A 144,179-nucleotide genomic window follows, 5' to 3' on the forward strand; every position below is an offset into this window, starting at 1 on the left:
GTGTTTATAGGGTGTATATATAGTCTAGTGAGTGTGTATAGAGTGTGTATATACAGTCTAGTGAGTGTGTATAGGGTGTGTATACAGTCTAGTGAGTGTGTGTATATATAGAGTAGTGAGTGTGGATAGGGTGTGTATATATAGTCTAGTGAGTGTGTATAGGGTGTATATATAGTCTAGTGAGTGTGTATAGGGTGTATATATAGTCTAGTGAGTGTGTATAGGGTGTGTATATATAGTCTAGTAAATGTGTATAGGCTGTATATATAGTTTAGTGAGTGTGTATATATCGTCTAGTGAGTGTGTATAGGGTGTGTATATATAGTCTAGTGAGTGTGTATAGGGTGTGTATATAGTCTAGTGAGTGTTTATAGGGTGTATATATAGTCTGGTGAGTGTGTATAGGGTGTGTATATACAGTCGAGTGAGTGTGTATAGGGTGTATATATAGTCTAGTGAGTGTGTATAGGGTGTATATATAGTCTAGTGAGTGTGTAGACGGTGTGTATATATCGTCTAGTAAATGTGTATAGGGTGTATATATAGTCTAGTGAGTGTGTATAGAGTGTGTATATATCGTCTAGTAAATGTGTATAGCGTGTATATATAGTCTAGTGAGTGTGTATAGGGTGTGTATATACAGTCGAGTGAGTGTGTATAGGGTGTGTATATACAGTCGAGTGAGTGTGTATAGGGTGTGTATACAGTCTAGTGAGTGTGTGTATATATAGAGTAGTGAGTGTGGATAGGGTGTGCGTATATATAGTCTAGTAAATGTGTATAGGGTGTATATACAGTCTAGATAGGAGAAAGAGGTCAGGGTGTGACATGGGGTGGGCATTCTATGTGCGGCCATGCAGTGTGGGTGAACAGGGAGTACAGGAGGGGACTAAGCCCATACCCCTGAGGGGTCCCCTTGTTGCGGTTCACCGTGGCGGAAGTGTTACTGCCTACCCTCACCACCTGGGGCCGGCCTTTCAGGATGTCCAGGATCCCGTCGCAGAGGGAGGAGTTCATTCCAGGGTCCATAGCTTGGTGATGAGCTTTTAGGGGACCAGGGTGTTGAACGCATTCTCACATAGTTATTTCCTCTCTTGTCCAGGTGGGAAAGGGCAGTATGAAGTGCAACTGAGATTGCGTCATCTGTGGATCTGTTGGGACGGTATGTGAACTGGAGTGGGTCAGGGTGTCTGGGAGGATGGTGTTGATGTGTGTCATCACCAGCCTTTCAAAGCACTTCATAATTACAGATGTGAGTGCTACAGGGCGGTAGTCATTTAGGCAGGTTACTTTGGAGGTCTTGGGAACAGGGACAATGGTGGTCAGCTTGAAACATGTTGGGATTACAGACTGGACAAAGAGAGATTGTAAATGTCTGTAAAGACACCTGCCAGCTGGTGTGTGCATGCTTTGAGAACGCGCCCTGGTATTCTGTCTGGCCTGGCGGCTTTGTGATTGTTAACCTGTTTAAACGCTTTGCTCACGTCGGCCATGGAGAGTGAGACCACACAGTCATCTGGAAAAACGGGCTTTCACACAAGGCTGAGTGCTATATTCCTCAAAGCGAGCATAAAATGCATTTAGCTTGTTTGGGAGTTCTGCATCGCTGATAAACTCATGGCTGGGTTTTCCTTTGTAATCTGGTATCGTCTGCAAGCCCTGCCATATACGACGTGCGTCGTAGCCGGTGTAATAGGATTCCACCTTCCTCCTATATTGTCCTTTTGCATGTTTGTAGCGGGACTTCTGGTGTGCGTCCATGTCCATGTCCCAGTCATTGGATATGTTCTTATAGTCACTGTAGGGACGACATCGTCTATGCACTTATTGATAAAGCCTGTGACTGTTGTGGTAAACTCCTCAATGTTATCGGATGAATCCCAGAACATATCTCAGTCTGTACTAGCAAAACAGTCTTGTAGCCTCGTGTCTGCTTCATTCGACCACTTCCGTGCATCACTGGTACTTCCTGTTTGAGCTTTTGTTTCTAAACAGGAAGCAATAAAAATAAATCAAATATCCCTCCTCAAAACCAAAAAGTAAGTTAGACAACCCTCCCCTATTTTGGACCAGCCCCCCCACCCCAGTACATTTTGAACTGTCCCTTAGTACCTCTATAAGGATTTATGAGTTACAAAGTTGTAGCCTAATAAATGACCAATAGCCTACTCAACATTAAGGGGGAAATTTAGTCTGAGAAGCAGTTTTTTCATAGAATATTTATTGTTGAAAGTGATGACTCAACAACATGTCAGTTACTGTTACATAGAGTACAGTATATAGCTTAGCCAGTGTAGCCCAGGCAGCTTTTCAGCCATGGATGTGCAGCATCCTAAATTGTCAGAAAATGCAAAAAATGGTGGAAAGTGGCGGGAAATTGTTTCATGATGAAAGTATGCACATTTTCCCCGTTTTTTCTGCCTTCTCGTCATTGAAGGTGGTTAAGGAAGAAAATGACGCCTTCACAGCCTGAATGTAGGATGCTTTACGTACGAGTAGTTCCACGGGGGACTCAAGTGTATTACCGGGAATGCACATAATACCTAAACGATAGTGCAGGCTGCCTAGGATAGAGCCAGTGTAGAGCTAGACACACAGAGACAGAGAGATATGGAGACTATATGGCCATATAGTTGAGGTCTACGCTCTAAAAAAGTCTAGGTTAAAAACAACCCAATTTGGATAATTTGGTAACCCAGCGCTGGGTAAATATTGGACAGAACACACGCTGGGTTACTTTGACCCAGACAGCTGGGTTGCGTGAATAACCCAACAAGTGGCTTTCAGCTGGATCTTATTGGCCAGCAGTTAACCCCAGCAGTTTTTAAAGAAAACAACCCAACTAAGTAACGCAACATTTGGGTCAATCAAACATATATCCATTTCTTTACACTGTATGTTTGTGGTTAGGGTTGACTGGCTTAAGGGGACCAGTGCTGCGTCTAACATCTGTTAATCTCTCCTGATCTTCCTTCCTGTAACAGCTTTACATACTGTCCACTCATTACCTGGTATTTTGAAAGATGATATAGATGGTATAGATAGTAATTACATTTTATATGGGATTCATTGAAGTAGACAGCAGAAAGTACACATTGTAATTTGGTAGTAAATACCAGTTGAAATAGGACTATAAAATAAAGGGTGTTGTAATTGACTCAGGTGACGATGTGGCTCTGGATCCAGGTGGTGAACTTGTTGACACGGGTGTAGACGCCTGGTAGGTTGGGTCTGCCGCACCCCGCCCCCCAACTCACGATTCCTGTGAGGAACCATCGCCCCTCTGGGCCTGGGGCCCAGCACGACAGAGGACCCCCTGAGTCCCCCTGGGGAGGGCGAAAAGGGCACAGTAAGGGTAAGGATTAGGGCCTATGGGTAAAGGGGATAAGGGCAATGGACGATAAGGACATACTAAGAAAGAGGGCTAAATGGCACACTTAATGTAAAGGGCATAGGGGAATAGGAGCACACTAAGTCTGAGGGTGGTTGTGGGCCACTCACCCTGCAGGCGTCCCGCTGTCCAGAGGGGACTCCGGCACACAGCATGCGGGGCGAGACGGGGCCGTACCTCCTCTTACACTCACTCTGATCCAGGACGGAAACCTCCGCCTTCTGTAACACTGTGGGAAGGGTCTTATCTGAGGAAAGAGGAGGGGAACATGATCTGTATGTGAGAGTCTTGTACACCAAACTCTGTATATCCATGGTTCTGTCTCTCACCCTCCTCAGAGCGGTACCCCCATCCTGTGACCCAGCAGCGGTGTGCATGTGTGAGGGTCTGTGAGGTGGCCGGCAGACACACGGGCTGGATGAGGAAGCTGAGGGAGGGAGGCCAGGGGTTCCTCAGTTGCAGCAGGGCGATGTCATAGTCAAAGGTCAGCCTGTTGTAGTACTCGTGCACAACGATGCGCTGGATCTCTGCCACGTGCCTGGCACTACCCTGGTACAGCATACCCAGATGGGCACTCCACTGGCGCGGGTCTGACAGCCTGGGGAGCGTCAAGAGGAAGTGGTTAGAGGTCAAAGGTTATGGCTGAACAGGGATCATGTAAATAAACTTTATTCAATGAAGTGAAAAGCAAATTTTGTTCATTACTGTCATTGCCAGAGAAAAATTGCATGTGGATGATGATGTTGGGCTGGGGTCAATCTGGTATCAGTCTGGTATCAGTGTGGTCCACTTCTATTCAGTACAGTAGTTATAACATGATCATAATGTGGTCAGTCAGTCTGTAGACTGCATACACACCTTTCCCTGCTGAAGCAGTGTGCTGCTGAGATGAGCCAATCAGAAGAGAGGACAGAGGCTCCACAGTACAGGTAGCCAGAGAAGTGCAAGCTGACCTGCCATGGCCACTCCCCCTCCAGGGCATTGATTCCACCGACCACCCGAAGACCCGAGGCCGAGTCTACTTTCTTCACAGTAGAGGACCGGCCACAGGCTGTGATGCAGATCGTTAATAAAACCTTGGAACATGTGTGTGTGTGTGTGTGTGTGTGTGTGTGTGTGTGTGTGTGTGTGTGTGTGTGTGTGTGTGTGTGTGTATACATGTCTCTATGTGTACAGTATGTGTGTGTGTGTGTGTGTGTGTGTATACATGCATGTCTCTATGTGTACAGTATGTGTGTGTGTGTGTGTGTGTGTGTGTGTGTGTGTGTGTATACATGCATGTCTCTATGTGTACAGTATGTGTTTTTGTGTGTGTGTATGAATATCTCTGTCTGTGTTTGTATATAAATGTATGTTGGTGTGTGTGTGTAAAGTTACCGGTAAACACAGAGATCCATTACCATCACAGCATATTACCGGTAAACACAGAGATCCATCACAGCATATTACCGGTAAACACAGAGATCCATTACCATCACAGCATATTACCGGTAAACACAGAGATCCATTACCATCACAGCATATTACCGGTAAACACAGAGATCCATTACCATCACAGCATATTACCGGGAAACACAGAGATCCATTACCATCACAGCATATTACCGGTAAACACAGAGATCCATTACCATCACAGCATATTACCGGTAAACACAGAGATCCATTACCATCACAGCATATTACCGGTAAACACAGAGATCCATTACCATCACAGCATATTACCGGTAAACACAGAGATCCATTACCATCACAGCATATTACCGGTAAACACAGAGATCCATTACCATCACAGCATATTACCGGTAAACACAGAGATCCATTACCATCACAGCATATTACCGGTAAACACAGAGATCCATTACAGTGGGGGCAGGACAGCGCTACAGGGAAGCAGCTACAGTACCCACTAAATAACTGCAGCATAGTAAAAATACACATAATCAGACGAAGGTTCACACAAAGCCATGTGGGGATTATTTGGGTCTGGCTAGACTGATTGAAACTGTAGATAAATGGTAGTGATTAAAGTGGGTTAGACTCAAGGTTGGATCATTTGTTTGTGTGTTTTTATATTGAGGTTTAGTTGCCATAAATGGAATATGTTCACGTTGTAGTTGAGATGAACCAAATTAATGGTTATGTTGTGGTTGAGTTGTGGTTGTGTTCCGATTGAGGACTCACCACAGTCCCTCTCGTCACTGTGGTCTGGGCAGTCGGTGACTCCATCACACCTGGCGTTCTTCTTCAGGATGCAGGACCCACTGTTACACCTGTAACTGATGTCAGAGCAGCTCGTCTCTGTACAACACCAGGGAACACACACTCAGTATACTCATCTACAATGGCAGATTAGTGGTACACACACACATATGGACAGAGACATACATTACATGACTGTAAAGCTTATTAAAGAGCAGTGATACTAGCAAGAGCAGTGTGCCGGTTTCTTCTTTTTTTCTCATACATTACATGACCAAAAGTATGTGAACACCTGCTCGTCAAACATCTCATTCCAAAATCATGGGTATTAATATGGAGTTGGTCCCCCTTTTTGCTGCAATAACAGCCTCCACTTTCTGGGAAGGTTTTCCACTAGATGTTGGAAAATTTCAGCGGGAACTTGCTTCCATTTAACCATGAGAATTCCTGAGGTTGGGCATGGATGTTGGGCAAGTAGTCCTGGCTCGTAGTCAGCGTTCCAATTCATCCCAAAGGTGTTCGATGGGGTTGAGGTCCTCACTTTGTGCACGGAGGCATTGTTATGCTGAAACAGGAAAGGGTCTTCACCAAACTGTTGGGAAAGGGGGATACCTAGTCAGTTGTACAACTCGGGGATTCGATCCAGCAACCTTTTGGTAATTGGCCCAACGCTCTAACCACTAGGCTACCTACCTTGCCACAAAGTTGGAAGCACAGAATTGTCTAGAATGTCATTGTATGCTGTAGCATTAATATTGCCCTTCACTGGAACTAAGGGGTGTAGTCCGAACCATGACAGACAGCCCCAGACCATTATTCCTCCTCCACCAAACTTTACAGTTGGCACTATGCATTCAGGCAGGTAGCATTCTCCTGGCATCCGCCAAACCCAGATTCGTCTGTCTGACTGCCAGATGCTGAAATATGATTCATCACTCCAGAGAACGTCTTTCCACTGCTCCAGAGTCCAATGGTGGCGAGCTTTACACCACTCCAGCCAACGCTTGGCATTGCACATGGTGATCTTAGGCTTGTGTGCGGCTACTCGACCATGGAAACCCACTTCATGAAGCTCCCGATGAACAGTTCTTGTGCTGATATTTCCAGAGGCAGTTTGGAACTCGGTAGTGAGTGTTGCAACGCAAGGACCGTTTTGTGAGCTTGTGTGGCCTACCACTTTGCAACTAATCCATTGTTGCTTCTAGACGTTTCCACTTCACAATAACAGAATTTACAGTTGACCGGAGAAGCTCTAGCAGGGCAGAAATTTGACAAATTGACTTGTTGGAAAGGTGGCATCTTATGACGGTGCCACGTTGAAAGTCACTGAGCTCTTTAGTAAGGCCATTCTACTGCCAATGTTTGTCTATGGAAATGTTATGGCCATGTGCTCGATTTTATACACCTGTCAGCAAAGGGTGTGGTAGAAATATCCAAATCCACTAATTTGAAGGGATGTCCACATACTTTTGTATTTATAGTGTACACACATATAAAAACAGGATAGGATTCCTTTATACCCAGAGTGCAGTTGGTTTCGTCCCTGCCGTCATTGCAGTCTCTCTCTCCGTTGCACATGTACAGTGGGTGAAGAGGGCTGGAGCCTCCACAGTTCTTACTAGGCCTTGCTGAAAAGGAAAATATCCATTTAAAGGAATATATCAGTTCTTAACAACAATTTTGATGATGTCAATACTGAAGTTCTAGCATGAATGATGCTGTTGTTAATTCCTGTTTACATACCGCAGAAGACCTCATCACTCTCATCCTGACAGTCGTCCAGGCCGTCACAGCGTCGGGTCTTCTCCACACACAGCCCTGTGGAGCACAGGAAATGGCCCTCTGCACACGCTGGGGGAGACAGGGGTGAGGGAAGGGGGAGACAGGGGTGAGGGAACAGGGAGACAGGGGAGAGGGAACAGGGAGACAGGGGAGAGGGAACAGGGAGACAGGGGTGAGGGAACAGGGAGACAGGGGAGAGGGAACAGGGAGACAGGGGTGAGGGAACAGGGAGACAGGGGAGAGGGAACAGGGAGACAGGGGTGAGGGAACAGGGAGACAGCGGAGAGGGAACAGGGAGACAGCGGAGAGGGAACAGGGAGACAGCGGAGAGGGAACAGGGAGACAGCGGAGAGGGAAGGGGGAGACAGCGGAGAGGGAACAGGGAGACAGCGGAGAGGGAACAGGGAGACAGCGGAGAGGGAACAGGGAGACAGGGGTGAGGGAACAGGGAGACAGCGGAGAGGGAAGGGGGAGACAGCGGAGAGGGAAGGGGGAGACAGCGGAGAGGGAACAGGGAGACAGGGGTGAGGGAACAGGGAGACAGCGGAGAGGGAAGGGGGAGACAGCGGAGAGGGAAGGGGGAGACAGCGGAGAGGGAACAGGGAGACAGCGGAGAGGGAACAGGGAGACAGCGGAGAGGGAAGGGGGAGACAGCGGAGAGGGAACAGGGAGACAGGGGTGAGGGAACAGGGAGACAGCGGAGAGGGAACAGGGAGACAGGGGTGAGGGAACAGGGAGACAGCGGAGAGGGAACAGGGAGACAGCGGAGAGGGAACAGGGAGACAGGGGTGAGGGAACAGGGAGACAGGGGTGAGGGAAGGGGGAGACAGCGGAGAGGGAACAGGGAGACAGCGGAGAGGGAACAGGGAGACAGGGGTGAGGGAACAGGGAGACAGGGGTGAGGGAACAGGGAGGCAGCGGAGAGGGAAGGGGGAGACAGCGGAGAGGGAACAGGGAGACAGGGGTGAGGGAACAGGGAGACAGCGGAGAGGGAACAGGGAGACAGCGGAGAGGGAACAGGGAGACAGCGGAGAGGGAACAGGGAGACAGGGGTGAGGGAACAGGGAGACAGCGGAGAGGGAACAGGGAGACAGGGGTGAGGGAACAGGGAGACAGGGGTGAGGGAACAGGGAGACAGGGGTGAGGGAACAGGGAGACAGCGGTGAGGGAACAGGGAGACAGGGGTGAGGGAACAGGGAGACAGGGGTGAGGGAACAGGGAGACAGGGGTGAGGGAACAGGGAGACAGGGGTGAGGGAACAGGGAGACAGCGGAGAGGGAACAGGGAGACAGTGGAGAGGGAACAGGGAGACAGGGGTGAGGGAACAGGGAGACAGCGGAGAGGGAACAGGGAGACAGCGGAGAGGGAACAGGGAGACAGGGGTGAGGGAACAGGGAGACAGCGGAGAGGGAACAGGGAGACAGGGGTGAGGGAACAGGGAGACAGGGGTGAGGGAACAGGGAGACAGGGGTGAGGGAACAGGGAGACAGCGGTGAGGGAACAGGGAGACAGGGGTGAGGGAACAGGGAGACAGGGGTGAGGGAACAGGGAGACAGGGGTGAGGGAACAGGGAGACAGCGGTGAGGGAACAGGGAGACAGGGGTGAGGGAACAGGGAGACAGGGGTGAGGGAACAGGGAGACAGCGGAGAGGGAACAGGGAGACAGGGGTGAGGGAACAGGGAGACAGCGGAGAGGGAACAGGGAGACAGGGGTGAGGGAACAGGGAGACAGGGGTGAGGGAACAGGGAGACAGGGGTGAGGGAAGGGGGAGACAGCGGAGAGGGAACAGGGAGACAGGGGTGAGGGAACAGGGAGACAGGGGTGAGGGAACAGGGAGACAGGGGTGAGGGAACAGGGAGACAGGGGTGAGGGAACAGGGAGACAGCGGTGAGGGAACAGGGAGACAGGGGTGAGGGAACAGGGAGACAGGGGTGAGGGAACAGGGAGACAGCGGAGAGGGAACAGGGAGACAGGGGTGAGGGAACAGGGAGACAGCGGAGAGGGAACAGGGAGACAGGGGTGAGGGAACAGGGAGACAGGGGTGAGGGAACAGGGAGACAGCGGTGAGGGAACAGGGAGACAGCGGAGAGGGAACAGGGAGACAGGGGTGAGGGAACAGGGAGACAGCGGAGAGGGAAGGGGGAGACAGCGGAGAGGGAACAGGGAGACAGCGGAGAGGGAACAGGGAGACAGGGGGTATAGTAGGAGAGAGGTGAGTGAGCAGGGTGGTTCTTCTACTGTCTCAGGACTATGGTAGTGAAATTAAAATGAATATATAAATTAACAAGATGCAGATTCAGTGAAGGTGATGGGTAAGGAAGTAATGAGAGAAGGAAGCGAGACAGAGAAAAAGGTCCTCATGAAGTTGTTACGTTGGCTGATGTTGAAGCTACTAGATTCGGCCTGGAAGGGCTGGTCAGAGCTCCGGGAGCTGCTGCGGAACTCCACCTCAGTGGTGTGGTCAGGGATACGGAACACTGTGGTGTGGCCTATGTAGCTTCCGCAGTATCTATGTACACCAGCACACAATCAATCAATCAATCAATCAACCAACCAAACAAATAACAAACCAATCTGGAAACCCATCTGTCCATCATATTTTCTTAACTCTTTCTTGAACTGCATTGTTGGTTAAGGGCTTGTAAGTAAGCATTTCACGGTAAGGTCTACACATGTTGTATTCGGCGCATGTGACAAATAAAGTTTGATTTGATTTAGATTTTAGGTTAAAACAGACAGTCACGCACACACACACACACACTCTTACATGATCTCCTTGACCTTCCACCAGCCGTGCTCACAGGCCGCTATGTCTTTCAGCTTCAGCACATAGTTCTGGAACTTCAGAGCCACTCCCAGAGCACTGTGGGGGGTCTGTGGACAACAACACATGACGTCTGTTGGCTTTTCATCAATATTAGTCAGTGGGGTGAATGTGAGCTAAATAGACTTAAATACCTGAAACGTCCATATGCAGGAGCACTGAGGGGGCAGCAGGCTGGGGTAGAAGGGACTGGTGATCTGACCGGAGAAATCTGGCTCTGCCTGGATCTTTACGTGAGTCACACGCTCTGGTAGGGAGAAACACAGCAACGAGATAAAATACCAGTCTATCAGTAGTATAGTATCATTGTGAGAGAATCTGTCTTACTTTCCTCAGCGATGGCCTGGAAGTGTCCTCTGAAGTTCTTGTTGCCCTGGGTCATCCTGAGGGACAGCAGCATGACGTTGGACGTGGAGACCAGGGACAGGGACTTGGACACGGGCTCACACACCCTACAGGGTATGGACAGTGTTAGAGACTGTTCGGTCGGTCGGTCGGGGGTTCTGTCAGTCTGTCTATGTCTCTCTGTCTGTCTATTCACCTTCATCCGGAGATCCATCCATCCACAGTCACACTGACTCACCTGTAGAGAGTACGCCCCCTCATGGGCAGCAGGGCGTCGTACACGGTGAGGGCGTCGCTGACACAGTCGCTGGGCTCAATGTGCAGGGAGGTAATGGTGAGGCGGATCAGAGAGCCCGGGGTAGACGTCAGCTTGACGTAGCAGCTCAGACCTCCCCATGACGAGTAGACGTTTAGGGGAACACTGGAACCTGGCAGGCTGGCATACAGCTTGTCCACACACTGAGAGCCTGTAGCACAGAGAGAGAGAGGAGGGCTTTGGCTTGTACTCTTACTCTACCACAGCTGTGCTAGGAAGTAGGAAGATGCTGAACATAATGTGGCAATAAAACTAACAGATGAATTGAGTTAACTCACCTGCTGCAATTGATGTATAATCGGATCGTAGAGCAGCTGAGGAGAACAAAAAGAACATCAACAAAGGATATATAGAGATCACACAAACCTACACACACACCCCACAGACACACACACACACTCACCATTAACGAGTATGGAATCTATGTCTACGGGCAGGCCCAGTAGGTACCCTACAGAGGACCTGTTCTTCAGGCTGGTGAGGACTGAGTCTCTGAGGATAGCTCCTACACACTCCTCACAAACGGCTGGGGTCTTCAGTCTCGGCACCACAAACACCATCCAGAAATGCACCAGCAGACCACCCTTGTTATCACTGTGAGGAGATGTATGTGTGTACAGGGGTTTGTTCCAGCCAAGCACTATAACATCTTATTCAACCAATCACTGACTGATTCACAGTGTACCTGAGGTCTGATATGGCGGTGAGTTTGTAGAGTTTGGACACTGAGGACATTCTGTACACACTGCTCACCTGTGGGGGGATACTATTAGTAACCATGAACATAATGAAGGACTTTTATTTCTACGCTATAGATGTAGCTAAGCGCTCCAAGCTTAGGGTGTGTGTTTGCTCAGGGTATTTGACCACTGCCGAAAACAGTAAATCGTCTCACACTCACCACGTGCTGTATCTTGTTTGCCATGGAAACAAACTCATGGGACTCTGCCTGGCGGTATTCGGGGATGAAATCTACGTTGGCAACACGGAACATTCCGGCAAAATACACTCCGCTGTTGCTCTCCCTGCGAACTGGGAATAAATATACAATGTAATGAACTATTCAAGAAGATTTAGAGAACTGAAATGTTTGTGAAAATGTGTACATGTGAGAAAGACATTGCGTTTGAGTCTCCATGTAGGTTAACTAACATATGAAGACCCAGAGCAGTGACCACACGATGACCACGACCACAAACACAACCACGGTGATGAGGATGGTCAGGTTCTGGAGGTTCCACAGAGGAGCCCAGCTCTTCCTGGGCAGCTGGGTCCTGATGCGTGACATACGTCTGGCTCTGCTGCGGCCGTTGTACCTCATACACAACCTCTGGAGGGTGTGGTCAACCGTGGCCACCTCCACAGTCACATCCTTAACCTGGAGATCATACAGCACATCAGCAACATGTAGCAACATCTCCCACACTGCAAGAAACCAGAACAAATAGAGCATAAAGTGCCACTGTCTTAGGGGTCCAGTATACTGTAAGTTACCAACAGTCTCAATCGTATCATCAACAGAGCACAGACTGTTGCAGTATGTATGTACACCGTATGTATGTACACTGTATATGCAGTATGTATGTACACCGTTGTTTATCAACCACAGATATCATGGTAACAAATGGTGTTAAATTACAGTTACAGTGGCACTTTATTTGCAGATATCATGGCATCGTTTGTTGCCATGATATCTGTGGTTGATAAGCAACAGTGTACATACAGTTGAAGTCGGAAGTTTACATACACTTCGGTTGGAGTCATTAAACTCGTTTTTCAACCACTCCACACATTTCTTGTTAACAAACTATAGTTTTGGCAAGTCAGTTAGGACATCTACTTTGTGCATGACACAAGTATTTTTTCAACAATTGTTTACAGACAGATTATTTCACTGTATCACAATTCCAGTGGGTCAGAAGTTCATATACACTAAGTTGACTATGCCTTTAAACAGCATGGAAAATTCCAGAAAATGATGTCATGGCTTTAGAAGTTTCTGATAGGCTAATTGACATAATTTGAGTCAATTGGAGGTGGACCTGTGGATGTATTTCAAGGCCTACCTTCAAACTCAGTGCCTCTTGCTTGACAGCATGAGAAAATCAAAAGAAATTAGCCAAGACCTCAGAAAAGAAATTGGAGACCTCCACAAGTTTGGTTCATCCTTAGGAGCAATTTTCAAATGCCTGAAGGTACCACATTCATCTGTACAAACAATAGTACGCAAGTATAAACACCATGGGACCACGCAGCCGTCATACCACTCAGGAAGGAGACGCGTTCTGTCTCCTAGAGATGAACGTACGTTGGTGCAAAAAGTGCAAATCAATCCCAGAACAACAGCAAAGGACCTTGTGAAGATAGTGGATGAAACAGGTACAAAAATAGCTATTTTCACAGTAAAACGAGTCCTATATTGACATAACCTAAAAGGCCGCTCAGCAAGGAAGAAGCCACTGCTCCAAAACTGCCATAAAAAAGCCAGACTACGGTTTGCAACTGCACATGGGGACAAAAATCATACTTTTTGGAGAAATGTCCTCTAGTCTGATTAAATAAAAATAGAACTGTTTGGCCATAATGACGATTGTTTTGTTTGGAGGAAAAAGGGGGAGACTTGCAAGCCAAAGAACACCATCCCAATCGTGAAGCATGGGGGTGGCAGCATCATGTTGTGGGCGTGCTTGGCTGCAGGAGGGACTGGTGCACAAAATAGATGGCATCACAAGGAAGGGAAATGATGTGGATATATTGAAGCAACATCTCAAGACATCAGTCAGGAAGTTAAAGCTTGGTCGCAAATGGGTCTTCCAAATGGACAATGACCCCAAGCATACCTCCAAAGTTGTGGCAAAATGACTTAAGGTCAACAAAGTCAATTTATTGGAGTGGCCATCACAAAGCCCTAACCTCAATCCTATAGAAAATTGCTGGGCAGAACTGAAAAAGCGTGTGTGAGCAAGGAGGCCTACAAACTTGACTCAGTTACACCAGCTCTGTCAGGAGGAATGGGCCAAAATTCACCCAACTTATTGTGGGAAGCTTGTGGAAGGCTACCCAAAACATTTGACCCAAGTTAAACAATTTAAAGGCATTGCTACTAAATACTAATTGAGTATGTAAACTTCTGACCTACTGGGAATGTGATGAAAAAAATAAAATATGAATTAAATCATTCTCTCTACTATTATTCTGACATTTCACATTCTTAAAATAAAGTGGTGATCATAACTGACCTAAGACAGGGAATTTTTACTAGGATTAAATGTCAGGAATTGTGAAAAACTGAGTTTAAATGTATTTGGCTAAGGTGTATGTAAACTTTCGACTTCAACTGTACGTACATACTGCATATATTAAACAATCTGCGCTCTGTTGATGATACGATACAACACAGATATTCTAATTAAATTGGCATGGATCCAATTAGGTCATCCTGACACTTGGCGATCAAATATATATGACCTTTGTTTCTCAAGGAAGGCGTACTAAACAGGAACTGTGACTAGTACTGTTCTTGGGGACTGATGGGTCAGAAACCAATGATCAAGTAATGCAGGGGTACGGTGGGGAAGGAAGGACTGATCAGATGGCCTATGTTCAGACCCATTTCCATTTTTACCCGTGCTTAATGGTGGTGTAGGGAAAACTGGAGTCGACTATTGAAAGTAGCCGGGGAGTGAAAGTTATTTATAATAAGGGTTACATTGAGAAAATCGTCTCTCTCGAAAATGAATGGCCCTCCCTTCAGCTAAATATATTTGACCTAAACCCTCCATGAACGCTTAAAACTAAAAAGTGACCCTACCCTATACCCAAAATAATAATTAAAACAAAGTGGATAGCAGAGAACATGTCTACCGTTTACCCTCAATTCTTGGTCAGACCAGAGCCTTAGATATACAGTTTTAGAAACTGTTCTTCGTCCTGTAAGCATTACATGGCAACGCAGGATTTTGATAGCACACAGGGCTGCAGGTCAGAAGGTTGTTGGTTCACAGACCACCATGGACAAGATTAGGGGTGGAAAGACCTTTATAGTAAAAGCATTGCATGAATCTATGATCGTATTTGCAGATCAGAGAAAAAAAATATTTTATAAACATTTCACGCAATTCTCCTTCATTTGACATATTAGCGGAATATTTTTTAATACCACACAAATGACCGAAACTGCAGAATGGACAGAGATAGGCCTACGTGCCTTTCTTATCATATTTCTCCAATGCCAAATCAGTGTGTCTTGTTTGCAATGAAACTGTTCCTGTTTGTAAATAATTAAATCTGAGATATTATTAGGAATCTGAGCATAGTACTTTCAAAAGTTAGGCCTACTAGACAGCGTAGGCCTACCGACACGGAAACATTTAAGCTTTAACTGCTGGCTATTCTTCTGTGGCTTAACCCAACGACAGGTCACAAGTGTTTCCCTAAAAGCTGTCTGGGTTTAAACATCTATTGTACAGTCCCAAGCAAAGTCCCTTTTTTTTGTCCCCTCAGCTATAGAAGGTTGTAGCTCAGCCTCATCCAACCTCAGCCTCAGCCCCATATATCTACCCCATATTTCTACCCCAATCTCTCATATTTTTAATAAGTGCTTGATGTACAGTGGGGGAAAAAAGTATTTGATCCCCTGCTGATTTTGTACATTGGCCCACTTACAAAGAAATGATCAGTCTATAATTTTAATAGTAGGTTTATTTGAACAGTGAGAGACAGAAAAACGCATGTCAAAAATGTTATAAAATGATTTGCAAAACATTACTTAGTATTTGGTGGCAAAACCCTTGTTGGCAATCACAGAGGTCAGACGTTTCTTGTAGTTGGCCACCAGGTTTGCACACATCTCAGGAGGGATTTTGTCTCACTCCTCTTTGCAGATCTTCTCCAAGTCATTAAGGTTTCGAGGCTGACGTTTGGCAACTCGAACCTTCAGCTCCCTCCACAGATTTTCTATGGGATTAAGGTCTGGAGACTGGCTAGGCCACTCCAGGACCTTAATGTGCTTCTTCTTGAGCCACTCCTTTGTTGCCTTGGCTGTGTGTTTTGGGTCATTGTCATGCTGGAATACCCATCCACGACCCATTTTCAATGCCCTGGCTGAGGGAAGGAGGTTCTCACCCAATATTTGTTGTCCTGTCCCCTTAGCAGAAAAACACCCCCAAAGCATAATGTTTCCACCTCCATGTTTGACGGTGGAGATGGTGTTCTTGGGGTCATAGGCAGCATTCCTCCTCCTCCAAACACAGCGAGTTGAGTTGATGTCAAAGAGCTCCATTTTGGTCTCATCTGACCACAACACTTTCACCAGTTGTCCTCTGAGTCATTCAGATGTTCATTGGCAAACTTCAGACGGGCATGTATATGTATTCTTGAGCAGGGGGACCTTGCGGGCGCTGCAGGATTTCAGTCCTTCACGGCGTAGTGTGTTACCAATTGTTTTCTTGGTGACTATGGTCCCAGCTGCCTTGAGATCATTGACAAGATCCTCCTGTGTAGTTCTGGGCTGATTCCTCACCGTTCTCATGATCATTGCAACTCCACGAGGTGAGATCTTGCGTGGAGCCCCAGGCCGAGGGATATTGACAGTTCTTTTGTGTTTCTTCCATTTGCGAATAATCGCACCAAATGTTGTCACCTTCTCACCAAGCTGCTTGGCGATGGTCTTGTAGCCCATTCCAGCCTTGTGTAGGTCTACAATCTTGTCCCTGACATCCTTGGAGAGCTCTTTGGTCTTGGCCATGGTGGAGAGTTTGGAATCTGATTGATTGATTGCTTCTGTGGACAGGTGTCTTTTTTACAGGTAACAAGCTGCGGTTAGGAGCACTCCCTTTAAGAGTGTGCTCCTAATCTCAGTTCGTTACTTGTATAAAAGACACCTGGGAGCCAGAAATCTTTCTGATTGAGAGGGGGTCAAATACTGATTTCCCTCATTAAAATGCAAATCAATTTATAACATTTCTGACATGCGTTTTTCTGGATATTTTTGTTGTTATTCTGTCTCTCACTGTTCAAATAAACCTACCATTAAAATTGTAGACTGATCCTTTCTTTGTCAGTGGGCAAACGTACAAAATCAGCAGGGGATCAAATACTCCCCCCCCCCACTCTATGGAGTGTGCACAGAAGTCTGGAAAGAGTCAAAGGTTATTCCACTACCTAAGGATAAAAAAATCTGTATTCACTGGTTCTAATAGTCGTCCTATAAGCTTGCTGCCTGTGTTAAGTAAATTATTGGAAGAAATTGTATCAGTACAAATCAAGGATTATTTCTCATATAATGGTCTGATAACGGATATCCAGCATGCATACAAAGAAGGGCATTCTACGAGTACGGCCTTTACACAAATTACAGATGATTGGTTAAAGAGCATGGATGACAGGAAGTTAGTTGGTGTAGTGTTGCTAGATTTCAGTGCTTCTTTTGATGTAATTGATTATGAACTGTTACTAGGTAAACTCAAATGTTATGGTGTTAAGTCTGCAGCTCTATCCTGGATGGAAATCTATCTATCCAGGAGAAGGCAAAAAGTGTTCTTTAATGGTAGCTTTTCAAACAGTAAATATATACACTGTGGTGTTCCTCAAGGAAGCTGCCTAGGCCCATTTCTCTACTCTCTTTACTAATGATTTACCTTCAGTAATGAACAAAGCAAGGGTGGTAATGTATGCTGATGACTCTACAATGTATAGCGCAGCATCAGAATGATGCTTGATGACAGCTTTGCACACGTTTGGCATTCTCTCAACCAGCTTCATCAGGTAGTCACCTGGAATGCATTTCAATTAACAGATGTGCCTTGATAAAAGTGAATTTATGGAATTTATTTCATTCTTAATGCATTTGAACCAATCAGTTGTGTTGTGACGGGGGGGGGGGGGGGGGGGGATTATTGAATGAGTAGGTGTTCTAAAACTTTTAACCTGTAGTGTAGATAATATTGTTATTAAGATGGGTAAGGGAATTGCTGTAACAAGAAAATGTTCAGAGTACTGTATGTTACATCTAGCACACTGAATCAGGCGATTCAATCCCTGGTCCTATCCCACTTAAATTACTGTCCAGTTACATGGTCATCTGCAGCAAAGAAATCACTCAAAACAGGGCTGCCAGATTAGCTCTTCATTGCTCTATCCAAATGAATGCATCAGAATCTCTCATGGCTTCACGTTGCTGATTTTCTTTAGGAATGTTATAGATTTTTTTAAACACACAGTATTTTTCAGGGCAGTTAGTACATAATAGCGACATGCATAACCGCCAAACCAGGCAGGTAAGTTCAGGGCATCTAAGACAACCCAAGCCAAGGACAAATCACCTTAAGTCTACAGTTTTATATAGAGCCATAGCTGAATGGAACTGTATACCAATGCATATTTCTCAGGAAAAACGAAATCCACCTTCAAGAAAAAAATGAAAGACATCTAATGCGATAGACCATATGACTGGACAGGAAATAGAAAACATCAACTGAATGTTAAATGTGTTTCCTGTCAGGTAATTTACCTTTACATTTTTTACATTTACGTCATTTAGCAGACGCTCTTATCCAGAGCGACTTACAAATTGGTGCATTCAAATCAAATCAAATTTATTTTTATATAGCCCTTCGTACATCAGCTGATATTCTCAAAGTGCTGTACAGAAACCCAGCCTAAAACCCCAAACAGCAAGCAAAGCATGTGAAAGAAGCACGGTGGCTAGGAAAAACTCCCTAGGAAAAACTCCCTAGAAAGGCCAAAAACCTAGGAAGAAACCTAGAGAGGAACCAGGCTATGAGGGGTGGCCAGTCCTCTTCTGGCTGTGCAGGGTGGATATTATAACAGAACATGGTCAAAATGTTAAAATGTTAAAATGTTCATAAATGACCAGCATGGTCAAATAATAATAATCATAGTAGTTGTCGAGGGTGCAACAAGCACGTCCGGTGAACAGGTCAGGGTTCCATAGCCGCAGGCAGAACAGTTGAAACTGGAGCAGCAGCATGGCCAGGTGGACTGGGGACAGCAAGGAGTCATCATACCAGGTAGTCCTGAAGCATGGTCCTAGGGCTCAGGTCCTCCGAGAGAAAGACAGAAAGAGAGAAAGAGAGAATTAGAGAGAGCATATTTAAATACACACAGGACACCGGATTAGACAAGAGAAATACTCCAGATGTAACAGACTGACCCTAGCCCCCCGACACATAAACTACTACAGCATAAATACTGGAGGCTGAGACAGGAGGGATCAGAAGACACTGTGGCCCCATCCGATGATACCCCCGGACAGGGCCAAACAGGCAGGATATAACCCCTTCCACTTTGCCAAAGCACAGCCCCCACACCACTAGAGGGATGTCTCCAACCACCAACTTACCGTCCTAAGACAAGGCCGAGTATAGCCCACAACGATCTCCGCCATGGCACAACCCAAGGGGGGGGGGGGGCGCCAACCCAGACAGGAAGACCACGTCAGTGACTCAACCCACTCAAGTGACGCACCCCTCCTTGGAAGAACACCAGTAGGCCAGTGACTCAGCCCCTGTAAAAGGGTTAGAGGCAGAGAATCCCAGTGGAAAGAGGGGAACCGGCAAGGCAGAGACAGCAAGGGCGGTTCGTTGCTCCAGCCTTTCCGTTCACCTTCACACTCCTGGGCCAGACTATACTTAATCATAGGACCTACTGAAGAGATAAGTCTTCAGTAAAGACTTAAAGGTTGAGACTGAGTCTGCGTCTCTCACATTGGTAGGCAGACCATTCCATAAAAATGGAGCTCTATAGGAGAAAGCCCTACCTCCAGCCGTTTGCTTAGAAATTCTAGGGACAATTAGGAGGCCTGCGTCTTGTGACCGTAGCGTACGTGTAGGTATGTACGGCAGGACCAAATCGGAAAGATAGGTAGGAGCAAGCCCATGTAATGCTTTGTAGGTTAGCAGTAAAACCTTGAAATCAGCCCTTGCCTTAACAGGAAGCCAGTGTAGGGAGGCTAGCACTGGAGTAATATGATCAAATTTTTTGGTTCTAGTCAGGATTCTAGCAGCCGTATTTAGCACTAACTGAAGTTTATTTAGTGCTTTATCCGGGTAGCCGGAAAGTAGAGCATTGCAGTAGTCCAGCCTAGAAGTAACAAAAGCATGGATTAATTTTTCTGCGTCATTTTTGGACAGAAAATTTCTGATTTTTGCAATGTTACGTAGATGGAAAAAAGCTGTCCTTGAAACAGTCTTGATATGTTCTTCAAAAGAGAGATCAGGGTCCAGAGTAACGCCGAGGTCCTTCACAGTTTTATTTGAGACGACTGTACAACCATCCAGATTAATTGTCAGATTCAACAGAAGATCTCTTTGTTTCTTGGGACCTAGAACAAGCATCTCTGTTTTGTCCGAGTTTAAAAGTAGAAAGTTTGCAGCCATCCACTTCTTTATGTCTGAAACACAGGCTTCTAGCGAGGGCAATTTTGGGGCTTCACCATGTTTCATTGAAATGTACAGCTGTGTGTCGTCCGCATAGCAGTGAAATTTAACATTATGTTTTCGAATGACATCCCCAAGAGGTAAAATATATAGTGAAAACAATAGTGGTCCTAAAACGGAACCTTGAGGAACACCGAAATTTACAATTGATTTGTCAGAGGACAAACCATTCACAGAGACAAACTGATATCTTTCCCACAGATAAGATCTAAACCAGGCCAGAACTTGTCCATGTAGACCAATTTGGGTTTCCAATCTCTCCAAAAGAATGTGGTGATCGATGGTATCAAAAGCGGCACTAAGATCTAGGAGCACGAGGACAGATGCAGAGCCTCGGTCTGACGTCATTAAAAGGTCATTTACCACCTTCACAAGTGCAGTCTCAGTGCTATGATGGGGTCTAAAACCAGACTGAAGCGTTTCGTATACATTGTTTGTCTTCAGGAAGGCAGTGAGTTGCTGTGCAACAGCTTTTTCTAAAATTTTTGAGAGGAATGGAAGATTCGATATAGGCCGATAGTTTTTTATAATTTCTGGATCAAGATTTGGCTTTTTCAAGAGAGGCTTTATTACTGCCACTTTTAGTGAGCTTGGTACACATCCGGTGGATAGAGAGCCGTTTATTATGTTCAACATAGGAGGGCCAAGCACAGGAAGCAGCTCTTTCAGTAGTTTAGTTGGAATAGGGTCCAGTATGCAGCTTGAGGGTTTGGAGGCCATGATTATTTTCATCATTGCGTCAAGAGATATAGTACTAAAACACTTTAGTATCTCCCTTGATCCTAGGTCCTGGCAGAGTTGTGCAGACTCAGGACAATGGAGCTTTGGAGGAATACCCAGATTTAAAGAGGAGTCTGTAATTTGCTTTCTAATGATCATGATCTTTTCCTCAAAGAAGTTCATAAATGTATTACTGCTGAAGTGAAAGCCATCCTCCATTTGCGAAGGCTGCTTTTTAGTTAGCTTTGCGACAGTATCAAAAAGAAATTTCGGATTGTTCTTATTTTCCTCAATTAAGTTGGAAAAATAGGATGATCGAGCAGCAGTAAGGGCTCTTCGATACTGCACGGTACTGTCTTTCCAAGCTAGTCGGAAGACTTCCAGTTTGGTGTGGCGCCATTTCCGTTCCAATTTTCTGGAAGCTTGCTTCAGAGCTCGTGTATTTTCTGTATACCAGGGAGCTAGTTTCTTATGACAGATGTTTTTAGTTTTTAGGGGTGCAACTGCATCTAGGGTATTGCGCAAGGTTAAATTGAGTTCCTCGGTTAGGTGGTTAACTGATTTTTGTCCTCTGACGTCCTTGGGTAGGCAGAGGCAGTCTGGAAGGGCATCAAAGAATCTTTGGGTTGTCTGAGAATTTATAGCACGACTTTTAATGCTCCTTGGTTGGGGTCTGAGCAGATTATTTGTTGCAATTGCAAACGTAATAAAATGGTGGTCCGATAGTCCAGGATTATGAGGAAAAACATTTAGATCCACAACATTTATTCCATGGGACAAAACTAGGTCCAGAGTATGACTGTGGCAGTGAGTAGGTCCAGAGACATGTTGGACAAAACCCACTGAGTCGATGATGGCTCCGAAAGCCTTTTGGAGTGGGTCTGTGGACTTTTCCATGTGAATGTTAAAGTCACCAAAAATTAGAATATTATCTGCTATGACTACAAGATCCGATAGGAATTCAGGGAACTCAGTGAGGAACACTGCATATGGCCCAGGAGGCCTATAAACAGTAGCTATAAAAAGTGAGTGAGTAGGCTGCATAGATTTCATGACTAGAAGCTCAAAAGACGAAAACGTCATTGTTGGGGGGTTTTTTGTAAATTGAAATTTGCTATCGTAAATGTTAGCAACACCTCCGCCTTTGCCGGATGCACGGGGGGTATGGTCACTAATGTAACCAGGGGGTGAGGCCTCATTTAACACAGTAAATTCATCAGGCTTAAGCCATGTTTCAGTCAGGCCAATCACATCATTCACCTTATGATATCCAGTGGAACAACCACTTTACAATAGTACATCTATATATATATTTTTTTTTTTTTGGGGGGGGGGGGGGGTTAGAAGGATTACTACATCCTATCCCAGGTATTCCTTAAAGAGGTGGGGTTTCAGGTGTCTACGGAAGGTGGTGATTGACTCCGCTGTCCTGGCGTTGTGAGGGAGCTTGTTCCACCATTGGGGTGCCAGGGCAGCGAACAGTTTTGACTGGGCTGAGCGGGAACTGTGCTTCCGCAGAGGTAGGGGGGCCAGCAGACCAGAGGTGGATGAACGCAGTGCCCTTGTTTGGGTGTAGGGCCTGATCAGAGCCTGAAGGTACGGAGGTGCAATTCCCCTCACAGCTCCGTAGGCAAGCACCATGGTCTTGTAGCAGATGCGAGCTTCAACTGGAAGCCAGTGGAGTGTGCGGAGGAGCGGGGTGACGTGAGAGAACTTGGGAAGGTTGAACACCAGACGGGCTGCGGCGTTCTGGATGAGTTGTAGGGGTTTAATGGCACAGGCAGGGAGTTGCAGTAATCCAGACGGGAGATGACAAGTGCCTGGATTAGGACCTGCGCCGCTTCCTGTGTAAGGCAGGGTCGTACTCTGCGAATGTTGTATAGCATGAACCTACAGGATCGGGTCACCGCCTTGATGTTAGCGGAGAACGACAGGGTGTTGTCCAGGGTCACTCCGAGGCTCTTAGCACTCTGGGAGGAGGACACAATGGAGTTGTCCACCGTGATGGCGAGATCATGGAAAGGGCAGTCCTTCCCCGGGAGGAAGAGCAGCTCCGTCTTGCCGAGGTTCAGCTTGAGGTGGTGATCAGTCATCCACACTGATATGTCTGCCAGACATGCAGAGATGCGATTCGCCACCTGGTTATCAGAAGGGGGAAAGGAGAAGATTAATTGTGTGTCGTCTGCGTAGCAATGATAGGAGAGACCATGTGAGGATATGACAGAGCCAAGTGACTTGGTGTATAGCGAGAATAGGAGAGGGCCTAGAACTGAGCCCTGGGGGACACCAGTGGTGAGAGCACGTGGTGCGGAGACGGATTCTCGCCACGCCACCTGGTAGGAGCGACCTGTCAGGTGGGACGCAATCCAAGAGTGAGCCGCGCCAGAGATACCCAACTCGGAGAGGGTGGAGAGGAGGATCTGATGGTTCACAGTATCAAAGGCAGCAGATAGGTCTAGAAGGATGAGAGCAGAGGAGAGAGAGTTAGCTTTAGCAGTGCGGAGAGCTTCCGTGACACAGAGAAGAGCAGTCTCAGTTGAATGACCATCCTTGAAACCTGACTGATTTGGATAGAGAAGGTCATTCTGAGAGAGATAGCAGGAGAGCTGGCCAAGGACGGCACGTTCAAGAGTTTTGGAGAGAAAAGAAAGAAGGGATACTGGTCTGTAGTTGTTGACATCGGAGGGATCGAGTGTAGGTTTTTTGAGAAGGGGTGCAACTCTCGCTCTCTTGAAGACGGAAGGGACGTAGCCAGCGGTCAAGGATGAGTTGATGAGCGAGGTGAGGTAAGGGAGAAGGTCTCCGGAAATGGTCTGGAGAAGAGAGATGGGGATAGGGTCAAGCCTGGCAGGTTGTTGGACGGCCGGCCGTCACAAGACGCAAGATTTCATCTGGAGAGAGAGGGGAGACAGAGGTCAAAGCATAGGGTAGGGCAATGTGAGCAGGACCAACGGTGTCGTTTGACTTAACAAACGAGGATCGGATGTCGTCGACCTTCTTTTCAAAATGGTTGACGAAGTCATCCGCAGAGAGGGAGGAGGGGGGAGGGGGAGGAGGATTCAGGAGGGAGGAGAAGGTGGCAAAGAGCTTCCTAGGGTTAGAGGCAGATGCTTGGAAGTTAGAGTGGTAGAAAGTGGCTTTAGCAGCAGAAACAGAGGAGGAAAATGTAGAGAGGAGGGAGTGAAAAGATGCCAGGTCCGCAGGGAGGCTAGTTTTCCTCCATTTCCACTCGGCTGCCCGGAGCACTGTTCTGTGAGCTCGCAATGAGTCGTCAAGCCACGGAGCAGGAGGGGAGGACCGAGCCGGTCGGGAGGATAGGGGACATAGAGAGTCAAAGGATGCAGAAAGGGAGGAGAGGAGGGTTGAGGAGGCAGAATCAGGAGATTGGTTGGAGAAGGATTGAGCAGAGGGAAGAGATGATAGGATGGAAGAGGAGAGAGTAGCAGGAGAGAGAGAGCGAAGGTTGCAATGCCGCAATACCACCTGAGTAGGGGCAGAGTGAGTATTGTTGGAGGAGAGCGAGAGGGAAAAGGATACAAGGTAGTGATCGGAGACTTGGAGGGGAGTTGCAGTGAGATTAGTAGAAGAACAGCATCTAGTGAAGATGAGGTCAAGTGTATTGCCTGCCTTGTGAGTAGGGGGGACGGTGAGAGGGTCAGGTCAAAAGAGGAGAGGAGTAGAAAGAAGGAGGCAGAGAGAAATGAGTCAAAGGTAGACGTAGGGAGGTTAAAGTCACCCAGAACTGTGAGGGGTGAGCCATCCTCAGGAAAGGAACTTATCAAGGCGTCAAGCTCATTGATGAACTCTCCAAGGGAACCTGGAGGGCGATAAATGGTAATGATGTTAAGCTTGAATGGGCTAGTGATTGTGACAGCATGGAATTCAAATGAGGAGATAGACAGATGGGTCAGGGGAGAAAGAGAGAATGTCCACTTGGGAGAGATGAGGATTCCAGTGCCACCACCCCGCTGACCAGATGCTCTCGGGGTGTGCGAAAACACGTGGTCGGACAAGGAGAGAGCAGTAGGAGTAGCAGTGTTTTCTGCTACTCCTACTCCTATTTAATTGTCTGTATTGTCTATTTGTTGAATGTTTGTAAAGTCTTAATTTGTAATGTCTTATTAAATTGGTGTTGGACCCCAGGAAGATTAGCTAACGTTACGGATCCTAATAAAAATTAGCAAATTCTCTGAATGTTAAAGAAACTAAACCATGACATCCCCATATGCATCAGAATCACGTCTTTTTAGGTATTTTCCAGCTTGTTTCTAGCATAAAACATTGCGGACCAAAGGGCTGTTATAGATCACTTTTTATAAACTGTGTGGTTCGAGCCCTGAATGCTGATTGGCTAACAGCCGTAGTATATCAGACCGTATACCACGGGTATGACAAAACGTTTATTTTTACTGCTCTAATTATGTTGGTAACCTACAAATCTATGGCTATAGCACCCTATAGCCTAATTTAATCTGTCAAACAGGTAGGCCTATGTCACGTCCTGACCAGTAATAGGGGTTATTTGTTATTATAGTTTGGTCAGGACGTGGCAGGGGGTGTTTGTTTCATGTGGTTTGGGCTGAGTATTTAGGTAGAGGGGTGTTTGGTTTATGTGGTTCGGGGTTTGTTAGTCTATGTTCTATGTTAGTATATTTTCTATGTTCTATCTAGTCTTTTGTATTTCTATGTGTAGTTAATTGGGGTTGGACCTTCAATTGGAGGCAGCTGGTTATTGTTGCTTCTGATTGAAGGTCCTATAATTAGGAGTTTGTTTGTCATGGGATTTTGTGGGAGATTGTGCTTGTTTAGCTGTGTGCCTGACAAGACTGTCCAGTTCGTTTGTATACATTTATTGTGTTTTCCTTCTTCACCAAATAAAAAGATGAGTATATATTTTCCCGCTGCGTCTTGGTCTCTACCCTATGACAGCCTATCCTATATTTTTTTTAATAGAAAGAAATAGGCTGCAACACAAAGCCCTCTTGTTGTTAGTAAAGTGGAATTAAAATGAAGACAATTCATTTAAACTATGCCTACTCGAATTTGACTACTTTCAGCACCACAAGCTGTCCATTTCTGATTGATTGTACCACAGCTGCTGCTTCAGGTTTCAGCACTACAATGTAAATGACTCAAATCTGGTTTATTGTGAGGACAATAACTCTGATACAACACAGGCAAGAATTATATTGTTTACATATTGTTTATAATAAAATCAATTATAGTAGTATCAAAGCTAGTACGCATGCATTTTCTAGACTAGACGTAATCAAAACTAAATTCAGGAGAAGCCTTTGATTCCCTTCCTGAACTGCCCCTGTAAGCCTACACAGCACAGCCGTTGGTTAAGCAGCACACAAAACAGTGTTTGATCAGTAAGAGCAGAGCAGACCAGAGCTCAGTGTTGGAATATCCATTGTGGTGTGTAATGCAGCCTAGTTTTATTTACACCATCCCAGCAGCTCTCTTAGAAATAGAACTTTGCTCTGTGCTTCTCCGAGCATGCACTAAATAGCCTATAGGCTGTGGATCATTTGATTGAGACCACACTAAATAGCCTATAGGCTGTGGATCATTTGATTGAGACCACACTAAATAGCCTATAGGCTGTGGATCATTTGATTGAGACCACACTAAATAGCCTATAGGCTGTGGATCATTTGATTTAGACCACACTAAATAGCCTATAGGCTGTGGATCATTTGATTGAGACCACACTAAATAGCCTATAGGCTATGGATCATTTGATTGAGACCACACTAAATAGCCTATAGGCTATGGATCATTTGATTGAGACCACACTAAATAGCCTATAGGCACACTTGACATTGTGCACCCAGCGGAGAGTCAGAAATGAGGTGCGGCATCAGGCACCCATCAATATAGTCTAATAAGCAACTAATACTAAAACACTGAGAAATATAGACACAATTACAAATTGCATGACCCTTCCCTGGACTCGATTTTAAAAAGACTAAACCCTCCCCTTGACTGAAATTGAAAAAGCATGATCCTTCCCCATTCTCCTCCAGGTACCCATTATGTAAATGTCGGTCCATCCCTAGGCTGGATCACATGGAAAAACCATATGTAACAGGTTGCATGAGGTGGTACCGGTATGTGTTCTGTTTTAACGTCTCAGGTCTTTGCGAGGTGCCAAGTAACCCCATCGGCTCCAAAACGCTCATGCTCTGCATTATTCATGTGGCGTCATCCCATCCTGTGCGCGGAACTTAATCCACCATGAGATAAATGGGGGTATAGATTCTCTCCATGGAAACGACCATAGCTGCGGGAAGTAGGAGTGCTGCAGCACCCCATGAAAAATCTGCATTTTTAAAAAGTATATTAATTAAAAAAAAAAAAAAAAAACATTCTCACAAAAATAGTACACTGGGCCTTTAGTAGTCCTATATTAGCGGGACCATATAGCCGTCTGTAGCGCGGGCAATGTATTTTATAAAAGTAGTACACTGGGCCTTTAGTCCTGTATTAGTGGATCGATATAGCCTTCTCTAGCACAGCCCAAAAATGTTTTACAGCCCCGAAATATATCTCTGTTTATTCCATAAATCGTGCATGCATTGGACTGCAATGCTGGTGCGGTAAAATTATCCAGTTGAATTAATTACAGTGTAGGCTAATCCAAGTGTAGGCTATGACACAATGTAAATGGAGAAGAAGGTTAAAACCCTGTTCGTAATGAGCACGGAATGGTTGCAGTTTGGCTTCTGCTCAGATTGATGAAGCCAGAGGGGAACACATGCAGCACACAGACACCCCTGTCTACAGACCTACCATAGATCTTACTTGCAGTGCTGTAGCGCAAGGAAATATGTAAATGACGTCACCATTCCCTCAACGTTTGTACGGACAGATGTAGTCTATCGAATAGCCAGCCTATCATGTCTCTCCAATGCTGTTCCTGGAGCGCTATCATCCTGTAGGGGTCCACTCAACTAACCCATTCATTTTAGGAACCAGCTAATTATTACAATCAGGTGCGCTAGATTAGGATTGGAACAGGAACAGGGTTGGAGAGAGAGCTCTGTTATAAAATCTGCATAAAATGCATCCTCTATTTGCAACGTCTGCCTATACCCACACATATTGCCTCAAGAAAATGTTAGATTTTTAATTCCCTCAAACACCAAGATAGGCATACCTAATTTCAAAATAGGCCATTATCACTGGCAATTGTGAATGGTAATTATTCCAATTTTACCGGTGAAACTGCATCTCCATGCCAATCTTTTGATTGATCTCAATCAGTTTCATGGGAATCAGCATTTCCATCTTCCTGAGTTACTGTTTCGTGAGACAATCAGAGCGGATGATGTTAACAAACTATTAGCCTTTCTTGTATTTTGTTTCAATGAAACCATATATCCTGCATAGTGGCTCTGAGTTTTGGAGCATTCTATATTTTTTTTGACTATTCAGCTTCAGCTAACCATCTTAAAATCTCATTAGAAATGAGGTGTTTTTGGTGTAACAGTAATGTTATGGGCCTGCTATGCTATTCGGTTCTGTTATATAAAATACGAATTCATCGTTATGTGATCAACGATTGGTTTTAAAAGGACAGCGCTAAACTTGGATTTGATTAGTTTGAATACATGGTTAAAATATTCCTATTAGAGAATTAAAAAAAAGGGCTGAACTATCAATTCATATCATTTATTTGCATAGATTTAATCATTAAATCAATTGTCCAAGTAGTGAAGGTAAATCATTACTACACATAATTGCAGGAAATTTGTTTGAAAATAGTCATAAAAGCAAGCTTTTGGTGTGGTGTATTCATGCCACTCAATAAACAATAACCTAAATGCATTACTACCTCCAACTTGGCCCAATTGACATTTCCAATTTCCCACCCTGACATAGCCTGCCCTAACGGGCCCTATGTCTCAACCAATAGTCAATATAGGCTAAAGGTGCCAAGCAGGGCTACAGCAAAGGCTCTTGGGCTTTACTGTGGACACTGGTTTGGGTGTCCTCAGAAGAACGGTGTCGCTGTAACCAAGTGGTCACATATCTTTCTGGGTTAAACCCAGCACGACTCCTTTATACGAGTCAGTCACACACTGTAAACGTTTTTATTTTTAGTGAATGGCCTAAAACCTACGTTTTGTTTTATGGTACTTAAAGCTAATTTTATGGAGGCGAAACGTGCGTAATCATTCCAACGCATAGGCTTCTCGGGTGATATGACAACACAAATACCTATTTACTCGTCACTTGTTTTGGTTGTTAAAAATTGTAATTATTCCCATTCACCTACAGCAGGTAAAAAAATTCCAATAATATGCTATACTTACACTGGCACTGTCTCCGGCATTGCCATCTCTGTCATCTCCGCTCGTCAGCTCGCGCTCTGTCCCCATGACACCGGCACAGGAACATTACCTCGCGCCTCTCATATCATCCGATCGTTCGCTTCTGAGTGAGATCTGTCATTTCTACTGTTCCACTCTAAAATGGCAAATATAAAGATGGCAAAAGGAGCACCCCTGTGTACTGGTTAAACCGTGCTGCTATGGCGCGTCTCGCTCTCTACCCTGAGCCGCCAGGTGAATGTAACCAGATCCGACCGCACAGGTGAGGAAGCAGCGACTAGCTGGGACTCCTTCAGGGTTTCCACTAGTTACCACAGCCACAAAGTCTAAATATCGTTAAAAAAAAGTACGTTAACAAACATTTGCTTTTTGGTCTTAATTTAAGGTTAGGGTGTGGTGTGGTATAAGATGATAAATTGTAGAAATAGGCAGGTTTATAACTTTGTGCCTGTGGTAACTAGAGACGACCCTCATTGGGGCGGCAGGGTAGCCTAGAGCGGTGGGCTAGCAACCTAAAGGTTGCAAGTTCGAATCCCCGAGCTGACAAGGTACAAATCTGTCGTTCTGCCCCTGAACAAGGCTGTTCAGGGGCAGAACCCACTGTTCCTAGGCCGTCATTGAAAATAGGAATTTGTTCTTAACTGACTTGCCTAGTTCAATAAAGGTAAAATTAATGTTGACAGAATTCATATGATTACAGATGTTACATCTCTTTGAGAGATACATTTCTCACAACCAACTAATACAATTATTGAGAAATACACTACTTGTATTTGGTACTTTTTGTAAAAGAGTTTATTTACAACAGTGTTAACAGGGTTACTGAATGTGCAAATGCATGTGTAGACTGTCCTCTGGGCATTCACCTCTCAGAAGAGCCACTTGTGCCTTCACTAGCAGTCCAACGCCAACAGGGACCAGCCTCAGAGAAATGAACTAAAACCAAGGTAGCAGGTAAGTACTCAACTCCTAATTGAAAAGCTCAAATGTGCTGCACATCATGGTCATAATGACACGAATACAGGTTTGTGCTGGGCAGTTGGGTATTAAGGAACCTCAGACCTACAAAATGCAGCATCTTTACCACACCAGCACATGGAGGGAGTCAGTCTTTATGCATATTAACACTTATGGGATGTCCCTCCCAATTTGCAGGCACAGATTTGAATTGACACAAATAGAAACCGAACAGACATAACGCACACACACAAGACCACAACAAAATATACATGCACACAAACACATTGATAAAACACATTACACAAAGTAGTACGAGCACATGCTGAAATATGTAGGTCCATAATTGTATGTTTTTCTCTAAGTCCTCAGGGCGAGATCCTCACTTCCTGAACAAGGCATGTCGGGTGAAGGTGTACCACAGGTGGGCGGGCTTTCGCTTGGGCTCGGCCAATGTGAACACCTGCTGCTGAGGCACACTGGTTGGCACAGTAACATGGCGCTGGTGAATTGGATGCAGGGGTTGGTGGTGGTGGTGGGGCGGGACAGAGCCAGAGTAGCCTATGGCTGAGAATAAACATTTTTTAAACATTATTTGCAATAATAAGAGTATTTCACTAAATCCAACACCACAGCAATTGTAAGAACACAGAAGTATGATTGCTTGCTTGCTTACTCTTCATTTTCCCTTGTTTGGATCTTCTTGCATTGAAGATTGCTTGTTTTCTCTGTGTTTCACTAATCTTCATTCCTGTCATGAAATAAAAAAATACCAGTCAACCCAATGTCATTCAACATGGACCTACTTACACGTTCTCCTCTGTGAATGGTTTTAGATTTGATTTATTCGAAACCAAAGAAGAAAAGTGAAAGACAAAACAGTACAGATTAAACAGTTTGCAGGTGAGGTTGAAAACACAAGAGCTTATACGAAAACCACACAAAAAAACCCGAAAAAATATCTACACTACCGTTGACAAGTTTGGGGTCACTTAGAATTGTACAACGCTTTGTACTACTCCCTTCACAGAACAGAACAAACGGGCTCTAACCAGAATAGAAAGAGGAGTGGGAGGCCCCGGTGCACAACTGAGCAAGAGGACAAATACATTGGAGTGTCTAGTTTGAGAAACAGACACCTCACAAGTCCTCAACTGGCAGCTTCATTAAATCTGGTTAGAGCCTGTTTGTGCTGTTCTGTGAAGGGAGTAGTACACAGCGTTGTTCGAGATCTTCAGTTTCTTGGCAATTTCTCGCATGGAATAGCCTTCATTTCTCAGAACAAGAAAAGATTGACGAGTTTCAGAAGAAAATTATTTGTTTCTGGCCCTTTTGAGCCTGTAATCGAACCCACAAATGCTGATGCTACAGATACTCAACTAGTCTAAAGGCCAGTTTTATTGCTTCTTTAATCAGAACAGTTTTCAGCTGTGCTAACATATTTGCAAAAGGGTTTTCTAATGATCAATTAGCCTTTTAAAATTATAAACTTGGATTAGCTAACACAACGCGCCATTGGAACACAGGAGTGATGGTTGCTGATAATGGTCCTCTGTATGCCTATGTAGATATATCATAAAAATCAGCTGTTTCCAGCTACAATAGTAATTTACAACATTAACAATGTCTACACTGTATTTCTGATCAATTTGATGTTATTTTAATGGACAAAAAATGTGCTTTTCTTTCAAAAACAAGGATATTTCTAAGTGACCCCAAACTTTTGAATGGTAGTATTTGTAAATAGAAATGTGTTTAATCAGTTAAACAAAGCATACTAATTATAGTTGAACATGATAGAGTCAGTATACGAAAAAAAAAACATTGTTTTTGTGTGTGCGTTTAAGAGTTAGGCTACATGAAGGAGACATGGGAAACGCCTTTCCCATCTTCCCAACAACCTCTCTTCTAGTCGCCACCCCTTTCCACTTCCCTCCTCAGTATCTCCTTCCTTTTCCACTTCCCTCCTCAGTCTCTCCTTCCCACTCCTTCTCACCCATCTCCTGGTCCTCCTGTACCCTCTGTCTCTCCCTGGCGAAGGCCTGCAGCCAGCGTTGTCTATCCTGGGGTTTCCTGCAGCAGAGGTAACACAGGGTCTCCAGGGTGGAGCTGTTCCGGAGCCGCAAGGCGTTCCTCAGCAAGATGCCCAGCTCGGGGTCCCTGCCATCAGGCATCTGCAGCACCGATGTGTTGTCCATGTCCAGACGACCACGGTAGTGCAGCAGGTCGCGGCGCAGTACATCCTTCTTACAGAACACCAGCTGGTGGTCGAACAGGAAGAAGCTGCGCTGCTGCGTCTTGTTGCCCTGCCGGACGATCCGGGTGAGTTCCCCAGAGTGGATCAGCTCCGAGCTGCGCTCCAGAACATCCGCTCCCTGGGAGAGAGCACACACAGAGAGAGAGAGGGGGTGAACCAGTATCTGGGCAGAGGAGGAGACAATGAATATGACTAGTCTCATCTCTAGCCCAGTTTGCTAACATTCATTTTCCCATTAGACAGCTCTGCAAACGTTATGTCAAAATACATCAGTTACTCACTAAATATGGAGTGTCGCTGAGCAACTATCGTCATTCACTGCCCTCACACCAGGTATGTACATCCCAAAACAAGTCTACATAAAAATGTACATGTGCTAAATCCACCTCTTCGGAAAGCTCTCTAAAAACATACCCTATATGGTCTACTTAATCTGTAAAAACATACCCTATATGGTCTACTTAATCTGTAAAAACATACCCTATATGGTCTACTTGATCTCTAAAAACATACCCTATATGGTCTACTTAATCTGTAAAAACATACCCTATATGGTCTACTTGATCTCTAAAAACATACCCTATATGGTCTACTTAATCTCTAAAAACATACCCTATATGGTCTACTTGATCTCTAAAAACATACCCTATATGGTCTACTTAATCTGTAAAAACATACCCTATATGGTCTACTTAATCTGTAAAAACATACCCTATATGGTCTACTTGATCTCTAAAAACATACCCTATATGGTCTATTTAATCTGTAAAAACATACCCTATATGGTCTACTTAATCTGTAAAAACATACCCTATATGGTCTACTTGATCTCTAAAAACATACCCTATATGGTCTACTTGATCTCTAAAAACATACCCTATATGGTCTACTTGATCTCTAAAAACATACCCTATATGGTCTACTTGATCTGTAAAAACATACCCTATATGGTCTACTTGATCTGTAAAAACATACCCTATATGGTCTACTTGATCTCTAAAAACATACCCTATATGGTCTACTTGATCTCTAAAAACATACCCTATATGGTCTACTTGATCTCTAAAAACATACCCTATATGGTCTACTTAATCTCTAAAAACATACCCTATATGGTCTACTTGATCTCTAAAAACATACCCTATATGGTCTACTTGATCTCTAAAAACATACCCTATATGGTCTACTTGATCTCTAAAAACATACCCTATATGGTCTACTTGATCTGTAAAAACATACCCTATATGGTCTACTTGATCTCTAAAAACATACCCTATATGGTCTACTTGATCTCTAAAAACATACCCTATATGGTCTACTTGATCTCTAAAAACATACCCTATATGGTCTACTTGATCTCTAAAAACATACCCTATATGGTCTACTTAATCTCTAAAAACATACCCTATATGGTCTACTTGATCTGTAAAAACATACCCTATATGGTCTACTTGATCTCTAAAAACATACCCTATATGGTCTACTTAATCTCTAAAAACATACCCTATATGGTCTACTTGATCTCTAAAAACATACCCTATATGGTCTACTTAATCTCTAAAAACATACCCTATATGGTCTACTTAACCTACTTGATCTCTAATAACATGGGCTACTTAATCCATTTGCATTAAATGTTATTACAGGTTGATGACATTCATACACTATTGTAGATGATAAAATCAATGATCTTTAGGGATAGTGTACTGCTGCTGGATCAGCCGACATGTACGTGGTGTAATGAGGGATTTTATTGGCGGTACTGAAGAGGTGATTGGAGACTAGTCATTCATTGTCTCCTCCTCTGCCCAGATACTGGTTCAGAGAGGGGGTTGGATTTGTCAGATCATTGATTGAGTCATTGTCTACATCTTAAATGGTTAGTGCTAGCCGGAATCCTTGGGAAGTCTCTACCCTAACCCCTACCCTTACATAACCCTTAACTATTTTACATTTCAACTTCAATGGGGTAGGGATGTCCCAAGGACCCCGGATAGCATGGACCCATATTAAACAACACCTTATTTCCCAGACTGAGTACAGGAGACGAGCACAAGGTTGAAATGGGTTTCGATGCAAAGCCTTAACATAAACATTGTAGTAGTCATGTAATAATATGGTGGTAACAGGTTTCTGCTACAGTAACAATGTAAAAAGTAGTGAGGAGCCTCACCTCCCAGTGTAGGATGGCCACCTGCCAGTGAGCGATGGCGTCGACACTCTCCAGCCTCCTTTTCCCCTCGTTGATCAGGCTCGCCACATTCTTCATCGTCTCGTACGCGTCACTAACTCCACCATAGTCACTACAGAACACAACATCAACAGCATTGGAGAGTGTGAAAAGGTGTGTGCGTGTGTGTAAGTGAGAGAGTGGGTATATGTTTGGAAGTTAGTAAAGGAAAAAGTGGCCTACCTGTGGTCTTTGGGGGTGTATTTGAGCAGCTCTCCCAGCTGCAGGGGGTACTTGCAGATCTTCTGGACGGGCGTGAGCAGGAAGCCGGCGATGGAGATGTCAATCATCTGCTGCAGCAGCCGGCAGGCCTCAAAGAAGTGCTTGTACCTGCTCAGCTTCATGAGGCGCTGCAGCTCCCCACACGCTGCAGGGTGGGTGTTACAGTACTCAGAGTAGATGGAAAAACCCTCCCCCTGAGAGAGAGGATAAGAGGATGGGGGGGTGAGTGAAGAGGGTGAGAGAGTGGGTAAGGAAGGAAAGAGTGTTGGGGGGGGGGGGGGGGGTGGGGGTGGAAAAGCCAGGAGGGAGAGAGGCAAAATAGTTCAATTGAGCCAAACGGGGATATGACTGTGTTGAAATGTATAACTGTGTAATGTTTTCACGGAGCTAAAAGATAATGGTATGGAAAAACGCTGGATCCAATTCTGAAAAAAGTGTGTGTGTAAAGAAAGTGTGTGTACAAAGGGTATAACGTACCTGTAAGAGGAAACAGGCTCCTATCTCACTGAGGTGAGGCTGGTCTGTGTTGTACTTCCTCTCCAGGTCTTTGAGGAACTGTCTCTGGAACTTGTAGATGTCCTCGATGTTACTGAAGATGGTCTTCAGCTGCAGCTCAGTGAACATGCCCGGGTGTTTACCACATTGACGGATATAGCCCTGGGAAAAGCATTAGACATTTTGTCTGGATCAAAATGAGGCTTAAGTAGTGGGGCGTGGTCAATGGTGTGGTCTACAATCAAATAGTTTAGAGGCCCTCCTGTTGGGCGCAGTGACAAAATGTAGCCGTTTTAAAGCTAATGTGTACATTTATACACATTTTTTACATGAGACAGAGAAAATGTGCTGTTTTAAAGCAAATTTCCTGCAATTCTATACATTTCACCATAGTTTATGCTATCTGAGCGACACAAACAAAATCAATGGGGGCCCCCCTGACTGTCTAGCTTTTATTTTTGTGATTGTTAGTTCTCAAAGATGATTTTATTACAAAATACACTAGTATGTTATCTTTTCTACATACTTTATATCTGGTTTTAGTTGTTTAAGTTAACACTGGAAAAAAAATGTCTATCCCGAAAATAATTTATATTAAAATAAATAACACTAATTAAAATGTATCTATTTGGACATAGGCCCCTGAAAATACAGGTGGCCCACCCAAGACTTTTCTATGCAGAAAAAAACACTGACATAGATGTTGTGTTCAATGTTAAGGTTTGACCAGCAGGAGGAGCCAATAGGCAGAAAAGCTGGTGGCAATCCAGAGCCCTAGTTGTAATATCAGTGATGATGGTGGAAAGAGATGGGTTAGGGTTGGTTAATGTTGGTGGTTGTGGTCGAGCTTCCACCCACCTCACAGATGTCCCGGAGATGTTTGATGTAGATGCGTTCAGTATTCATGATCTCTTTGACCACATTAGTCCTCATCTGCTCACGGTGCTCGGCGCTGTGTGTGTGAGTGTCCCGGGTGGCAGTGTGTGGGTCCTCTTGGTCCAGAGCACAACTCTCTACACTTTCTGCTCCTGAGTCGTCCTCCTGGTTCACACGCACCTGTCAATCAAACACACTCCCCCACGTTAACAGGGCAAGTCACACAGAGTCACACAGTCCCCCTAGTTAACTAGCATCTAGAAATGAAACTTAACCCAACCTACATCCCTATTGTAACATTGGAAACACCATGTATGGTTAACAAGCCCCTGTCCGTCAACAACAATCACCAATTGGGGAAATTACCAAGCGGTCACCCACCTGTCAATTAACTGGCCTTGCCATGGTTACCATAGCTTGCCTTACTAAGACTCAACTGTCAATCAACACAAGTCACCAGGGAAACCACTGAAACTCTCAGCCCTTGAACACACACTACAAAGGGGCGTGGTTGGCGCTAAGCCAGTTTCAGAGCCTTTGGCTGGGAGGCTCTACAGTAAACATCAATTACACAGGGAGGTCAATGTCCACTTAGACAAAACCATGGACACTTCTTATATTTCAACAACCCAACCATCATGTCTTGTACAGACACTTGTTTTGTTTTATTTTATTTATGGCCTGATCTATATCTTAGTGTTGTGTAAAAATATCAATAAAAACATGAAGAAATGGTGAATAATTGACTGATTGATTTTTCTTTATTTTAAATTTCAGGGTTAGTGCACCAGTCAGACTTGTTGTGGATAAAAATCAGTGCGTGATGACATAGTGCATAGTGTAGCGAATAAAATTCTAAAGTTCAACGTGTTTGCATCACATTTTCAACTCTACCGATAGATTTGTCACAAAAACTGTTGAGTTAAATAGCAAATGTGCCTACTCTGGTCTTGGGAAATTTCTTGCATAATACATTTTACCGACACAAAATGATCCCACCATGTCGAATTAACAAATGATCTGTCGGCATTTATAAAATTGTACGGTATGACTTTACTCACATAAAAACTGTGGATGGAAAAGTGATTAGAGTAGTTTTACCCTGACGAAGCTAGAGGGGAACCAGGCCTCCCTGTCTGCCCCCATGCCCCACCACCAGTCCTTGTGAGGGGCCTCCAGCACCCGGATCACATCCCCCGCCTTGAACGCCAGCTCCTGCTCCTCCATCGTCACATGGTCCCACAGGGCCTCCGCATACACTGCTTGACCCTGGCTGATCCACTGACACACACACACACACACACACAAAAACTATTACATACATCAGACTGTCTGATGGCTGAAGATTTTCCAGTTAAAGAAATGAGAAGAGCCACATTATTCCCCTGATGTTTCTCTGTACTCAGAGTTACAGAGTCAGAGTTAGAGTTTTATGTAATGACAGACACGCACAGATAAATACAGAATTACATGCACAGCACACTCATGTCCGACACAAAGATTATGCTTGGACTTGGACACCAGAGCTGGGTCCAAACTTTGACCAAAACAGATCACACACAATCACACACATCAGGGACGACTTGGCAGAAAGGGCAAGTTGACTTGGAGAGACGTTACGTCTGTGGCCAGGAACGGTAACTGAACACACTCTGCAGGTAAACACCCAGGTAGGCAGGTAAACACCCAGGTAGGCAGGTAAACACCCAGGTAGGCAGCTCACCTGGCTGAGAGCAGACAGCTCCACCCCAGGCTGCAGGTACGTTGTGACATCACTGAGCTCGTCAAAGCTCCCCTCCTCCTCACTCACACTGTCACCATCCACCGCTGCAGAACGCTCTGAGCCGGCGTCTGCTTTGGGGAGGAGAGTACAGTTACAAACAGACATGCACACACACACTGAAAGAGGGGAAAGACATACTTTTACATTACACTTTCAAAGAGCCTGTCTGCTTTGCTGTTAATTTACAGACACTAGACCCACTCTGCCTCATTCTCACACCCCCTCACCACTCAACCCCACTCTGCCTCATTCTCACACCCTCCCCACTCAGCCTCATTCTCACACACCCTCACCACTCAACCCCACTCTGCCTCATTCTCACACCCTCCCCACTCAGCCTCATTCTCACACACCCTCACCACTCAACCCCTCAGCCTCATTCTCACACACCCTCACCATTCAACCCCACTCTGCCTCATTCTCACACCCCCTCACCACTCAACCCCACTCTGCCTCATTCTCACACCCCCTCACCACTCAACCCTACTCTGCCTCATTCTCACACCCCCTCGCCACTCTGCCTCATTCTCACACCCCCTCGCCACTCTGCCTCATTCTCACAGAAAAGCTCTCATCTTTAGTCCTCTCTTTCACACACACACCCTCAACACTGAGGAGTCTGTGTAGTTTGCGTCGTCCGAGGCGGTCCAGTCCGATGGGGGTGCTCTGGGAGAAGGTGGAGGGGCGGAACCTGGCCGACACCGCTTTGTAGGGGGGCACCTGGTGGGACGGGACAGGGGGGCGCGACAGGGGCTAGAGGGACATGGAGAGGACAGTGTTAGGGCCTTTGGGGGCATTATTTTACATACTGGGCATGTCCTCTGGAATACAGGTGGTGTAAATGATTTCACTGAGTTACAGTTCATAAGGAAATCAGTAAATTCATAGGCAGTAATCTATGGATTTCACATGACTGGAAATACAGATATGTACATTACCAACCAAAAGTTTGGACACCCTACTCATTCCAGGGTTTTTCTTAATTTCTTACCATTTTCTACATTGTAGAATAATAGTGAAGACGTCAAAACTATGAAATAACACATATGGAATCATGTAGAAACGAAAAAAGTGTTAACCAAATCAAAATATAATTTATACTTGAGATTCTTCAAAGTAGCCAACCTTTGCCTTGATGACAGCTTTGCACACTCTTCGCATTCTCTCAACCAGCTTCATGAGTAAGTCACCTGGAATGTATTTCAATTAACATGTGTGCCATGTTAAAAGTTAATTTGTGGAATTTCTTTCCTTCTTAATGAGCCAATCAGTTGTGTTGTGACAAGGTAGGGGTGGTATACAGAATATAGCCCTATTTGGTAAAATACCAAGTCCATATTATGGCAGGAACGACAGTCCATCGTTACTTTAAGAGACGAAGGTCAGTCAACACGGAACATTTCAAGAACTTTAAAAGTTTCTTCAAGTGCAGTCGCAGAAACCATCAAGTGCTATGATGAAACTGGCTCTCATGAGGACCACCACAGGAAAGGAATGCCCAGAGTTACCTCTGCTGCAGAGGATAAGTTCATTAGTAAACTGCACCTCAGATGGCAGCCCAAATAAATGCTTCAGAGTTTAAGTAACAGACACATCTCAACATCAACTGTTCAGAGGAGGCTGTGTGAATCAGGCCTTCATGGTCAAATTGCTGCAAAGAATCCACTACTAAGGAAACCAATAAGAAGAAGAGACTTGCTTGGGCCAAGAAACACAAGCAATGGACATTAGACCGGTGGAAATCTGTCCTTTGGTCTGATGAGTCCGAATTAGATTTTTGGTTCCAACTGCCGTGTCTTTCTGAGACGTAGAGTAGGTGAACGTATGATCTCGGCATGTGTGGTTCCCACAGTGAAACATGGAGGTTGTGTATGATTTTGCTATAATTGGCATCATCATTGCTTTAAAATGGCATGTACAGACATGATACTGTAAATACACATATTTTTGATATTCTGAGAATATGGCAACCATGTTGTGGGTATGTTTCTACCAGAACCAACACTACCTCCTGGGCCATGTTCTACCCGAACCAACACTACCACCTGGGCCATGTTCTACCCGAACCAACACTACCACCTGGACCATGTTTCTACCAGAACCAACACTACCACCCTGGACCATGTTTCTACCAGAACCAACACTACCACCTGGACCATGTTCTACCCGAACCAACACTACCACCTGGGCCATGTTTCTACCAGAACCAACACTACCACCTGGACCATGTTCCTACCAGAACCAACACTACCACCTGGACCATGTTTCTACCAGAACCAACACTACCACCTGGACCATGTTTCTACCAGAACCAACACTACCACCTGGACCATGTTCCTACCAGAACCAACACTACCACCTGGACCATGTTTCTACCAGAACCAACACTACCACCTGGACCATGTTCCTACCAGAACCAACACTACCACCTGGGCCATGTTTCTACCAGAACCAACACTACCACCTGGACCATGTTCTACCCGAACCAACACTACCACCCTGGACCATGTTCTACCAGAACCAACACTACCACCTGGACCATGTTTCTACCAGAACCAACACTACCACCTGGACCATGTTCTACCAGAACCAACACTACCACCTGGACCATGTTCCTACCAGAACCAACACTACCACCTGGACCATGTTTCTACCAGAACCAACACTACCACCTGGACCATGTTCTACCAGAACCAACACTACCACCTGGGCCATGTTCTACCCGAACCAACACTACCACCTGGGCCATGTTTCTACCAGAACCAACACTACCACCTGGACCATGTTCCTACAAGAACCAACACTACCACCTGGACCATGTTCTACCAGAACCAACACTACCACCTGGACCATGTTTCTACCAGAACCAACACTACCACCTGGGCCATGTTCCTACCAGAACCAACACTACCACCTGGACCATGTTTCTGCCAGAACCAACACTACCACCTGGACCATGTTCTACCAGAACCAACACTACCACCTGGACCATGTTCTACCAGAACCAACACTACCACCTGGACCATGTTTCTACCAGAACCAACACTACCACCCTGGACCATGTTTCTACCAGAACCAACACTACCACCTGGACCATGTTTCTACCAGAACCAACACTACCACCTGGACCATGTTTCTACCAGAACCAACACTACCACCTGGACCATGTTTCTACCAGAACCAACACTACCACCTGGACCATGTTTCTACCAGAACCAACACTACCACCCTGGACCATGTTCCTACAAGAACCAACACTACCACCCTGGACCATGTTTCTACCAGAACCAACACTACCACCTGGGCCATGTTTCTACCAGAACCAACACTACCACCTGGGCCATGTTTCTACCAGAACCAACACTACCACCTGGACCATGTTCCTACAAGAACCAACACTACCACCTGGACCATGTTTCTACCAGAACCAACACTACCACCTGGACCATGTTTCTACCAGAACCAACACTACCACCTGGACCATGTTCCTACCAGAACCAACACTACCACCTGGACCATGTTTCTACCAGAACCAACACTACCACCTGGACCATGTTTCTACCAGAACCAACACTACCACCCTGGACCATGTTTCTACCAGAACCAACACTACCACCTGGACCATGTTTCTACCAGAACCAACACTACCACCTGGACCATGTTTCTACCAGAACCAACACTACCACCTGGACCATGTTTCTACCAGAACCAACACTACCACCTGGACCATGTTTCTACCAGAACCAACACTACCACCTGGACCATGTTCTATCAGAACCAACACTACCTCCTGGGCCATGTTTCTACCAGAACCAACACTACCACCTGGGCCATGTTTCTACCAGAACCAACACTACCACCTGGGCCATGTTTCTACCAGAACCAACACTACCACCTGGACCATGTTCTACCAGAACCAACACTACCACCTGGGCCATGTTTCTACCAGAACCAACACTACCACCTGGACCATGTTTCTACCAGAACCAACACTACCACCTGGACCATGTTTCTACCAGAACCAACACTACCACCTGGACCATGTTTCTACCAGAACCAACACTACCACCCTGGACCATGTTTCTACCAGAACCAACACTACCACCCTGGACCATGTTCCTACCAGAACCAACACTACCACCCTGGACCATGTTCCTACAAGAACCAACACTACCACCCTGGACCATGTTTCTACCAGAACCAACACTACCACCTGGGCCATGTTTCTACCAGAACCAACACTACCACCTGGACCATGTTTCTACCAGAACCAACACTACCACCTGGACCATGTTCTACCAGAACCAACACTACCACCTGGACCATGTTCCTACAAGAACCAACACTACCACCTGGACCATGTTTCTACCAGAACCAACACTACCACCTGGACCATGTTTCTACCAGAACCAACACTACCACCCTGGACCATGTTTCTACCAGAACCAACACTACCACCCTGGACCATGTTTCTACCAGAACCAACACTACCACCTGGACCATGTTTCTATCAGAATCAACACTACCACCTGGACCATGTTCTACCAGAACCAACACTACCACCTGGACCATGTTTCTACCAGAACCAACACTACCACCTGGACCATGTTTCTACCAGAACCAACACTACCACCTGGACCATGTTTCTACCAGAACCAACACTACCACCTGGACCATGTTTCTACCAGAACCAACACTACCACCTGGACCATGTTTCTACCAGAACCAACACTACCACCTGGACCATGTTTCTACCAGAACCAACACTACCACCTGGACCATGTTCCTACCAGAACCAACACTACCACCTGGACCATGTTTCTACCAGAACCAACACTACCACCTGGACCATGTTTCTACCAGAACCAACACTACCACCTGGACCATGTTTCTACCAGAACCAACACTACCACCTGGACCATGTTTCTACCAGAACCAACACTACCACCTGGACCATGTTTCTACCAGAACCAACACTACCACCCTGGACCATGTTTCTACCAGAACCAACACTACCACCTGGACCATGTTTCTACCAGAACCAACACTACCACCTGGACCATGTTTCTACCAGAACCAACACTACCACCTGGACCATGTTTCTACCAGAACCAACACTACCACCTGGACCATGTTCTACCAGAACCAACACTACCACCTGGGCCATGTTTCTACCAGAACCAACACTACCACCTGGACCATGTTTCTACCAGAACCAACACTACCACCTGGACCATGTTTCTACCAGAACCAACACTACCACCTGGACCATGTTTCTACCAGAACCAACACTACCACCCTGGACCATGTTTCTACCAGAACCAACACTACCACCTGGACCATGTTCCTACAAGAACCAACACTACCACCTGGACCATGTTCTACCAGAACCAACACTACCACCTGGACCATGTTCCTACAAGAACCAACACTACCACCTGGACCATGTTCTACCAGAACCAACACTACCACCCTGGACCATGTTTCTACCAGAACCAACACTACCACCTGGGCCATGTTTCTACCAGAACCAACACTACCACCTGGACCATGTTTCTACCAGAACCAACACTACCACCTGGACCATGTTCTACCAGAACCAACACTACCACCTGGACCATGTTCCTACAAGAACCAACACTACCACCTGGACCATGTTTCTACCAGAACCAACACTACCACCTGGACCATGTTTCTACCAGAACCAACACTACCACCCTGGACCATGTTTCTACCAGAACCAACACTACCACCCTGGACCATGTTTCTACCAGAATCAACACTACCACCTGGACCATGTTTCTATCAGAATCAACACTACCACCTGGACCATGTTCTACCAGAACCAACACTACCACCTGGACCATGTTTCTACCAGAACCAACACTACCACCTGGACCATGTTCCTACCAGAACCAACACTACCACCTGGACCATGTTTCTACCAGAACCAACACTACCACCTGGACCATGTTCTACCAGAACCAACACTACCACCTGGACCATGTTCTACCAGAACCAACACTACCACCTGGACCATGTTCCTACAAGAACCAACACTACCACCTGGGCCATGTTTCTACCAGAACCAACACTACCACCTGGACCATGTTTCTACCAGAACCAACACTACCACCTGGACCATGTTTCTACCAGAACCAACACTACCACCTGGACCATGTTTCTACCAGAACCAACACTACCACCTGGACCATGTTCTACCAGAACCAACACTACCACCTGGACCATGTTCTACCAGAACCAACACTACCACCTGGACCATGTTCCTACAAGAACCAACACTACCACCTGGGCCATGTTTCTACCAGAACCAACACTACCACCTGGACCATGTTTCTACCAGAACCAACACTACCACCTGGACCATGTTTCTACCAGAACCAACACTACCACCTGGACCATGTTTCTACCAGAACCAACACTACCACCTGGACCATGTTCTACCAGAACCAACACTACCACCTGGACCTTTGCTGGTGACACTGAGTGATTTATTTAGAATTCAAGGCAAACAACCAGCATGGCTACCACAGAATTCTGCAGTGATACACATGTGGGAAGTCCTTCAAGACTGTTGGAAAAACATTCCTCATGAAGCTGGTTGAGAGAATGCCAATAGGGTGCAAAGATATCAAAAGGCAAAAAGTAGCTACTTTGAAGAATGTAAAATATATCTTGATTTGTTTAACACTTTTTTGGTTACTACACGATCTCATGTGTTATTTCATAGTTTGATGTATTCACTATTATACAATGTAGAAAACAGTAAAAATAAAGAAAAACCCTTGAATGAGTAGGTGTGTCCAAACTTTTGACTGGTACTGTATGTGTTGGTCACAGATACCTTTATTTTTTTTGAAATGTTAAGGTATGGATCTTAAAACCAGTCTGTATTTGGTGTGATCACCATTTGCCTCATGCAGCGAGACACATCGCATAGAGTTGATCAGACTGTTGATTGTGGCCTGTGGAATGCTGTCCCACTCCTCTTCCATGGCTGTGGGAAGTTGCTTGATATTGGAGGGAACTGGAACACACTGTCATACATGTCGATCCAGAGAATCCCAAACATTCTCAATGGGTGATATGTCTGGTGAGTATGCATGCATTGAAGAACTGGGACAGGTTCAGCTTCAAGGATTTGTTTACAGATTCTTGCGACATGGGGCCGTGCATCATCATGCTGAAACATGAGGTGATGTGGCAGATGAATGGCACGACAACGGGCCTCAGAATCCCGTCACCGTATAGCTGTGCATTCAAAATGCCATCGGGAAAATGCTAAATGTGTTTGTTGTCTGTAACTTATGCCTGCCCATACCATAACCTTACCGCCACCATGGGGCACTCTGTTCACAACGTTGACATCAGCAAACCGCTCGCCCACACAACGCCATATACGCATGCTGCCTGCCATTTGCCCGTGAAGAGAACACTTATCCAACGTGCCAGTGGCCATCGAGGGGGAGCATTTTTCCACTAAAGTCAGTTACGACGCCGAACTGCAGTCAAGTCAAGACCCTGGTGAAGACAACAAGCAGCCAGATGAGCTTCCCTGAGACGTTTCTGACAGCTTGTGCAGAAATTCTTCAGTTGTACAAACCCACAGTTTCATCAGCTGTCCAGGTGGCTGGTCTCAGACTATCCCGCAGGTGAAGATGTGGATGTCCTGGGCTGGCGTGGTACACGTGGTCTGCGGTTGTGAGGCCAGTTGGATGTACTGCCAAATTCTCTAAAATGATGTTGGAGGTGGCTTATGGTAGAGAAATGAACATTCAATTCTGGCAACAACTCTGTTGGACATTCCTGCAGTCAGCATGCAAATTGCACACTCCCACAAAACTTGAGACATTGTGGCATAGAGTTGTGTGACAAAACGGCACGTTAGAGGGGCCTTTTATTGTCCCCAGCACAAAGTGCACCTGTGTAATGATCATGTTGTTTAATCAGATTCTTGATATGCCACACCTGTCAGGTGGATGGGTTATCTTGGCAAAGGAGAAATCGCTCACTAACAGGGATGTAAAAAAATCTGTGCACAAAATTAGAGAAATAAGCTTTTTGTTCATATGGAAAATTTCTGGGATCTTTTATTTCAGCTCATGAAACATGGGACCAACGCTTTACATGTTGCGTTTAGATTTCTGTTCAGTATATATATCTAGCCATTGTTTAGAGGTGAGGTTCTTACAGAAGGCAGACGGTCCTCTCTCTCCTCAGCTCCTCCAATAACAGACATTGGCCGTCTCCTCCGGCACTGGAGATCTCCATTCATATTGTAGTTCTCTGGGCTGTCACTGTCCTGCGAGCCTCCATTGCTTTTGCAGTCTTGACAGGGAGTTCCATTTTTAGTCCTCTCCTTAGGATGTAGCTCCGTCTCCTCCTCGGGGATGGTGTACTTCCTGGCTACCAGCTGAGCGTAGTCAGAGATTGGCCGAGGCCTCGATCGGCCCGCCCTTTGCCTGGGGATGAAGGACGTGGACGTTTCTGTGGAACCTATTTTCGTCGGTGACATGGATGAAGTGGGAGACTCTGGGGGACATGTTGGTGTGAGAGAAGGGGTACTGGTGGCTGAAGGAGGGGGCGTCTCTTCACCCCCTAATAGTGCCTCTCTGCCCTGTTCGTCTAACGTACCCTGAAGGTGAGAGCAAAGGTGAAAGGTCAATGAGATGCCCCACAATGTTTGCTTTTAACAAACATCTGCAGGAAGGAAGGTCTGAATCAAAAACAGAGCATGCCTTTTAGTTGACGTGTCATTAATGTGGAAAGTTATTACTAATGTCTTTGGACTCTAATATATATTTGCACATTCTTTTCCCCATATCACATAACCTCAAGAAATAAAAAGGTCTTATCAAATTGTATGTGTACACACAAGTAGGAGCAATAGCGGAGTACACATTTATTCCTATTTAGGTTGCTGGTCATTTGAAAAATAGAGCAATGTTTAGTCTAACTGACCAAAAAGCTTACTGCTGTAATGTGTTCTGTTCTGTTTTAGGCTAGTTTGACATTAGTATTGGGTATTTTTCCCAAAGAGAGAGGGGTAAAAACCCATTTGAATTCAATCCCTTTTTGACAGTACCCCTTTTAAACTTGAACGAAACCTTTCATACATACAGTGCCTTCAGAAAGTATTCCTACCCCTAGACTTATTCCACATTTTGTTGTGTTACAGCCTCAACTCAAAATGGATTAAATAGATTTCTCTCCACCATCGACATACAATACCCCATAATGACAAAGTGAAAACATGTTGACATTTTTACTAATTTATTGAAAATGAAATACAGAAATCTCTTCTACAAAAGTATCCACACCCCTGAGTCAATACATGTTAAAATCACCTTTAGCAGTGATTACAGCTGTGAGTCTTTCTGGGTAAGTCTAAGAGCTTTCCACACCTGGATTGTACAATATTTGCACATTATTATTTTCAAAATTCTTCAAGCTCTGACAAGTTGGTTGTTGATCATAGCTAGACAACCATTTTAGTCTAGCCATAGATATTTCAAGCGGGTTTAAGTCAAAACTGTAACTCGGCCACTCAGGAACATACACGGTCTTCTTGGTAAGCAACTCCAAAGTAGATTTGGCCTTGTGTTTTAGGTTATTGTCCTGCTGAAAGGTGAATTCATCTCCCAGTGTCTGGTGGAAAGCAGACAACCAGATTTTCCTCTAGGATTTTGCCTGTGCTTAGCGTAATTTCCGGACTATTAAGCGCACCTGAATATAAGTCGCACCCACTGAATTTAAAAAATATATATATTTTGAACATAAATAAGCCGCACATGTCTATAAGCCGCAAGTGCCTACCGGTACATTGAAACATATGAACTTTACACAGGCTTTAACGAAACACGGCTTGTAACAAAAATAAATAGGCTTTAACAAAACACGGCTTGTAACAAAAATAAATAGGCTTTAACGAAACATGGCTTGTAACAAAAAATAAAAAATTAGCAGTAAGCTTTAGTTGTCTTTTTGCACTGAGTCAATTCCTCACGCTGCTGTTTCCAACGTCTTATCATGGACTCATTAAGACCAAGCTCCCGTGCAGCAGCTCTATTTCCTTTTCCAACAGCCAGATCAATCGCCTTCAACTTGAAAGCTGCATCATATGCATTTCTCCGTGTCTTTACCATGATGAGGGTGACAAAATGACTACCGTAATCAGAATGATGGGAAGTTTGAGAGCGCTCGATTTAATCTAAACAGTAAACAAAAAAGTTGTTTGACCTTAACCCGTTCGGCATTTTCATTGGTCTAATGAAAGCTTCATGCCGCCCAAAAACTGAGCACGTCACAGAATGTGTTTTTTTGGAGAAAAAAAATTGAATGCGGGAAAAATCCATATATTAGCCGCGTCATTGTTTAAGCCGCGAGGTTCAAAGCCTGGGAAAAAAGTTGCGGCTTATAGTCCGGAACTTATGGTAGCTCAATTCCGTTTCTGTTTTATACTGAAAAACTCCCCAGTTCTTAAAGATTACAAGCATACCCATAACATGATGCAGCCACCACCATGCTTGAAAAAATGGAATGGTACTCAGTAATGTGTTGTATTGGATTTGCCCCAAACACAACTCTGTTTTCAGGACAAAAAGTTAATTACTTTGCCAATTTTTTGCAGTCTTACTTTAGTGCCTTCTTGCAAACAGGATGCATGTTGTGGAATATTTTTATTCTGTTAGGATTCCTTCTTTTCACTGTCAATTAGGTTAGTATTGTGGAGTAAGTACAATATCGTTAATACATCCTCAGTTCTCTCCTATCACAGCCATTAAACTCCGTAACCGTTTTAAAGTCACCATTGGCTCTCCGGCAAATAAGTTAGGAAGAAAGACTATCTTCATAGTGACTGGGTATATTGATACACCATCCAAAGTGTAATTGATAACTTCACCATGCTCAAAGGGATATTCAATGTCTGCTTTTTTTTTACCTATCTACAAATAGGTGATGATCTTTGCTAGGCATTGGAAAACCTCCATGGTCTTTGTGGTTGAATCTTTGTTTGAAATTCACTGCTCGACTAAGGGACCTTACAGATAATTGAATGTTTGGGGTAAAGAGACGAGGAAGTAATAAAAAAATTATTTTAAAACACTATTACTGAACAGAGTGAGTCCATGCAACTTCTTAAGCAAATTTTTAATCCTGAACTTATTCAGGTTTGCCATAACAATGGGGTTGAACACTTGACTCAAGACATTTCAGCTTTCCATTTTTTATTAATTTGTAAAAATGACTAAAAACACAATTCCACTTTGACATTATGGGGTTTTGTGTGCTGGCCAATGACCGCAAATGTCAATTGAATCCATTTTAAATTTGGGCTGCAGCAAAAAAATGTGGAAAAAGTCAAGGGGTGTGAATACTTTTTGAGGGCACTGTATTTTTCTGTTGTAGGAGTGCTCAGAAAGTACATTTTTTGACCTGAATGCCAAAATATTCAAGAGATAAAGGTGTTCAAAGTTGACCCATTTTGCATACCCCACCATACCATGAGACATCCATGTCTTCCTTACTGAAAAAAAATAACAATAAATATACATACATACAGCTGAAGTGGGAAGTTTACATTCACTTATGTTGGAGTCATTAAAACTTGTTTTTCAACCACTCCACAAATTTCTTGTAACAAACTATAGTTTTGGCAAGTCGATTAGGACATCTACTTTGTGCATGACACAAGTAATTTTCCCAACAATTGTTTACAGACAGATTATTTCACTTATAATTCACTGTATGACAATTCCAGTGGGTCAGAAGTTTACATACACTAAGTTGACTGTGCCTTTAAACAGCTTGGAAAATTCCAGAAAATGATGTCATAGCTTTAGAAGCTTCTGATAGACTAATTGACATCATTTGAGTGAATTGGAGGTGTACCTGTGGATGTATTTCAAGGCCTACCTTCAAACTCAGTGCCTCTTGCTTGACAATTTGCCCATGTCCAAAAATTCACTTTCTGACAACTTCTTCCATGGGCAAACATGTACGGAACTTTTGTTTAAATCAAAAGGGATGGTGTCAAATAGTGATTGAATTCAAATGTATTTACCCAGAGATGTCCTCTTATCTCCTGGTCCTCCTGATCTTGGTCTGGTCTGGTCCATACGCACTGGAAATGTACACAGTGGATCAGCACCATGGTCAAATGACAACCCACTGGCAGGCCTCTGTCCCGAGGCCTGGGTCTCCCTCTCCTTTAGTCCTCTACTGTACGTTCCCCTGCTTCTCGCTCTTCAACTAAAGTAAATGTGCTCCTTCCCCTCATCTTATCAGCTAAAATCTGCCATCATGGTCCTCGATCAAATAAACCAGTCTTCTGATGGACCTCTAGTCCTCTAACAACCCTAGTGTATTATTCCTGGTTGTGTCTGTAGCGTTTTCCTACATCTGCCTCTGTAAACTCTCCCAGGCTCAGTGTGACTAGTGGACTTTGTCCCCTTGGCCTGCCTGCTGTATAGCTCCCATCTGAAGGCTGGGGGCATTCAGGACGTACTGTTTAGCTCCCATCTGAAGGCATTCAGGACGTACTGTTTAGCTCCCATCTGAAGGCATTCAGGACGTACTGTTTAGCTCCCATCTGAAGGCTGGGGGCATTCAGGACGTACTGTTTAGCTCCCATCTGAAGGCTGGGGGGGGCATTCAGGACGTACTGTTTAGCTCCCATCTGAAGGCTGGGGGGGGGGGCATTCAGGACGTACTGTTTAGCTCCCATCTGAAGGCTGGGGGGCATTCAGGACGTACTGTTTAGCTCCCATCTGAAGGCTGGGGGGCATTCAGGACGTACTGTTTAGCTCCCATCTGAAGGCTGGGGGGGGCATTCAGGACGTACTGTTTAGCTCCCATCTGAAGGCTGGGGGCATTCAGGATGTACTGTTTAGCTCCCATCTGAAGGCTGGGGGGGGCATTCAGGACGTACTGTTTAGCTCCCATCTGAAGGCTGGGGGGGGCATTCAGGACGTACTGTTTAGCTCCCATCTGAAGGCTGGGGGCATTCAGGATGTACTGTTTAGCTCCCATCTGAAGGCTGGGGGGCATTCAGGACGTACTGTTTAGCTCCCATCTGAAGGCTGGGGGCATTCAGGACGTACTGTTTAGCTCCCATCTGAAGGCTGGGGGGCATTCAGGACGTACTGTTTAGATCCCATCTGAAGGCTGGGGGCATTCAGGACGTACTGCGGATTGCCAACATATCCTAATGACTATGATCACACTTCCTCAATTTAAATATTATGGTGACTCTATACCAAAGATGGTTTAGAAACCAAGTTCGAGTTATCAGTAGGGCTAGGTGGGATACCGGATTTTACTATAGATCGGTATTGATGCCAAGACCGGTTTGGGTTTTTACTTTACCTTCTCTAACGGTATTTGATATGCCGTGGTCTCTCTCTCTCTCTCTCTCTCTCTCTCTCTCTCTCTCTCTCTCTCTCTCTCTCTCTCTCTCTCTCTCTCTCTCTCTCTCTCTCTCTCTCTCTCTCTCTCTCTCTCTCTCTCTCTCTCTCTCTCTCTCTCTCTCTCTCTCTCTCTCTCTCTCTCTCTCTCTCTCTCTCTCTCTCTCTATATATATATATATATATATATATATATATATATATATATATATAAATACATAAGCGTTCTATAATCAAATCACTGTTCCCTTTGAGCCCGCTGATCAACAGCAATATGTAGAGGATAACCTGATAACACCTTTCAGATCGGTAGACAAGCCATTCCAAAGCACTACAGGACAGAGCCAGTGTAGCATTTTGGACTATCAACGTATTCTCTTACCTGCTTTGGTTCCGTCTTTCCCTCTGCGTTCACGTCTGGCTGGTGTTTGCTGTGACTCCCACAGGGCTCCCCCTGGGGGTGTGGAGCGGAATCACACTGTGCTCTCCATCCGTCTCCCTGTCCCTCCTGAGGCCTGTCCCCCTCACACAGGCTGCTCCTCTGAGCACGAGCACTCAGGGAAAGTGAGGTTGTAGTGAAAGGCTGGTTAATGCTGGGGAAAGTGAAGACATGGTCTGGGTGGTACTCAGACTGGGGGTCTGGGTGGTACTCAGACTGGGGGTCTGGGTGGTACTCAGACTGGGGGTCTGGGTGGTACTCAGACTGGGGGTCTGGGTGGTACTCAGACTGGGGGTCTGGGTGGTACTCAGACTGGGGGTCTGGGTGGTACTCAGACTGGGGGTCTGGGTGGTACTCAGACTGGGGGTCTGGGTGGTACTCAGACTGGGGGTCTGGGTGGTACTCAGACTGGGGCTGGATGGTAGGCGTGTGTTCCAGTCGTACTGAAGTGCTGTTCCTCTTCCTCTCCGCTGCAGCTCTCGTTCTGGCGGGCGAGGGCCGGCGTTGGCGGTCGCTGGCGGGCAGGCAGGGCGTGCGTCGCGAGTAGTCGTCATGGAGACGGCTGAGGGGTGACAAGGGGGTCACGGGGGAGCCAGGGGAGGTGACAGGAGACGGGTTAGGCCTGCGTCTCACGGTCAGGTCAGTCATACTGCCCACTAGCTTCAACATGTGGCCCTTGGCCCCCACTGGACTCCTAAAGCGAACAGGGCTCTGGCTGCGGTCCCTATGGTCACCGGATGAGGCACTGGCTGTTCTCTGGATGCTGGGGTCCCCATTGGCACCTGGGGAGTCTGTCTGAGGAGAGGGACAGGGGACTTTGTGTCTGAAAGGGCCCTTGAAGAGGTGTAGGTTGTCTGCACTCTTGCTCAGTCTGCTTAGCGTGTCCACGTTTTCAGTCACACTCTCCTCCAAATGGAGGTTCACCTCTGACACTGAACCGGAGCCTGAACCTGGCCTCTGATTGGTTGAAACCCCCAGTCCTGGACCCTCCCCTCGTTTCCCCTGCCCAGCGTCCAGCAGTGAGATGCGCCCCGCCCCGTACGCTCTCCGAATACTCCTGGAGAACCATGTGTTTCTCTGTAGTCCATCTTCCTCATCTACTACCTCCTCATCTTCATTGTCAGAACCATAAGGGCTCAACCCAGCCATCTGTTGGCCAATAGACACCCCATTGGAGACTCTATAGCCCTCCCCACATCTAAGTCTTGGGCTCTGATTGGTTGTGACCATTCCATTATCTCCACCCTGGATGGCTGCTGAGGTGTACTCTTCATCCTGATTGGCTGTCCCTCGGTTCTGGATGCCCTGGAGCACTGAGGAGCGTAGCTTCTTAAAGGAGCCCATGACGGTCAGCCCTGACAGGCCTGGCCAAACCTGCGGGACCCCGGCACTGGATGGAGGGCCCTGAAAGGAGAGGGGCCTGGTAGAGCCCTGACTGTCCCCGGGAACAGTGCACTTCTTCTGGGTAGAGAAGAGCCTCATGATCCTGGAGGGTTGGCCTATCACAGGGCTGGACCAGCTGGCTGTGTTGAACCTGTTCAGTCTACTCTCTTCACTGTTAAAGTCACAGGTCATGGGCTGTATCTGAGCATCACACCCAGACGGGGGCACTGCCATCGAAACATGAGCCTCCAAGGGGTAAAGGTCGCTGAGGGGTCGGGGTCGGGCTGGAGGTCGAAGGTCAGGGTCGGATGTGGAGCCACGGCGATAGGAGAGAGAGTCCTCGCTGGTGGACGGGGTTCCATCGCTCTGCCATGCCTAAAGAAACAATAGACATGTTATATCATTGTTTTATCACTATGTACAGTGTCCTTGAAGACACTTCCATTTCAATGTTTTGTTATCCCTTATTACAATTCTAAACACAGGGATGTTAGAGGAAATTGCTGCAAGTGAAAATAAGAGCAGGTTATTGAGTTTATCCCTAGAGCCCCCTACTACCAGTAGCCTTTACCTATCAGTAACACTAGGCCTTTTATATTAACCTCATTTAGCTGATGGTCTTATTCAGAGACACTTACAGGAGCAATTAGGTTTAAGAGTGCCTTGCTCAAGGACACGGACAGAATTCCCCCCAAACCTAGTCAGCTTGGGGATTCAAACCAGCGACCTTTCGGTTACTGGCCCAGTGCTCTTAACTGCTAGCCTACCTGCCGCCTCCTTACACACAGCCCTGAAGGTTGAACAAGACAGGTGTCCACCATCCACTCTAAAGACCTTTCAGAAAGTACTTTAAACCAGAGGCAAGCTCCAGAGGCACATAAAAACACACTGCCAATTCAGAATGTCATTCAGAGAAACAGACAAAATGCACATTATTCAAGTAACAGATGTAAAGAAGGCATAATTATCTGTTCCTACAAATGAAGAATGAGTGCCGCTGTCAGTATAATGTTTAGCCAATAATACTATGCATTTATGAGTGTGCGAATGGCATGTTGCTGTGAAGAGTGAATTGAATCTCTCATAGTAACCTAAACCTTAGTGTGTATGTGAGTGCAAGAAAGAGAGAGGGCATGAGATTCCTCTGCGTTGTCTCTACAGAATGCGTTTCTCAGCTTTGAGTGAGAGAGAATGAGAGAAAGATGGCGCGTGTCTCTCACTGTGTGATGCCATGTGAATTTCTCCTTGGCGATGTATATTTTCTATGGGCAAGGAGCAGTCGGCCCCAGTGTAGGGATGTGTGTGTGTGTGAGCGGTAAATGCAGGCCAGTCTTCGATGAAAGGCTTTGTGAGCATGACTATGCAATGAGAATCACTAATCCATTGTGATTAATGCCACAAATTGCCCATTTTCTCCAGATTTGGCCGATGGAGGGGAAAAGGTGGTGTGATCCCTGCCTGCACTTCCATCCTGGGATCTGTGCAGTTTAACGCTCTCTACATCCGTTTCCCTCACTCTACATCCGTTTCCCTCACTCTACATCCGTTTCCCTCACTCTACATCCGTTTCCCTCACTCTACATCCGTTTCCCTCACTCTACATCCGTTTCCCTCACTCTACATCCGTTTCCCTCACTCTACCTTCCTCGCCATCCACTTCACTCCCCTTCTCCCTCTCTACATCCGTTTCCCTCTCTCTACCTTCCGTTTCCCTCTCTCTACATCCGTTTCCCTCTCTCTACATCCCTCGCCATCCACTTCACTCCCCTTCTCCCTCTCTACACTCCCCTTCTCCCTCCCCACACTCCCCTTCTCCCTCCCCACATTCCTCTCCCTCCCTCCCCACACTCCTCACACACCTCTCCCTCCCTCCCCACACTCCTCTCCCTCCCTCCCCACACTCCTCTCCACTCCTCTCCCTCCTCTCCACTCCTCTCCCTCCCTCCCTCGCTGCACACTCCCTCCCTCGCTCCCGCTACACTTCTCTCCCTCTCCCTGCTACACTCCTCTCCCTCTCTACGCTACACTCCTCTCCCTCTCTACGCTACACTCCTCTCCCTCTCTACGCTACACTCCTCTCCCTCTCTACGCTACACTCCTCTCCCTCTCTACGCTACACTCCTCTCCCTCTCTACGCTACACTCCTCTACGCTCTTCTCCTTCCCTCTTCTCCCTCCCTCCCTACGCTCTTCTCCCTCCCTCCCTACGCTCTTCTCCCTCCCTCCCTCCCTCCCTACGCTCTTCTCCCTCCCTCCCTCCCTACGCTCTTCTCCCTCTCCCTCCCTCCCTCTCTACGCTCTTCTCCCTCCCTCCCTCTCTATGCTCTTCTCCCTCCCTCCCTCTCTACGCTCTTCTCCCTCCCTCCCTCCCTACGCTCTTCTCCCTCTCCCTCCCTCTACGCTCTTCTCCCTCCCACCCTCTCTACGCTCTTCTCCCTCCCACCCTCTCTACGCTCTTCTCCCTCCCACCCTCTCTACGCTCTTCTCCCTCCCACCCTCTCTACGCTCTTCTCCCTCCCTCCCTCTCTACGCTCTCTCTACGCTCTTCTCCCTCCCTCTCTCTACGCTCTTCTCCCTCCCTCTCTCTACGCTCTTCTCCCTCCCTCTCTCTACGCTCTTCTCCCTCCTCTCTCTACGCTCTTCTCCCTCCTCTCTCTACGCTCTTCTCCCCCCTCTCTCTATGCTCTTCTCCCTCCCTCTCTACGCTCTTCTCCCTCCCTCTCTCTACGCTCTTCTCCCTCCCTCTCTCCCTCTCTACGCTCTTCTCCCTCCCTCCCTCTCTACGCTCTTCTCCCTCCCTCCCTCCCTACGCTCTTCTCCCTCTCCCTCTACGCTCTTCTCCCTCCCACCCTCTCTACGCTCTTCTCCCTCCCACCCTCTCTACGCTCTTCTCCCTCCCACCCTCTCTACGCTCTTCTCCCTCCCTCTCTCTACGCTCTTCTCCCTCCCTCTCTCTACGCTCTTCTCCCTCCCTCTCTCTACGCTCTTCTCCCTCCCTCTCTACGCTCTTCTCCCTCCCTCTCTACGCTCTTCTCCCTCCTCTCTCTACGCTCTTCTCCCCCCTCTCTCTACGCTCTTCTCCCCCCTCTCTCTACGCTCTTCTCCCTCCCTCTCTACGCTCTTCTCCCTCCCTCCCTCTCTCTACGCTCTTCTCCCTCCCTCTCTCTACGCTCTTCTCCCTCCCTCTCTCTACGCTCTTCTCCCTCCCTCTCTACGCTCTTCTCCCTCCTCTCTCTACGCTCTTCTCCCTCCTCTCTCTACGCTCTTCTCCCCCCTCTCTCTACGCTCTTCTCCCCCCTCTCTCTACGCTCTTCTCCCTCCCCTCTACGCTCTTCTCCCTCTCTCCCTCTCTACGCTCTTCTCCCTCTCTCCCTCTCTACGCTCTTCTCCCTCCCTCCCTCTCTACGCTCTTCTCCCTCCCTCCCTCCCTACGCTCTTCTCCCTCTCCCTCCACGCTCTTCTCCCCCCTCTCTACGCTCTTCTCCCTCCCACCCTCTCTACGCTCTTCTCCCTCCCTCTCTCTACGCTCTTCTCCCTCCCTCTCTCTACGCTCTTCTCCCTCCCTCTCTCTACGCTCTTCTCCCTCCCTCTCTCTACGCTCTTCTCCCTCCCTCTCTCTACGCTCTTCTCCCTCCCTCTCTACGCTCTTCTCCCTCCCTCTCTACGCTCTTCTCCCTCCTCTCTCTACGCTCTTCTCCCCCCTCTCTCTACGCTCTTCTCCCTCCCTCTCTACGCTCTTCTCCCTCCCTCCCTCTCTCTACGCTCTTCTCCCTCCCTCTCTCTACGCTCTTCTCCCTCCCTCTCTCTACGCTCTTCTCCCTCCCTCCCTCCCTCTCTCTACGCTCTTCTCCCTCCCTCTCTACGCTCTTCTCCCTCCCTCTCTACGCTCTTCTCCCTCCCTCTCTACGCTCTTCTCCCTCCCTCTCTACGCTCTTCTCCCTCCCTCTCTACGCTCTTCTCCCTCCCTCTCTACGCTCTTCTCCCTCCCTCTCTACGCTCTTCTCCCTCCCTCTCCACGCTCTTCTCCCTCCCTCCCGCCCTACGCTCTTCTCCCTCCCTCCCTACGCTCTTCTCCCTCCCTCCCTATGCTCTTCTCCCTCCCTACGCTCTTCTCCCTCCTCCCTACGCTCTTCTCCCTCCCTCCCTACGCTCTTCTCCCTCCATCCCTCCCTCTCTCTCCGCTCTTCTCCCTCCATCCCTCCCTCTCTCTACGCTCTTCTCCCTCCATCTCTACGCTCTTCTCCCTCCCTCTCTACGCTCTTCTCCCTCCCTCTCTACGCTCTTCTCCCTCCCTCTCTACGCTCTTCTCCCTCCCTCTCTACGCTCTTCTCCCTCCCTCCCTCTACGCTCTTCTCCCTCCCTCCCTCCCTACGCTCTTCTCCCTCCCTCCCTCCCTACGCTCTTCTCCCTCCCTCTCTACGCTCTTCTCCCTCCCTCTCTACGCTCTTCTCCCTCCCTCTCTACGCTCTTCTCCCTCCCTTTCTACGCTCTTCTCCCTCCCTCCCTCTACGCTCTTCTCCCTCCCTCCCTCCCTACGCTCTTCTCCCTCCCTCCCTCTCTACGCTCTTCTCCCTCCCTCCCTCTCTACGCTCTTCTCCCTCCCTCCCTCTCTACGCTATTCTCCCTCCCTCCCTCTACGCTCTTCTCCCTCCCTCGCTCTACGCTCTTCTCCCTCCCTCGCTCTACGCTCTTCTCCCTCCCTCGCTCTACGCTCTTCTCCCTCCCTCGCTCTACGCTCTTCTCCCTCCCTCGCTCTACGCTCTTCTCCCTCCCTCGCTCTACGCTCTTCTCCCTCCCTCGCTCTTCTCCCTCCCTCCCTACGCTCTTCTCCCTCCCTCCCTACGCTCTTCTCCCTCCTCCCTCCCTCCCTACGCTCTTCTCCCTCCCTACGCTCTTCTCCCTCCCTCCCTACGCTCTTCTCCCTCCCTCCCTACGCTCTTCTCCCTCCATCCCTCCCTCTCTCTACGCTCTTCTCCCTCCCTCCCTCTCTACGCTCTTCTCCCTCCCTCTCTACGCTCTTCTCCCTCCCTCCCTCCGCTCTTCTCCCTCCCTCCCTCCGCTCTTCTCCCTCCCTCCCTCCGCTCTTCTCCCTCCCTCCGCTCTTCTCCCTCCCTCCCTCTACGCTCTTCTCCCTCCCTCTCTCTCTACGCTCTTCTCCCTCCCTCTCTACGTACGCTCTTCTCACTCCCTCCCTCCCTACGCTCTTCTCACTCCCTCCCTCCCTACGCTCTTCTCCCTCCACGCTCTTCTCTCTCTCTACACTCTTCTCCCTCCCTCCCTCTACCCTCTTCTCCCTCCCTCCCTCTACGCGCTTCTCCCTCCCTCCCTCTACGCGCTTCTCCCTCCCTCCCTCTACGCGCTTCTCCCTCCCTCCCTCTACGCCCTTCTCCCTCCCTCCCTCTACGCTCTTCTCCCTCCCTCCCTCTACGCTCTTCTCCCTCCCTCCCTCCCTACGCTCTTCTCCCTCCACGCTCTTCTCCCTCCCTCCCTCCACGCTCTTCTCCCTCCACGCTCTTCTCCCTCCCTCCCTCCACGCTCTTCTCCCTCCCTCCCTCCACGCTCTTCTCCCTCCCTCCCTGCTCTTCTCCCTCCCTCCCTCCCTCCCTCTCTTTACGCGCTTCTCCCTCCCTCTCTTTACGCGCTTCTCCCTCCCTCTCTACCCTCCCTCCCTCTCTACGCTCTTCTCCCTCCCTCCCTCCGCTCTTCTCCCTATGCTCTTGTCCCTCCCTCCCTACGCACTTCTCCGTCCCTCCCTACGCTCTTCTCCCTCCCTCCCTCTCTTTACGCGCTTCTCCCTCCCTCCCTCTCTTTACGCGCTTCTCCCTCCCTCCCTCTCTACCCTCTTCTCCCTCCCTACCCTCTTCTCCCTCCCTCCCTCCGCTCTTCTCCCTCCCTCCCTCCGCTCTTCTCCCTCCCTCCCTCCCTACGCTCTTCTCCCTCCCTCCCTCCCTACGCTCTTCTCCCTCCCTCCCTCCCTACGCTCTTCTCCCTCCCTCCCTCCCTACGGCCTTCTCCCTCCCTCCCTACGCCCTTCTCCCTCCCTCCCTCTACGCTCTTCTCCCTCCCTCCCTCTCTTCCTCCCTACTCTCTTCTCCCTCCCTACGCTCTTCTCCCTCCCTCCCTCCCTACGCTCTTCTCCCTCCCTCCCTCCCTCCGCTCTTCTCCCTCCCTCCCTCCCTCCCTCCGCTCTTCTCCCTCCCTCCCTACGCTCTTCTCCCTCCCTCCCTCTCTTCCTCCCTACTCTCTTCTCCCTCCCTACGCTCTTCTCCCTCCCTCCCTCCCTACGCTCTTCTCCCTCCCTCCCTCCCTCCGCTCTTCTCCCTCCCTCCCTCCCTCCCTCCGCTCTTCTCCCTCCCTCCCTACGCTCTTCTCCCTCCCTCCCTACGCGCTTCTCCCTCCCTCCCTCTCTTTACGCGCTTCTCCCTCCCTCCCTCTCTTTACGCGCTTCTCCCTCCCTCTCTTTACGCTCTTCTCCCTCCCGCTACGCTCTTCTCCCTCCCTCCCTCCCTCCCTCCCCTCTTCTCCCTCCCCTCTTCTCCCTCCCTCCCTCCCAACGCTCTTCTCCCTCCCTCCCTCTACGCTCTTCTCCCTCCCTCCACGCTCTTCTCCCTCCCTCCCTCTCTTTACGCGCTTCTCCCTCCCTCCCTCTCTTTACGCGCTTCTCCCTCCCTCCCTCTACGCTCTTCTCACTCCCTCCCTCCCTACGCTCTTCACCCTCCCTCTCTCCCTACGCTCTTCTCCCTCCCTCTCTCCCTACGCTCTTCTCCCTCCCTCCCTCTCTACGCTCTTCTCCCTCCCCCGCTCCCTCCCTCTACGCTCTTCTCCCTCCCTCTACGCTCTTCTCCCTCCCTCTACGCTCTTCTCCCTCCCTCTCTCCCTCCCTCCGCTCTTCTCCCTCCATCTCTCCCTCCGCTCTTCTGCCTTGCTCCCTCCCTCCCTCCGCTCTTCTCCCTCCCTACTCTCTTCTCCCTCCCTCCCTCCCTACTCTCTTCTCCCTCCCTCCCTCCCTCCCTCCCTACTCTCTTCTCCCTCCACGCTCTTCTCCCTCCCTCCACGCTCTTCTCCCTCCCTCTCTACCCTCTTCTCCCTCCCTCTCTACCCTCTTCTCCCTCCCTCCCTCCACACTCCTCCCTCCCCTCTACACCCCCCTCTCCCTCCCTCTACACCCCCCTCTCCTCCCTCCCTCTACGCTCTTCTCCCTCCCGCCACGCGCTTCTCCCTCCCTCTCTTTACCCACTTCTCCCTCCCGCCCTCCCTACCCTCTTCTACCTCCCTCTCCCTCCACACTCCTCTCCCCCCTCCTCTCCCCCCTCCCTCCACACTCCTCTCCCTCCCTCCACACTCCCCTCCTCTCCCTCCACACTCCCCTCCACACTCCTCTCTCTCCCTTCCCACTCCTCTCCCTCCCTCCACACTCCCACACTCCTCTCCCTCCGTCCCCCTCCCTCCCTCCCCACTCCTCTCCCTCCCCACTCCTCTCCTCTCCCTCCATCCCTCCTCTCACTCCCTCCCCACCTCCCTCCCCACTCCTCTCCCTCCATCCCTCCCCACCTCTCCCTCCCTACGCTCTTCTCCCTCCCTCCATCCGAACGCTCTTCTCCCTCCCTCCATCCGAACGCTCTTCTCCCTCCCTCCATCCGAACGCTCTTCTCCCTCCCTCCCTCCCTCCCTCCCTGTCTACGCGCTTCTCCCTCCCTCCCTACGCTCTTCTCCCTCCCTCCCTCCCTACGCTCTTCTCCCTCCCTCTCTCCCTACGCTCTTCTCCCTCCCTCCCTCTCTACGCTCTTCTCCCTCCCCCGCTCCCTCCCTCTACGCTCTTCTCCCTCCCTCTACGCTCTTCTCCCTCCCTCTACGCTCTTCTCCCTCCCTCTCTCCCTCCCTCCGCTCTTCTCCCTCCATCTCTCCCTCCGCTCTTCTGCCTTGCTCCCTCCCTCCCTCCGCTCTTCTCCCTCCCTACTCTCTTCTCCCTCCCTCCCTCCCTACTCTCTTCTCCCTCCCTCCCTCCCTCCCTCCCTACTCTCTTCTCCCTCCACGCTCTTCTCCCTCCCTCCACGCTCTTCTCCCTCCCTCTCTACCCTCTTCTCCCTCCCTCTCTACCCTCTTCTCCCTCCCTCCCTCCACACTCCTCCCTCCCCTCTACACCCCCCTCTCCCTCCCTCTACACCCCCCTCTCCCTCCCTCCCTCTACGCTCTTCTCCCTCCCGCCACGCGCTTCTCCCTCCCTCTCTTTACCCACTTCTCCCTCCCGCCCTCCCTACCCTCTTCTACCTCCCTCTCCCTCCACACTCCTCTCCCCCCTCCTCTCCCCCCCTCCCTCCACACTCCTCTCCCTCCCTCCACACTCCCCTCCTCTCCCTCCACACTCCCCTCCTCTCCCTCCACACTCCCCTCCACACTCCTCTCTCTCCCTTCCCACTCCTCTCCCTCCCTCCACACTCCCACACTCCTCTCCCTCCGTCCCCCTCCCTCCCTCCCCACTCCTCTCCCTCCCCACTCCTCTCCCTCCATCCCTCCTCTCACTCCCTCCCCACCTCCCTCCCCACTCCTCTCCCTCCATCCCTCCCCACCTCTCCCTCCCTACGCTCTTCTCCCTCCCTCCATCCGAACGCTCTTCTCCCTCCCTCCATCCGAACGCTCTTCTCCCTCCCTCCATCCGAACGCTCTTCTCCCTCCCTCCCTCCCTCCCTGTCTACGCGCTTCTCCCTCCCTCCCTACGCTCTTCTCCCTCCCTCCCTCTCTACGCTCTTCTCCCTCCCTCCCTCTTTACGCTCTTCTCCCTCCCTCCCTCTTTACGCTCTTCTCCCTCCCTCCCTCTACGCTCTTCTCCCTCCCTCCCTCTACGCTCTTCTCCCTCCCTCCCTCTACGCTCTTCTCCCTCCCTCCCTCTCTACGCTCTTCTTCCTCCCTCCCTCCCTACGCTCTTCTTCCTCCCTCCCTCCCTCTCTACACGCTTCTCCCTCCCTCCCTCCCTCTCTACGCGCTTCTCCCTCCCTCCCTACGCTCTTCTCCCTCCCTCTCTACGCTCTTCTTCCTCCCTCCCTCCCTCTCTACGCGCTTCTCCCTCCCTCCCTCCCTCTCTACGCGCTTCTCCCTCCCTCCCTCCCTCTCTACGCGCTTCTCCCTCCCTCCCTCTCTACGCTCTTCTCCCTCCCTCCCTCTACGCTCTTCTCCCTCCCTCCCTCTACGCTCTTCTCCCTCCCTCCCTCTACGCTCTTCTCCCTCCCTCCCTCCCTCTCTACGCTCTTCTTCCTCCCTCCCTCCCTACGCTCTTCTTCCTCCCTCCCTCCCTCTCTACGCGCTTCTCCCTCCCTCCCTCCCTCTCTACGCGCTTCTCCCTCCCTCCCTACGCTCTTCTCCCTCCCTCTCTACGCGCTTCTCCCTCCCTCCCTCCCTCTCTACGCGCTTCTCCCTCCCTCCCTCCCTCCCTCCCTACGCTCTTCTCCCTCCCTCCCTACGCGCTTCTCCCTCCCTCTCTCCCTACGCTCTTCTCCCTCCCTCCCTCTACGCTCTTCTCCCTCCCTCCCTCTACGCTCTTCTCCCTCCCTCCCTCTACGCTCTTTTCCCTCCCTCCCTCTACGCTCTTCTCCCTCCCTCTACCCTCTTCTCCCTCCCTCCCTCCCTCCCCTCTTCTCCCTCCCTCCCTCCCCTCTTCTCCCTCCCTCCCTCCACACTCCTCCCTCCCTCCCTCCACTCCTCTCCCTCCACACTCCTCTCTGTCACTCCCTCCACACTCCCCTCTCCCTCCCTCCACACTCCCCTCTCCCTCCCTCCACACTCCCCTCTCCCTCCCTCCACACTCCCCTCTCCCCTCCCTCCACACTCCTCTCCCCTCCCTCCCTCCACACTCCTCTCCCCCCCTCCCCTCCACACTCCCCTCTCTCCCTCCCCACTCCCCTCTCTCCCCACTCCCACACTCCTCTCCCTCCGTCCCCCTCCCTCCACACTCCTCTCCGTCCCTCCACACTCCCACACTCCCCCTCCCCACTCCCACTCCCCCTCCCTCCTCACTCCTCTCCCCTCCCTCCCCACTCCCTCCACTCCCTCCCTCCACACTCCCTCCCTCCAAAACTCCTCTCCCTCCCTCCAAAACTCCTCTCCCTCCCTCCCCACTCCCACACTTCTCTCCCTCCGTCCCCCTCCCTCCACACTCCTCTCCCCCCTCCCTCCACACTCCCCTCTCCCCTCCCTCCACACTCCCCTCCCTCCACACTCCCCTCTCCCCTCCCTCCACACTCCTCTCCCCCACTCCCACACTCCTCTCTCCCTCCCCACTCCCACACTCCTCTCCCTCCACACTCCTCTCCCCTCCCTCCCCACTCTCCCTCCACACTCCTCTCCCTCCCTCCACACTCCTCTCCCTCCCTCCACACTCCTCTCTCTCCCTCCCTCCCCACTCCCACACTTCTCTCCCTCCATCCCCCTCCCTCCACACTCCTCTCCCTCCCTCCCTCCCCACTCCTCTCCCTCCCTCCCTCCCCACTCCTCTCCCTCCCTCCCCACTCCTCTCTCCCTCCCTCCTCTCCACCTCTCCCCACCACTCCACTCCTCTCAATCCCTCCCTCCACACTCCCCTCCTCTCCCTCCACACTCCCCTCTCCCCCTCCCCCCACTCCACTCCCTCCCTCCACACTCCCCTCCCTCCACACTCCCCTCCCTCCCCACTCCTCTCCCCCTCCCCCCACACTCCTCTCCCCTCCCTCCACTCTCCCCTCCCTCCCCACTCCACTCCCTCCCTCCACACTCTCCCCTCCCTCCCCACTCCACTCCCTCCCTCCACACTCCCCTCCCTCCACACTCCCCTCCCTCCCCACTCCTCTCCCCCTCCCCCAACACTCCTCTCCCCTCCCTCCACACTCTCCCCTCCCTCCCCACTCCCCTCCCCACTCCTCTCCCCCTCCCCCCACACTCCTCTCCCCTCCCTCCACACTCCTCTCCCCTCCCTCCACACTCCTCTCCCCCTCCCCCCACACTCCTCTCCCCCTCCCCCCACACTCCTCTCCCCTCCCTCCACACTCTCCCCTCCCTCCACACTCTCCCCCTCCCTCCACACTCTCCCCTCCCTCCACACTCTTCTCCATTTCTTCCCCTCCACATTTCACACTGACTCAGTTGATCTCACAGTAGCTCTGAACCTGTAATCAAATACAGACTTAATGGCTATATTTCAGGACATATAAACTGGGCATTTCAGTACCGAATGTGATTGATTTGACTGCCTTTGTCTGGCACAGACTCGCACTGAGCTTTTCCACTCTCTGTAGCACAGGGATGGGCAACTGGTGGAGGGCCGCGAGACCAATTTCCAAAAACAGGAACAATTATCATTAGAAAAATGAACTCAGTTGGGGTCTCAACTTACTGTAGAGTTAGAATAGTAGAATACAAAGTGAAATTTCGAAATGGTCAATAATTCCTCCCTGGTTTATTAATTCGCTGTCATGTCAAACAATGTGTTCTAGGTGCTTCCCACTATATTCAAACTATAGAATTAGAATAATCACTATATTTCCATGATTCCAACAGTTAACCAATGAACTAGGTCTAGATGTTTTTGCCCATATCATGCTGTGTGAAACAGTGTGGGAAATGATAGTAAAAGTGAAGGAAATGCAGAAATGTATAAATGCTGAAAATGATTTTTGTTTGGAGTTGGATTGAACCGTATAAATGGAGAAAGCCCCATTGAAATCCCTTATAATATATGTGTTGTCACACTAGGGTCATGAACTAATGAGAAAGCATATTTAGAACATGTGTTTTTCAAAAACATGAAATACCTCCAAAAATGTGACAAATAACGTGACATGATATTGTGTCCATATCGGCAGCCCTAAGTAAGACAAGGTTGGGGAATGAAAGAGACTACTCTAGCACTGAAAGGGCACACCAAGGCAGTCCTCTATCAATGCAATACATCATACTCACCTTATCTTCCTACTCTACCACCCGCTCCACTACCTTGCACAATACCCCTATGGCTTCTCTCTCAGCCTGGTGCCAACATCCACAGCCCAGTTGGGACCTGCTTTATTTGGCACGATACATCATAGGGTTCTGTTTCAAAGGAGTTTGAGTTACTGCCAGTACTTATAATCTAGAGATCTGCCAACTTATAGTGTGTAGTTTTACCCTGGCTAGCACAATAAGCTACGTAGGACAGTGGAACCTGTTGGCTAGCTCCTACCGTACTGGCAGCTACTCTACCCTCTTAGTACAACTAGTACATTCAGTTGAAGTTGGAAGTTTACATACACCTTATCCAAATACATTTAAACTCAGTTTCACAATTCCTGACATTTAATCCTAGTAAAGATTGCCTGTTTTAGGTCAGTTAGGATCACCACTTTATTTTAAGAATGTGAAATGTCAGAATAATAGTAGAGAGAATTATTTATTTCAGCTTTTATTTCTTTCATCGCATTCCCAGTGGGTCAGAAGTTTACACACTCAATTAGTATTTGGTAGCATTGCCTTTAAATTGTTTAACTTGGGTCAAACGTTTCGGGTAGCCTTCCACAATAAGTTGGGTGAATTTTGGCCCATTCCTCCTGAAAGAGCTGGTGTAACTGAGTCAGATTTCTAGGCCTCCTTGCTCGCACAAGCTTTTTCAGTTCTGCCCACAAATTTTCAATGGGATTGAGGTCAGGGCTTTGTGATGGACACTCCAATACCTTGACTTTGTTGTCCTTAAGCCATTTTGCCACAACTTTGGAAGTATGCTTGGGGTCATTGTCCATTTGGAAGACCCATTTGCGACCAAGCTTTAACTTCCTGACTGATGTCTGGAGATGTTGCTTCAATATATCCACGTAATTTTCCTTCCTCATGATGCCATCTATTTTGTGAAGTGCACCAGTCCCTCCTGCAGCAAAGCACCCCCACAACATGATGCTGCCACTCCCGTGGTTCACGGTTGGGATGGTGTTCTTCGGCTTGCAAGCCACCCCTTTTTCCTCCAAACATAACGATGATCATTATGGCCAAACAGTTCTATTTTTGTTCCATCAGACCAAAGGACATTTCTCCAAAAAGTACAATCTTTGTCCCCATGTGCAGTTGCAAACCGTAGTCAGGCTTTTTTAACCTGTCTGGGCTAGGGGGCAGTATTTTCACGGCCGGATAAAAAACGTACCCGATTTAAACTGGTTCCTGCTCTTGCCCAGAAACGAGAATATGCATATTATTAGTAGATTTGGATAGAAAACACTAAAGTTTCTAAAACTGTTTGAATGGCATCTGTGAGTATAACAGAACTCATATGGCAGGCAAAAACCTGAGAAGATTCCAAGCAGGAAGTGGCCTCTCTGACAATTTGTAGTCCTTCTGTTGCATCTCTATCGAAATTACAGTATATGTGCTGTTACGTGACACTTTCTAAGGCTTCCATTGGCTCTCTAAAGCCTTCAGAAAGCGGATTGACGCGTCTCCTGTCTCTGGGCAGATAACAGCAGCAGAGTTTGTCAGTGGAGACTGGAGATGCGCGTTCACGAGACCTTGCCATTTTTTTCTTTCCCTCTTTGAATGAATACAACGTTGTCCGGTTGGAATATCATCGCTATTTTACGAGAAAAATAGCATAAAAATGTATTTTAAACAGCGTTTGACATGCTTCTAAGTATGGTAAAGGAACATTGACATTTTTTGTCACGAAATGCGCTTGCGCGTTACCCTTTGGATAGTGACCTGAACACACGAACAAAACGGAGGTATTTGGATATGTCCTGGGAGTGCATTCTGACGAAGAACAGCAAAGGTAATCCAATTTTTCTAATAGTAATTCTGAGTTTAGTGAGCCCCGAAGTTGGCGGGTGTCTGAATAGCTAGCCTGTGATGGCTGAGTTATGTACTCAGAATATTGCAAAATGTGCTTTCGCCGAAAAGCTATTTTAAAATCTGACATAGCGATTGCATAAAGGAGTTCTGTATCTATAATTCTTAAAATAATTGTTATGTATTTTGTCAACGTTTATGATGAGTAATTTAGTAAATTCACCAGAAGTTTTTGGTGGGTATGCTAGTTCTGAACATCACATGCTAATGTAAAAAGCTGGTTTTTGATATAAATATGAACTTGATTGAACAAAACATGCATGTATTGTATAACATGTCCTAGGAGTGTCATCTGATGAAGATCAAAGGTTAGTGCTGCATTTAGCTGTGGTTTGGGTTTATGTGACATATATGCTTGCTTTGAAAATGGCTGTGTGATTATTTTTGGTTGGGTACTCTCCTGACATAATCTAATGTTTTTCTTTCGCTGTAAAGCCTTTTTGAAATCAGACAATGTGGTTGGATTAACGAGAGTCTTATCTTTCGAATGGTGTAAAATAGTCATATGTTTGAGAAATTGAAGTTATAGCATTTGAGGTATTTGTATTTTGCGCCACGCGATTCCACTGGCTGTTGAATAGAGTGGGACGCTAACGTCCCACCTAGCCCATAGAGGTTAATGGTGGTTTTGGAGCAGTGGCTTCTTCCTTGCTGTGCAGCCTTTCAGGTTATGTTGATATAGGACTCGTTTTACTGTGGATATAGATACTTTTGTACCCATTTCCTCCAGCATCTTCACAAGGTCCTTTGCTGTTGTTCTGGGATTGATTTGCACTTTTCGCACCAAAGTATCTCTAGGGGACAGAACGCATCTGCTTCAAGGGGCAGGTATGACGGCTGCGTGGTCCCATGGTGTTTATACTTGCATACTATTGTTTGTGCAGATGAACATGGTACCTTTAGACATTTGAAAATTTCTCCCAAGGATGAACCAGACTTGTGGAGGTCTCAAAAAAAAAAATCTGAGGTCTTGGCTGATTTCTTTTGATTTTCCCATGATGTCAAGCAAAGAGGTACTGAGTTTGAAGGTAGGCCTTGAAATACATCCACAGGTACACCTCCAATTCACTCAAATTATGTCAATTAGCCTTTCAGAAGCTTCTAAAGCCATGACATAATTTTCTGGAATTTCCCAAGCTGTTTAAAGGCACAGTCAACTTAGTGTATGTAAACTTCTGACCCACTGGAATTGTGATACAGTGAATTATAAGAGAAATAATCTGTTTGTAAACAATCGTTGGAAAAATGACTTGTGTCATGCACAAAGTAGATGTCCTAAACGACTTGCCAAAACTATAGTTTGTTAACAAGAAATTTGTGGAGTGGTTGAAAAACTAGTTTTAATGACTCCCACCTAAGTGTATGTAAACTTCCGACTTCAACTGTAGTACAGCATTATGCAGGCCATTTAAGATATGCTTGAACAATATGGAAGCTGAATGCGAGTGGTTCTCTGTGGCTACCTTTCCAGGTCAGGTCAGTGTTCCTGTGTGGTTGCAAGTGAAGTCTGGGAGCTAGTGGTGCTCTGGCTCTCAGGCCCCGAGTTAATTAAGAGAGAGGAGAGAAGAGTAGCCCCCCACACGACTGCCAGCTGGAGCCAGCCTCAGATTAGACTCCCAGAGAGAGGAGGGCTGGGGTCACACAAACTGAAAGACATGCACATTTACCACATACTTCAGAAGACACTGTCAAGGCCTACTCAGTATACATGTGCACCCCCCACACACAGTAGGGGACGGACAGACGCGTGGGACGGGCACTCAGGCAGGCATTCTCTTGGTCATCAACTCCCTTCCCTTTGGGCTGATAAAGTCACAGCCTTATGTAAGGGGTCATAAACATATAATCATTAGTGAACTCCAGCCCCCAATTCAGCTTCACAGAGCCAACGTATGTCCTGCCCCGGGCCAAGTTCAAGCTAATTGGGCAGAGATGAACGGAGAGTTAAACTAAATAGACGTCTAGACAGAGAATATCAAGGGAAAGCCACTTCTCTAGCGGTTTCTCTCATTTTGGTAGCTAAGCCATGGGACCCAGACAGAATTGGCCAAAAGCACTAGCACAGCCATTCTTTGGTAAGCTGCTCATTTTACTAGTCGTCCGCTTAGCTGAGTGATCGAATCTAGCTAGCCAGGCTCATCAGTGCTGTCCTGACCAGAGACAAACATGTTCAGGAAAAATAACGTATTAAAAAACACTAAAAACCGACTGAACTAGTGAAAGTATGCAAATTGTTTATTCTTTGTATCCCTTCCATGTTAGCCACGCTGATACGCATGTAGGAGACCTTCCATGTTAGCCACGCTGATACGCATGTAGGAGACCTTCCATGTTAGCCACGCTGATACGCATGTAGGAGACCTTCCATGTTAGCCACGCTGATACGTATGAGACCATCGGGCATGAAACAGGGGCGGCAAGTGGTTAGAGCGTTGGGCCAGTAACTGAAAGATTGCTGGATCGAATCCCAGAGCTGACAAGGTAAAAATCTGTCATTCTGCCCCTGAACAAGGCAGTTAACACACTGTTCCCCGGTAGGGGGTCATTGTAAATAAGAATTTGTTCTTAACTCACTTGCCTAGTTAAAAGGTTAAATATTTTTTTTTAAAACAGACCTAAGTGGACTACACATGGAGTGGTTCTGTGTGTGTGAGTGAGTTAAAGGAAACACAGATGGCTCCCTACACCAAGCCCCATTCAGCATGTGTTTGTGTATGTTCCTCTCCCAGGATTAATCAGGGTTTCCTCTATGGCAAACAAGTCTTCAGAAAGTATTCATACCTCTTGATTTATTCCACATTTTGTTGTGTAACTAGGCCACTCAGGAACATTCAAGGTCGTCTTGGAAGGCAACTTCAATGTAGATTTAGCCTTGAATTTTAGCCTCAAATTGTCCTGCTGAAATGTGAATTTGTCTCCCAGTCTGAAAGCAGACAACCAGCTTTTCCCTGTGCTTAGCTCTATTCGTTACTTATCATAAAAAACTATGTAGTCCTTGCCGATGACAAGCATACCCATAACATGATGCAGCTACCACCATGCTTGAAAATATGAATGTGTTATGTTGCTTGGGGCAAACACTTTTAGCAGTTTTACAAAAAGTATGCATTTTTTAAAATATTTTTATTCTGTATAGGCTTCCTTCCTTCTTTTCACTTTGTCAATTAGGTTAGTATTGTGGAGTAACTACAATGTTGTTGATCCATCCTCAGTTCTCCTATCAAAGCCATTAAAGGACATTTATCTTTGTAATGACTGGGTGTATTGACACACCATCCAAAGTGTAATAACTTCACCATGCTCAAAAGAATATTCAATGTCTTTTTTCCCCTTTTTTTTTTAAATCTATCAATAGGTGCCCTACCTTAAGAGGCATTGGAAAACCTCCCTGGTCTTTATGGTTGAATCTGTTTGAAATTCACTGCTCAACTGAGGGACCTTACTGATAGTTGTATGTGTGGGGTACAGAGATGAGGTAATCATTCAAAAATCATGTTACACATTATTGCACACCGAGTGCGCAACTTATGTGACTTTTTAAGCAAATTTGCTCCTGAACTTATTTAGGCTTGCCATAACAAAAGGGTTGAATATTTATTGACTCAAGACATTTCAGCTTTTCATTTTCTATTAATTTGAAGAAAAAAAAAAAAAAAAAACAGGATTCCATTTTGACATTATGGGGTATTGTGTGTAGGCCATTGAAGAAAAAAACACCCATCTACATTTAATCTACATTTAATCAATTTAGGCTGTAAGACAACAAAATATGGACAAAGTCCAGGGGTGTGAATACTTTCTGAAGGCACTGTATAGTCCGAGTCAGGGAAGCCTTTCGACCAGTTTGGGAAATTCCACCCACTCACAGACTTTCCCACCAACCAATCCCATCCACTTCCTGTTCCAGAGGTGGGACTTCTGCCACATCCACTCTACCTTTAAATGGCCTCACCTGAAGAGAAACAGTGGCAGCCTGACAAACCTACCTGTCGTATTCCGTGTTAGTATCAGTTCAGTTATTTCTTACCTTTTCCTTTACTATGGATGTTTTCTGTTTATGTTCCTGTTATATTGTTCCTTTGAGCACATTATTGTTTAATTGCCCCCGTTGTGTGCAATGTGCTCATTGGTTTGCCTTAACGGTCCAATGCAGCCGTATTTTATCTCAATATCAAATCATTTCTGGGCAACAAAACCTCTACAGGATCAGTGGGTCCCCCGCGGGATGGTTGAGCTAACGTAGGCTAATGCGATTAGCATGAGGTTCTAAGTAACATGAAAATTAGACATATCTGATATTGGCAGAAAGCTTAAATTTATGTTAATCTAACTGCACTCTCCATTTTACAGTGGCTATTACAGTGAAATAATACCATGCTATCATTTGAGGAGAGTGCACAGTCATGAAACTTGAAAATGAGTTAACAAACCAATTAAGCACATTTGGGCAGTCTTGATACAACATTTTGAACAGAAATGCAATGGTTCGTTGGATCAGTCTAAAACTTTGCACATACACTGCTACCATATAGTGGCCAAAATCTAAATTGCACCTGGGCTGGAATAATACATTATGGCCTTTCTCTTGCATTTCAAAGATGATGGTACAAAAAACACATGGTTTTTCTTTGTATTAACTTTTACCAGATCTAAATGTGTTATATTCTCCTACATTCATTTCACATTTCCACAAACTTCAAATTGTTTCCTTTCAAATGGTATGAAGAATATGCATATCCTTGCTTCAGGTCCTGAGCTACAGGCAGTTAGATTTGGGTATGTCATTTTAGGCAGAAATTGAAAAAAAGGGTTCAAACCTTAAGAGGTTTTTAAGTACCTCACTGTGGTTGATTTCAATTAAAATGGTCAAAAAGAAACAAAAATAGTTTCTTAGCAAAGAGCAAACTGAAAACTAGCTGTTATTGGCAGAGAGGTTTGGAACACTTTCTTATTGATCTATTAACCCTTTACACTCGTACTCATATACAAGTTCAAAAATGGCAGATTTGGGCATTGATAAGCTCCTAAATTGGAGCACAGTGGCTGTACAGTAACATGCCATAAATGACATCAGAGCTCAGGCTCTGCGCTTCACAGCACTGTATGAGTTTTGACTGACAGATGTTTTTTGTCTTGGTGAGGAAATGCTGTAAATTAAGAGAACTCAATGCATTTTATAAGATGAGATGTTGAGGATTATAATAAATACCGCTTTGATGTCATTCAAGCAAGCCAAACACCCGTGAGTCCAAATGTGCACTTCACATTTCCACATCATAAAACTCATGTCATATGCAGTGTCAACGTTTATAATCACTATGTTTGATGTACACTACAAGATGACATTGTGTCATACCCTGGGTTTTCCGGAACAGAACAAGCCCGTTTGTCTATTGTGAAGAAGATTTGGCACGGAACACACCTGAATGCACTCATGACTCCTTACTATGCGCACCAAAATTACAATCTGTTTCTTAACCTCTTAAGCCCATACCAACAACAACCCAACCTTATGAGTTTCTACAGCCAGAGGGAGTACTGCACTCTACAGCTACTGAAAAACAACTCTAGACTCCAGCTTATTGGAATGGATCATTTAAATATTCTGCCATATTGGTGCATCCATGTAAAATCATATGGAATTTAGAACCATGTGTTTCTAGGCTATATAAAGTATACTCAGAAAACAAGATCTTTGGACGCCATCTATACATGGAATCTAGTTCACAGAGAGCGTCTGCTAATTATGTATATAGTAGAGTGCTCTAGCTACTATCAGGGAGGGAAAGATCAAATAATTCACTTTCCTCCCATCACAGTCTACCCTTTATAACTGTTAAAATGTCTTCAAGTCATCTTTTATCTTTTAGCCTATATAGAATCACGTCTAAATTCTGAGGAAGTGATTTCCAAAGATAGGGCACTGGCAGCCTTGTCTATGTGCTTGTTCACAAGAATCAGCCTAAGCCTGGACAGGGCAGATTCACTAATCTCTATATACACGGCACAATCTCTTATTGCCCAGTTGTTTGCCATTTGGGGTGATTTAAGGAATCTGACTAGCGACTAGCTCAGGCCTGCATCCAAGCAGTAGCCTACTCCTAAATGTTTCAAGATGCTGCCGATAGAAATGTCCAGTATAGAGCAGCTGACACAATTGACTATTTTCCATAGCAAAGTTCAATTTTTATTTTATCTCCACAACATAGCCATTTCTGTCTGAATGTTCTGTAACACTGCACCCCCCTGAATAAGCACATGTTGCTTATTGAAGTCATATCTCACAATGACCCAATTCCTTTTCTTATGACAGAGGGCATACCGAGAGAGACCACGCCCCTCCCCCTCTTGACCGTGGGAAGCCAGGTATTGGGTAGAGGGTGTCACCCACTTTCTCCATCTCGTTCACACATGCACCTGATATCCTACTGTCTGTGGTCTGTCAGAACGCCCTGAATGGGAAATCCAACACCAAGCTCAGAGGACAAAACGCTAATATGAACACTAGGACATGTAGGAATGCTAAACACACATATCTGACCTAACAAGACAGTAACAGCATTCTACAGGAGTGGGCTATATACAATTATAAACTGGTTCAAGCCCTGAATGCTGATTGGAAAGCCGTGGTATATTGAAAGCCATGGTATATCAGACGGATTACCACGGGTATAACAAAACATTTATTTCTACTGTTCCAATTACATTGGTAACCAATTTATAATAGCAATAAGGCACCTCGGGGGCTTGTGGCATATGGCCAATATACCCCGGCTAAGGGCTGTATACAGGCACTCTGCATTGCGTTGTGCTTAAGGTTTGTATTGCTTCATTAACAGCTGATCTTCATAACTAACGCTGGGGAACAGCTGTGAGAGGAAAAACAAGCTCTGAGGCTGTTCTAAAAGACATGAAATATGTTTGACTGAAAAGCATTTGAGACTTGGTATGCTACAATACTTTGTAATGGTCAAAATTCATACAATTTCCTACTTAAATGTTTCAAATAAAGTTTGAACTTAACAATATGAAGAATTATGGTTTCATTCGGAAATGACAAAAGTTACTTGTGGATGCTCAGGTTGACTTTCCCACGGAATTACCCATAAGTTTCTCTGAGACCATGGACATGAGCATTTATGAGGCAAAGTTCAAACAAAGTTGGACAATCACAAAGATCCATATAAGTCCCACTGCTGTGACACGGTGGATTTACAAGTGTGTAAAACAGAAACTGTCTCCTATATACCAGTGTTAATATATGGATACTGGAACACCGGAATGAAAAAGCTAAGTTTGTGTGATATGTTCAGATAGACTACCTAACAACAGATATGAGACCTGACCTGAATGGGACTTGCCTAGTTAAATAAAGCTCTCCATCTATACAGTTAGAACCGTTCTGTGGTTCCATCTCCCTGGTGTACGGGCGCGTGATAGTTGGGTTTGCGAGTCTACAAAGATGTCATTCAGTGGGAAACAATCTACTACTGTTACAAATCCATACTGAAAAGGAAGTATAATTAACAGGGAATTTTTCAAATGAAAAAGAGCTGGAGAATGACAGGTTAAAGGCGATTATGTTACGGTTCTTCCGCGTAAGCCAGCGAAACAACCCCGAGGAAAAAGTGCTTATTTATTTGTGCTTTTAATTAACTTATGTTTTCGCCATAAACCTCTTACCTTGTAGTTGACCGAGCCCCCACCCACCCACCCCTCTATAGAAGTGCCTGGCATCCCCCACATCACTATAACAACCGGGGGAGTAATGCACTACAATAGCCCCCCTATTTTCTTCGTTAACGTTACAGAAACAAACCAAAGTTAGAACCCAAACGAAATTGATCAATATTGACTGAATGACATTTAAATCCTACAAATAAAAAGTTAACCAGTTTGATGTAAGCCGTAGATTTTTTTTTTTTTACAATGGAACAATTTATATTACATTGAACTGCAAGTTGGTCACATTTGCTTACCCTTCTCATGGTCGTGTTGTTCTGTGCCACCGATATTTCTCATCAACAGAGCAGCTGTTTTTGTTCATTAGTTAGCCATCCTCGGTCAACGCTTTACTAAAATGGTTAGTTAGCAAGCTAGCTACTTAAGTCCAAAGGTCTGCTGGGTCCTATAATCGATGATTACACACGAAAACATGTCGGAAGTAGCAGGCTACTGCTGCTGGTTAAACTGGCTTGCAAGATCTCGAGACAATTGGCTAACTTCGCTCCTTGCAACATGAAACAGTAGGCTAACATCAGTTAGCTAACTGGGAAGTTCTAAAATATTCACAAAACGGAAAGCTCCATTTGTGAAAGGTTTCGGGCAAGTAAGCATCCGCCGTTGGCTATGCAAGTGGATAAATGATAAAAGTGGTTCAAACAAACTCAGAAATCCGTTGGTACTCAAGTGTGAGAGGCTGGTCGATTCTTTGGAGCTCGAGCTGTCGTTACCGGGGGGCATCGGTGCACTTGTTGCAGTGATTGCTTGGGGGCGGAGTTTGCGTTCCACATTTACTCAAAGGACGTTTTGCACTGATTTTGTGGTCTGACCGCAAGAGGCCCTCACCGCCGAGAGCCAAGTTAAACAGAACGTGAACACTGCAGTAAAGTACGCCCATAACAGGTTGCGCTCCATTGAGAAAAAACAGCCCGTGTATTATATATTTTAGTGCTAACGTCTTTGGACGTCTTTTCTGGCAATGCCTTTTTAAAAAGTACAGGATTTTCCAGTTTGTGGTATTGCGAAGCTCATCCTGTTTTCTAATCTTCCCGCACCCAGGAAGTCATGACATTACACCAGCTGATACAGCCTATTGGCACACATTGATTTCTGAATATTGTAGCCAGCATATTACATTGTACACAGGAGTAGTAAATTAAAGAGAGTCAATGGGTTTTTTAAGTGTATATTATGGTATTGAAATCAAACAAGATACAATAACACTTGTCACATGAAATCTGTCATAGATTGGTGAGTTATCAGAGGAGATATGATCTTAAATAATAGGCTATATCAGCTGTAGCATCAAAATATTACAAAACGTAATTTATATTCATATTTGATTAAAACATGTTTTATTACTGTAGGCTATTACATTCATCTATAGCAGGTGGTAATATTTTCCCACATAACATTCCATGAGCAAATTCACTGACTCATGTGGGCCTAATCTGCACCGAAGAGCAGGACCCCAGAGAAGGTTCTATCATCATCTTCATCAGCAAACAGCCCGTTAAAGAGCTCTCCTCCAGCCACACTTTGTCCCCCTTCTCCAGGTGCAGGACAGCCCCTGATCGTGTAGTTATTCATGGTGTGGATAACTACTCACTGCTCATGTAGTTATCCTTCACCCCGTTTCTCACTAATGCTACTTTTACATTACGGGAGAACACAGTGATGTGGTAGGTGAAGTAGTAGGCCCTAGCCTGTTGTAGATCACCTTGTCGAACTTGATCGGCAAGTTCGCCGGTGGGAGTTTGTTGTATTCGGTTAAACCGACTGAGAACGCACTTTTTGGGATAAGGGATGTGTACCTCTTCTCCCCCTTGTCCCCTGTCTCGCCGTCCGATTCCCTTGCTCTCCGTCGTAACCAATGTTGCCTTTGAACCCTGGGGGGCCGAGGTTTCCCTTCGAACCTGGTCGTCCTGGGGGTCCCAAGGGCCCTTGGATGCCTCGCTCCCCCTGGAACCCGATCTCCCCCTTCTGGCCTTCAGGTCCCAGAGGCCCCAAATCCCCTTTTGGCCCCTGGGGTCCTGGTAACCCGATCTCCTTGAGGCCCATGTTCCCTGAGTCTCCTTGGGGCCCCATCTTCCCCGGTGGCCCCTTCTCTCCATTCTCACCCCATTTTCCCTTTTTTCCTGCCAGGCCAGCCGTACCTGCAGATACAAGGATAAAGAAATTATGTCAATATTGCTTGTCAGAGAAAGCCAGTGGTGATAACTGTACAAAGTATTTTCATTATAAAATAAAATACAGTCTCACCCTGCTCATCTTGTCTTCTTTGGGGCCACTCTGTCCTTTTGGTCCGGTGATGCTGATTTCCCCTTTAATTAATAAAATGACCATGAACTTTCAAAAATGCATCAGTGTGGGACCAGAATGGCTGGTTTTAATTGAGACTTATATAACTGAGGAGGTTGTGCCATTGTCTTACCTCGGTCTCCCTTGTCACCTCTGAACCCGTCTCGTCCATCTCGGCCTGACATTCCGTTGTGGCCTGGGTCTCCTGGTATTCCTGGGTATTCACAAACACATCAGTTCTTCTTGAATTCTTCATGTGCTATGCAACTCACAGCCAGCAGGAGGAGCAAGAGAGCGACTCTGAGTCTGACCCCCATCATGGGCCCACAAGGGCCAATGCTTCAAAGACTTCCAATTGAGCATTCTCAGCACTAGATGCTCAAGACAGAAGAGTGGGGTAATCCAGCGCAAAGCATTATGTCCAATGCATACCCACACATTCACACACATACATGCACAGACACACACATGCATATTAACTGAGCGGTGGAGATGACACGATCATCGTACAGAGCGGACCAAGGCGCAGCGTGAGTTGAGTTCCACATAATTTTAATTCACAGTGAAACAACAAAAATCCAACGAACGTGAAGTACAGCACGCACATAGGCACTAACTGAAACAATATCCCACAAAGCAGGTTGGAGAAAGGGCTTCCTAAATATGATCCCCAGTTAGAGGCAACGATTACCAGCTGCCTCTAATTGGGAACCATACATCTCACCAACATAGAAATAGAATGACTAGAACACCCCCCTAGTCACGCTCTGACCTAAATACCATAGAGAACCAAGGGCTCTCTATGGTCAGGGCGTGACAGGAGACAGCTGAATGTTTGGAGAGCCAAGACACCAAAGAAGGCCACACAAACTTTACCAAGGACTGAAAAGCTAGTGAAATCACTAAGCCACCCACCTCATTGGTTTGATAAGCATCCCGGCTATTTAAGGTTACTTATTCTGTCTGTCCAGCCCTCACCGTTCCACATCACCTGTTCCCTTCTAGAACGTTCCCCATTCTCTGGATTTGTATTGACCAGCTTGGACTGTGCTGGGAGTACATTATCTATCACCATAGGGATGTTAGCAAGGCAACAAAATGGTGGTGTTCCGTATTGCTTCCCTGTAGCAATACATGCAGGATTTCAATGCTGGCCTGTGGTTATTACATCTGCACAGTCATTTGAGCGGCTGTCTAGCTCCTCTTGAATGAGGTCATCAAACGAAAATGTACAGGGGGTATCAGGGATAAAGAGCAAGATTAATATTGGATGCCTAATTTGTCCTAATGGATTTCATTTTTATTGTCAAAGTAGGATAAAACGTCCCTTAGCTAGCGCCTGAAATCATTAGCAACAGAACACAATACTAGGGACACTCCGGATGGGGAGATGTTACCTCGTGTGTTTATCTTCTATATCTGAAATATCAATAGAACAATGTTGTTAAAATGTTTGCCTGCATAAATTAGACCATTGCCATAAACTCTGACCTTTCCTGCTAGTGTTCTAGGACCTTTCCATCCGTCCCTACCCCCATCGGAATGCCTAGGAGAGTGATTGTTTTAAACAACATTCTCTTATCTTCACAGATAGCATTCCTTAGAAGTCTGGTATACTTTTCTGATGCTGGAAATCCATTGGGATATATATTACAAAACCAAGGATCTAGATGTCCAAGAGCAATGACTTTAGTATATTTCACAGATCAGAAAAATAATTCACGATTCCAGAATCAGTTTTCACCTATTTATTATGTTTTCTACACACAATGATTCAGATATAAACATATTTTTTTATGTAAACATGACAAATTATATTGAAGGGGGAAAAAATACATTCAAGCAATATCAGGCCTAGAACAAAATGATCCTAGTGTCGCTTTCATACTGTGGGTCTTTAACAATCATGGGATTGGCTGAAACACACATGGACAGTGGACACATACAAGTACATTACACCAATTATACATAAGTAATACATGCACAGCACAGAATGTTAGTACAAAAACAGAACTGAATTTAGGTGTATGAATTCCTCTGCATTAGGGTGGGTGGCATCTCTTATACAAGGCATCGTTTATGGTCCCTTTACTATATTAACCAGGCACAATGTGATGGTCATTTGGTTACAGAAGTTACCGCAAAGTCTTCACATATTGACACAAGACAGCAGAGGCATCATCGTTCACTGAATTCCATTTGGTTACACATTAAACTTTTCATGAGGTATAGCAAACCCTCCCAAATGACTATACAATGACTCACACACCTACTGTACACACAAACAAACAAAGAGCTAATTAAAATATGTAACATGCTATAACGTTGTCGTGCTGTAATATTTGTTAGAAGTGTAAAATAGTATTTGCTTGTTTTGTAGAAGGATGACTTCAATCTTGGGTTCTCTGTACCGACTGAATTACGAAGACTTCATCCACTGAAGGGAATGGCTAGCAGGACCATATGGATGGAGAGAGTGGGACCATATGGATGGAGAGAGTGGGACCATATGGATGGAGAGAGTGGGACCATATGGATGGAGAGAGTGGGACCATATGGATGGAGAGAGTGGGACCATATGGATGGAGAGAGTGGGACCATATGGATGGAGAGAGTGGGACCATATGGATGGAGAGAGTGGGACCATATGGATGGAGAGAGTGGGACCATATGGATGGAGAGAGTGGGACCATATGGATGGAGAGCGGGGGTGGGGGAAGCAGAAAGCACTGAGGTCTATAGAATTGTGGTTGGGGTATAAGGAGCACTCTGTTTGGATTGAGGATGAACAGTAAAAGCTTGTGTGTGTGTGTGCGCGTGTGATTTGCTAGTGCTTCTGGGGAAAGGGGAAAAGTGGTTGGGTCATATCATGAGGTTCCAGGGGAGTGATGGAGCTTTCTTCTGGAGTACACAGCCATGCTGAGGGAGCGGCTGGCAGCTGGCTGAGCGGCTGGCAGGTGTCTCTACATGATCTGGCGGTGCGATCCGTAGCCTGTCATGCCGGACTGAGAGGCCCCGCGGTTGCTTCCCATCTGCAGACCAATCAGACTCTGGCCTTGACGAAGCTGGTCCTCAGAGAACTCTCGCCGGTAACCCTGGGCTTTCCTACACAGACCAGGACAGGCAGGACAGCTGAGACATAGAACAACACTCACACAACATTCAGATAACACTGCAACAGAGTTTTCCAAGTAAGGGGTCGTGGCCAGTCCATTACCTGTGGAACCAGTCGCGGTCGCCACGGTAATGTCCATCGTCCTTGGTGAGGGCAACACTACCTAGGGCCATCAGGGTTCTCTGCACAGCAGCCATGTCCTTCCCTGTAACCATAGCAACAGTCCTCACAAACACTGGACCACACCCAGACAGCAAAGAACAGGCAAACAGGTTCCAAATAAAACAAACTTTAAACACAGCTACCTCTTGAGTCATATGTCAAAAGGTATTTTAAATGTCTCCATGGAGTATCACCTATATAGTGGACTATAAATAGCCTGGGTACCAGTCTGTTTAGCTATCATTCCACTTCCTGCCACTCTGTGTCATATGACACGGAGTACAATGAGCGGAATGTTAGCAGAAACAGACTGGTTCCCAGACTATACAGGCTCTTGTAAATGTAATGCGAGTATTGAAGGTACTGTACAGGCAGAAAGAGCTCAGCAGAGACAAGACTGTGAGACTCCCCGTCATTGGACATGCATGTCAATGTCACATGGATGTATGGAGACATGATATGTGTCTGTGAACGTGCAGCCCACCTTCCCACAGGTCCACGGTCTGGAAGATGTCTGTGGTGATGACTCCGTAGGTCTCGGCAGCCTGCAGGAACTGGGAGATCTTCTCCATCTGCTTAAAGGCCATCTGGGTCTCCAGAATCTTCTTGATGGGCTCATTACCACGCGGGTACAGGCTATTGATGAGCCTACACAGAATCTACAGGGAGGAGGAGAGAACGGGGGAGTAACAGGAATACAGATACATGGATAAAGAAGATAAGTAGAGAGGGAGAAAGGAAGATATTCGTCAATGAAAAGAGGGAGAGAAACAAAGAAACAAAGCAGAGGTAAGCATAAATTGGTCTCATTGTTAGCTTGTATAAGCGATCGTCCTTTATCAATGACTGCAGTCCAGTCAATCTTATTGAGCTTGTTCATTGTCATGCAGACTCACTGTTCCATCCATCAGCCATGTCTGGAAGTTCTGTCTGCCTGGCTGTGGTCTCTCCAGGTTCCCCCCACACTGAGCTACGATCCAGTCCACCAGCCGGGCCTCCAAGTCTAGATTATACTTCAGCTCTATCTTCTCTTGCACCTCCTTGCTCAGCCCGTAACTGGGTCCCCTGTTAGCCATTCCTCCTCCTGTCCTGCTCACCCAGACAGACAGACAGACAGACAGACAAGTAGTCTGCAGCTCTGCTGACCAACACCCTGGAGCAGTTTCAGCACTGGCAGCCTGCACCTGCTATACAAAAACAATACATCATGTAGAAAACTGAACATTGTCAAGCAATATAATGCTTGTATTAATGTCCAGTTATTGACATCAGAGCCATAAATAATGCATAGGCTTCATAGAAGTCACTTTGTTCATTCTGAGCCAGCATTTCTTCATTGTTAATTTTTTTTTAAACATTTTAGTCATTTAAAATACACTCTTTTTCAGACCGACTTAAAGGATAAATTAGGTTTAATGCCTTGCTCAATGAAAGGTTTTTCACCTAATCGGCTCGGGATTCGAACTTTTCGGTTACTGGCCCAACGCTTTTAACCATTAGTCTACCTGTCGTCGTTTTTCTATCATAAACTGCATCACCTGTTGTTTTCCTAATTTCACGTCCTTTCCTCACACTCCATCCTCTGCTTTCTCCCTAATGGCAACTGTGTCCCTTACAGGACATGCACCAGGCGCATCCCCAGAGAACCAGAGCTCTTGCCGGAATGGGTGTGGTCCTTGGCACCCGTCCTGCACAGGGACACGCACATTCTAATGAGGTAGCCTATGGTAGGCTAGACTGTGTGCGTGCTGAGCATAAAATCGAAAAGCAATCGCATTGCATTGATTATGTAGCCAACTATGAATGCGAAAAAAAAGCATAACTTTTTTCATAATAAAACTGATTTAGAAATTAGGAAGGCAGATTATATATTTTAGTCATGCAAATTTTCGTAATTGCCCCTTTGAAATTGAATAAACTTGCAGTGATGTTTAATTATTAATCCACAAATATATATATATTTTGAAACGAACGTTTCTGGGCACACTTACTATAAAGAAGAGGAGAGATCTTTTGTCCGGTAGCTGTCGTGCCGTTAATTCCGCTGAGCTGGTCGGGGCAGAGGATGCTGAACTGCTGAAGCATCCATTAAGCGGTGGCGCGTGCGTGGGGCGAGGCTGGACTCAGTGTCCGGGAGTTGCACACCACTGGTTTTATATGTGCGGGCGCCACGAGGAGGATCCCTCGAGATGTCTCATACAGAATGCGACAGGACAGCAGAAACAAGAGGATGTGGACAGCAAGGCAAGGCGAGTCCCCAGCCAGCTAAGGCAAGGCGAGTCCCCAGCCAGCTAAGGCAAGGCGAGTCCCCAGCCAGCTAAGGCAAGGCGAGTCCCCAGCCAGCTAAGGCAAGGCGAGTCCGGCAGGGCCTGTTCCCCTAACCCAGCCCCAGTCAGCTAAGGATGGGTGATTTCCAAAAGGTACACGACATAAAGTGTTCACTTCTCATTGTTGATGTATTTGGCCTGACTACTCTCATATGTAGTATTTTATTAGGATCCTCATTAGTTGCTGCTACAACAGTACACCTGGTGGAGCGCAGAATCAATATTTACAGAACAAGAGAAACAGAATATTTCCACCTTTACATCTATGTTAAATGTTTCTGCAGATTTGAAAGGCACAGAACAGCCTGTTAGTGGCTGTTGCCTCTCAGTTTCAATAATGAGAGCCATTGCTCTGCTTTAATTGGGTTACAGTTACAGAAGTGGACACCAGATAGATCTGGAAAGATAGGCTGGGTGCTGTGTGCTCTACAGTACTGATATGACAGCATGCATCACAGACTGGAAAAAGTCTCCAGACAACATTGAAATACAGGAAATAGAGATTCATGCTTTTCTAGAACGTCTGAATATCAGAAAAGCTTTTGAACATAACATCATTGCAATACTACTGTACCCTTTGACTGTCAGGCTAAAATAACTTCAGTAGTATTCTCACCATCACTGTATCTGTGTGTATGCATTTCCAGCCAAGGTCTCTACATATTAGTCAGTTACTCAGTGATCTTTAACCCAGGCAGGATGTTTTTACTCCCTGATGCATGCATATGTTTGAGTGATGTCACCCGGTTGGTGTTGTGATGCCGAGGTGACTGATTGCATATATTCTGCCTAAGAGTGAAAGGTCAGAGCAGCAGTTAGGGGATCAGAGAGAGTTACTGCTTCTGCTGCAGCAGGACTGGCTTTCTGCCCCATTGAACACAGTCCAATGACCAACAACATGCTAATCAATTGGCTCCAACAGGGCCAGGCCTTTCATTACACCAAACCAATGGGATGTATATTATGAAAATACATTAAACAAGGCAATCTCTGGTGGTTATTTGAACATTCTATGGGTCCTCTGGGATGTGGTGCTCATAGTATCAACCTTTATTTGAAGTTTCCTCTTAACTTTGCTATTTTGAGATAGTCTTTTCGTTAGGACCGAGCATCACACTATGATGTCACAGTGCTTCTGCATAGGAGGCAGTTTGACGGAGCTTGTTGTTTGTGTGGATTGTATTAACTCAATAACAGCTCATATATCCGCATGCACAGTAACAGACGAGACCTGCACTCCCCTCTGGTGTGCAGAGGCTTTATTGGCCCAACAGGGTGAGATGTGGTAAAAAGGCACAGGAAAACTATTGGAGTCTGGCAAAAGGACCAGCATGTTCTGTCAAACAAACAGCGGCAGCATTAGCAGTGGCAGCATGGCCCATAGAAAGCTTGACCAAAACAACACTGCACAGAGTAAACTGGAACTAGTAAAAGTTCCCTCCCCAAGGCACGCATCAAGGACCTGGCTGAGGTTCATGACAGACGAGCTCCTCGTTCCATCAGTTTGTACTTACGGTGAACCTCGTTTCTCTCCTCTTTCTCTCCTTCTCTTTGTAACGGCATAATTAGGATAAACTGACCAGGGGTAGACTGGGAGGAAGGGTAAGGGGAGAGTGGGAGAGCTGGGATAAAGGGATCTTATATGGCTGGGAGATAGGAGCAGCTCCAATGGGGGGGATTTCCAACTCACCCCCCCCTTCCCTTCCCTAACCCTTCCACCGACTCAAACGAGCGTGGTCAGCTTGTCTATGAGGTCGTCAATGGTGTAGACCATGAGCTTGATGTCGTCTTTCTCGGCCATGCGGTGCTGACCGTGGCGGCGGAGGATGACGTCCACGTCTGGGCTGAGGACGCGCTGGGCCACTTGCATGGAGATGTGCCAGGGCGCGTCGTCGTCCTTCAGGCCGTGGATGAGCCTCACGGGGCAGGTGATGGGGATGGGGCTCTGGAGGACACAGTGGTTCTCCGCCTCCTTCAGGAAGTCCATGGTGAACGTGTATGCGCCCTCCTCTCTGTGCTTGCTGGGCATCGTCAGCACGCCCTTCTCTTCAATCTCCTTACGCAGCTGTCGTGAAATGGGATCAAATATATTTTAAATCTAAAAATGAATTGACATTCACACAGATGATTGAATTTCAATTAACGACACCCCTGAATTGCCTGAATAGAAATGGAATTAACATTAGTTAATGTCATTCATAGTAATCCAGGGGTTATTTCATGATGTCCTCTCTCACCTCTAGAGACATTGACTTGAAGGCTGTGACGACATGGTCTGCTGCCGTGGAGATCCCCACCAGAGCTGCAGTCTTCTCCGGCCTGGCGATAGCTGCCAACAGCATGAGCCAGCTGCCCATACTGGACCCCACCATGATCTAAACAGAGACCATGGGGAAAGACATGATTACATTAAAGATGCCTAGACCTAGGATAGGGAGCAATGGTAGATAGAAATACCAATAGTTTGATATGGATTGTTTCGCTTGTCTCCTTGTCTCCTCTCTTCCATTTGAACGGACTCTGCAGAGATGCACCATGTGTGACAGTATCTACAAATCGCTACAATGGACAGAAGAACAGCAGTTTGTAAACACAAATGTGATTCTAACCACTAATCGTAACCACAACATATAGTCCTAACCTTGACTGTAAATCATCATCACAGGCACATTGGGATTAATATCAGCCATTGGTGACTCTGGCCCTGCTAATGGTGTCATTCACTAGCTGTGTGTCTGATTAATGACTAGGACAGCCTTGAATAATGGCATGGAGGCTATGATACTCTGATAATGATTGAATGGTGTGAACTTTACATGGTGGTGAGATGCTATTACATTTGTGTGACACAGTGCCCCCTTGTGGAAACATGTGTCACTAAAAACACCACAGCAGAGTCAAATACAGCGTATACAGTATACAGTGCTTTGGGAAATATTCAGACGCTCTAACCTTTTCCACATTTTGTTACATTACAGCCTTATTCTAAAATAGATCAAATCAAATGAAGTCCTCATTAATCTACACACAATACCACATAATGACAAAGTAAAAACAGGTTTTTAGAAATGTTTGCAAATGTATTAAAAATAAGAGAAATACCTCATTTACATAAGTATTCAGACCCTTTGCGATGAGACTCAAAATTGAGCTCAGGTGCATCCTGTTTCCATTGATCATGCTTGAGATGTTTCTACAACTTGACTGGAGTCCACCTGTGGTAAATTCAATTGATTGTACATGATTTGGAAAGGCACACACCTGTCTATATAAGGTCCTACAGTTGACAGTGCATGTCAGAGCAAAAACCAAGCCATGAGTTGAAAGGAATTGTCCATAGAGATCCGAGACAGGATTGTGTCGAGGCACAGATCTGGGGAAGGGTACCAAAAAATGTCTGCAGCAATGAAGGTCCACAAGAACACAGTGGTCTCCATCATTATTAAATGGAATATGTTTGGAACCACCCAGACTCTTCCTAAAGCTGGCCGCCGGGCCAAACTGAGCAACTGGGGGAGAAGGGCCTTGGTCAGTGAGGTGACCAAGAACCCGATGGTCACTGACAGAGCTCTAGAGTTCCTCTGTGGAGATGGGAGAACCTTCCAGAAGGACAACCATCTCTGCAGAACTCCACCAATCAGGCCTTTAGGGTAGAGTGGCCAGATGGAAGCCACTCCTCAGTAAAAGACACATGACAGCCCGCATGGAGTTTGCCAGAAGGCACCTAAAGGATTCTCAGACCATGAGAAACAAGATTCTCTGGTTTGATGAAACCAAGATTGAACTCTGGAGGAAACCTGGCGCCATCCCTATGGTGAGGCATGGTGGTGGCAGCATCGTGCCGTGGGGATGTTTTTAAGCAGCAGGGACTGGGAGACTAGTCAGGAACGAGGGATAGATGAACGGAGCAAAGTACAGAGATCCTTGATGAAAACCTGCTCCAGAGCGCTCAGGACCTCAGACTGTGGTGAAGGTTCACTTTCCAACAGGACAACAACCCTAAGCAAACCGCCAAGACCACGCAGGAGTGGCTTCAGGACAAGTCTCTGAATGCCCTCGAGTAGCCAGCCAGAGCCCGGACTTGAACCCGATCGAACATCTCAGCGACGCACCCCATCCAACGTGACAGAGCTTGAGAGGATCTGCAGAGAAGAATGAGAAAAACTCTCCAAATACACATGTGCCAAGCTTGTAGCGTCATACCCAAAAAGACTTGAGGCTGTAATCGCTGCCAAAGGTGCTTCAACAAAGTACTGAGTAAAGGGTCTGAATACTTATGTAAGCGTGATATCATTTTTAAAACATTTGCAAAAATTTCCCAAAACCTGTTTTTACTTTGTCATTATGGGGTGTTCTGTGTAGATTTTTTTCCCTCATCAATTTAATCAATTTTAGAATAAGGCTGTAACGTAACAAAATGTGGAGAGAAAAACAACTTTACAAATGCACATAGAGTTCGGCCAGGTTTTAGAATGGCTGCCATGTTCACGTCTTCATTATCTGAATTTTGATGATGTAACAATACGAGAGCGCCTCCGACAGTTCGCTATTAAATAACCTGCTAAACAGAGCAGCGAATTTAACAGACATTTTTTCACGCCCTGACCTTAGAGAGCCTTTTTTATTCTCTATTTTGTTAGGTCAGGGTGTGACTTGGGTGGGCATATCTATGTTTCTATTTCTTTGTTGGCCTGGTATGGTTCCCAATCAGAGACAGCTGTTTATCGTTGTCTCTGATTGGGGATCATACTTATGCAGCCCTTTTTCCCACCTGTGATTGTGGGATCTTGTTTGTGTGTAGTTGCTTTCTGCACTGCATATAGCTTTACGTTCATTTTTGTATTTTGTTGTTTTGTCCGGTGTCATTTTTAAATAAAAGTAAAATGTACGCCTACCACGCTGCACCTTGGTCTCATTCCAACAACAAGCGTGACACATTTTTATTGATTAGCATTCGAGATAATGTACTGTGTTGTCAACAAATTGCATTTCTGTTTTCACTGGACATCTTCATAGTTTTCAAAACCTATCCCCAAAAAATAGCACAACGTGGAAGCATCAGTTATGACTACTGAGGAGAAGTGGCACTCTTGGACCATTAAGAAAGAATATCTCTCACCACCACCCCCCCACCCCTTTTTTTTTTTTTTACAGATTCTAACTGAAATCTTATGCAACAAATGTAATAACTATTATGGAGGGTAAAACTGACAGAACATATTTTTTAATATCAATGTCATTGATAGGAACGTTCTATAACTGGGTTATAACGGGACGGTCTATATACCTGGGTTATAACGGGACGGTCTATATACCTGGGTTATAACGGGACGGTCTATATACCTGGGTTATAACGGGACGGTCTATATACCTGGGTTATAACGGGACGGTCTATATAACTGGGTTATAACGGGACGGTCTATATACCTGGGTTATAACGGGACGGTCTATATACCTGGGTTATAACGGGACGGTCTATACCTGGGTTATAACGAGACGGTCTATATACCTGGGTTATAACGAGACGGTCTATATACCTGGGTTATAACGAGACGGTCTATATACCTGGGTTATAACGAGACGGTCTATATACCTGGGTTATAACGGGACGGTCTATATACCTGGGTTATAAAGGGACGGTCTATATACCTGGGTTATAACGGGACGGTCTATATACCTGGGTTATAACGGGACGGTCTATATACCTGGGTTATAACGAGACGGTCTATAACTGGGTTATAACGAGACGGTCTATATACCTGGGTTATAACGGGACGGTCTATATACCTGGGTTATAACGGGACGGTCTATATACCAGGGTTATAACGGGACGGTCTATATACCTGGGTTATAACCGGACGGTCTATAACTGGGTTATAACGGGACGGTCTATATACCTGGGTTATAACGGGACAGTCTATATACCTGGGTTATAACGGGACGGTCTATATACCTGGGTTATAACGGGACGGTCTATATACCTGGGTTATAACGGGACGGTTTATAACTGGGTTACAACGAGACGGTCTATATACCTGGGTTATACCGAGACGGTCTATATACCTGGGTTATAACGGGACGGTCTATATACCTGGGTTATAACGGGACGGTCTATATACCTGGGTTATAACAGGACGGTCTATAACTGGGTTATAAAGGGACGGTCTATATACCTGGGTTATAACGGGACGGTCTATAACTGGGTTATAACGAGACGGTCTATATACCTGGGTTATAACGAGACGGTCTATATACCTGGGTTATAACGGGACGGTCTATATACCTGGGTTATAACGGGACGGTCTATATACCTGGGTTATAACGGGACGGTCTATAACTGGGTTATAACGGGACGGTCTATATACCTGGGTTATAACGGGACGGTCTATATACCTGGGTTATAACGAGACGGTCTATATACCTGGGTTATAACGGGACGGTCTATATACCTGGGTTATAACGGGACGGTCTATAACTGGGTTATAACGGGACGGTCTATATACCTGGGTTATAACGGGACGGTCTATATACCTGGGTTATAACGGGACGGTCTATATACCTGGGTTATAACGGGACGGTCTATAACTGGGTTATAACGAGACGGTCTATATACCTGGGTTATAACGGGACGGTCTATATACCTGGGTTATAACGGGACGGTCTATAACTGGGTTATAACGAGACGGTCTATATACCTGGGTTATAACGGGACGGTCTATATACCTGGGTTATAACGGGACGGTCTATATACCTGGGTTATAACGGGACGGTCTATAACTGGGTTATAACGGGACGGTCTATATACCTGGGTTATAACGGGACAGTCTATATACCTGGGTTATAACGGGACGGTCTATATACCTGGGTTATAACGGGACGGTCTATATACCTGGGTTATAACGGGACGGTCTATATACCTGGGTTATAACGGGACGCTCTATATACCTGGGTTATAACGGGACGGTCTATATACCTGGGTTATAACGGGACGGTCTATATACCTGGGTTATAACGGGACGGTCTATATACCTGGGTTATAAAGGGACGGTCTATAACTGGGTTATAACGGGACGGTCTATATACCTGGGTTATAACGGGACGGTCTATATACCTGGGTTATAACGAGACGGTCTATATACCTGGGTTATAACGGGACGGTCTATATACCTGGGTTATAACGGGACGGTCTATATACCTGGGTTATAACGAGACGGTCTATATACCTGGGTTATAACGGGACGGTCTATATACCTGGGTTATAACGGGACGGTCTATATACCTGGGTTATAACGGGACGGTCTATATACCTGGGTTATAACGGGACGGTCTATATACCTGGGTTATAACGGGACGGTCTATATACCTGGGTTGTAACGGGACGCTCTATATACCTGGGTTACAACGGGACGGTCTATAACTGGGTTATAACGGGACGGTCTATATACCTGGGTTATAACGGGACGGTCTATATACCTGGGTTATAACGGGACGGTCTATATACCTGGGTTATAACGGGACGGTCTATATACCTGGGTTATAACGGGACGGTCTATATACCTGGGTTATAACGAGACGGTCTATATACCTGGGTTATAACGGGACGGTCTATATACCTGGGTTATAACGGGACGGTCTATATACCTGGGTTATAAAGGGACGGTCTATACCTGGGTTATAACGGGACGGTCTATATACCTGGGTTATAAAGCGACGGTCTATATACCTGGGTTATAACGGGACGGTCTATAACTGGATTACAAAATCAAACTAGTATTTTAGAGCTTAAACACATACATGAAAAATGTCCCAAAAATCAAATTAATTACCAATTGGAATCACAATAAATACATACATAAATACATGGATATGAGAGTTATCTAAAGGTTAGTTTAGATATGATTCTAGATCCACCAGTGGAGAGTTAGTTCACCTGTGGACCCTCTGCTAGTTCATCCAACACAAAGAGGACGTCTTTCTTCCAGGTGCCGATGGTCCCGTCAGTGAACACCCCCTCTGATAACCCATGGCCAGTGTAGTCAAACCTGGGGAACCACAAACACAACATGAGCCTGGAGGACCACAGTTAGAAATACAAGTAAACATCTGACTAAATCTGTACTATGCTAGCATAATAATTCAAAGAGAGTACAGAATCTATGAGTAACATACGTTAGAGGGTGGTCTATTTGCATAACATACCTAACGTATAGGCTAGGGGTCTATTCAGGTAATGAACCTCATTTGTATGGCCTTAGGGTCTTAAATTACATTTGCATGGCCTTAAGGAGACCGTATAATGTACAGTACCTTAGGTATGAATGTCCTAGTGACCTGCAGAACTCCTCCAGGGCCTCAGCTTTCAGGCCGTTCATGTTGGATCCATACCCAGGCAGGAAGACCACACCTGGACTCTTCCCCTTTACCCTGCGGTAGGCCAGCTTGGGGAGCTCTGGCCTTGTCACATACTGTACATAGGACTTCTGTCTCACCCCTGTAGGACACACACACACACACACACACACACACACACACACACACACACACACGTCGATTGACTATGACACATTTATAAACAGTTATTTAATGCAAAAGATGAGAATGGAGTGTGTCTTGTAAAAATGTAGGTTTTATATGGGTGATTCATGTAATACTCTTGAAAGATAAAATCAACATGAAGTCAAGGCAAGGAATGATCAGCTATGGCATTGTTATGTAATATTGTGAAAATAGAACTGGGCCAGTGCTGTGGGGCAAGGCTTTGTTGACATCATAACCAGTGAATCAAACCGACTGAACAGACAGATATGGAGTAGCCTATGATGCAATGCAGGTCGAAACCTTTGTTACTTTCCTCAATACAAGAAAGAGAACATTAGAATACCATTACCATCTAGAACATTGAAACAAAATGGTTTGATAAAAGCTATACTTAATTTACCAGCATTTGCATTGATTGTATGGTCTAAAAACTAGGCTACCCTGCGATTTTAAACTGGAAAACTGTGCCCTTGCAAACACGCTCATGTTGAATAGTTTTTGTTGTTGTGCGTGAACCTTACCAAATCTCAACAACATATGAACAGTCCGGTATGGCGCCTCTCGGGGGATTATTCCTACCACCGCTGTGCGAGATCTTAGAATACGCGCAGATGCTGCGCAGTTTATATGCGCACGAGCTAACCAATACATTCAGTTGAGGGGGCCTGCCTCTGCCACTCCCCCCACCTGTACCTTTTAATGCCGCGTTCAAAACAACTGGAAACTCGGAAATATCTGACCTCCGACGGTACAAAACAACTGGGACCTCGAAAACAACCATCTCCAACTGGGAAAAATATTTTGAACGGTCATCCAACTCAGAATTCTACCTCGGGCCTCTTTCTAGAGCTCCGACTTTCCAAGCTGAACATCACTGATGTAATGATTTGACCTCGTATTTTCCCGAGTTCCCAGTTGTTTTGAACGCGGCATAATTCCGTAGCCTATACATTTTCCAGTGAAATCGTTACATTGTGAACTGCAGTATCATACTCACCTCTCAAAGTCTTTGGCAAGATAGTAGCGACTCCTCCATTCTTCAAAATATGAGAAAGTCCTTTGCGGCAGGACCTCAGCACGACGGCTGCCATATTTCTGGCTTCCCCACCAACTGAAAACATATCGCGAGAAGACCAATGTTGCCAGACGGAACGTTATTCTTTTACAATGAGGGTCCCTAATCAAATCAAATTGTAATTGTCACATTAACCGAATACAACAGGTGTAGACCTTACAGTGAATGCTTACTTACAAGCCCTTAACCAACAATGTAGTTTTAAGAAAAATAACTGTTAAGTAAAAAATAGATAAGTAAAACATAAAATTAACAAATAGTTAAAGAGAAGCAGTAAAATAACAGTAGCGAGACTAAATACAAGGGGTATAAGTACAGAGTCAATGTGCAGGGGCACAGGTTAGTCGAGGTAATATGTACGTGTAGGTCGAGTTAAAGTGACTATGCATATATAATAATCAGAGAGTAGCAGCAGCCTAAAAGAGAGGGTGGAACAATGCAAATAGTCTTGGTAGCCATTTGATTAGCTGTTCAGGAGTCTTATGGCTTGGGGGTAGAAGCTGTTAAGAAACCTTTTGGACCAAGACTTGGCGCTCCGGTACCGCATGCCGTGCGGTAGCAGAGAGAACAGTCTACGACTAGGTCGGCTGTAGTCTTTGACAATTTTTAGGGCCTTCCTCTGACACCGCCTGTGTGTGTGTGTGTGTGTGTGTGTGTGTGTGTGTGTGTGTGTTGTACATGCACCCTGGGTTAATTTTCTTGTTTTAAGGTCATCTCCCAATCTCTCTGTTATGTGGCAAACCTTCATCTCTGGGTCTTTGGGTTTGGTATAAGAGCTTGAGATAGGCTATTGCACCTGTCCATAAATCCACAATAGCCTACAATTTATAATTCAGGAAAATTACATCTAAATGTAGAATCCTATCTACAGGATGCCATCCAAGTCCACGAGAAGACCTGTATGTGCTGCTAGGCAAATGATTCAATGAAGCCTTTCATGAATGTCATATGCAATAAAAACGTCCCATGACGGTAATCTTTAGCCAAGGCATAGATCTGGAGAAGGACATATTCAAATGAAATTGAGCAGACAGAAACAGATCTGCCTGAAGTCACACAGTTTGTCACAACACAGGGAACACATTTATTTCAACAAGGGAAACAAAAGTCTGTTGTGTAGACTACAATAAAGAGGAAACCTTCTGAGACATGTCATGTGAAATATGACTGTGAGTCTGTAACATGACTCAGAACGTCACAGGCGGAAGGTCATGGAGCAATAGAACGGAAGCGAGAGTAATAGCACATCCGCCGTTGTGGAATAGTGTATTCCAATCTGGCATTAGGCAGTTTCAGAGTGAGTGATATATTGTAGCCAGACGTCAATTAGATTGGAAACATATAGGCTAACATCATTGACAGATACAAAGACGCAATCCTCGGCGCTCGAGAAAAGATTGTAGCGATCTGACGACTGGAGAAAAACACCGCCTCTACATACACAGAGAGATTGGATAACCCGAGACGAGCCGAGAAAAAATACCGGAGTGCAGAAGCAGGAGAAACCGTGGACAGTCACAAACCGCATTCCGTTTCGGCTCCTGGAGGATGTCTGGAACCACCGTCGATCAGGTGCGTATTTTTGGACAACCCACTGTCGTGACGTGTGTCGTTGCAATATCAACTTTGTCAACACTTTCGCCAGCTGCTATCATTCAGAGCGGTGGGCGTGCTAAATAACACAGACAAAAGTATTTGATATATGATAGCTAGTTGCTATGTAGGCCGAACCTTGAAGTAGCGTACCGGCTGCAACAAACTCCAGCTTGAGCCGGTTGCTGTATTTTGTACTTGTCTATGCGGCACATTTCCTGGATGTTAGGTGCGTTTGAAAATAATGCAAAGGAAGCCTTGGATCGATAGGCTAGGACTGAATGCGCTTGTATATGTAGTGATATACAGCCACTGTTATGGAACCACCTTGTATTTCAGTAGCCTAGGCCTAGCTCACCTCGCATGTTTGCTACCATCACTCTTCTTCCTATCAAACATTTCCCTAATAGGCCCATGAACAATCTGATAAATCTCTCTTCCCTATCACGTTTGCACTCATCCATTCTGATGTCAGAGACCCAAAGGACAAGGAAATAAAGGTATGTTTGCCACCTTATTCTTCTACGATGGCATGGTTGTTGTGAAGTTAGATGACAGTCAAACTAACTGCTGTACTAACTAAAGAGTGTAATTAAATAACGGCTCTGATCACTCTTCAACCATCTATTTTGACCTGGTGACCTGGTGTCATCAGCCAAAAGTAGGTAAACTAACTAACTTAGCCCTATAACCATACACCACTGTTCTTGTCATTTTCTTTGGTGATGTTACCATCTATGTTGTCATACCCCAACTATTTAATGGGAATGTGAGGGGGTTTATGAGTAGTTTTTCAAGTGTTAATTATTGGTTTGTAGATCTGTTAAAACACAATAGTTGAATTTAGCGGAGGGACCTTTTATTGTTCTATCACATCTAAAGAATAACCTAAGAGAACCATTTTCCCTCTCCAGTACAAAACGGATCAATGCATCAGAAGGATGGAGTAAACGATGAAGACTTTGAACCTTACCTAAGCAGCCAGACAAATCAGGTGTGTGTGAATTCCAATTCTAGCCAAGCCTTTCAGCCATGCAGCTTAACATTTCATAGCATATAGAAGATTAGCCTTTTGATCTATATGGAGCCTCATAATTGTGTCTGCTAGTGATACAGGGTCAGGCTGCATATGAGGGTGTATAGCAGGGGTACTCAAATACTATTTGAGAAGGTCCGGTCACACAGATTTCCTAGGTGGCAAAGGTGTCATTTATCGGCATAGTAACAAACCCCCACCTCGCGACCCATGTGAACAAAGAGAGATTCAAACCTCTATGCCAATAACAACTAGTTTTCCCCTCCCAGACAGTCGTAGCAAAATTCTTGCTTGAGAAATAGTTTTTTGCTAAATTAGCCATTTTTGCCCATTTTAATGGAAATATATTATAGGAAGGTACTTACTTGTTACCCAGAAATTATTTAAATGTTCTTTTTTGAATAATTATTTTGTGTTGACCCTGTTCTGGATACGGACTGCTGTCTGCCTATTGAGGATGGCTGGTGTATAGAGTATTACCTCTGAATGAAAACACTGTATAGTAAGTCTATGTAATTAAGAAGCCATTGATAGGTAACTAACACTCATTTTTTAAATGGAAAAGTAAAAAAAATGAGCTGTGAGTGAAATTATTGTTGATTAAAAAGACTCTGGGTGGTGTTCATCTTCTGCGTGGGTGGCGAGCTTACTTCGTCTTAAAGAATTCTAGTGAAATGTAGCCAAGAACAAACCCACCATTGGCCATGCCAATTTACTTATGAAATGAACCCATACAAACTCAGACAATTATTACAACAACAACTGACAGATTATTTGAACAATGTTGCTGCCTTCACGTCTTGCTAAGGGAAACAGATATTTTATAGAGCTAGCATCCATTATTTCCAATGAAAGCCAGTCTTGCTCCTTTAAAGAAACGCTGATTTATTTCTTAATTGCGCTTTTGAGTAGAGATGGGAAAGATTAGGTTAGTCTTAGCTTCTATCACTAAGGTCATCCATTAACTGACCGCTGTTCTCCCCATCTACAGAATAACAGCTACCCACCAATGTCTGACCCCTACATACCCAGCTACTATGCTCCTTCCATCGGCTTCCCTTACTCCCTGGGGGAGGCCCCCTGGTCCACTGCGGGGGACCCCCCCATGCCCTACCTGACCACCTATGGACAGATGAGCAACGGCGAGCACCACTTTATCCCCGACGGGGTGTTCAGCCAGCCGGGCGCCCTGGGCAATACCCCTCCCTTCCTCAGCCAGCACGGCTTCAACTTCTTCCCTGGAAATGCAGACTATTCCACCTGGGGCACCAGTGTCTCTCAGGGTCAGTCCACACAGAGCAATGCCTATAGTAATAGTTATGGTTACACCCCTAGTTCCCTGGGGAGAGCTATAGCTGACGGACAGGCAGGCTTCAGCAGTGACGCCCAGCTCAGTAAGGTCCCGGTGCTGAGCAGCATCGAGCAGGGCATGACTGGGTTAAAACTGGACATGGGCGCCGCCGTCACCAAGACTGTCGGCTCGCCCCTTGGGGGCACGTTGGGCATGAGTAGCATTGCGGCCAATAACATGCCTCCATTGGTTAGTTCCTCTGCCCCCAAACCCACGTCCTGGGCAGCCATCGCCAGGAAGCCGGCCAAGCCCCAGCCCAAGGTCAAGCCCAAAGCCAACATGGGGATGGGGGCCCTTGCCATTCCCCCACCGCCCATCAAGCACAACATGAACATTGGCACCTGGGACGATAAGGGCTCCCTCAACAAGCCCCCCTTAGCTCAGGCCATGATGCAACCTCAGACCATGGTGCAGCAGACCCTGATGGGCCAGCCCCAGCCCCTGCTGCAGAGCCCTCTGCCCCACCAACACCAGCACCAACACCAGCACCAACATCAGCAGCACCACCAACCCTTTCAGCTGCAGTCCCTCCAGTCTCCCCAACACCCCCAGCAGATGCCCCCAGGTCCCCCTCACCACCACCAACACCCCCACCAGAACTTCTCCTCCCAGCCTGGCCCCCCTCAACCTATGCATCAACACCAACATCCCCAACCCCCACCCCAGAACCGCTGGGTGGCACCCCGGAACAGGGGCACCTTCAACCAGGGAGGGACGGAAGGCTTCGGGATGGGTGTTGGTGGGGTCCCCCTCAACGCCTCTCCCAGCTCCGGGGAGGTGCACCCGGTGTTAGAGAAACTGCGGGCCCTCAACAACTACAACCCCAAAGACTTTGACTGGAACCTGAAGAACGGCCGCGTGTTCATCATAAAGAGCTACTCTGAGGACGACATCCACCGCTCCATCAAGTACTCCATCTGGTGCAGCACTGAGCACGGGAACAAGCGCCTGGACGGGGCCTACCGCTCGCTGGGGGCCAAGGGGCCCCTCTACCTGTTGTTCAGTGTCAACGGCAGCGGTCATTTCTGCGGCGTGGCAGAGATGCGCTCACCCGTGGATTACAACGCCTACGCAGGCGTCTGGTCTCAGGACAAGTGGAAGGGCAAGTTTGAGGTGAAGTGGGCATTTGTGAAGGACGTGCCCAACAGCCAGCTGAGGCACATCAGACTGGAGAACAATGACAACAAGCCCGTCACCAACTCCAGGGACACTCAAGAGGTGCCTCTGGAAAAGGCCAAGCAAGTGCTTAAAATTATTGCCACTTTCAAGCATACCACCTCAATCTTTGATGACTTTGCACATTACGAGAAGCGCCAGGAGGAAGAAGAGGCCCTGCGAAGGGTGAGAGAATCATGCTGCTGACTAACACACACAGCCTTTTCCTTGTGGGGATCGGCGAAGTGGCCGCACTTGTCTGAATTTTCCTTGTTTTACGATCCTTGTGAGGACTTCTGGTCCCCACAAGGATAGTAAAACCACACACACACACACACACACACACACACACACACACACACACACACACACACACACAGCCCTATTGTATCAGCTGGCAGCAGAGTGTGTATGTGTGTGAGATGGTCACTAGTCACTCAGTCACACAGTGTAATACTGGTCAGTGTCTAACAGTGGTCATCATCTGGGCTTTTAGTTCGTAGGCTTCCTGTCTACTCCAATAATCCATTTCTACCAGTGTCATTAGTCCAAGGTGGTGGTTAGGCTTCCTGTCTACTCCAATAATCCATTTCTACCTGTGTCATTGGTCCAAGGTGGTGGTTAGGCTTCCTGTCTACTCCAATAATCCATTTCTACCAGTGTCATTAGTCCAAGGTGGTGGTTAGGCTTCCTGTCTACTCCAATAATCAATTTCTACCTGTGTTATTAGTCCAAGGTGGTGGTTAGGCTTCCTGTCTACTCCAATAATCCATTTCTACCTGTGTCATTAGTCCAAGGTGGTGGTTAGGCTTCCTGTCTACTCCAATAATCAATTTCTACCAGTGTCATTAGTCCAAGGTGGTGGTTAGGCTTCCTGTCTACTCCAATAATCAATTTCTACCAGTGTCATTAGTCCAAGATGGTGGGTTCTACCAGTGTCAGTAGTCCAAGGTGGTGGGTTCTACCAGTGTCATTAGTCCAAGGTGGTGGGTTCTACCAGTGTTATTAGTCCAAGGTGGTGGGTTCTACCAGTGTCATTAGTCCAAGGTGGTGGGTTCTACCAGTGTTATTAGTCCAAGGTGGTGGGTTCTACCTGTGTCATTAGTTCAAGGTGGTGGGTTCTACCTGTGTCATTAGTCCAAGGTGGTGGGTTCTACCTGTGTCATTAGTCCAAGGTGGTGGGTTCTACCTGTGTCATTAGTTCAAGGTGGTGGGTTCTACCAGTGTCATTAGTCCAAGGTGGTGGGTTCTACCTGTGTCATTAGTTCAAGGTGGTGGGTTCTACCTGTGTCATTAGTCCAAGGTGGTGGGTTCTACCAGTGTCATTAGTTCAAGGTGGTGGGTTCTACCAGTGTCATTAGTCCAAGGTGGTGGGTTCTACCAGTGTCATTAGTCCAAGGTGGTGGGTTCTACCAGTGTTATTAGTCCAAGGTGGTGGGTTCTACCAGTGTCATTAGTCCAAGGTGGTGGGTTCTACCAGTGTTATTAGTCCAAGGTGGTGGGTTCTACCAGTGTCATTAGTCCAAGGTGGTGGGTTCTACCAGTGTTATTAGTTCAAGGTGGTGGGTTCTACCAGTGTTATTAGTCCAAGGTGGTGGGTTCTACCAGTGTTATTAGTCCAAGGTGGTGGGTTCTACCAGTGTTATTAGTCCAAGGTGGTGGGTTCTACCAGTGTCATTAGTCCAAGGTGGTGGGTTCTACCAGTGTCATTAGTCCAAGGTGGTGGGTTCTACCAGTGTTATTAGTCCAAGGTGGTGGGTTCTACCTGTGTCATTAGTCCAAGGTGGTGGGTTCTACCAGTGTCACTAGTCCAAGGTGGTGGGTTCTACCAGTGTCACTAGTCCAAGGTGGTGGGCTCTACCAGTGTCATTAGTCCAAGGTGGTGGGTTCTACCAGTGTCATTAGTCCAAGGTGGTGGGTTCTACCAGTGTTATTAGTCCAAGGTGGTGGGTTTTACCAGTGTCATTAGTTCAAGGTGGTGGGTTCTACCTGTGTCATTAGTCCAAGGTGGTGGGTTCTACCAGTGTCATTAGTCCAAGGTGGTGGGTTCTACCAGTGTCATTAGTCCAAGGTGGTGGGTTCTACCAGTGTCATTAGTCCAAGGTGGTGGGTTCTACCAGTGTCATTAGTTCAAGGTGGTGGGTTCTACCAGTGTCATTAGTCCAAGGTGGTGGGTTCTACCAGTGTTATTAGTCCAAGGTGGTGGGTTTTACCAGTGTCATTAGTCCAAGGTGGTGGGTTCTACCAGTGTCACTAGTCCAAGGTGGTGGGTTCTACCAGTGTTATTAGTCCAAGGTGGTGGGTTCTACCAGTGTTATTAGTCCAAGGTGGTGGGTTCTACCAGTGTTATTAGTCCAAGGTGGTGGGTTCTACCAGTGTCATTAGTCCAAGGTGGTGGGTTTTACCAGTGTCATTAGTCCAAGGTGGTGGGTTCTACCAGTGTCATTAGTCCAAGGTGGTGGGCTCTACCAGTGTTATTAGTCCAAGGTGGTGGGTTCTACCAGTGTTATTAGTCCAAGGTGGTGGGTTCTACCAGTGTTATTAGTCCAAGGTGGTGGGCTCTACCAGTGTCATTAGTCCAAGGTGGTGGGTTCTACCAGTGTCACGAGTCCAAGGTGGTGGGTTCTACCTGTGTTATTAGTCCAAGGTGGTGGGTTCTACCAGTGTCATTAGTTCAAGGTGGCGGGTTCTACCAGTGTCATTAGTCCAAGGTGGCGGGTTCTACCGGTGTCATTAGTCCAAGGTGGCGGGTTCTACCAGTGTCATTAGTCCAAGGTGGCGGGTTCTACCAGTGTTATTAGTCCAAGGTGGTGGGTTCTACCAGTGTTATTAGTCCAAGATGGTGGGTTCTACCAGTGTCATTAGTCCAAGGTGGTGGGTTCTACCAGTGTCATTAGTCCAAGGTGGTGGGTTCTACCAGTGTCATTAGTCCAAGATGGTGGGTTCTACCAGTGTTATTAGTCCAAGGTGGTGGGTTCTACCAGTGTTATTAGTCCAAGATGGTGGGTTCTACCAGTGTCACTAGTCCAAGGCGATGAGGTAGGTTGATGTGTTGAATTAGCAGCTCATCTCTCAGGCCTGACCATCTCTGCATTGGTCCAACCAGGAAACCCTATCTGATCTGGCAGCCATTTTGTGTGACTGTGTGCTTCTTTGAGAGTGATGATTCGCCCACGGAACTGGAGAGTGGGACACGCAGGGGTTTCCTGACATTGGCCGCATTCCTCACATACCTCCTCTCAGACAAAGGCAGAAGTAGCTCTGATCTACCTTTGAACACCAGGCCTCTGGCAGAGACAGGCTCCTCTTGCTTCATTAGCTGTACAGCCCCACTCTATATGCCTAATGTATTTCACTGGGTTTCTATGGGTTCTGTTTTAACATGGTTCAATAGTTTATATTTCAGGGTTATTCCACAATGTTTTGGGAAACAATTACATTATTCACTGGTTCTTACTTGCGCAAGCAGACACACTTTGAGCAATAATATACATACAACATATTGACGGCAGATAACTGAGACAATTCCATATCACACATGGTTATTATACACACTTGTACATGTGTGAAATAGGACAAATATAAGCACCCAGCTAATTATTATTATTATTATTATTATTATAGGATGGACCAGCTAGGAAATCTAGGAAACATATTAAAAGCTTTTATCTTAAGCCAACACTGCACACATTCTTAATTAAAAATACATATGCTAATCTTATTACATTAAGGGCCCAGTGCAGTCAAAATGTGATTTCCCTGTGTTTTATGTATATTTCTACACTGAGGTTGGAATACTACTGTGAAAATGATAATAGTGGTCTTTTAGTGTAAGTGCTGTTTAAAAAGACCACCTGGAATTTCAGCCTGTTTTGGTGGGATGGAGTTTTGGCCTGCCTGATGACATCACCAGGTGGTAAATTAGTTAATAGACCAATAAGGAGTTCCCAACCTCTCTTCCAATAACAGCTAGTTTGAATTTTTTTCCCCTCCCCACTCAGACCAATTGCTCCTTGCAAAGAAGATATTTTATGTTTCTTTTTGAAAACAATCACATTAAGGTACTTCATTGTTACCCAGAAATGATTTGATATTGAGATAAAAATGGCAGGATTGGACCGTTAAGAACCCCCCCCCCCCACACACACACAACCTTTTCTTTTTCTTTTTCCTACTCTCTCTCCGTCTCTCTATTTCCCTCCCCCTTGCTCTCCTTCTCCCTCTCTCTCCCCCATCTATCCATCTCTCCTTCCCTCTGTCCTCCCTCTCTGGCTCCCTCCCTCCTATATTGATGCTGGTTTACTGACTCTTGGTTCCTGACCGTGTTAATATTTACCGGGTAACACTCTCATAAATATTTCAAGTCCATGTTTTCAGGAGCACTGAAAACAACCTGTCAGTAGGAAATGTGTTTTGACTGAAGCCAAGGTAGCGTTGTGTAGCCTAGCGTGGGCTGCTTTTGTAGTTCTGACCCCTCTACATGACAGGCCAGGACCTGACAGAACCCATCCTCCTCCCTCCTTCACCCTCCCCAGCCTGACAAGGTTAATTGACCTCCATTGTTAGGCCTCTCTTCTCTCACTCTGAGGGCTGTCAAGTGGAGCGGTCTGCAGTCCCAGACAGAGGGTTGATGCTAAGCAGAAGCTAACCATGCTGAGCTAACTGTGGAGACTGAGGTTGTATACAGGGTTGAGGATATAGACCGATCCTGAACCAAAATTTGGCCATAATCTATGGATTTCACATGGGAAGGGGCCTAAGCCATGGATGGGCCTGGGAAGGCATAGGCCCACACACTTGGGAGCCAGGCCTAGCCATTCAGAATTAGTTTTTCCCCCCAAAAGGGCTTTATTACAGACATAAATACTCCTCTGTTTCATCAGCTGTCTGGATGGCTGGTCTCAGACGATCCAGGTGTAGAAGCTGGAAGTGGAGGTCCTGGGCTGGCGTGGTAACACGTGGTCTGCTGTTGTGAGGCCGGTTGGATGTATTGCCAAATTCTATAAAATGACATTGGTGGCGGCTTATGGTAGAGAAATGAACATTAGATTCTTTGGCAAAAACACTGGTGGACATTCCTGCAGTCAGCATGCCAATTGCATGCTCCCTCAACTGGCGTTGTGTGAAAAAATTGCTCATTTCAGAGTGACCTTTTATTGTTCCCAGCATACGGTGCAACTGTGTAATGATCATGCTGTTTAATCAGCTTCTTGATTTGCCACACCTGTCAGGTGGATGGATTATCTTGGCAAAGGAGAAATGCTCACTAACAGGGATGTAAACAAATTTGAGAGAAATAAGCTTTTTGTGGGTATGGAACATTTCTGGGATCTTTTATTTCAGCTCATGAAACATGGGATCAACACTTTACATGTTGCGTTTATATTTTTGTTCAGTATAGATAAGTGGATTAGACTATTTGCAGAGGTGTGTTTGTCAGGGTCATGTGTGATGTGTGTGTGTCAATGCGGCAATATGGCAGTCAAATCAATTTTGATTTGTCACATGCTTCATAAACAGGTGTAGACTAACAGGGAAATGCTTACCTACTGGTCCTTCCCAGCAATGCAGAGAGAAAGAAAATAGAGAAATAATAGAAAAGTAATAACAAATAATACACGTTATAATTAACCCTTCAGTAGGTGGATGTGAGTGGGTGGATGTGGTAGCCTCAGGTGAGTGAATAAAGGCTGGTCTCTGTGGGCACAGACACACTGAGGAGGCCTTTGTTTCCCCAGCCACCCAGGCCAGGTCAGGCTTCAGCCCCAGCACCAGACAGAGTATCCCTACTGGGGATAGAGTTACTCTGGAGGCCCAGGTCTCACTGGGGCTTTCCCTTGCTGTGTCCACTGACACTGACACCTTCTTTCCCTCAAAGGGACCACTGTTTTACCTGGGAAATGGGAGAGTTAGTCTATATAAAGCCCTGAAATTTGTCATGTCCGTACATTGTTTTGAGTTTTACTGTGTTTTTATAGCTTGGATAAGCACAACTTTGTGTATAAACTTTGCTTGACAGTGAATTTTGGAAGTGATGTGTGTGTGTGAGTGTTAGAATGCACTGTGCAGCCAGGCCTGTATTTGTGTGTCAATAAATGAACGGTTGGGGAGTAAACTGACAGACCTGCCTATCTCATGGTTTTAAGGAGTCAATAGAGCACAACCATCCAGTCCTCCTTCTGATCTCTATCTCTCCTATCTCTCTCTCTCCTATCTCACTACTCTCTCTCTCTCTCTCTCCTATCTCTCTCTCCTATCTCCCTCTCTCTCTCCTATCTCTCTATCTATCTCTCCTATCTATCTCTCTCTCCTATCTATCTCTCTCTCTATCTCTCCTATCTATCTCTCTCTCCTATCTCTCTCTCTCCTATCTCTCTCTCTCTCTCTCCTATCTCTCTCTCTCCTATCTCTCCTATCTATCTCTCTCTCTCTCTCTCTCGATCTCTCTCTCTCGATCTCTCTCTCTCGATCTCTCTCTCTCGATCTATCTCTCCGATCTAGCTCTCTCATCTGTCTGTCTGCCTGTCTGTCTGCCTGTCTGTCTGTCTGTCTCTGTCTGTCTGTCTGTCTGTCTCTGTCTGTCTGTCTCTGTCTGTCTGTCTCTGTCTGTCTGTCTCTGTCTGTCTGTCTGTCTCTGTCTGTCTGTCTCTGTCTGTGTCTGTCTGTGTCTGTCTGTGTCTGTCTGTGTCTGTCTGTGTCTGTCTCTCTGTGTCTCTGTTTGTCTCTCTGTGTCTCTGTTTGTCTCTCTGTGTCTCTGTCTGTCTCTCTGTGTCTCTGTCTGTCTCTCTGTGTCTCTGTCTGTGTCTCTGTCTGTCTCTCTGTCTCTGTCTCTCTGTGTCTCTGTCTCTCTCTCTCTCTCTCTCTCTCTGTGTGTCTCTCTCTCTCTCTCTCTCTCTCTCTCTCTCTCTCTCTCTCTCTCTGTGTCTCTGTGTCTCATTTATATATATATATATATATATGAGTTGAAGTCGGAAGTTTACATACACCTAGGTTGGAGTCATTTAAAACTTGTTTTCAACCACTCCACAAATGTCTTGTGTCATGCACAAAGTAGATGTCCTAACCGACTTGCCAAAACTATAGTTTGTTAACAAGTCATTTTTCCAACAATTGTTTACAAACAGATTATTTCACTTATAATTCACTGTATCACAATTCCAGAGTGTCAGAAGGTTACATACACTAAGTTGACAGTGCCTTTAAACACCTTGGAAAATTCCAGAAAATGATGTCATGGCTTTAGAAGCTTCTCATATGCTAGTTTACATAATTTGAGTGAATTGGAGGTGTACCTGTGGATGTATTTCAAGGCCTACCTTCAAACTCAGTGCCTCTTTGCTTGACATCATGGGAAAATCAGCCAAGACCTCAGGAAAAAATGTAGACCTCCACAAGTCTGGTTCATCCTTGGGAGCAATTTCCAAACGCCTGAAGGTACCACGTTCATCTGCACAAACAATAGTACGCAAGTATAAACACCATGGGACCACGCAGCCGTCATACCGCTTAGGAAGGAGACGTGTTCTGTCTCCTAGAGATGAACGTACTTTGGTGCGAAAAGTGCAAATCAATCCCAGAACAACAGCAAAGGACCTTGTGAAGATGCTGGAGGAAACCGGTACAAAAGTATCTGTATCCACAGTAAAAACGAGTCCTATATCGACATAACCTGAAAGGCCGCTCAGCAAGGAAGAAGCCACTGCTCCAAAACCGCCATAAAAAAGCCAGACTATGGTTTGCAACTGCACATGGGGACAAAGATTGTACTTTTTGGAGAAATGTCCTTTGGTCTGATGAAACAAAAATATAACTGTTTGGCCATAATGGCCATCGTTATGTTTGGAGGAAAAAGGGGGAGACTTGCAAGCTGAAGAACACCATCCCAACCATGAAGCACGGTGGTGGCAGCATCATGTTGTGGGGGTGCTTTGCTGCAGGAGGGAGTGGTGCACTTCACAAAATAGATGGCATCATGAGGGAGGAAAATTATGTGGATATATTGAAGCAACATCACAAGACATCAGTCAGGAAGATAAAGCTTGGTCACAAATGGGTCTTCCAAATGGACAATGACCCAAAGCATACTTCCAAAGTTGTGGCAAAATGGCCTAAGGACAACAAATTCAAGGTATTGGAGTGGTCATCACAAAGCCCTTACCTCAATCCCATTGAAAATTTGTGGGCAGAACTGAAAAAGCGTGTGCGAACAATGAGGCCTACAAACCTGACTTAGTTACACTAGCTCTGTCAGGAGGAATGGGCCAAAATTCACCCAACTTATTGTGGGAAGCTTCTGGAAGGCAACCTGAAACGTTTGGCCTAAGTTAAACAATTTAAAGGCAATGCTACCAAATACTAATTGAGTGTATGTAAACTTCTGACTCGCTGGGAATATGATGAAAGAAATAAAAGCTGAAATAAATAATTATTCTATTATTCTGACATTTCACATTCTTAAAATAAAGTGGGCATCCTAACTGACCTAAGACAGGGAATGTTTACTTGGATTAAATTTCAGGAAATGTGAAAAACTGAGTTTAAATGTATTTGGCTAAGGTGTATGTAAACTTCCAACTTCAACTGTGTGTCTGGATTTTTTTTTCTCATTTTGTCTGTCATAGTTGAAGTGTATCTATGATGAAAATTACAGGCCTCTCATCTTTTTAAGTGGGAGAACTTGCACAATTGGTGGCTGACTAAATACTTTTTTGCCCCACTGTATATATCCCCTTCTCTTTCGCTCTCTATTATTTATATATACACTGCTCAACAAAAATAAAGGGAACACTTAAACAACACAATGTAACTCCAAGTCAATCACACTTCTGTGAAATCAAACTGTCCACTTAGGAAGCAACACTGATTGACAATAAATTTCACATGCTGTTGTGCAAATGGAATAGACAACAGGTGGAAATTATAGGCAATTAGCAAGACACCCCCAATAAAGGAGTGGTTCTGCAGGTGGTGACCACAGACCACTTCTCAGTTCCTATGCTTCCTGGGTGATGTTTTGGTCCCTTTTGAATGCTGGCGGTGCTTTCACTCTAGTGGTAGCATGAGTTGGAGTCTACAACCCACACAAGTGGCTCAGGTAGTGCAGCTCATCCAGGATGGCACATCAATGCGAGCTGTGGCAAGAAGGTTTGCTGTGTCTGTCAGCGTAGTGTCCAGAGCATGGAGGTGCTACCAGGAGACAGGCCAGTACATCAGGAGACGTGGAGGAGGCCGTAGGAGGGCAACAACCCAGCAGCAGGACCGCTACCTCCGCCTTTGTGCAAGGAGGAGCAGGAGGAGCACTGCCAGAGCCCTGCAAAATGACCTCCAGCAGGCCACAAATGTGCATGTGTCTGCTCAAACGGTCAGAAACAGACTCCATGAGGGTGGTATGAGGGCCCGACGTCCACAGGTGGGGGTTGTGCTTACAGCCCAACACCGTGCAGGACGTTTGGCATTTGCCAGAGAACACCAAGATTGGCAAATTCGCCACTGGCGCCCTGTGCTCTTCACAGATGAAAGCAGGTTCACACTGAGCACGTGACAGACGTGACAGAGTCTGGAGACGCCGTGGAGAACGTTCTGCTGCCTGCAACATCCTCCAGCATGACCGGTTTGGCGGTGGGTCAGTCATGGTGTGGGGTGGCATTTCTTTGGGGGGCTGCACAGCCCTCCATGTGCTCGCCAGAGGTAGCCTGACTGCCATTAGGTACCGAGATGAGATCCTCAGACCCCTTGTGAGACCATATGCTGGTGCGGTTGGCCCTGGGTTCCTCCTAATGCAAGACAATGCTAGACCTCATGTGGCTGGAGTGTGTCAGCAGTTCCTGCAAGAGGAAGGCATTGATGCTATGGACTGGCCCGCCCGTTCCCCAGACCTGAATCCAATTGAGCACATCTGGGACATCATGTCTCGCTCCATCCACCAACGCCACGTTGCACCACAGACTGTCCAGGAGTTGGCGGATGCTTTAGTCCAGGTCTGGGAGGAGATCCCTCAGGAGACCATCCGCCACCTCATCAGGAGCATGCCCAGGCGTTGTAGGGAGGTCATACAGGCACGTGTAGGCCACACACACTACTGAGCCTCATTTTGACTTGTTTTAAGGACATTACATCAAAGTTGGATCAGCCTGTAGTGTGGTTTTCCACTTAAATTTTGAGTGTGACTCCAAATCCAGACCTCCATGGGTTGATAAATTGGATTTCCATTGATTATTTTTGTGTGATTTTGTTGTCAGCACATTCAACTATGTAAAGAAGAAAGTATTTAATAAGATTATTTCATTCAGATCTAGGATGTGTTATTCTAGTGTTCCCTTTATTTTTTTGAGCAGTGTATAATCATTCTCTATTATATATATTTCTCTCTCTGTATTATATATATTTCTCTCTCTCTCTCTCCTCATTTCTTTCTTCCCTCTCCATCTCCCCCTCTCCATCATAGTGATTAACTGTGCCATGATTGATTAGCCTTCCTGCCTGGTCATAAAAATGACTACAACCAGACAGACCTTCTGGTGGATGGAGAGAGGGGGTACAGATGGGGAGGAGGGGGTAAGGATAGAGATTGGAGGGGGAGGAGGTGGTAGAGATGGGGATTGGAGGGGGAGGAGGGGGTAGAGATGGGGATTGGAGGGGGAGGAGGGGGTAGAGTTGGGGTTGGAGGGGGAGGAGGGGGTAGAGTTGGGGATTGGAGGGGGAGGAGGTGGTAGAGATGGGGGGAGGAGGGGGCGGAGATGGGGATTGGAGGGGGAGGAGGGGGCGGAGATGGGGATTGGAGGGGGAGGAGGGGGCGGAGATGGGGATTGGACGAGGGGCAGAGATGGAGATTGGAGGAGGGGGAGGAGGGGCAGAGATGGAGATTGGAAGGGAGGAGGGGGCTGAGATGGGGATTGGAGGGGGTAGAGATGGGGATTGGAGGGGGTACAGATGGGGATTGGAGGGGGTACAGATGGGGACTGGAGGGTAGAAGGGGGCAGAGATGGAGATTGGAGGGGGGGAGTTGGTACAGATGGGGACTGGAGGGTAGAAGACGGTACAGATGGGGACTGGAGGGTAGAAGGGGGTACAGATGGGGATTGGAGGGGGCAGAGATGGGGATTGGAGGGGGCAGAGATGGGGATTGGAGGGGGTACAGATGGGGATTGGAGGGGGTACAGATGGGGACTGGAGGGTAGAAGGGGGCAGAGATGGGGATTGGAGGGTGTAGAGATGGGGATTGGAGGGGGTACAGATGGGGACTGGAGGGTAGAAGGGGGCAGAGATGGAGATTGGAGGGGGAGATGGAGATTTGAGGGCGAGGAGGGGGCAGAGATCAAATGTTATTTGTCACATGCACTGAATACAACAGGTGTAGACCTTACCGTGAAATGCTTACTTACAAGCCCTTAACCAACAATGCAGTTCAAATAGAGTCCAAAAAATATTTACTTAATAAACTAAAGTCATTTTTTTTTATAAAATCAAAAAGTAACACAAAAATTGACATAACAATAACAAGGCTATATACGGGGGTACCAGTACCAAGGGAATGTGCGGGGATACAGGTTAGTTGAGGTTATTTGTAAAGTGACTGCGTAGATAATAAACAGCGAGCAGCAGCAGTATAAAAACAAAGGGGGGGGGGGGTCAATGTAAATAGTCAGGGTGGGCATTGGATTAATTGGGGATTGGAGGGGATGAGGGGGCATACAGTGCATTCGGAAAGTATTCAGACCCATTCACTTTTTTGCTAAGTTACAGCTTTATTCTAAAATGGATAAAATGAATGTTTGTTCCTTGTCAATCTACACACAATACCCCATAATAACAAAGGGAAAACAGTTTTTTGGAATTTTAGCAAATTTATAAAAAAAATAAAAAAACTGTAATATTCAGACCCTTTGCTATGAGACTCGAAATTGAGTTCAGGTGCATCCTGTTTCCATTGATCATCCTTGAGATGTTTCTACAACTTGATAGATGTCCACCTGTGGTAAACTTGTCTATATGAGGTCCCACAGTTGGCAGTGAATGTCAGAGCAAAATCCAAGCCATGAGGTTGAAGGAATTGTCCGTAGAGCTCTGAGACAGGATTGTGTCGAGGCACAGATCTGGAGAAGGATACCAAAAAACGTCTGCAGCATTGAAAGTCCCCAAGAACACAGTGGCCTCCATCATTCTTAAATGGAAGAGGTTTGGAACCATGAAGATTCTTCCTAGAGCTGGCCGTCTGGCCAAACTGAGCAATCGGGGGGAGGACCTTGGTCATGGAGGTGATCAAAAATGCAATGGTCACTCTGACAGAGCTCCAGAGAACCTCTGTGGAGATGGGAGAACCTTCCAGAAGGACAACCATCTCTGTAGCACTCCACCAATCATGCATTTATGTTAGAGTGGCCAGACGGGAGCCACTCCTTAGTAAAAGGCACATGACAGCACGCTTGGAGTTTGCCAGGCACCTAATGGACTCTCGGATCATGAGAAACAAGATTCTCTGGTCTGATGAAACCAAGATTGAACTCTTTGAATGCCAAGCGTCACATCTGGAGGAAACCTGGCACCATCCCTACGGTGAAGCATGGTGGTGGCAGCATCATGTTGTGGATGTTTTTCAGTGGCAGAGCCAGGGAGATTAGTCAGGATCGAGGGAAAAATGAACAAAGCACAGTACAGAGAGATCTTTGATGAAAACCTGCTCCAGAGTGCTCAGGACCTTAGACTGGGGCGAAGGTTCACCTTCTAACAGGACAACGACCCTACGTACACAGCCAAGACAATGCAGGAGTGGCTTCAGGACAACTTGAACCCGATCGAACATCTCTGGAGAGACCTGAAAATAGCTGTGCAGCGACGCTCCCCATCCAACCTGACAGAGCTTGAGAGGATCTGCAGAGAAGAATGGGAGAAACTACCCAAATACAGGTGTGCCAAACTTGTAGTCTCATACCCAAGAAGACTCAATACTGTAATTGCTGCTAAAGGTGCTTCAACAAAGTACTGAGTTAAGGGTCTGAATACTTATGTAAATTTGATATTTCAGTATTTAAAAAAAGAAGATACATTTGCTAATATTTCTAAACCTGTTTTTGCTTTGTCATTATGGGGAATTGTGTGTAGATTGATGAGGGAAAAAAAACGATTTAATCAATTTTAGAATACGGCTGTAACGTAACAAAATATGGAAAAAGTCTACGGGTCTGAATACATTCTGAATGCACTGCAGATGGGGGTTTGAGGGGAGGAGGGGGTAGAGATGGGGGTTTGAGGGAAAGGAGGGGGTTGAGATGGGGGTTTGAGGGAAAGGAGGGGGTGGAGATGGGGGTTTGAGGGGAGGAGGGGGTAGAGATGGGGGTTTGAGGGGAGGAGGGGGTAGAGATGGGGGTTTGAGGGGAGGAGGGGGTAGAGATGGGGGTTTGAGGGGAGGAGAGGTTAGAGATGGGGGTTTGAGGGGGTAGAGATGGGGGTTTGAGGGGAGGAGGGGGTAAAGATGGGGGTTTGAGGGGAGGAGAGGTTAGAGATGGGGGTTTGAGGGGAGGAGGGGGTAGAGATGGGGGTTTGAGGGGAGGAGGGGGTAGAGATGGGGGTTTAAGGGGGTGAGGGGAGGAGGGGTTTGAGATGAGGGTTTAAGGGGGGTGAGGGGAGGAGGGGTATTGCGATGGGGGTTTGAGGGGGTAAAGGAGGAGGGGGTAGAGATGGGGGTTTGAGTTGGGGTGGAGATGGCGGTGAGGGGAAAAGGGGTTTGAGATGGGGGTTTGAGGGGAGGAAGGGTTAGAGATGGGGGTTTGAGGGGAGGAGGGGGTAGAGATGGTCGTTTGAGGGGAGGTGGGATAGAGATGGGGGTTTGAGAGGGTGGGGAGGTGGTAGAGATGGTCGCTTGAGGGGTTGAGGGGAGGAGGGGATAGAGATGGGGGTTTGAGGGGAGGAGGGGAGGAGGGAATAGAGATGGGGGTTTGAGGGGAGGAGGGGATAGAGATGGGGGTTTGAGGGGAGGCGGGAATAGAGATGGGGGTTTGAGGGGATAGAGATGGGGGTTTGAGGGGAGGAGGGGATAGAGATGGGTGTTTGAGGGGATAGAGATGGGTGTTTGAGGGGATAGAGATGGGTGTTTGAGGGGATAGAGATGGGTGTTTGAGGGGATAGAGATGGGGGTTTGAGGGGAGGAGGGGATAGAGATGGGGATTTGAGGGGAGGAGGGGGTAGAGATGGTCGTTTGAGGGGAGGAGGGGGTAGAGATGGGGGTTTGAGGGGAGGAGGGGATAGAGATGGGGGTTTGAGGGGAGGAGGGGGTAGAGATGGTCGTTTGAGGGGAGGAGGGGGTAGAGATGGGGGTTTGAGGGGAGGAGGGGATAGAGATGGGGGTTTGAGGGGAGGAGGGGGTAGAGATGGGGGTTTGAGGGGAGGAGGGGGTAGAGATGGGGGTTTGAGGGGAGGAGGGGGTAGAGATGGGGGTTTGAGGGGAGGAGGGGGTAGAGATGGGGGTTTGAGGGGAGGAGGGGATAGAGATGGGGGTTTGAGGGGAGGAGGGGGTAGAGATGGGGGTTTGAGGGGAGGAGGGGGTAGAGATGGTCGTTTGAGGGGAGGAGGGGGTAGAGATGGGGGTTTGAGGGGAGGAGGGGATAGAGATGGGGGTTTGAGGGGAGGAGGGGGTAGAGATGGGGGTTTGAGGGGAGGAGGGGGTAGAGATGGTCGTTTGAGGGGAGGAGGGGGTAGAGATGGGGGTTTGAGGGGAGGAGGGGATAGAGATGGGGGTTTGAGGGGAGGAGGGGGTAGAGATGGGGGGGGGGGGTGTATTTCAGCTGGTGATAATAAGGATGAAATAAAGTAGGTTTTGAGTTCCACATGCAAAAACTCAACACGGTGGAAATCTTCAGTAGACACCACTGTGTGACTTAAGCAAATTTTGAAGCGAAGCACGCATTTCTTCCATTAGGATTTGGCCCTTGGATGTAAGCTATCACAGAGCTTTCATCACATGAACGGAGAACAAGAGATTGAGTCAAAAACATTTTTGCCCCTGAGTATGTTTTGTAACAGCATTCCATGTTTTTTTTCTCCCACTTATATATCCTCTAATTTTGCCTCTCCCTCTCTCCCCCTCTCCCCAGGAGCGGAATAGAAATCAACAGTAATTTTAAAGAGAACTGCTTGCTAGAGGTACAACACTAACGACGTAGGACCTTAAATAATTAGCCTAACTACGCAGAAGAAAGCTTCCTGCCATCTTTTCTGCTGAAGACAACAACAACAAAAAGGCCATATCTCGTGACCTGAACACTACGTTGGACTCACCTGTATCAGTTCTCTGGTGCATCAATCTACCCCAGTGTTCCTGTCTCTGAAGAAAAATAAAGAACATTACTCACTTTAAACTCTCTCTTTAAGCACTTTCAGTCCACCTAAAGCAGCCTCTACCAATACCCGTTACTCTCTAATAACTGTTATATCTCACTTATCTCTCTTTCTCTCTGGACTTCTGTTTGTAATAACTGACTAACCAGTGTAGTTAGTTTTTCTGAGGATTTTACCAGACTTGTAGTTTTTTGTTTCGTTTTTTTAATGCCTCCAAAATGTTGGGGAAGAAAATGTGTTCTCCCCTCCCCCTCGATGAACGTTAGCGCCTTCAGAAGAGATTAAAAGATATAACATGTATAACAAAATATTTTACTTGAATCTACACTCAGCTTGTGATTGATTGACAGGTGAGGGGAATGACAGGAAACGGCCATAATCATGCCAATCATTAGATGGACCCCCCTTACTCCCGCCCCTTTGTTTCTGCATCTTTTTCTGTGTACCAAAAGATGAGGTGGATGATGTAGTGAGCTGGGCTGGGTGAATGCCAGTTAATGCACATGTTACTTTTTTCTCTCGTGATTATTATGTCATTCTGAAGTCCATTTGTCTGAGGAGAAATCTGCTCCACGGTAACGGTTGCCTTGGTAGCTGTCAGTATCTTCAGGCTAAAGCTGGGGCCTGTTCAGGAGGTTGCAACGTTGCACAACATTCAGATAGAAAATGTGTCCAATAGATATGATTCTCTGTCATGTAGATGAGAACAGGAAATCGTTTTAGCTTTAAACATTACGTTTCTATCAGCAGCGTTGTGCAACGTTTCACCTGACTGAACAGGCTTCAGGCTCTCTGTCTCTGAAGAACTCTGTAACGCGTTTGGGATGACCCTCCCTGGTGTTCCTGGGTCCAGGTATAAAGTTACAGTTAACCACAGATCTGGGACCAGACGCTCTACCCCATCTCCTAACCTAAACCATTAGGGGGATGAAAATATATCTGGTCCTGGATCAGTGGTTAGGAGTGATTTTTGCCTACTGCCGATTGCTGCTTGGTTACAGAGGGGTATCCCAGAAGCTGAACATCACCAAGGAAGTGAGCGTTTCTCCTCAAGGTGACTCACTAGCGAAAAATAAACATTACCCATGTTTAGCATAACAAACGCTTCTGAGATGTGTCTTCTTGCAGTCTGTTGTGTGTATGTGATTGTATCGATGTGTGAGCAATAACCCTGTCATCCATTTTCTGTTTCTGCACTTGGATGATCCTAATATTACAGATTTTTTTACTGACACCAAGACACATCACAGGCTGTGCCCCAACACTCTAGCATGGCCTCCTCCACTCCTCCATCAAGACTGATACTGTAGGGCAGGGATCATCAGCTAGATTCAACCGCGGGGCATTTTTTGTTGTTGAGCAGATGGTTGGTGGGCTGGAACATAATTACTAATTATTTGTAGACTGCAAATTGATGGCAAGAAGCCCAAACAGATAAAATATTTGACTTAAACATAATAATTTTAAACCTTGCTTACATTTGTATACATTCACGTCTCTATTATTCGTGGGAATACTTGGGAACAGATTTCCTAAATTAAAATCACTTCTAGCTGATTTCCTGGTGATTTATGTCTTTTATGTCCAACAATGAAAATAATGTATATGTACTGTATCATTGTTTGAATATGTACAGTACCAGTCAAACGTTTGGACACACCTACTCATTCAAGGGATTTCTTTATTTTTTACTATTTTCTACATTATAGAATAATAGTGAAGACGTCAAAACTATAAAATAACACATATGGAATCATGTAGTAACCAGAAAGTGTTAAACAAATCAAGATATATTTTATATTTGAGATTCTTCAAAGTAGCCACCCTTTGTCACCTGGAATGCATTTCAATTAACAGGTGTGCCTCGTTAATTTGTGGAATTTATTTCCTTCTTAATGCGTTTGAGCCAATCAGCTGTGTTGTGACAAGGTAGGGGTGGTAAACAGAAGATAGCCCTATTTGGTAAAAGACCAAGTCCATATTATGGCAAGAACAGCTCAAATAAGCAAAGAGAAACCACAGTCTTACTTTAAGACATCAGTCAATCTATTCGAAAAACCATCAAGCACTTTGATGAAACTGGCTCTCATGAGCACCACCACAGGAAAGGAAGACCCAGAGTTACCTCTACTGCAGAGGATAAGTTCATTAGAGTTTTTTTGGTTGCAACTTGATTCCATATGTTAGTTTTGATGTCTTCACTAGAACCCTCTTTGGGTCATTGTCCTGGCTACTTTGAAAAATCTCAAATCTCAAATATATCTTGATGTGTTTAACACTTTTTTGGTTACTACATGAATGCATATGTGTTATTTCGTAGTGTTGATGTCTTCACTATTATTCTACAATGTAGAAAAAAGTGAAAATAACAAAAAAACCCTTGAATGAGTAGGTGTGTCCAAACGTTTGACTGGTACTGAATATATATACACACTACCGTTCAAAAGTTTGGGGTCACTTAGAAATGTCCTTGTTTTTGAAAGAAAGCATTTTTTTGGTCCATTAAAATAAGATCAAATTGATCAGAAATACAGTGTAGACATTGTTCATGTTGTAAATTACTATTGTAGCTGGAAACGGCAGCTCTTTTTATGGAATATCTACATAGGCATACAGAGGACCATTATCAGCAACCATCACTCCTGTGTTCCAATGGCACATTGTGTTAGCTAATCCAAGTTTATCATTTTAAAAGGCTAACTGATCATTATAAAATCCTTTTGCAATTATGTTAGCACAGATGAAAACTGTTGTGCTAATTAAAGAAGCAATAAAACTGGCTTTTAGGCTAGTTGAGTATCTGGAGCATCAGCATTTGTGGGTTCGATCACAGGCTCAAAATGGCCAGAAACAAAGAACTTTCCTCTGCAACTTGTCAGTCTATTCTTGTTCTGAGAAATGAAGGCTATTCCATGGGAGAAATTGCCAATAGTACAATACTATACATACATATATACATACATACACACTGCATATATACAGATACATCATATGTACATGTAGGTAGAGTTATTGAAGTGACTATGCATAGATAATAGCAGAGAGTAGCAGCAGCGTAGAAGAGGGGGGTGGGGGGCAATTCAAATAGTCTGGGTAGCATGCATGTGTGTATGTAGGTTAATCTTGAGTTCCTGGTAAATCACCCACTTTGACAGTTGAATTAACAGTTGGCCATTGAACGTTTCTTCAAAATGTTTAATTTCCTTGAAACGGCTCCCTTTCTACCCTATCTCTCTTAGTTGCTACTCTCTAATGCATTCTCTAATACAAAGTAGCACAATAAAAAACTTTAAAGAATTATTTATATTTATGGAAGTAATAAGGAAGTAGTATAATTTATTTCAAACAGCATCACATCTGGCCCATTTTCAGTATTATATACTGTATGCTGCGGGACTATGCTATCCATGAGGTACGTGCACGTTGTGTTTCAGTATATGTCCACCAGATAGCGCCATTGTATCATTTGCAACTTAACTCCCATTAACTCCAGTGTGCAGTACTATGTGCAGTGCTCCTGTGTGTAGTAATGCTGTGTGTAGTAATGCTGTGTGTAGTAATGCTGTGTGTAGTAATGCTATGTGCAGTGCTCCTGTGTGTAGTAATGCTGTGTGTAGTAATGCTGTGTGTAGTAATGCTGTGTGTAGTAATGCTGTGTGTAGTAATGCTATGTGCAGTGCTCCTGTGTGTAGTAATGCTGTAGGTTCTATGTCCTGTGATTTATCTCCCTTGTATCAAAGGCACAATAGCACCTTGTTACTCAACAGCTTCTCCAACCCTCCACAAGCGATTATATAGAGTACATCCACTTGTTGTGCAAACTACACCTTTGTCTAAGCAATTAATGCCGGCTTGCCAAGGGTGATCTTTGCAGAGGGAGAGGGAGGGAGAGAGAGAGAGGACCCTCTGTGCGTGATGAGGAGGGATAAAGAGTTGTAATTATATCGGAGGAGGCTTTTGATTGCGACTCTCCTCTCTGTTCTCTGCCTGTTAATTTGTACATCCATCAGGCTTTCTGCAGACACTCGCTGCATTCATCTGTGAAGGCAGCCAAAGCAGACCGCTATATTAACAGTACAATAATAGAAAAGCAGAATGCTCACCACAATTACCGGTTTCTAGCTGCACGTGGCAGTGTTGTTGAGATGCACAGAGCCAAATATGCTAATGGTGGTTTGTGTCGTGAGGGTGATTCACAGCTTGTTCCTTCAGAGGTTGAATTAGCTTGCTGCAGCCCTAACACAGTAGAGAGCACAACCTCTGACCTCAACTCTATTAGCTCAGCTAATACCTGATGATGATGTCCAGGCTTTTGTAATGCAGAGTACTTTATTGTATTTGTGGTGCTTAGGCTGCTATTATATTTGTGTATATTTGACTCAAATTGATTGTGCTTGTTATAGTCTGTTGGTATGTTGCCAATGGACTCATTGACATGGATGTGCTGCTTTTGTGGTCAAAACTTCTCTAAAGGGATGCCTTTCACAATCCCCAAATGTCCTCTCTTTTCAGAGGAAAATTCTATGGTGTGATGAGAAAAGATGAGAGGGAAGGCGACTTCTCTCCTGCATTCCACTGCTTCCTTTGAAGATTCAGTCACATTGAAGACTCGTCAAGACATGGCTGAGGGCAAGATTAGGTCACGTCTCTGCTCTGCACCGCTGACATTTCTCTCCTCTCTGTTTTGAAGGTTTTCACGCTCTCGGCCCGGCACGTCTCTCTCTCCTACAAGCCCAACCTTGACATGAGGCGTATTGATGACCATGCTCAGTGACATTTAGGGGTCTTAGGGTAACCTGGCATTGTTTCAAATAATGTTGTTGTTTGTCAGTTCTGAGCAGTTGGAATCAGGGGTTCAAAGGGTGGGCAACCCAATACCGAATCAGGGACCCCCCAGTAAGTGTTGAAGTATTAACATGGGCAACCCTATGGGACCCCAATCCCCATAACCATTCATAATATTACCATCAGTCCAGCGCCACTATGTTTAGAGCACCCCCACAAAGGGACAATGAGTAATTCCAACCCTTGGAGTCGTGCTTTGAGTGACACTAATGTGTGGATTCCCTCTCAGTATGCTGACATGCTATCTGTGTTGCCATGGTTATATCATTATCTTTGAATTGAAAGTGGAGCCTGAACCTGTTCTCCAACATAATGATATGAGGTAGTTCACAGCACATAAAATGTCATTGTGCTACACGCAATATGGCACGCATTAGAGTCTGACATTTATTCTGTCACTCTCAACATTTACTGCACTGATGATGAAGATGTTGAATGGAAGTGTAGTTGAACTGTGAGTAGTGTGGATGCTGTAGGTACTCTCCACTAGTATGTCTGTTTGGTTGTTTTGTCACTGGTTTTATTCTCTTATCATACTTCGGCCCCATATTCTATATAAATGCAGATTTGTGAAAATGATTAAAACGTTGACAACAAAAATCGACTTTCCCAAAACAGTGAAAGAGCAAGTGCACTTATATCTAAGGTGTATTTCTCCTAGTCTCCATGGAGTGGCGCCCTAGGTAACAGTAACAGAATAATGCTGATGTTTAGCAGCCTCTCTGCTGCTCTGTTTTTAGGACAGGCCTCTACTAGACTCACCATTTCTTTATATTCCATTCACAGCTCTTTTTCTTGCTTTTTTCCAGCATGCAGCCTTGAGTCTAAAAGGCAAGTGAAGACAAACAAATGGAGGAACAGCAACGGAATAACAAATCACAAACATCACAACACATGAGTCTATATCTGATGCTATTGGAAGTCTAGTCTATATCTGATGCTATTGGAAGTCTAGTCTATAGCTGATGCTATTGGAAGTCTAGTCTATAGCTGATGCTATTGGAAGTCTAGTCTATAGCTGATGCTATTGGAAGTCTAGTCTATAGCTGATGCTATTGGAAGTCTAGTCTATAGCTGATGCTATTGGAAGTCTAGTCTATATCTGATGCTATTGGAAGTCTAGTCTATAGCTGATGCTATTGGAAGTCTAGTCTATATCTGATGCTATTGGAAGTCTAGTCTATAGCTGATGCTATTGGAAGTCTAGTCTATATCTGATGCTATTGGAAGTCTAGTCTATAGCTGATGCTATTGGAAGTCTAGTCTATATCTGATGCTATTGGAAGTCTAGTCTATAGCTGATGCTATTGGAAGTCTAGTCTATATCTGATGCTATTGGAAGTCTAGCCTATATCTGATGCTATTGGAAGTCTAGTCTATAGCTGATGCTATTGTAAGTCTAGTCTATAGCTGATGCTATTGGAAGTCTAGTCTATATCTGATGCTATTGGAAGTCTAGTCTATATCTGATGCTATTGGAAGTCTAGTCTATATCTGATGCTATTGGAAGTCTAGTCTATAGCTGATGCTATTGTAAGTCTAGTCTATAGCTGATGCTATTGGAAGTCTAGTCTATATCTGATGCTATTGGAAGTCTAGTCTATATCTGATGCTATTGGAAGTCTAGTCTATATCTGATGCTATTGGAAGTCTAGTCTATATCTGATGCTATTGGAAGTCTAGTCTATATCTGATGCTATTGGAAGTCTAGTCTATATCTGATGCTATTGGAAGTCTAGTCTATATCTGATGCTATTGGAAGTCTAGTCTATATCTGATGCTATTGGAAGTCTAGTCTATATCTGATGCTATTGGAAGTCTAGTCTATATCTGATGCTATTGGAAGTCTAGTCTATATCTGATGCTATTGGAAGTCTAGTCTATATCTGATGCTATTGGAAGTCTAGTCTATATCTGATGCTATTGGAAGTCTAGATGGAGTTTTGTGAACTTTTTCCTAAACAGAATCTTTAATCCCTGAATCTATGACTTCTCGGAGTCTGTGTTGAATGTCTATTGTTCATCCCTTATTAATTCATTTGTACTCAACAGTCTCACATTTGTCTTGAATACATTTTTTATAAAAACTGAAAAGAATAGTATCTCAAATCTTTGACTTTTCATAGCCTGTATGAACAATACAAATGTTGTGAACTGTATTGATATTATTATAGTCTACTTTGATAACCTTCCCAAATATACCAACACACTGCCACCACTGACCTTGACAACATTTACCAGAATGATTCAACAGAACCTTGCCTTGTCATCATAATCAATATGTGTCTCTAGAGAAATTTCTACATGACTGGATCCATTTAACTGTGAGGACCAAGGAGAACACTGTAATGCTGCCAGCAAGTCATTCCGATTGGATGTGATTGACAATCACATGACTCTCAGTTCTAATTACAGTTGAGTTCAATTCTCATCCCAGAATCCTTCTCTCTGCCATCATCTGTGACTCAAATTACACCGTATTTCCCAATCTCCATATAGTACACTACAAGTAGTTTTACACAGAGTCCAAAAGTAGGGAATGGGGTGTCATTTGAGACATACACTTATATTCAGGCTCCAGGTAGGTAGGATGGTTATTTTAGGAGACTTCAACATGTCAAGGCCATCGTTATTAACTCTGTTGTAGCCTATCCACACCACTCTGCCCTAAGGTGTCAGGTTAATACCTTTCTGCTGCTCTGCCCTCCTCTTTTATTTATGAGCTAGAAGTGAGAGAGAGAGTGAGACATGGAGTGGATCCCAAATGGTGCCCTATTCCCTATATAGTGTATTACTTTTGCACAGGACCCATAGGGCTCTGGTCAAAAGTAGTGCGCTATGTAGGGAATAGGTTGCCATTTAGGTAGGACGCAGGTCTTGATTCCCAGCGTATTTAATTCACCAGATTTCTATCTGCATATCTGAACATGCAGTGGCCAGACATGACACACGTCCCGCCACAGTTTACCCAACACCACATATCTTAGAGGAGGAGTTCTGAAACTTTCATCCAGGACGGGTTGGATGGACTCTTCAGACAGGAAGTGGAGAGGGGAAGTGACTTCAGCAGGACTAGTCAAGGGGCTTGGAGCTCTGTAGTACATCACGATGAGAGGCAGCGTAGTGATGATGTCATTGCTTCTTGTCCCTCCTATTGATACTTGAGGGTGGTAATAGCTCTATGGGGGTAAGGATGCAGGAATTGGAATGGAGGCTGGTGGTGGTCGTGGCTGTTGGGGGTCTAAAATGCAATGCATTTGAAATGAAATAATATATAGAGAAATGATATACTAGTAGGATAGGAGTCAGGGGAGTCTGGGTTGGTGTGTGCACATGTGTGTGTGTGTGTGTGTGTGTGTGTCTGTGTCTGTGTCTGTGTCTGTTTGTGTGTGTCTATGTGCTTATGTGTGGTGTGGGGACCATAAACCTGACACTGTGTGTGTGTCTAAGCATAAAGTAAGCATACATATTTGTATAATGTGATGCAGCCCCTCTGTTCCGGTGACTCCCTCCCTCACTCGCTGTCAGACGTGAAGGAGATTAAGGGCCATTCAGTTTCTATTGATCACATGCACTTAACTTGCTTTAGCCAATGATCCGATTACACATGTTGTCCTCCCTCACTCCTCCCCCCTTCATCACTCCTTACCCTCCCCTTCCTCTTCTCCTCCCCCTCTTCTTCCTCCTCTCCTCCCCCCTTCCTCCTTTCCTCCCACTCTTCTTCCTCTCCTCCCACTCTTCTTCCTCCTCTCCTCACACTCCCCTTCCTCTTCTCCTCCCCCTCTTCTTCTTCCTCTCCACCCCCTCCCCCTCTTCCTCCTCCTCCCCCTCTTCTTCCTCCTCTCCTCACACTCCCCTTCCTCTTCTCCTCCTTCTTCCTCTCCTCCCCCTCTCCCTCCTCCTCCCCCTCTTCTTCCTCCTCTCCTCCCCCTCTTCTTCCTCCTCTCCTTCTTCTTCCTCTCCTCTCCCTCTTCTTCCTCCTCTGGGCCCTCTCTTCCCCCATCCTAGTCTTAGTTCTCCATGGGGCTGTGGTCACCTATACTGTTGTAAGCTCTAGGAGCACTCCAGCAGACCCTAACCAAACCCAGAGTGAGGCCTCTCTCTCTCCCCCTCACCCTTCCTGGTATGTCCATCAGTTCATCAGGCCATCAGGCCATCAGGCCCTAGGGGAGTGTTCTGGAGACCAGTGTGGTTTTTAATGTTGACATTGACAACGTTAATCTGCTTAGGTTAGATTCCACTGTAGTGAAACTGTCCTAGTAGGCATAGACTCCTCCGGATTCAGGGGGTTTCTCCACTGCACTGACAACCTGCTGTCTCCCCAGTCTCCCCAGATTTACTGTAGATAGGGTTTAATACCATGTATGTATCAAGCATCTCAGAATACAAGTGCTGATCTAGGATCAGTTCTTCCCTGTCCATGTAACCTTATTTATTATAATCTGAACAGCAAAGCTGATCCTAAATCATCACTCTAAGAAGTTTGAAACATACGGCCCCATGTCTCAACTCGTGGCTCAATGTCCATGTCTTGACTCCATAAAACTATCTGAGACTAAATCAGACTGGACTTGTGGTATTTCAATCTAGGCCAAATATACATGTATGAAATGTGCACCCAAGTTTTGTGTAAATCATTAATTGATGTCAATAGTAAACTTGCTCATCTCTCAAATTAGGATTTGTCCCATTGTGACTACCTAAGATGTAAGGTATTTATTGATAGCATGCATCAACAACGAAAAAACTTTATACAGGTTGAAACTCCCCAAATACCTGAAAATATATTTTTTGACACATGGTGATACATACTTTTGTTATTAAGTCTATAAATTAGTGACAGAACGAGGTCTGAGTCAGTCCACAATGTTCTAGTGAGCAGTGTTCCTTTACTGTTTCTCTGTCCTGGTTGTAACAATCACCATCAGAGAACGGTATTATAGGACAAAAATATCCAGTGAACCACACTGAGGAAATCACAGATACACAACATAATCAGCACTGATCAAATCATTTGAACGTGGTTCTCTACAAATTAGAGCTGAAAAAGATGATGGCATACAATTGTTTTGTTTAGTAGGAAAACTACATAAAACTTCATAAACGATATTGATTAAATCATGTTCATTGAGTAGACTGTGGAGACTGAAGAGGGAGAGAGAGAAACTAAACGTATTCATGAACTGTAGCTCAAGGTCTTGCTTGACTCTTTTGGAATTGGTCTTGGGAGTGGGAGAAAATGATTTATTCTCCCAATAAATTACTCACTTATAATAGAATGGTGTAGGTAGGGCAGGGTGTTATTTTCATTTTAATATTATATATTTTTTAACGGTATTTGACGGCATTTTATGTTTTTGAATAATAAAAGTTCAAAATTTGGTTTATGAGCAGGGCATGAACCTACAGTGAAAATTGATTGTTTTATACTGTTCAATTCAACTTCAAACTAAAATAACTTCCTGAATTTCCATACATTTCTGCATTTCCTGGACTCATTTGAGATACACTCAGGACGTTGTCCTGTTGGAAGGAACCCCACCTCAGTCTGAGGTCCTTGCCTTCTGAAAGTATTCAGACCCCATTACTTTTCCACATTTTGTTACGTTATAGCCTTATTCTAAAATTGATTTAAAAAAATGTTTTCCTTCATCAATCTACACACAATACCTCATAATGACAAAGCAAAACATTTTTTTTTTTTGCTAATTTATAAAAAAAACTGAAATATCACATTTACATAAGTATTCAGACCCTTTACTCAGTACTTTGTTGAAGCACCTTTGACAGCGATTAAAGCATTGAGTCTTCTTGGGTATGACGCTACAAGCTTGGCACGCCTGTATTTGGGGAGTTTCTCCCATTCTTCTCTGCAGATCCTCTCAAGCTCTGTCAGGTTGAATGGGGAACGTTGCTGCACAGCTATTTTCAGGTCTCTTCAGAGATGTTCCATTGGGTTCAAGTCCGGCTCAAGGACATTCAGAGACTTTTCCCGAAGCCACTCCTGCATTTTCTTGGCTTTTCTTGGCTGCTTAGGGTCGTTGTCCTGTTGGAAGGTGAACCTTCGCCCCAGTCTGAGGTCCTGAGCGCTCTGAGCAGGTTTTCATCAAGGATCTCTCTGTATTTTGCTCCGTTCATCTCTGCCTCCATCCTGACTAGTCTTCCAGTCCCTGCCGCTGAAAAACATCCCCACAGCATGATGCTGCCACCACCATGCTTCACCGTAGGGATGGTGCTGGGTTTCCTCCAGACTTGACGCTTGGCATTCAAGTCAAAGACTTCAATCTTGGTTTCATCAGATCAGAGAATCTTGTTTCGCATGGTCTGAGAGTCTTTAAGTTCCTTTTGGCAAACTCCAAGTGGGCTGTCATGTGCCTTTTACTGAGGAGTGACTTCAGTCTGGCCACTCTACCATAATGGCATGATTGGTGGAGTGCTGCAGAGATGGTTGTCCTTCTGGATGACCAAGGCCTTCTCCCCCGATTGCTCAGTTTGGCTGGGTGGCCAGCACTAGGAAGAGTCTTGGTAGTTCCAAACTTCTTCCATTTAAGAACGATAGAGGCCACTGTGTTCTTGGGGACCTTCAATGCTGCAGACATTTTTTTGGTACCCTTCTCCAGATCTGTGCTTCGACACAATCCTGTCTCGGAGCTCTATGGGCAATTCCTTCGACCTCATGGCTTGTATTTTGCTCTGACATGCACTGCCAATTGTGGGACCTTATATAGACAGTTGTGTGCCTTTCAAAATAATTTCCAATCAATTTAATTTACCAAAGGTGGACTCCAATCAAGTTGTAGAAAATCTTAAGGATGACCAATGGAAACAGGATGCACCTGAGCTCAATTTCAAGTCTTATAGCAAAGGGTCTGAATACTTCTGGTATGTCTGTTTAACATTTTTAATAACTTTGCAAAAATGTCTAAAAACCTGTTTATATTTGTCAATATGGAGTATTGTGTGTAGACTGCTGAGGATTTTTTTTTATTTAATCCATTTTAGAATAAGGCTGTAACGTAACAAAATGTGAAAAAAGTCAAGGGGTCTGAATACTTTATATACAAAACTATGTGGACACCCCTTCAAATAGCAGATTCGGCTATTTCAGGTAGACCTGTTGCTTACAGGTGTATAAAATTGAGCACACAGCCATGCTCTCTCCATAGACTAACATTGGCAGTAGAATGGCCTTACTGAGGAGCTCAGTGACTTTAAACATGGCACCGCCATAGGATGCTACCTTTCCAACAAGTCAGTTCGTCAAATTTCATCCCTGCTAGAGCTGTTCCGGTCAACTGGAAGTGCTGTTATTGTGAAGTGGAAACATCTAGGAGCAACAACGGCTCATCGGCAAAATGATAGGTCACACAAGCACAGAAGAACGGGACCACCGAGTGCTGAAGCACTTAGCGTGTGAAAATCGTCTGTCCTCGGTTGCATCACTCACTACCAAGTTCCAAACTGCCTCTGGAAGCAACGGCAGCACAAGAACCGAGAAGCCACACACCATGGCCGAGCAACCAAGCACACCAGCCTAAGATCACCATGCGCAATGACAAACGTCGGCTTGAGTGGTGTAAAGCTTGCTGCCATTGGACTCTGGAGCAGTGGAAACCCATTCTCTGGAGTGATGAATCACGCTTCATTATCTGGAAGTCCAACAGAAGAATCTGGTTTTGGTGGATGCCAGGAGAACGCTGCCTGCCTGAATGCATAGCACTTGGTTTGGGTTAGGCCCCAGTGAAGGGAAATATTAACGCTACAGTAGTATACAATGACATTCTAGACGATTCTGTGCTTACAACTTTGTGGCAACAGTTTGGGGAAGGCCCTTTCGTGTTTCAGCATGACAATGCCACTGTCCAGAAAGTGAGGTCCATACAGAAATAGTTTGTTGAGATCGGTGTGGACGAACTTGACTGGCCTGCACAGAACCCTGACCTCAACCCCATCGAACACCTTTTGAATGAATTGGAACGCCGACTGCGAACCAGGCCTAAGCGCCCAACATCAGTGCCCAACCTCACTAATGCTCTTATGGCTGAATGGAAGCAAGCCCCCAAAGCAATATTCCAACATTTAGTGGAAAGCCTTCCCAGAAGAGTGGAGGCTGTTATAGCAGCAAAGGGGGGACCAACTCCATATCAATGCCCATGTTTTTGGAACGAGATGTTCGACGAGTAGGTGTCCACATACTTTTGGTCATGGAGTGTAATTTCCACACTGCCACATAGGGCTGCACAATATGGGCAAAAAAACAAAATGTTGCATTTGCGATTTGACTTGTGTGAATTGTTGGAATCACTGGTTTCAATCCTGTTTCAGCATGACTGGTATCAGGCTGTATTAGCTAGCTACATTTGCTCTGACTCAGTACATTTATTAGCTAGCTACCCAGCTAACTAGTGATTAGCATTAGCGGCTAACACGATTTTGCTAATACTTGCTAAGAAAGGACAAACTAGCTGTTCGCAGATGTAAGAAACACATCCTAACAGTGTAATTATAGAATGCTTATGGATTTATATTAAGAAGCAAAGTGGAAACAACATCGTTGTCGTCAACATTGTTACATGTGCTGCATTGACCATGCAGACTGAACGCAAGTGTTTCGTGGTCAAGCTACAACAAATGTGCTCCTTGATAGACAGAGGGCGGGGCTAGGTCTGTGAGGAACACTGCATGGAGAGAAAGAGAGCGGAGAGGTATTACTCAAGTAGCAGTGTAAACAATAAAAATGGACTTCCACACGGCATATCATATTTTCTTCTTATGACTAGGCCCCTTTTTTCTCAATTTCCACCTGAATGACGTGCCCAAAGTAAACTGCCTGTTGCTCAGGCCCTGAAGCCAGGATATGCATATAATTGGTACCATTGGAAAGAATATAACACAATAGATATGGTAGGAGAAAATCCAAAGAAAAACCAACCAGAATTTTTTGTTTTGAGAGACCATCCTCTTACAATGGCAAGTAAAAGGTCATACGGAAAATTAGCTCCCTGGATGCAATTCCTATGGCTTCCACAGGGTGTCAGCAGTCTATGTTCAAGGTTTCAGGTTTGTAACTTCAAAAACGAATAAGAAACAGTTTTAGTAGAAGGACACAGTCTTGGAAATGTGTGTTTGCGTGCGCCATGAAGACAGGACGCACCTGCTAAAATTGGTTTCCTATTGAACATACTTCTTTCCGTAAGAAATATTATAGTTTGATCACATTTTAGGGTATCTGAGGAGTAAATAGAAACGTAGGGGTAGATTTTCAGATTCCTTTCTCTGCATGTTGAACGAGTGGATTACTCAAATCGATGGCGCCAACTAAACAGACTATTTGGGATAGAAAGAAGGATTTTATCTAACAAAACGACACTACATGTTATAGCTGGGACCCTTTGGATGACAAATCAGAGGAAGATTTCAAAAAGTAAGTGAATATTTAATCGCTATTTGTGAATGTATGAAACTTGTGCTGGTGGAAAAATATTTTGATGTGGGGCGCCGTCCTCAAACAATCGCATGACATGGTTTCGCCTGTAATAGCTTCTGTAAATCGGACAGCGCAGTTAGATTAACATGAATTTAAACTTTCAACCGCTATAAGACACTTATATGTACCTAAATGTTTAATATCCATCATTTTTTATGATTATTTATTTGAATTGCGCGCCCTCCAGTTTCACCGGAAGTTGCCCGGTGTAGCAGTAGCAGGATGCCTAGACTTAAGAAGTTTTTAACAAACGAAATGTTCGTATACTGTTATAGAAGGTAAAGTAGAAACCCAAACCGGCCCGTGCATCAATACCGGTATATAGTAAAATAGGGTATACCCCCCAGCCCTAGGTGTAAGTTCAATGAAAATGAGAGCAATGTTGTTAGTCACTGTACCCATACATGACAGGACTTGAAAGTGGCTGTATATAACACTATGAAGAACACACTCAGGCCGTTCTGGTATGGAATATGACTCCTGGGCGCATAACTGCAGCAACAGATTACAGGTGTCATTATTATTGCCATTGAAATATTCTACCTTCCACTAGGTGCATCGCAAGTGACTCCAAGGACCGCAGGTTCAATCCCAGTGCTAGTGTCAGAACTCACTAGTTGTGATGGGGTGTTACGGCTTGGTAGTCGTGGTGGAGGAATGAGGCGCAGGAAGCAGCGAACACAGGGTAGTGTTGTTTTTAATATACACTCACACAAAAACAAATGTTCCCAAACACAGGGGAGAAAACACATACGGCGTAAAACAACGCCGACACGAACATAAGCCGTCTGACAAGAAACAATCCCGCACAACACGGAAGCGGGCCAGCTAAATTAAATAGCCCCGCTAATTAACTAAACTGAACACAGGTGCCCAAAACCAAAAAAAGGGAAAACCAAAAAGGGAATCGGTGGCAGCTAATAGGCCGGTGACGACGACCGCCGAGCGCCACCCGAGCAGGAGGGGGCGCCACCGTCGGTGGGAATCGTGACATGGGGTGAAGTCAGGCGCAGGAGACCAAATATGCATAGTAGAACATTTTATTTCCTGAGTCCAAAATACCATACCCAGGCATGGAACAACTAAAACAAACAGATCAAAAAGTCCACCTCAACAGGGTCGGGACACTTTCCAGAAAATACACAAGAAAAACAAAACTACCCCAAAACCCCACGACAGGAAACAACAAACAATCCCGCACAAAACCTCAACCTAGAAAGCAAGACTAAATACCCCACTAATGAACTCAACTCAAAACAGGTGTAACACAAGACAGACAAAACCAAACGAAAAGGAAAAAGGGATCGGTGGCAGCTAGTAGGCCGGCGACGATGACCGCCGAGCGCCACCCTTTAAAAATATTTAACCCTATATCAAACCTTAACCCTTACTATCACCCCTCAGAATGAATGCCTAAGCAGAATCTACATGTCTGATATGCCTGGGAATTCATGATGGCGCTGACGGAAATGGCAGCGTCGCGACTAGCTCTTCAGCAACTCTGCAGTATTTTGTTTGTTTATGTATTATTTTTTACATTATTAGCTTAGGAATTGTTTTGTGTCAATACATACAGCTGGGAAGAACTATTGGATATTAGAGAGATGGTAAACTTCCAGCGTTACGACCAGGATTATGATCAGGACTACGACTTCCCCGGAGCAGATCCTTTGTTTACTCTACCCAGAGCAATCAAACTTCTTCCAGAGGCTGAACCAAAACAACGCCGGCGAAGGAGAGACACTCGAGGCCGTCTTCTGGTCTGACTTAGGAAGCGTGCACAAAACCCACTGCTCCCGAGTATTTTACTCGCTAATGTCCAATTTCTGGATAATAAAATTAATGAGCTCAAGGCGAGAGTTGCTTTTCAGAGGGACACCAGGGATTGTAACATACAGTGAGGGAAAAAAGTATTTGATCCCCTGCTGATTTTGTACGTTTGTCCACTGACAAAGAAATGATCAGTCTATAATTTTAATGGTAGGTTTATTTGAACAGTGAGAGACAGAATAACAAAGAAAAACGTATGTCAAAAATGTTATAAATTGATTTGCATTTTATTGAGGGAAATAGGTATTTGACCCCCTCTCAATCAGAAAGATTTCTGTCTCCCAGGTGTCTTTTATACAGGTAATGAGCTGAGATTAGGAGCACACTCTAAAAGGGAGTAATCTAATCTCACCTAATCTCAGTTTGTTACCTGTATAAAAGACACCTGTCCACAGAAGCAATCAATCAGATTCCAAACTCTCCAACATGGCCAAGACCAAAGAGCTCTCCAAGGATATCAGGGAGAAGATTGTAGACCTACACAAGGCTGGAATGGGCTACAAGACCATCGCCAAGCAGCTTGGTGAGAAGGTGACAACAGTTGGTGCAATTATTCGCAAATGGAAGAAACACAAAAGAACTGTCAATCTCCCTCGGCCTGGGGCTCCATGCAAGATCTCACCTCATGGAGTTGCAATGATCATGAGAACGGTGAGGAATCAGCCCAGAACTACACGGGAGGATCTTGTCAATGATCTCAAGGCAGCTGGGACCATAGTCACCAAGAAAACAATTGGTAACACACTATGCCGTGAAGGACTGAAATCCTGCAGCGCCCGCAAGGTCCCCCTGCTCAAGAAAGCACATATACATGCCCGTCTGAAGTTTGCCAATGAACATCTGAATGATTCAGAGGACAACTGGGTGAAAGTGTTGTGGTCAGATGAGACCAAAATGGAGCTCTTTGGCATCAACTGAACTTGCCGTGTTTGGAGGAGGACGAATGCTGCCTATGACCCCAAGAACACCATCCCCACTGTCAAACATGGAGGTGGAAACATTATGCTTTGGGGGTGTTTTTCTGCTTAGGGGACAGGACAACTTCACCACATCAAAGAGATGATGGACGGGGCCATGTACCGTCAAATCTTGGGTGAGAACCTCTTCCCTCAACCAGGGCATTGAAAATGGGTCGTGGATGGGTATTCCAGCATGACAATGACCCAAAACACACGGCCAAGGCAACAAAGGAGTGGCTCAAGAAGAAGCACATTAAGGTCCTGGAGTGGCCTAGCCAGTCTCCAGACCTTAATCCCATAGAAAATCTGTGGAGGGAGCTGAAGGTTCGAGTTGCCAAACGTCAGCCTCAAAACCTTAATGACTTGGAGAAGATCTGCAAAGAGGAGTGGGACAAAATCCCTCCTGAGATGTGTGCAAACCTGGTGGCCAACTACAAGAAACGTCTGACCTCTGTGATTGCCAACAAGGGTTTTGCCACCAAGTACTAAGTCATGTTTTGCAGAGGGGTCAAATACTTATTTCCCTCGTTAAAATGCAAATCAATTTATAACATTTTTGACATGCGTTTTTCTGTTTTTTGTTGTTATTCTGTCTGTCTCTCACTGTCAAATAAACCTACCATTAAAATTATAGACTGATCATTTCTTTGTCAGTGGGCAAATGTACAAAATCAGCAGGGGATCAAATACTCTTTTCCCCCACTGTAGATGGGAGCATTCGCGCAAACCTGAAAGTGCGAACCACCGCATTTAACCAGGGCAAGAAGACTGGGAATATGGAAGAATACAAACAGTGTAGTTATTCCCTCTGCAAAGCAATCAAGCAGGCTAAACGTCGGTATAGGGACAAAGTTGAGTCCCTCCCCAATAGATCCACAGGTGATGTAATCGCCAGCACACTGCACACTGCCCTGTCCCATCTGGACAAGAGGCATACACCTATGTAAGAATGCTGTTCATTGACTATAGTTCCGCATTCAACACCATAGTACCCTCCAAGCTCATCATCAAGCTCGAGGCCCTGGGTTTGAACCCCGTCCCTGTGCAACTGTGTCCTGGACTTCCTGACGGGTCACCCCCAGTTGGTGAAGGTAGGAAACAACACCTCCTCTTCGCTGATTTTCAACACTGGGGCCCACAAGGGTGCGTGCTCAGAACCCTCCTGTACTCCCTGTTCACCCATGACTGTGTGGCCAAGCACGCCTCCAACTCAATCATCAAGTTTGCAGACGACACAACAGTAGTAGCCTTGATAATAACCTCTCACTCAACATCAACAAAACTAAGGAGGTGATCGTGGACTTCAGGAAACAGCAGAGGGAGCACCCCCCTATCCACATTGATGGGACCGCAGTGGAGAAGGTGGAAAGCTTCAAGTTCCTTGGCGTACACATCACTGACAAACTGAAATCGTCCACCCACACAGACAGTGTGGTGAAGAAGGCGCAACAGCGCCTCTTCAACCTCATGGGGCTAAAGAAATTTGGCTTAACACCCAAAACCCTCACAAACCTTTACAGACGTACAATTGAGAGCATTCTGTCAGGCTGTATTACCGCCTGGTTCGGCAACTGCACCGCCCGCAACCACAAGGCTCTCCAGAGGGTGGTGCGGTCGGCCCAACGCATTACCGGGGGGCAAACTTCCCGCCCTCCTGGACACCTACAGCACTCGATGCCATAGGAAGGCCAAAAAGATCATCAGGGACATCAACCACCCGAGTCACTGCTTGGTCCACAACTACTTTATATTGTGCCACTCACAGGCAGGTGCATGTGTGTATGTGTGAGAGAGAGAGAGAGAGAGAGAGAGAGAGAGAGAGAGAGAGAGAGAGAGAGAGAGAGAGAGAGAGAGATGGTGCTGTATGGTGTGTTTAGTACAGCTAGAGACACTCATTGTTTTGATGCACTGTGTTGAGACAATAGGTTCAATTTTCTCACATCCACATAGATCTGCAATACAACAATAATCATTCAGTTGGTCTGAATCTGTTGGAACTAGATAGCACATAAGACATGTATTTATTTTATATCCTTTACATTTATGGGTGGTTAATATTATTACACTCAGAAGAGAAACATGCCAACAGCAACATGATAAATTCTCAGAAATACAATATGTTAGTTTAATTTTGTTGATTGACTAGCTTTGGCGAAAGAGACCTGATGACAGATAATTAAAGCAAATCTTTATTGTATTCATTTGTCTCAGGAAAAAATACATACAAATGTCAATATACCAATTATACATCAACAATAACATAAACAATAACATCATTGTTATTGTTAGGACTCTTGAATGGAAGTCATTCCATTTCTGGGATGTATCCGGTAATGGAAATCTCCTGTTGTAAGTGAAGAGGCCCTCTAGGTGCTGTTTCAGCAGTATCAGATGTGTTGTCGTGTAGCTAGCACTGCTAATGTTGCAGAGCAGTGGATAGATGAACCACTCACACTATACGATGCAGTAGGGAGGCAACAGTCAAGCTAAATGGCCCTCATTCACTGCCTTCACCTGGTTTCATATAATACTGGAATGTTTCGATTCAATTATAGAATGTATTGTATTTAAAAAATGTGCAGGCTATATTTTTTTGTTCCTCCAAATAAAACCTGAAATACAGCAGATTATAGCTAATTCTAACTCATTTAATTATTGCACTGTATTACGTGTAGGAACATGGATGTAGCTTCTCATTCATTTGGTTGCAATGAGCACAAAATAAGCAGGACTCCATCTGTGACAGCCCAAATGTACAGTAGTACTTATCACAGATATTAGCTATAAACACCACGTCCTGCTGTGGGAGAGAGTGCTAGTAAAAAACTGCTACATCTGATGATGTGCTGGCTCTCTGTATTTTGCATTGTATTGATTGCAAAGGGGATATCATGGCTGGAAATGGCTGTGTCATAGAGGCCTGCTCTTGCAAAGCCATAACTACTGCTAGTCTAGATGCTAACTGCTTTTATATGGTGAGTGATGGATACTGCTAGTCTAGATTCTAACTGCTTTTATAGGGTTAGTGATGGGTACGGATGCTATGTGTATATGGTTGAATGCTAATACAGCCTTTTTTTGCTGCGTAACGACTCGCCAGGATGGTCTGAGATAGTGGTTTAACATCCGTAGGACTTTTCACGCACACACATACATGTATAATCTTAACTTTCATGGTATATACACATCCCTTCAAATTTGATATCTACAGTTTAATCAGAATGTAAGTAAGTTAGACTTGATTCATAATCACATCAACACACACCAAACACATCTAACTAATGTGTTTGTATTTATCACAACGAGCTGAGATGTGACTGTGTTTTTTGTAATATTTAAAAAGGGGGGTAGATCAGCTTTAATACTGCAGATAGATTGTAACTTCCATCAATGTAATTGTCTGCATCATTTCCAATCCCCCATATATTGTATTGCTTTTTAATATTTATGAAGCCACTCTGTTTCACTCGTCTGTGTCTGTTTAAATGACGGAGGTCAGAGGTGTGGAGTCAGTGTCCCCTGTCACTGTCCCCCTGTCACACTGACCCCCAGAGGTCAGCCACGCTTCACATGAGGTCACCATAGGCCTCGTCATGAGACCAGGGTGAGTTGATGGGGGAGAGGCACTTGACTTGAACCATAGTTGGCAAGTCAGAGGGAGATGATATTGTAGTGTTGTCTAGATGTGAACTCTGACTCGACTATGTTACCTTGTACAGCCTCGGTTAAATGGTGCACTGATGATATGTAAATTATTTGTGAGTGAAGTAGTGGCATTACACAAATAGGCCTACAGCAGTGTCGTCATGTCTATGCTCTCTATTCTATGACACAGAGTTACTGTCCAGATGCGCCTGTATCAAATGTCTACTGCATATCTCCCATTGAAAAAACGGACAAATTCCAGTTACTGTACTGTATGTGTAGATATATCTCTAGTAAGGAGCTTCTATTGCATCTCTCTCTCTCTCTCTCTCTCTCTCTCTCTCTCTCTCTCTCTCTCTCTCTCTCTCCCTATATTTCTCTCTCTTTCTCAATTAAATTCAATTTGCTTTATTGGCATGACTTAACAATGTACATATTGCCAAAGCTTATTTTGGATATTTACAATTTAAAAATAAATAAAAATGAGAATCAAAATTGTCAACGGGACAACAGTAACAACAATAACCAAGGGTCTAAATAACCACACATTGAACAATAACAATAAGCATACAGTAGAGTACATGTGCAGGTTGATTGGTCTGTCAGACACTGTCCCTCAACTTATGGCAGGCAGCAATATAGTGCGCTGCCAACCCACAGCTCTCTGCGTTCTGCCCCAACAGGACGGGTAGCCTGTTCTCATCAGAAAGGTATTTGAATCCTTGAATAAGGGTTTTCAATTTGGGGAAATTACACTCTCTAATTGTTTTATATTTTTTACATTTTGTCAGGAAATGCAGCTCTGTCTCAGGTTCTGCTGTTGTGCAGTGGTTGCACAGCCGTTCCTCTACAGGGAGCCAGGTTTTCCTGTGTCTACCCTTCTCAATGGCAAGGCTGTGCTCACTGAGCCTGTACTTTGTCAAGGTTTTTCTAAGGTTTTGATCAGTAACCATGGTCAAATATTTAGCCACGGTGTACTGTCGATTTAGGGCCAGATAGCACTGCATTTTGCTTTGTGTTTGTGCTTATGTTTCCCAATAAGCAATGTAGTTTTGTTTTGACTGTGTTGTAATTTGGTTTATTCTGATTGATTGGATGTTCTGGTCCTGAGGCTTCAGTGTGTTAGTAGAACAGGTTTGTGAACTCAGCCCCAGGACCAGTTGGATGAGGGGACTCTTTTCTTTGCTCAGCTCTTGGCATTGCAGGGCTTGGTAATGATATGAGAGGGGGTCACTGTATTTTAGATGTTTCCAAAACTTAATTGCTCTTTATTTAGTTTTTATTATTAGTGGATATTGGCCTAATTCTGTCCTGCATGCATTGTTTGTAGTTTTCCTCTGGACATGTAGGAGAATCTTACAGAACTCTGCATGCAGGGTTTCAATGGGGTGTTTGTCCCATTTGATGAAATCTTGTTTCACAAGTGGACCCCACGGCTCGCTGCCATTGAGTGCAATGACATATTCAATTAGTTTTAGCCAAATTTTAATAGGTATTTCAATTTGAATTAGCTTTTTAATGGTGAGAATGCCCTGCATGCTTTCTCTCTCAGTTCATTCACTGCATCATTAAGGTGTCCAGTTGAGCTTATTTTTAAACCTAAGTAATTGTAGTGTGTACAGTACTCTATATATTTTGTACCAATTGAGAACTTTGGTCTAATTCCCTGAGATCTGGATCTTCTCTGGAAAATCATTATTTTAGTCTTTTTGGGGTTTACTGCCAGGGCCCAGGTCTGGCAGTACTGCTCTAGCAGGTCCAGGCTCTGCTGTAGGCCATGTGCTGTGGGTGACAGCAGGCATAGGTCATCTGCGAAGAGTAGGCATTTAACTTCTGAATTGTGGAGACTAACACCAGGGGCTGAGGATTTTTCTAGAATAGAAGAAAGAAAGAATCTCTCTCTCTCTCTCTCTCTCTCTCGCTCTCTCCCTCTCTCTCTCCCTATCTCTCGCTCTATCTCTCTGTCTGATTAAATACACAGTATATTACACTCCTTCACTGTACTCTCAGCGCTGGTCATCTCCATTGAGCCTCTATGCTCCTCACTTCCTGTCTAGTATTAAAGACACCCAGAGGGGCTGTTTTAGAATAAGAAGTGACTCTTCTTTAGAATGAGAATACATTATTCTTTAGAATGAGAATGTACTCTTCTTTACAATGATAAGTGACTCTTCTTTAGAATGAGAAGAAATTCTTCTTTAGAATGAGAAGTGACTCTTCCTTAGAATGAGAATAAATTCTTCTTTAGAATGAGAAGTGACTCTTCTTTAGAATGAGAAGTGACTCTTCTTTAGAATGAGAAGTGACTCTTCTTTAGAATGAGAAGTGACTCTTCCTTAGAATGAGAATAAATTCTTCTTTAGAATGAGAAGTGACTCTTCCTTAGAATGAGAAGAAATTCTTCTTCAGAATGAGAAGTGACTCTTCTTTAGAATGAGAAGTGACTCTTCTTTAGAATGAGAAGTGACTCTTCCTTAGAATGAGAATAAATTCTTCTTTAGAATGAGAAGTGACTCTTCCTTAGAATGAGAAGAAATTCTTTTTTAGAATTAGAAGTGACTCTTCTTTAGAATGAGAAGAAATTCTTCTTTAGAATGAGATGTGACTCTTTAGAATGAGAAGTGACTCTTCTTTAGAATGTGAAGAAATTCTTCTTCAGAATGAGATGTGACTCTTTAGAATGAGAAGTGACTCTTCTTTAGAATGAGAAGAAATTCTTCTTTAGAATGAGAAGAGACTCTTCTATATAATGATAGATGAGAAGAGACTCTTCTATATAATGATAATTGATTATTCTTTAGCATGAGAAGAGACTCTTCTTAAGAATGAGAAGTGACTGTTCTTTAGAATGAGAATATCTACAGTGCATTCGGAAAGTATTCAGATCACTTGACTTTTTCCACATTTTTTCCCCCTCATCAATCTACAAACAATACCCCATAATGACAAAGCAAAACAGGTTTCTTTTAGAAATGTTTACAAATTTATAATAATAATAATACCTTATTTACATAAGTTTTCAGACCTTTTGCTATGAGACTCGAAATTGAGCTCAGGTGCATCCTGTTTCCGTTGATCATTCTTGAGATGTTTCTACAACTTGATTGGAGTCAACCTGTGGTACATTCAACTGATTGGACATGATTTGGAAAGGCACACAACTGTCTATATAAGGTCCCACAGTTGGCAGTGCATGTCAGAGACACTGGGAAAGGGTACCAAAACATTTCTGCAGCATCGAAGGTTCCCAAGAACACAGTGGCCATTTCTTAAATGGAAGAAGTTTGGAACCACCGAGACTGTTCATAGAGCTGGCCACCCGGCCAAACTGCACAATCGGGGGAGAAGGGCCTTTGTCAGGGAAGTGACCAAGAACACGATGGTCACTCTGAAAGAGCTCCAGAGTTCCTCTGTGGAGTGCGGAGAACCTTCCAGAAAGACAACCATCTCTGCAGCACTCCACCAATCAGGTCTTTATGGTAGAGTGGCCAGACGGAAGCTACTCGTCAGTAAAAGGCACATGACAGCCCGCTTGGAGTTTGCCAAAAGGCACCTGAAGGACTCTCAGACCATGAGAAACAAGATTCCCTGGTCTAATGAAAACAAGATTGAACTCTTTGACCTGAATGCCAAGCGTGACTTCTGGAGGGGAAAATAATGAATACAAATAAGTGTTAAGTAAAAAATAGATAAGCAAAAAAATAGGAAATATAAAATAAAGGTAACAAATAATTAAAAAGCAGCAGTAAAAAAACAAGCAAGGCTATATACAGGGGGTACTGGTACCGAGTCAATGTGTGGGGGCGTAATTTAAGTAATATGTACATGTAGGTAGAGTTAAAGTGACTATGCATAGATAATAAACAGAGAGTAGCAGCAGCGTAAAAGAGGGGTGTGGGTAGCTCTTCGATTAGCTGTTCAGGAGTTTTATGGCTTGGGGGTAGAAGCTGTTAAGAAGCCTTTTGGACCGCGACTTGGATCTCCGGAACCGCTTGCCGTGCGGTAGCACAGAGAACAGTCTATGACTAGGGTGGCTGGAGTCTTTGAAAATTTTTAGGGCCTTCCTCTGACACTGCATGATTTAGAGGTAATGGATGGCAGGAAGCTTTGCCCCAGTGATGTACTGGGCCGTACTCACTACCCTCTGTAGTGCCTTGCGGTCAGAGGCCGAGCAGTTGCCATACCAGGCGGTGATGCAACCAGTCAGGATTCTATTGATGGTGCAGCTGTAGAACCTTTTGAGGATCTGAGGACCCATGCCAAATATTTTCAGTCTCCTGAGGGGGAATAGGCTTTGTTGTGCCCTCTTCACGACTGTCTTAGTGTGTTTAGACCATGTAAGTTTGTTGGTGATTTAGACACCAAGGAACTTGAAGCTCTCAACCGGTTCCACTATGGCCCCATCGATGAGAATGGAGGCGTGCTCGGTCCTCATTTTCCTGTAGTCTGCAATCATCTCCTTTGTCTTGATCTGTTGAGGTAGAGTTTGTCTCATCGTTGTCGTTGATCAGGCCTACCACTGTTGTGTCATCGGCAAACTTGGCCTGGCCATGCAGTTATGAGTGAACAGGGAGCACAGGAGGGGACTGAGCATGCATCCCTGAGGGGCCCCCATGTTGACGATCAGCGTGGTGGATGTGTTGTTCCCTACACTTACCACCTGGGGGTGGCCCGTCAGGAATCCAGGATCCAGTTGCAGAGAAGGGGGTGTTTAGTCCCAGGGTCCTTAGCTTAGTGATGAGCTTTGAGGGCACTACAGTGTTGAACGCTGAGCTGTAGTCAATAAATAGTATTCTCACATAGGTGTTCCTTTTGTCCAGGTGGGAAAGGGCAGTGTTGAATGCAATAGAGATTGCATCATCTGTGGATCTGTTTGGGCGGTATGCAAATTGGAGTGGGTCTAGAGCTTCTGGGATAATGGTGTTGATGTGAGCCATGACCAGCCTTTCAAAGAACTTCATGTCTACAGACGTGACTGCTATGGGTCGGTAGTCATTTAGGCAGGTTACCTTAGTTTTCTTGGGCACAGGGACTATGGTTGTCTGCTTGAAACATGTTGATATTACAAACTCAGTCAGAGACAGGTTGAAAATGTCAGTGAAAACACTTGCCAGTTGGTCAGCACATGCTCGGAGTACACGTCCTGGTAATTTGTCTGGCCCTGTGGCCTTGTGAATGTTGACCTGTTCATTGGTCTGACTCACATCGGTTACAGAGAGCGTGATCACACAGTCGTCCAGAACAGCTGGTGCTCTCATGCATGTTTCAGTGTTATTTGCCTCGAAGCGAGCATAGAAGTCATTTAGCTCGTCTGGTAGGTTTTTGTCACTGGGCAGCTTGTAGCTGTACTTCCCTTTGTAGTCTGTAATAGTTTGCAAGCCCTTCCACATGCGACACGTGTCGTAGTCGGTGTAGTACGATTCAATCTTAATCCTGTATTGACTCTTTCCCTGTTTGATGGTTCATCGGAGGGCATAGCGGGATTTCTTATAAGCTTCCGGGTTAGAGTCCCACTCCTTGAAAGCGACAGCTCTACCCTTTAGCTCAGTGTGAATGTTGCCTGTAATCCATGGCTTTTGGTTTGGGTATGTACGTACAATCACTGTGGGGATGACGTCATCAATGCACTTATTGATGAAGCCAGTGACGGATGTGATATACTCCTCAATGCCATCAGACAAATCCCGGAACATATTCCAGTCTGTGCTTGCAAAACAGTCCTGTAGCTTAGCATCTGCTTCATCTGACCACTTTCTTATTGACAGAGTCCCTGGTGATTCCTGCTTTAGTTTTTGTTTGCAAGCAGCAATCAGGAGGATATAATTATGGTCAGATTTGCCAAATGGAGGGCGAGGGAGGGCTTTGTACGCGTCTCTGTGTGTGGAGTAAAGTTGGTCTAGAGTTTTTTCCCCTCTGGTTGCACATTTAACATGCTGATAGAAATGAGGTAAAACCGATTTGAGTTTCCCTGCAATAAAGTCCCCGGCCACTAGGAGCGCCGCCTCTGGATGAGCGTTTTCCTGTTTGCTTATGGCTGTGCACAGCTCATTGAGTGCTGTCTTAGTGCCAGCATCGGTCTGCGGTGGTATATAGACAGCTACGAAAAGTATAGATTTGAATTATTTTGGTAAATAGTGTGCTCTACAACTTATCATGAGATACACTATTTCAGGTTAGCAAAACCTCGAGACTTCCTTAGATTTTGTGCACAAACTGTTGTTTATAAATAAACATTTCTGTATATATACACCCTTGTCTTACCAGAGGCTGCTGTTCTATCCTGCCGAAAAAGCTTAAAACCCGCCTGCTGTATGTTACTCAGGTTGCCGTTCAGCCACGACTCAGTGAAACATAAGATATTACAGTTTTTAATGTCCCGTTGGTAGGATATACGTGCTTGTAATTCATCTATGACAGGGATGAGGGCCTTTTGGGGTGTTTGGAGTAAATCCTTCCCGTGACGAACGTTGATGAAGAAGAATTCCTCCAGTACGGGGTGAGTAATCGCTGCCCTGATATCAAGAAGCTCTTTTCGGTCATAAGACACGGTGGTAGAAACATTATGTACAAAATAAGTTACAAATAACGTGAAAAAACACACACAATAGCACAACTGGTTACGGGATCCTAAAACAGCAGCCATCTCCTTCGGCTTCATACCCAAGACCACTTGATGTTGTAATCGCTGCCAAAGGTGCTTCAACACAGTACTGAGTTAAGGGTCTGAATACTTATGTAAATGTGATGATTCCGTTTCTTTATTTTTATAAATTTGCAAAAATTCAAAAATACAGTTTTTGCTTTGTCATTATGGGGTATTGTGTGTAGATTGATGAGGGAAAAACAACAATTTTAATCACTTTTAGAATAAGGCTGTAACGTAACAAAATGTGGGAAAAGTCAAGAGGTCTGAATACTTTATATACAAAACTATGTGGACACCCCTTCAAATGAGCAGATTCGGCTATTTCAGGTAGACCTGAAAGGATTAAAGAAGGCTGTGTATAATTGCACAAAACCACAACCTAGAATTACGGCTTCAGTCATGAATAATTTATCTGTGAGGAATCGATTAATTGACAATACTATTCAACCAACAATCCCCCTGTTCCACACACCCCTGTGTCCTCTGTGTTTGTGTGTGTGTGTGTGTGTGTGTGTGTGTGTGTGTGTGTGTGTGTGTGTGTGTGTGTGTGTGTGTGTGTGTGTGTGTGTGTGTGTGTGTGTGTGTGTGTGTGTTTACAGGCACATACGATGCACACACACACATTTAGGACAATTTACATATCATCTGCAGCCATCAGTTTTAAATTATGGGTAATTAACTCAGGGCCTTTGTCTCTGTGGCTGAATGGCTGACATATACACTCTTCAACAGCGAGAGAGAGAGAGAGAGAGAGAGAGAGAGAGAGTAAAAGGGTTTTCAGTGTGAATGATGCTGCCTGGCGAACCAAGAAAAAAAAGATAATGAAAGGAGGACAGGTCAGAGAGGGAGAGAGAGGATACACACATGCAACACGTGCTCACACACATGCACAAACTGATGTGCGCGTGTATGAATCTGCCCACCAACAGCTTCCTGGTCAAGGTCATTCAGTATTACACAGAGCAGCTTTGGTCTTCTGTTGGTGAAATACTCACCTTTCAAAACATTACATTACATTACAGTATTGTAGCCAGCCAATCTTTTATTTAGGCTTCATAACCTTTCAGTTTTTTTTAAATATGCTTTTATCTTCAGTGACTTACAAGCATCTGGATCTGATGATACCTGTACTGTATATACATGGGTTTGTTGTTTGTGTTCTATGTTTTATGTTCTGTGTTCTATGTTCTGTGCGTCTTGGGTGTGAGAAAAGCGCTTTTATTATTATTATTATTATTATTTTTATTAGTGGGTTTAACAACAGTATATCATGAACAAAATGTTTCCAAAGCCAGTCGCTGTTGCTCTAAAGCAACAAGCCATGTCTCAATATCTACATTTCCACCTCCATTATAAAAGGTCTACATGTTCTCAAGTAATGACTGGGAAAGAGGGGAGGAGAAGAGCCCGCTGTGTCTGGGAGGACATAGAGACAGGTCTGGAGTCAGATCTAGAACAGTAGCCAGATGTGACTCGTCTCTTGTTTCATGTTAAACGAAGTTCCCATGCTCCCTTACACCTCTGACCAGAGATCTGCTCTCTGTAAATATTGTAATTACCCACTGCTGGCTCTACATATAAACCCAACGCCAGTTCTGTCCAAGACACACACGCACGCATGTACGCACGCACGAACGCACACACACATGCACACACACAGAGTGATAATGAGTGTAGCCTATGTAGAGGAAGCTGGTCACAGTCAGAGGTAACAGGAGACATGGGAGACGAACCTAGTTAAACATGACCTCTCCCAGACTCTGCTGAATAGAGAGCTGCTGTGACTCAGACTGGGAAAGGACTAACTTCAATCAGCCAATAGAACAGTGGTAGAGTATCAAGAATGCGTGATCTCCTTGCGTAGATTATTTGAAAATGAACATAAAGAGAACATGAACATCTCAGGTTCAACATAGGTGGAACAATAAGGCAGAGCTGGAGAGAACAAGACATCTCCCTGCGTGGACTACTGTATATGGATGTTTTCAATGGTGATAAAACAGTACACACAAACATATCATTAGATCAGAAAATAGATGCAGTAAAGAGATCAATCAAACTCGACCAAAACAATGGAACAGCATGGCACCATTGCAACACCATTCACAATGGTGTAAAGTACTTAAGTAAAAATACTTTAAAGTCCTACTTAAGTCGTTTTTTGGGGTGTCTGAACTTTACTTTACTATTTACATTTATACTTAAGTACATTCCTGAAGAAAGTAATGTACTTTTTACTCCATACATTTTTCCTGACACCCAAAAGTACTCGTTACATTTTGACAGGAAAATGGTCCAATTCACGCACTTATCAAGAGAACATCCCTGGTCATCCTTACTGCCTCTGATCGGACGGACTCACTAAACACAAATGCGTAGTTTGTAAATTATGTCTGAGAGTTGGAGTGTGCTCCTGGCTATCTGTAAATAAAAAAACAAAAGTAAAATTGTGCCATCTAGTTTGCTTAATATAAGGAATTAGAAATGATTCATACTTTTACTTTTACTGTTTATACTGTCGTGGAAATTCTACACAGGGACACTCAAGTCAATCTTAGATGAATCATTCTTTATTATCAGCGCGCTGGAGAGGTTCTAACCTACTCAATGCACCAAGTACACATGTCCATCAGGAGCTCTCCGGGGGCTGTCATGTCCTGACCAGTAAAAGGGGTTGTTTATTATTTTGAATTTTGTCAGGGCGTGGCAGGGGGTGTTTGTTTAGTGTGTTTCGGGGTTTTGGTTTATGTTCTATGTTTTCTATTTCTATGTGGCTTTTCTAGTTTTTCTATATCTATGTTAGTTTTGGGAACGTCCTCCAATTGGAGGCAGCTGGTTGTTGTTGCTTCTAATTGGAGGCCATATTTAAGTGGGTTTATTTTCTCTTGTGTTTGTGGGTGGTTGTTTCCCTGTATAGTCTGAGCACCTTACGGGACTGGTTTTCGTAGTTTGTTTTGTGTAAGTGTATTTTGTTTTTTTCTTCTAATAAAAAGAAGATGTTCACTATACCTGCTGCAGTTTGGTCCGCTCCCTACAATGACGCTTATGACAGGGGCAGTCCTGTTAGTTCTCTTATAAACTGCAGACAAGTTATATTTGCATGATTTAGCTTATTCATCATTCATAATTAATTAATCATTAACGTTTACTTCATTCATGTGACCGACCAATACTGGGTCATGCATGGGACAGACCAATACCTTACAAGGCTTCTTCTCTCTAAGCTGAGACCTTGAAACTGAAATATCTTTCATTCTCAAAACAATGGTCTGGGCGTACTGCCAAATTGCAGATACTGATAGTGAGGATTAATTCAATCAGTCAGTTGCATGAACACAGAAATTGATTATTAGAAAAGCACAAACATAGATCACAGAAATTGGTTAAAAGAAAGGCACAAACACACAATTTTCCATCACATTCCCTCCTCTTATCACTCAATCTGTGATAATTATCATTACATTTTAAGGTAAGCATTAGACTATAGTTTCTATCAAAAGGTTCTATACTTCTATTAAAGTAAGGGAAATCAACACATAAAACCAGACACTTCATCATTTCAAACCTTTCATTCTGGGTTGTACAATCCTTCTTGTAAAACCATGGCTTAAGACCTTCGCTTCTTACAGTTACACACGTGACCCACCGCCTCGATTCGGTCCTGTGTAGCAAAATTCAAAATGTTGTTTACATTGGATAAAAGCAGAGACACAGAGCTACATTTACGTTTACATTTCAGTCATTTAGCAGATGCTCTTATCCAGAGCGACTTACAGTAGTGAATGC

At 45.6% G+C, this 144,179-nt stretch overlaps 6 protein-coding genes across 12 annotated transcripts; 1 reads left to right on the forward strand and 5 right to left on the reverse strand.

Moving 5' to 3' along the window:
- Positions 1 to 2,293: 2,293 nt before the first annotated feature.
- tmprss7 (transmembrane serine protease 7) lies at positions 2,294 to 11,890 on the reverse strand. The gene is made up of 16 exons (XM_045702684.2): positions 11,760 to 11,890; positions 11,544 to 11,611; positions 11,262 to 11,452; positions 11,137 to 11,172; positions 10,781 to 11,009; positions 10,525 to 10,649; positions 10,332 to 10,444; positions 10,141 to 10,247; positions 9,746 to 9,882; positions 7,334 to 7,441; positions 7,111 to 7,218; positions 5,573 to 5,689; positions 4,250 to 4,442; positions 3,721 to 3,989; positions 3,502 to 3,638; positions 2,294 to 3,326 (listed from the first exon to the last, which is right to left on the reverse strand). Exons 1-16 carry the CDS (start codon positions 11,850 to 11,852, stop codon positions 3,159 to 3,161), a joined length of 2,199 nt encoding a protein of 732 aa, XP_045558640.2. The 5' UTR covers positions 11,853 to 11,890; the 3' UTR covers positions 2,294 to 3,158.
- Positions 11,891 to 30,151: 18,261 nt separating this feature from the next.
- spata13 (spermatogenesis associated 13) lies at positions 30,152 to 75,851 on the reverse strand. Of its 3 annotated transcripts, XM_014159544.3 has the most exons (14): positions 75,256 to 75,851; positions 52,008 to 53,822; positions 50,284 to 50,343; positions 46,411 to 46,854; positions 38,801 to 38,951; positions 38,139 to 38,266; positions 37,517 to 37,696; positions 36,398 to 36,595; positions 35,522 to 35,701; positions 35,006 to 35,238; positions 34,766 to 34,895; positions 32,332 to 32,710; positions 31,012 to 31,086; positions 30,152 to 30,902 (listed from the first exon to the last, which is right to left on the reverse strand). In XM_014159544.3, exons 1-14 carry the CDS (start codon positions 75,262 to 75,264, stop codon positions 30,718 to 30,720), a joined length of 4,167 nt encoding a protein of 1,388 aa, XP_014015019.3. In that variant the 5' UTR covers positions 75,265 to 75,851; the 3' UTR covers positions 30,152 to 30,717. The 3 variants fall into 3 exon arrangements, with proteins under 3 accessions (XP_014015019.3, XP_014015021.3, XP_014015022.3); XM_014159546.3 differs by lacking the exon at positions 50,284 to 50,343; XM_014159547.3 differs by lacking the exons at positions 46,411 to 46,854; positions 50,284 to 50,343.
- Positions 75,852 to 76,444: 593 nt separating this feature from the next.
- On the reverse strand, positions 76,445 to 77,619 carry c1qtnf9 (C1q and TNF related 9). The gene is given in 6 exon segments (XM_045701941.1): positions 76,445 to 76,530; positions 76,533 to 76,703; positions 76,706 to 76,841; positions 76,844 to 77,154; positions 77,266 to 77,322; positions 77,433 to 77,619. Coding segments are annotated over 6 exon segments (948 nt in total).
- A 1,413-nt stretch (positions 77,620 to 79,032) lies between these two features.
- On the reverse strand, positions 79,033 to 83,865 carry tagln3b (transgelin 3b). Of its 4 annotated transcripts, none has more exons than XM_014159542.3 (6): positions 82,568 to 83,865; positions 82,115 to 82,264; positions 81,473 to 81,760; positions 81,061 to 81,235; positions 80,517 to 80,619; positions 79,033 to 80,404 (listed from the first exon to the last, which is right to left on the reverse strand). In XM_014159542.3, exons 3-6 carry the CDS (start codon positions 81,650 to 81,652, stop codon positions 80,263 to 80,265), a joined length of 600 nt encoding a protein of 199 aa, XP_014015017.1. In that variant the 5' UTR covers positions 81,653 to 81,760; positions 82,115 to 82,264; positions 82,568 to 83,865; the 3' UTR covers positions 79,033 to 80,262. The 4 variants fall into 4 exon arrangements, with proteins under 4 accessions (XP_014015017.1, XP_045558641.1, XP_014015018.1 ...); XM_045702685.2 differs by having other exon boundaries at positions 81,473 to 81,763; XM_014159543.3 differs by lacking the exon at positions 82,115 to 82,264.
- Positions 83,866 to 84,147: 282 nt separating this feature from the next.
- abhd10b (abhydrolase domain containing 10, depalmitoylase b) lies at positions 84,148 to 94,115 on the reverse strand. The gene is made up of 6 exons (XM_014159540.3): positions 94,000 to 94,115; positions 92,439 to 92,552; positions 91,211 to 91,394; positions 90,834 to 90,945; positions 85,141 to 85,278; positions 84,148 to 84,968 (listed from the first exon to the last, which is right to left on the reverse strand). Exons 2-6 carry the CDS (start codon positions 92,530 to 92,532, stop codon positions 84,627 to 84,629), a joined length of 870 nt encoding a protein of 289 aa, XP_014015015.1. The 5' UTR covers positions 92,533 to 92,552; positions 94,000 to 94,115; the 3' UTR covers positions 84,148 to 84,626.
- Positions 93,804 to 115,510, forward strand: LOC106579538 (YTH domain-containing family protein 3). 2 transcript variants are annotated; one of them, XM_014159538.3, is made up of 5 exons: positions 93,804 to 94,088; positions 94,585 to 94,609; positions 95,024 to 95,103; positions 96,137 to 97,837; positions 112,738 to 115,510. In XM_014159538.3, the coding sequence occupies exons 1-5, from the start codon at positions 94,065 to 94,067 to the stop codon at positions 112,759 to 112,761; spliced, it is 1,854 nt and encodes a 617-aa protein (XP_014015013.1). In that variant the 5' UTR covers positions 93,804 to 94,064; the 3' UTR covers positions 112,762 to 115,510. The 2 variants fall into 2 exon arrangements, with proteins under 2 accessions (XP_014015013.1, XP_014015014.1); XM_014159539.3 differs by having other exon boundaries at positions 93,874 to 94,088; positions 94,520 to 94,609.
- The last annotated feature ends 28,669 nt before the right edge of the window (positions 115,511 to 144,179 follow it).

Source organism: Salmo salar, chromosome 19, assembly GCF_965601325.2.
Source record: "Salmo salar chromosome 19, fSalSal1, whole genome shotgun sequence".
Lineage (NCBI taxonomy): Eukaryota > Metazoa > Chordata > Actinopteri > Salmoniformes > Salmonidae > Salmo > Salmo salar.

Coding starts and splice junctions, on each gene's coding strand:
- abhd10b (XM_014159540.3), bottom strand. CDS start 92,532: ATGGCAGCCGTCGTGCTGAGGTCCTGCCGCAAAGGACTTTCTCATATT. Junction 91,395..92,438: donor CTTGCCAAAGACTTTGAGAG/GTGAGTATGATA, acceptor TGTGTCCTACAG/GGGTGAGACAGAAGTCCTAT. Junction 90,946..91,210: donor CTAGGACATTCATACCTAAG/GTACTGTACATT, acceptor GTGGTTCCCCAG/GTTTGACTACACTGGCCATG.
- LOC106579538 (XM_014159538.3), top strand. CDS start 94,065: ATGTCTGGAACCACCGTCGATCAG. Junction 94,089..94,584: donor CTGGAACCACCGTCGATCAG/GTGCGTATTTTT, acceptor TTCTGATGTCAG/AGACCCAAAGGACAAGGAAA. Junction 97,838..112,737: donor AAGAAGAGGCCCTGCGAAGG/GTGAGAGAATCA, acceptor CCCTCTCCCCAG/GAGCGGAATAGAAATCAACA.
- tmprss7 (XM_045702684.2), bottom strand. CDS start 11,852: ATGTTCCGTGTTGCCAACGTAGATTTCATCCCCGAATACCGCCAGGCA. Junction 11,010..11,136: donor TTATACATCAATTGCAGCAG/GTGAGTTAACTC, acceptor TCTGTGCTACAG/GCTCTCAGTGTGTGGACAAG. Junction 4,443..5,572: donor CAGTGACGAGAGGGACTGTG/GTGAGTCCTCAA, acceptor TCTGCATCACAG/CCTGTGGCCGGTCCTCTACT.
- spata13 (XM_014159544.3), bottom strand. Junction 34,896..35,005: donor TACACCCCCAAAGACCACAG/GTAGGCCACTTT, acceptor TGTGTTCTGTAG/TGACTATGGTGGAGTTAGTG. Junction 32,711..34,765: donor TGGCCATCCTACACTGGGAG/GTGAGGCTCCTC, acceptor GCTCTCTCCCAG/GGAGCGGATGTTCTGGAGCG.
- tagln3b (XM_014159543.3), bottom strand. CDS start 81,652: ATGGCTAACAGGGGACCCAGTTACGGGCTGAGCAAGGAGGTGCAAGAG. Junction 81,236..81,472: donor CATGGCTGATGGATGGAACA/GTGAGTCTGCAT, acceptor TCCTCCCTGTAG/ATTCTGTGTAGGCTCATCAA. Junction 80,620..81,060: donor GACCGTGGACCTGTGGGAAG/GTGGGCTGCACG, acceptor CTATGGTTACAG/GGAAGGACATGGCTGCTGTG.